Below are 144,179 nucleotides of genomic sequence, written 5' to 3'. Positions count from 1 at the left end.
CTTAAGTCTCTGGAAGCGAAAGAAAAGTGTTTTAGAATGTTGTTGCTTTCATTATAAAGCACTAAATTTAGACCAACTTATGCCATTTTGTTCTAACCGACATTTAGGTTAATTGTAAAGCTAAGTAAGGAATGCATCATGGGTCAAAAAAATTTCAAACATTCCTCTCTTGTTATGTATATTTTGTTCCTGTTATATTGGCTTTGTTTTCCAAATCGTAGTTTGTAGTATTAGTTTCTCCTTTTATTGGTATTATTGCATATACTATTCATTCAATAAATGAGTCATGAGTTTCCTGCTTGTATGTATATCTTGTATGTTGTCTCAGGAAGATTTATTCCAATGACAGTAGAATTGTGTCTTGTCTGCCTCTTGTGTTCTTTCAAGGTGAAATATGACCCCTCTGTTGACTGCCTGGTTTTCTTTGCCAATTAAAACAATTGACAAAATTTTTTTAACTTAAAAAGGGGGGCTGAGGGCCAGAGATATAGTTGAGGGATTAAGGATGACCATGACTTTGAGCCATAATACTGCTTATCCTTTGCACCACTGGGTATAGCCCCAAACACTCCCCCCCAAAAGGAGGTTGCTGGAGGGCCAGAGCAGTGGCACTAGAGGTAAGGCATCTGCCTTGCAAGCGCTAGCCTAGGATGAACCTTGATTCGATCCCCCAGCATCCCATATGGTCCCTCCAAGCCAGGAGAATTCTGAGTGCATAGCCAGAAGTAACCCCTGAGCGTCAAATGGGTGTTCCCCCTAAAACAAACAAACAAATGGAGGTTGCTGGAGAGATAACTCATTGCTTTGGGTTCAGTTCCTAGCATCACATATAATCCCCCTGAGAACCACCTAGAGTGATCACCCCCAGAACACCAAGCCAGGCATAGACCCTAAATACTCCCAGGTATGGTCCCCAAACAAAACAATTTAACAAGTGCCAAATGAAAACGTTCTAAACATAATAAACCAAACCAGTATTTTTTCTTGGTTTAGGGGCTATACTTGGCAGCTCTTGGGGGCTATTCTCTGTCTCTGCATTCAGGACTCACTCTTTTTTTTTTTTTTTTTTTTTGGTTTTTGGTTTTTGGGCCACACCCGGCGGTGCTCAGGGGTTACTCCTGGCTGTCTGCTCAGAAATAGCTCCTGGCAGGCACGGGGGACCATATGGGACACCGGGATTCAAACCAACCACCTTAGGTCCTGGATCGGCTGCTTGCAAGGCAAACGCCGCTGTGCTATCTCTCCGGGCCCCAGGACTCACTCTTGGTGAGCTGTGGGGACCATATGGATTGCCAGAGATCAAACCAAGATCAGCTGCATGCAAGCCAAGCACCTAACCTACTGCACTAATCTCTGGACCCAACCGGTCAATTAAAAGACATTCTCTTGGGGCCAGAATGATAGCACAGGGCTATGATAAGGCATTTGCCTTGTACACAGCTGACCTATGGTCCCTGAATAATTTCTGAGCACTGCTGGGTGTGGCCCCCAAAAAACAAAAATTCTCTTCCCCCAACCCTGTGAAAGGGATCAAACTTGGGGCCTCACATATTTGAGGAATGGACTACCACCAAGCCATATTCCCAGTTCCCAGCTATAATTTTTGAGGGGCAATGGGGCCACAGCCGATGATACTCAGGGAACACTATGTGGTGCCAGCAATTAGAACCAGGGTCAGATTTGTTGATTGTCCCTTTGTTTGTTGGCAGGAGACCCCTGTCTTAGAATCCTATTTCCATGAGAGGACAGTTTCCAAGGGTATCTTCTGTATCCAAAAGCTACTACAATTTCAAAGCCTCCCTTCAGGCTTAGGAAGCTACATTTTCCAGGCAACTGTATCTTCAGGCCTAGGTGATAGCACAGTGGGTAGGGCATTTGCCTTGCACACGTCTGACCTCGGTTCAATCCCGAGTATTTCATATGGTCCCCCAAACTTTCCAGGAGTGATTTTTCTGAGCACAGAGCTTGGAGTAACCTCTGAACATGCCCTGCCCACACCCCCAAGTAATATATGAGACTGAAGGTAGCTCTTCAAATTGAACCAACCCAGGTTCAATCCTCAGCCCTTCCTAGCATCCCCCAAGCAACACCAACAATGATCACTGAGCACTATTGGGTGTGGCCCCCAAAGCCATAAGAATAATGATAATAGATGTTTATTGTAGAAAATTAAAATATTGGGGGGACACTGGGACAATGATGATGGAAAGTAGATACTGGGGGAGGTTTTGGTGAGGGATTATGCTATGTATGAAAAACAGTTATGTGGGGCCGGGCGGTGGCGCTGGAGGTAAGGTGCCTGCCTTGCCTGCACTAGCCTAGGACGGACCGCGGTTCGATCCCCCGGCGTCCCATATGGTCCCCCAAGAAGCCAGGAGCAACTTCTGAGCGCATAGCCAGGAGTAACCCCTGAGCGTCACAGGGTGTGGCCCAAAAACCAAAAAAAAACAACAGTTATGAATAGTGTTATAAGTCATGGTGCTTAAAACTTATTTAAAAATTATAAAGAGGGGCTGGAGAGATAGCATGGAGGCAAGGTGTTTGCCTATCATGCAGAAGGTCGGTGGTTGGAATCCCGGCACCCCATATGGTCCCCTGTGCCTGCCAGGGGCGATTTCTGAGCCTAGAGCCAGGAGTAACCCCTGAGTGCTGCCAGGTGTGACTCAAAAAAGATTATAAAGAACTTAGTAAATAAATATATAATAAATTTACTTGCATAAAATAATAAAAATAAGGAGTAAGGGGTTAAAGCAATAGTACAGTGGGTAGGACACTTGCCTTGAACACAGCTGACTTGGGTTCGATCCCTAGCATCTCATGGTCCCCTGAGCACCATCAGGAGTAACCCTTGAGTATTGTGGGGCCAGACATAGCAAAGTAGGTAGGGCAATGCCTTACATTTGGCCAGCTTGGTTTGATTCCCGGAAATCCAGATAGTCCCCTAAACAACACTAGGAGTGATTCCTGAGTGCAGAGCCAGGAGTAACCCCTGAAAAGCACCGAGTGTGGCCCAAAAGCAAATGGGACAGAGTGATAGTACAGAGTGGTTCATGTGAGCAACCCAGACTCAGTCCTTTACATCCCAATACAGTCCCGAGCACTGAGCCAGGAGTATGTCCTGAGCACTGTTGCATGTGGCCACAAAACTAAAACATTTAAAGATGCATAAAGCAGGGGTCGAGAGATAGCATGGAGGTAAAGCGTTTGCCTTTCATGCAGAAGGTTGGTGGTTCGAATCCCGGCATCCCATATGGTCCCCCGAGCCTGCCAGGAGTAACCCATGAGCGTGGCTGGGTGTGACCCAAAAACCAAAAAAAAAAAAAAAGATGCATAAAGCAAAATGAAAAACTACCCCCACACCCCCTCGAAGCCTCTTTTTGGGGGGATTTGGTGTGTGTCCTAGATGCCTGTGTACAAATCATTGTGTGCATATTTTGCATAAAGAATTGGATCAGGCTTGACCTGCAATTCTGTGCCCTTTTTCTCTTGGCACATACAGGTTGTTCATTTTCTGGTTAGCAACCCTGGGACTGTATTGTGGGGGTGAACTGCAAGTGTCTGTCCATTCATTCTGAGTAAATTGCCCTAAGTGGAACTTCTAAGTAAAAGGCTGATGCACTTAAGGCTCTGGTCAAAAAAAAATGCTGTCTAAAAAATGTAGCAAATTGAAAATCCATTTGCAGGGATTATTAAAATGCTCTATTCCACTCTGGAAGAGTGCTTTTTAATGAAAAGGACCTTTGAAAAAAAATGTTTCTTTCACCAGATGAGCTTTTCTTCGAATCTACATGGGCCAGAACAAACACATCCTGCACACTTTATAGGGGGAAAAATGGGTTTTTTTGATTTGGTTGTCAAGTTCATAGAGATTGTATCTCAAAATGGAATTGGAATTACCTGGGGGAAATTTGACACTTGGCTTTGCAAAGGCTAAATCAAAAGGATTTTTTTATGTTTTGATAATTGAATCATTTCCCTCCTTCCTGCTTTCTGAAAAGCACCAAATTGTCAGAGCTGTTTGTGTTGTTGTCTTGAAAACTCTTTTTTTTGAATTTATTAAATATACTTTTTATTTTAATCATAGTGGCTTACATATCGTTGACAATAATATTTTAGGTACATATTAACATAAAATCAGGGGAATTCCCATCACCGAATTGTCCTCCCTCTACCTCCGTTCCCGTCCTTCTTCCCATAACCTCTTCCCTTTACTCCCGGGGCTGCTAGAATAAGTGGTCCCCTCTGTGCCTAGCTTACTACTTAGAGGTCTTACACCTATTTGGTCTTGGTACCTCCTTTATTCCCCCCCCCAATTGGGAGGCGGGAATAGATAGTTCAAGTTATGCGGTTTTGTTTGAAGAAGAGAAAAGTAATAACCTGGGGGGAAAAAAAGAAAAAAAGAATCAGATATTCCAGAAATGGGCAGAGTCCTTCTAGAGGCTCTCATGCTAGGTTTGAGAGAGAAGGGGAAAAAGAAGGTGAAACACCACAACAGTACATAAAGAACTGTCAAATAAAATATCCAATGAGTATTCCAAAAACAAACAAAACAAAAGGGTAAGCACCATATAAAAGCCATGGTATTGAGATAAAAAAAATGTGGCAGAGCACATAAGAAAAGAAAATAAATAAATCAATATAAATGGAGACATCCACTTCAATAGCCAAACCACAACAATGAAATCAACAAAAAATAGATAAGTAAATAATAATAAAATTGTTTTGTGCCCTTTTTTTCCCGCCTGCAGATGCACAGTAAATATTGGGGTCATTCAAAAAGGAATTTCCTTTGCCTAAGAGATACAGGGTTTCTTGAAGTATATTGTCATATTGTCATGGGATTAACTATAGACTCCTTTCAGGTTCATTTACTCTCCCCTTGGTGCTTTTGTGGTATATAGAAGACTTCTGCTCCATCCTGGGTGATAACATCAGACCTCTGTATCTAGAGGTCTCGGTATCTGCATGAGTCAAGGAGTTGAACTTATGATTATGTCTTTCTTTGTGGGTCTAGAAGTTCTGTTCCCTCAGTGTCATTTTAATCCAACTTCTGTGGTTGGTGGTCCTGATCTTTGCGCTGATCCTAGGAAGGGGCCTGGGATAGCGTCTTCCGTTATGTTTCCAGAGGTCCCCTTCCATTGCAATAGTCTCATACAGACCTCTGGAACTAAGAATCATAGTTGTTATGCAGGTCGTAGCTCACACCCTAGACTAGGGCTTTTTTTATTGGTCCCAGGATACATACAGTCTGGCCATGGTTCTGTCAGCCAGTCATCTGTAAATTGCGATCTTGGCATTTGGATAGACCAAAGGGTGACAAGTCTTCTGATTTTGTCTGATCGTTCGCTGGTGAGGTAGAATAACTTGCTCTTAGGTCAAGTTGTTCCCATTTCCCTCGTTGTCAGGGTATCATATTAGGGCTGGCACTTCTTGGTGTCTGAGCACTATTAAGGATGTCCCAGTTGGGATTTGTTTCCTGTGGCTGTTGTGAAGAAGTGCGTCATTTCTATGTCTGTGGTCCAGGGTTCAAGGCTGGACGGTTGGTGTCTAATCACCTGGGGTCTAAGTTGGGTCCACGTGACATATTTTCAAGGTGGGAGATACCCCTGTATTGTAAACAAGTATGAGTTCTTTTTTTTTTTTTTTTTTTTTTTTTTTTTGGTTTTTGGGCCACACCCTGTGAGGCTCAGGGGTTACTCCTGGCTATGCGCTCAGAAGTTGCTCCTGGCTTCTTGGGGGACCATATGGGACGCCGGGGGATCGAACCGCGGTCCGTCCTAGGTTAGCGCAGGCAAGGCAGGCACCTTACCTCCAGCGCCACCGCCCGGCCCCCAAGTATGAGTTCTTATCCCTAATAAATAAGAGCTCGTTTTTATACGTAAGATTTTCCCTTTTTTAGCGTGCCTTTGCAGGGAGAAATGGTGCTACATTATATTGCCAGTGCATTTGAGGGTGGAGAGAGAAGAAAACAAAAACAGGTCACACACCCAAACCAGACTTAGCTCTACAAGTGTCCCCCAATGCATGAACTCTTCCCAAGTCCTCCCTGCCGCAAATCTTTTGCAATCTCAAGAAGGTCAGGTTGGGAGATGAAAAGGCGCCCAGGAACCCACACACCACAAGAAAATCTCAAAAGACAATGGGGAAACTTATACTACCATCATAAGTATAAGACCTGTATTACATTACCTCTTTACCTGCTTTTCCCCAAATGCAAGATACTTTCTTGCATCACCTTGTTCCTTTAATTAATTTTTTTTTACTTAACTTCTTTAAAATCTTTTTTCTTGTCATATATATATATATATATAAATATATATATTTATATATACGTGAAAACTCTTTTTTTTTTTTTTTACAAACTTTTGGTTTGGAGGCCACATCCGATGGTGGCGCTCAGGTATTTCTTCTGGCTCTGCTCTCAGAAATCACTCCTGGCAGACTCGAGAGACCATATGGGATTCGGGGGATCGAACTCAGGTGGATCGCATACAAAGCAAATGCCTTACCCCCTGTTTCAAAAATCCTTAAGAGCTTTATCTGCTCTGTGATGATGGTTATTGCCCAAGTTCTGATTGTGGCAAACCCACTTGTCACTTGTGCAATGCCAAAAGATAAAAACCATTCCACTTGAGTTGTTTTGCTCTTTAGAAAGCAATGTTGTTGTTGTTGTTGTTGTTTAGAAGAAAGCAATGTTTTGTTTTGGTTTGGTTTGGTTTGGTTTTTGGGCCACACCCAGCAGTGCACAGGGGTTACTCCTGGCTGTCTGCTCAGAAATAGCTCCTGGCAGGCACAGGGACCATATGGGACACCGGGATTCGAACCAACCACCTTTGGTCCTGGATCGGCTGCTTGCAAGGCAAACGCCACTGTGCTATCTCTCTGGGCCCAGAAAGCAATGTTTTTAATCAAGAAATTTTAATTAGGACTGGGGAAATGGCTTGAGACTGGTGTCTGAGGTTTATGTGTTGGAAGCCTGAGTTCAGTCCCCAGCACTACATGGCACATAAGCACTGAACCTGGAGTAATCACTGAGCAATACCAGGTATCTCCCAGAAACCAAAAATAAAAGATTTCCTTTGGTGCTATAGTACAGGAGATAAGGTGCTTGTCTTGCATGTAGCTGATCAGGTTTCCATCCCTGGCACCCCAGATGGACACCCCCCACCCCACCCCCGAGCAGCCCAGGCATGATACTTGAGCAGAGACAGGAGTAAAACCTATGCACTGCTGGGTGTGGCCCCCAAAGAAAAGGATTTCCAGCAACAACACCTACATGTCAGAAAAAAAGTTGTTGGTAATAATAGAGATATTCCATGCTGACAACAGAACAGATCCCATGTGAAAATTAGTATTTTCTAATTTCCAAAATCTCCTTTTGTGCACATCAATATTTTCTAACATTAGCCAAAAACTTACTAAAAAAAGATTTTTAAGTCCAATATTTAATTTGCGAATATATTTCCCCCCTCCCATTCATTTACCATATGTTTATGAAATCAGTCTGAGGAGGGTAAGGAAAATGCAACGATGACATTTGAATTCAGGAAAAAGATGGTAATTTCATTTCAGGGCTTAGCCAGGCAGCTTAATACAATAGCTTGTTTTCCAAAGCTCTTGATCCTTAAGCCCAATTGGCATATGTCCTATATTTAGTATTGATTTAGCATTACCAGGAAGCAATCATTCTTTGGACCCTGGTCTCATTTGTTCTTGGTTAAAGAGCAAGCTTAAAAGATAAGCAATTTCAGAACATTTGCAGATCAGAGCTAGAATTTTGGCGTGATGCCTTTCCAATACTCCCCCTTCCAGTGCCCAGCCTTGCTTAAGTTTCCTCTGCACGTGCAGTGCTTGGCAGACATCTCAAGGTGATGGGTTGGTTAGTCAGCTCAGTCCTTAAGGTAAAGGCTGGACAGAGGGGCTGGAGAGATGGCACAATGGTAGGGCATTTGCCTTGCATGCGGCCAACCCAGGACAGATGGTGGTTCTAATCCCGCCATCCCATATGGTCCCCCAAGCCTGCCAGGAGGTATTTCTGAGCACAGAGCCAGGTGTGGCCCCTGAGAGTTACCAGGTGTGGACCCCCTCCCCCCAAAAAACGGCTGGACAGAGTTTCCTGGAACGACAGAGGCATGGTAAAAGCACTGAGGGTTAGGTGGGTGGGCTCTTCCTTGGCCTTCTGGAGTACTCTATGAGTGGGCACTCTACATTCCACAAAGCTGGGAAGTGTGACCAACTGTAGACTGGCCTGGGAAAATGGACAAAACTTGGAACTATCTATCTAGACTCTGATACCTTTCTGGTACCTTAATTTGCAAGACCTGTGCCACCTTTTCAAGAATTTTTCGATTTTTTTTTGGAGGGGGAACACTCCTGGCAGTGGTCAGAGGAATCAAGATGGGCTCTTCTTTCACCGTCTATTCTGCCCTCTCTTCTCTCCACTCTTCCCTCTTCCTCTCCATTCCTCCCCATTCCTCCACCCCTTCCTCCCATTTCTCTCCTCCCCTTTCCCTTCCTCTCCCCTCTTCTATCTTTCCTCCTCTTCTTTCCCCCTTTCCTCCTTTCCCTTTCCTCCTTTCCCTTCCTCTCTTACCCTCTTCTCTCCTCTTCTCTACCCTCCCTTCTCTCCTCTCCTGTCTCCTCCCTTCCTCTCCTCTTCTTTCTCCTCCCCTCCTGTCCTCTCCTTTCTTCCCCTTCCCTCTCTCTCCTCTCTTACCCTCTCCTCCCCTCTCCTCTTTTCCTCTCTTCCCATATCCTCTCCTCTCTTCACTTCCTTTCCTTTCTCTTAGTCTCTTTTCTTTGCTTTTTTTCTTTTTCTTTTGTTCTTTTTTCGCTTTCTTCTTTCTCCTTCCTTGCTTTCTGCCTTTCATTTAGGGGTCAACACTCAGGAGTGTTCCAGGGCTGTATCCAGCTCTGTATTTGGTTGGGGCAGTGTTGGGGATCAAACTTGAGCCTCCGGTCTGCAAATCCTGCACTCCAGCACATGGAGTCAGCTCTCTGCCAAGAAACCATTCCTATTTTTCTTTTGTTTTCTTTTCTTTTCTTTTTGAACCACACCCAGCAGTGCTCCATGATGCCCTAGAAGGATCCCAGGACTCCTGCCTGCATTGCTTACTCCAGCTCTGCATCATCTCCAAACTTTTTTTCTGATTCCCCCCCTTTCCTTGCATGTGTCTTCCACAGGTTTTTTTTCTTACCATCGTGTACTGTCCTCACCAACTTCTGTAGCTCTCATTTACATTCTGCTGATGCAATCAAATTCATATTCAAAGCTTGCTGCACCATTCAACGGTTTTGTTTTTTGTGTTTTTTTTGTTTTTTTTTGTTTGTTTGTTTGTTTTTTGGTTTTTGGGCCACACCTGGCGGTGCTCAGGGGTTACTCCTGGCTGTGTGCTCAGAAATAGCTCCTGGCAGGCACGGGGGACCATATGGGACACTGGGATTCGAACCAATCACCTTTTAGTCCTGGATCAGGTGCTTGCAAGGCAAATGCCACTGTGCTATCTCTCCAGGCCCTCAACTGTTTTTCTAACCATTTTTGCTTGATCTTGTTTAATCTTGAGTCCCGAATAAATTGTCTGAACCTGGGGCTGGAAAGAGAGTATCATGGGCAGTGAGCTTGCGTTGCACATAGCCAGCCTGAATTGTATCCCTGGAGCCCATTCAGCCAACTGAACACCATCAGAAGTGACCCCTCACCACAAAGATAGGAATAAACCCAGAGCATCACTGGTGTGGCCCCAAAACAAACAATAAAAAAAGAACCACAAAAGTGTTTGAATCTGAATTGTATGTATTAGCTAATAACAGTTCATAATTTATCAGTCAATATGGTTACATCAATCTCCAAAAGGTCTAATACATTCTCATCATCTGGGGGGCGGGCAAGAGATAATATAGGAGCTAAGGTCCTTTCTTTGCATGCAGTCAACCTGTTTGGATACCCAGCCTCACATATGTGACTCCTGACTTCACTCAGCATGAAACCCTCCAGTTATATCCATGATGCAAGTTGTACAATTTTGTTTTCTTGGAGCTATGGAGTATTCCATTGTGTTTAGACATCATGACTGAGGGTGAGGGGAGTGACCCATGCCCGGCAGAATTCAGGACTCACTCTTGGCTGTGCACTCAGGCATCACTCATGGGGGATTTGGAGGACCGTAAGGGTGTCACAAGTCAAACCTGCAAGCAAGGCAAGCACCCTACCTGCTGTACCAGACCCTATTACACCATGACTTCTTGTGTAATTAAATTAGCATGAGAGGGGCAGCAGCGATAGCACAGCAGCAGGGTGTTTTCTTTGCACATGGCCAACCCTTGACGGGCCCGGGTTCAATCCCTGGCATCTGAGCACAGAGCCAGGTGTAAACCCTGAGCGCTGCTGGGTGTGGCCCAAAAACAAAAACAAAAATGATCATGAGATACTAAGTTAAAATGTTATTGACAAGAGCTGGAGAGATAGCACAATGGTAGGGCATTTGCTTACCCGACTGAAACAAACTCAGATTCAATTTCTGGCATTCCATATGGTCCCCCGAGTATGCCAGGAGTGATTTCTGAGTAGAGAACCAGAAGTAATCTCTGCTGAGTGTGGCTCAAAAAATTACTAACAGGTGAGTTTTGGTCATACAATGTTCCAACACTCGTTCCTTTGCCAGTGTTCATTTCCCTCCACTAATATACAAGTTAACTCCTGTTTCCCACACCGCTATCACAGCCTGCCTTGATGGCAGACACTCCTCTATCTCCTTTTCTCCCTTTTTTCCTTTTGGTTTATTCATTCCAATTGGATATTAGGGTTCTTTCCCTATGTTAGCTATTTCATTGAAATACCTGCTAGCAGAAATTCCTGGCCTTTCCTTGGTAAAAAACGAACGAAAGACCCTCATTTAAGGGTGGAGTGAATTGAAGGAGGTTAAAAAATTAACAAGAGGGGCCAGAGCGGTAGCACAGCAATAACATATTTGCCTTGCACGCGGCCAACACAGGACAGACTCCGGTTCGAATCCCGGCATCCCATATGGTCCCTCAAGCTTTCCAGGAGCGACTTCTGAGAGAAGAGCCAGGAGTAACTCCTCAGCGCTGCTGGGTGTGACCCCAAAACCAAAAACAAACAAAAAAATTGGGGCCGGATAGATAGCATGGAGGTAAGGCATTTGCCTTGCATGCAGAAGATTGTTGGTTGGAATCCTGGCATCCCATATGGTCCCTCGAGCCTGCCAGGGGCGATTTCTCATCATAGAGCCGGGAGTAACCTCTAAGCGCTGCCGGGTGTGACCCCCAAACCAAAAAAACAAAAAACAAAAAAAATTAACAAGAAAAATGGGAACTTAAAACCTGGTTATCAGATAAGAGTGTTGGCCAATTTGCTTATGAAACATGTTACATGTAAAGACAATGCCTGAAACACAGCAGAATGCAGCCGTCATAGATGGCCTAAAAACATGCATGTGTTATTCTTTTTTTTTTTTTTTTTTTTTTTGGTTTTTGGGCCACACCCGGTAACGCTCAGGGGTTACTCCTGGCTATGCGCTCAGAAGTCGCTCCTGGCTTGGGGGACCATATGGGACGCCGGGGGATCGAACCGCGGTCCGTCTCCTAGGCTAGCGCAGGTAAGGCAGGCACCTTACCTCCAGCGCCACCGCCCGGCCCCGCATGTGTTATTCTTACTGAGTAGAAAAAATTCAAATGAGGGCACTATGTATGTTCCCGAGAACACCACCAGAGGTCACCGTGAGCACAGAGCCTGAAATAAGCCTTGAGCACAGTCAGATGTGGCCCAAACACTATAAAAGAGCTGGAACATCTTTTTGTTGATGGAAATCGCTAGCGGTGGGACAGTGAGACCAAAAGGTACAAAATTGGAGACCAGATCCCAAATCTCACATCCAGATGAGTGTAGGAAGCACACAGCTGAAAGGGGGTGCAGTGTGAGGTGCTGAGGTGTTGAGCTTCAGGGTCTTCAAGGCCTGGGCATGAATCCTAGTTGCTACAGTAGCTAGTAATTCATAGGGAGGCATTCACTTGGTTCAGCCCCAGTCCAGTCCTCTCTCTAGACAGAAGTTGCATCCTTTAAATCACTGCCTTGTTTTAAAAACTAAATATGACATGGGGCCAGAGAGATAGTACAGTGGCTAAGGCACCTGCACTTGAGTGACATGGGTTCAATCCTCAGCACCTCATATGGCCCCCTGAATACCATGAGTGAGCCGAAAGACAGCTAGATGTGGCCCCAAACCAAAACAAAACCTCTTAATTTTTTTCTTTTTCTATTCAAAAACTTCCTTTTTCTCCCCAAAACTTCTTAAAACAACAGGTTCTATGGTCTGTTGAGCCTCACCAGGAGTGACCCTTGAGGACAGAGCCACAAATAAGCCCTGAGTACTGCTGGTTGTGGGCCCAAAACAAAAAAAAATTTAAAGAGTGATCAGAGTAATGAGCAGGTAGGGCATTTGCCTTGTACACAGCTGACCTAGGTTCGATCCCCAGCATCCTCAATGGTCTCTAAGCCTTCCAGGAGCAATTTTTGAGTGCAGAGCCAGGAGTAACCTCTGAGGTGTGGCCCAGACACACACACACACAGCAAATAAGAAAAAGTGAGTGTAGGTGAAAGGAGCTGGCTTGTTTGAGAGAATAGTGCTTTTTATTTATTTTTGGTTTGGGAGCCACACCTGGCAGTACTCAGGGCTCAGTGCTTGGGAATCCCTCAGATGCTCGGGGACCAAGTGGTACTGGAGACGAAACCAAGCTTCTCACATATGCAGACTGTATTCCAACTAGTTGAGCTCTCCCTGTGGTCCTATTTTGGAGGGGAGGAGGCACACCCAGTTGAGCCCAGGGATTGCTCCTGGCTCTATACTTAGAAAATACTGTTGGCGTATACTTCAGGGATGGAGAAACCCTGTATCTCCTAGGCCAAGGGAATTCCCTCTATAATATCCCCAATAGTTACTGTGCCTATGCTGGGGGGAAAAGAAAAAAAAAGCACAAAATAATCATTTTATCCACATATATATTTATTGATTGATTGCTTTTTTTGATGTCCTTATTTTGGTGTAGATATCGAAGTTGATGTCTCCTTTTTATTTTATATTATTTTATCTTATCTTTCTCTTTCTTTTTGCACTCCAGCATGATTTGAATTCAGAACCGAGACTATTGTGTGGTGCTTCTCTTTATTGCTGTAGGGCTCACTGTATATTTAATTTGACATTTATTATTGTATTGTTATGGTGTTTCAATTACCTTTTTCTTTCTTTTTTTTTTTGTGGTTTTGGGTCACACCCAGCAGTGCTCAGGGGTTACTCCTGGCTCCAGGCTCAGAAATTGCTCCTGGCAGGCACTGGGGACCATATGGGGCGCCGGGATTCGAACCGATGACCTCCTGCATGAAAGGCAAACGCCTTTCCTCCATGCTATCTCTCCGGTCCCTCAATTACCTTTTTCAAGTCCACTCTCAAACTGAGGCTGATAGCCACTAGAAGGACTTCGCCCATTTTCAGCATATTTTTATTATTTTTTTTTTTTTTTTTTTTTTTTTTTTTTTTTTTTTTTTTATTTTTATTATTTTTTAAAAAAATTTTTTGCTTAATCTTTATCCCATTCTATTGCTTTTCTTTCCCTCAAACAAAACCACATAACTCAATTTATCTAGCTTAGCCTCTCAAATAGAGGGAGAAACAAGGAAGGGCACCAGGACCAAACAGATGTATGATCACTGATAGTAAGCTAGACAAAGAGGGGACCACCTACTCTAGCAGCCCGGGGAGTGATGGTGGGGGATATGGCTTGCAGAAAGGGAATGGGGAAGGGGGAGGACAAATTTGGTGGTGGGTATTCCCCTGATTCAATGTTAATATGTACCTAAAATACTAATGTGAAAGATATGTAAGCCATTTTGATCAACATAAAAATTAAAAAAAAAAAGAAAATACTGTTGGCAAGCTAGAGGGTCATATAGGATGCCAGGGATTGAACCCAGATCGGCTGGATCCAAGGCAAACACCCTACCTGCTGTGCTGTCGCTACAGCCCCTGGCCCTGGTCCCTTTTTTAATATAAATTATTTAAGCACCATGATTACAAATATGATTGTAGTTGGGTTCCAGTCATAAACAGAACACCCCCCTTCACCAGTGCAACATTCCCACCACCAATGCCCCCTTCCCTTCCTCCCATCCCCAGCCTGCATTCGAGACAGGCAATTTACTACAATTATTTTTTTAAAGTTTAGTAAGCTGTTTTTTTTTCTTTCTTTCTTAAAGGATAAGTGTTTTTAAAAAATACAGTAATTGTAGCAGGTCAGCCCCTGAAGAGGTTGACTGATGGTGGGATGGAGAATGAGGCCTTTTTCTTCCAGCTCGGAGCACGCGTCTGCCACCCTGTCTAGCCCACGGTTCTGAGGTGAAACGGCGGGTAAACAGCTCACAGACAGTCAGGCTCGTGGAAATATTTGCTTTATTCGGAGGACAAAACTGAAGTCCAAAGACTCAGCTTCAGTCCAGCCAGCTAAAAGCCCCGGCCTTCCACAGACCCCTGTTTTTATACTCCAGAGTCAGGTACCACCCAATGGTGGGATCAGATACCAACCAATGGTGAAAGCAGAATCAGGTCCTACCCTAGGGTGGGGGCAGAATGCCAGGTCACACCCTAGGGTAGGGCACAATCACCAATCAGTTTAGGGTGAGTAACATAGTAATCCCCCAAAATATTTACATACACAACAAGTAATAACCGTGTGAAAGTGGCAATCAGCGTTGTTTGCATAGACCAGTGCTTCTCTGTCATGTGCCCCTAGGAAGAAGAAAACATTTTTTCGCGCCCCTCCCCCACGCGACTGCAAATAATATCTTTATTTAAAAAACTTTAACCGGGGCTGGAGAGATAGCATGGAGGTAGGGTGTTTGCCTTTCATGCAGAAGGTCATCGGTTCGAATCCCGGCATTCCATATGGTCCCCCGTGCCTGCCAGGAGCAATTTCTGAGCATGGAGCCAGGAGTAACCCCTGAGCACTGCCGGGTGTGACCCAAAAACCACACACACAAAAAAACAAAAAACTTTAACCTGCAAAACAAAAATATATAAAATAATTTGAACTGATTTTTGAATCAGAGCTGATGTCTGGATTAATGCCTACAATGAGCACGTTTTGCAATGCATAGCTTTTCGAAGCGGGGTTTGAAGCAGCAACTCTCAGCTCCAGAGACATACAGAGACATAAAACGGGGCTTAGCTTGTTATGACAGTGTTTGTCGAGGTCAAATGTGCCCCCCCTTTACAGAGCCATGCGTCCCCCTGGGGAGTGTGTCCCACTATTTGAAAAGCACGGCATAGACGCAGCAAAATATGGAGAAAACGGAAAAAAAAACTTGGCCTCACCTCTGAAGTGTTCTGGCATAAGACCGAAGCTAGGCTCCAGGCATACCAGGCTGCCCAACTCCTGAGTCATTCTCTGTGGTCCCGGTGAAACTTTTTTGCACATTAGCTGTTGTTGGTGTCAGGTTCCTGTAGTTAAATATTCTGGTTTCTGTGCATTTCCTTCATCAAAGTCAGGCTGATGTGAAGCGTCCTCTAATTTCACCTCACCATTAGATGTGGAGAAACCTGCTCTGCAAGCAGGTTATTGCTGTTGCTAAGTCGTCTGGGTGTTGAGAGCACTCTTTGGAGTAAGTCAATGCCAGAGCAGTGGTAGGATCTTCCCTGGTAGAAGTTTGCTTCCTGGTAATGCTATAGACAATTGTGGTTGTTTCCATAGATGGTATCCATGGTTCAAGGGTGTATGGGCAATGTCCATTCTTCTGAGGCCTGAGCCAAGTCATTATGCCAATGTTCAGCGTATAAGGCCTAACTGCATTACAAAATTTGTAATATTAGATAAGAACTTGTTTGCATATGTAATATTTTCCCATTTTAATGTGCCCATGCAAGAGATGAACAATGCCCTGGTCCTGGTTTTTAAAGTGAAAAATTGTAGATATTATTTTTCCATGATGGTCCTTATTTTGGGGAAACACACCTGGCAGTACTCTGTCCTCAAGGGTCATTTCTGGTGGTGCAGGGGATTGAACTGGGGTTAGATATGTGCAAAGCAAGTACCTTATATTTGTTGGGGGTAGTGGTTTGGCCTTACCACTGGTGATCCAGGGCTTACTTTTGACTCTGTTCTGGAACCCCCTCTGTCAGTATTGGGAGAATCATAGGCATTGCTGGGGATTAAATCCAGGTCAGTCACGTGCAAGGCAAGCACTGTGACCCATGTCCTGTATCTCCAGTCCTGACCTGTCAACTTCACGTTTCTTCTTCCTTCCTTCCTTCCTTCCTTCCTTCCTTCCTTCCTTCCTTCCTTCCTTCCTTCCTTCCTTCCTTCCTTCCTTCCTTCCTCTCTCTCTTTCTTCTTTCTCTTTCTTTCTTTCTTTCTTTCTTTCTTTCTTTCTTTCTTTCTTTCTTTCTTTCTTTCTTTCTTCTCTCTCTCGCTCTCTCTCTCTTTTTCTTTCTTTCTTTCTTTCTTTCTTTCTTTCTTTCTTTTTTCTTTCTTTCTCTTTCTTTCTTTCTTTCTTTCTTTCTTCTCTCTCTCGCTCTCTCTTTCTCTCTTTTTCTTTCTTTCTTTCTTTCTTTCTTCTTTCTTTCTCTTTCTTTCTTTCTTTCTTTCTTTCTTTCTTTCTTTCTTTCTTTCTTTCTTTCTTTCTTTCTTTCTTTCTTTCTTTCTTCTGTTTGGGCCACACCCAGTGATGCTCAGGGCTTTCTCCTGGCTATGTGCTTTGAAATCACTCCTGGCTTGGGGACCATATGGGAAGCCAGGGGATGGAACCACAGTCTGTCCTAGGTTAGCACCTGCAAGGCAAATGCCCTACCGCTTGTGCCACCATTCCAGCCCTCTTCACCAAGTTTTCTAATTTCCCTATTCAGCGATGGTGACTTGATGGTGAGTTGATGGTCATGAAGTTAGAAAAATACAGATAACAAAACACATCAATCTTCCTAGGAACCATAGAAACCACAGGCCACCATGGTTTTATACCATCTTAAATCACTTTATGTCTAATTATATTCATTAGGCTCTTGCTATAGCTATCATATGATATTCTGATTATTTGGGGGAACACACCTGGCAGTCCTCCAAAATTACTCCTATTTCAGTGCTCTTTGGGATATACATAGGGCACTCTGTGGTGAGGAATAGAACCCAGGACTATACACATGCAAGGGAAATGCTTGACAACAGAGCCACACCCCTCCCTGGCCATATACTGCTTTTATTTATTTATTTATTTATTTATTTATTTTTTTTTTTTTTTGGTTTTGGGGTCACACCTGGCGGCACTGAAGGGTTACTCTTGGCTGTGTGTTCAGAAATTGCCCCTGGCAGGCTTAAGGGACCATATGGGATGGGGAATCGAACCGAGGTCCATCAGGGTTGGCCTTGTACAAGGCAAACTCCCTACCGCTGTGCTATCCAGCCCCTATGCTTTGATTTAAACACAAAATCAACACTATTCACTGGGAGGAAATAAACACAATGTTTATTTCTATGGATATATATATATATATATATATATATATATATTATGGATATGTGTTATAGCTTAACAAGTCCATTATTAAGACACTTGTTCCCATGGCTGGTTTTGTTGTTCTTGTGCTGTTATAAACAGTGTTCATATGTTCACACAGAAACAAGAGAGAATCTCTGGTCTGTGTCCTTCAAAAAATGTAAAATCCAGAGCCAGAGGGATAGTACACTTGGTAAAGCATTTGCTGTAAGAACAGCTGATCTGGACTCAGTCTTCAACACCGCATGTGGTCCCTGAGCAACACTCTGAGAGATCCCTGAGCACAGAGCCAGGAGTAACCCTTAAATACTGCTGGGTGTGCTCTTAGAAAAAGAAAATACAAATGGAAATCTATAGAAGTAAAAGGAGGGTACGGGGAGATAATACAGTACGTATGTGTCCCATGAAGCCAACTTGATCTGGGTCCCCAGTATCCCATATGGTTCCTCAAGCACTGCCAGGAGTATTCCTGAGCATTGCTGGATGTGACCCCCAAACAAACAAACAAACAAACAAACAAATAGAAGTAAAAGGAATCATGTGTCTGTGCTTTAGCTTTTTAAGAAAAAAAGTGTGGAGATGGAGTAAAAGCACAGTGGGTAGGGTGTTTTGTCTTGTACATGGCTGACCAGGATTCAATCAGTGACATCTCATATGGTCCCTTGGCCTGCCAACAGTAATTTCTGAGTGCAGAGCCAGGAGTAACCCTTGAGCACCAGGTGTTCATCCCACCCCACAAAAAAGTAAAAGAAGAAAAGAAAGTGTGTGTGCATTTGTGTATTCAATAAAACAAATGTTACAAGGAAAAGTCCTAAGTTGGTGACTCTTGTGAATGATATTCAAGAGTTGTAGGTACTTTTCTAAGTTCTAGATACTTTTCTAAAAGTTTCTTGCAACATTTCTATAATACTGACACCTCTTTAAACAGAAACAGCAGCTCTTATTAAGAATCCATGGGTGGGCCCGGAGAAATAGCACAGCGGCTTTTGCCTTGCAAGCAGCCGATCCAGGACCTAAGGTGGTAGGTTCGAATCCCGGTGTCCCATATGGTCTCGCGTGCCTTCCAGGAGCTATTTCTGAGCAGACAGCCAGGAATAACCCCTGAGCACCGCCGGGTGTGGCCCAAAAACCAAAAAAAAAAAAAAAAAAAAAAAAGAATCCATGGGTATTGGGCCGGAGTGGTGGTGCAAGCGGTAGAGCAACTGCCTTGCATGTGCTAACCTAGGACAAACCATGATTTGATCCCCGGTGTCCTATATGGTCTGACCCAAAAACCAAAAAAAAAAAAAAAAAAAGAATCCATGGGTACATTGGTGGTGGGAGTGTTGCATTGGTAAAGGGGGGTGTTTTGTTTGTGATCATGGTGCTTAAATAGAGATTTTATATTAAAAAGGAGAATTCAGGGGCCAGCGAGGTGACGCTAGAGGTAAGGTGTCTGCCTTGCAAGAGCTAGCTAAGGAAGGACCAAGGATCGAACCCCCGGCGTCCCATATGGTCCACCCAATCCAGGGGCAATTTCTGAGCACTTAGCCAGGAGTAACCCCTGAGCATTAAACGGGTGTGGCCCAAAAACAAACAAACAAAAAAGAATCCATGGGTAGGGGGCTAGAGAGATAGTGCAGCAGTAGAGCATTTGCCTTGTATGTGGCTGACTCAGGACAGACCTGGGTTCAGATTCTGGCATCCCATATGGCTCCCCGAGCCTGTGAGGAGTGATTCCTGAGTGCCACAGGGTGTGGCCCCAAAACAAACAAAAATACAAAAATACTAAACATACAAAAAAAATCCATAGATAACAAGTCAGAAAGATCATAGAGAAGTCAAGACACTTGCCTTGCACAAACAAACCCAGGTTCCATCCCTGGTATCACCTAGGGGCCCCAACAACAAAGATTGACATTCCGAGGAAGGTCCAAACTTGGACTATTGGAGTCGCCTTTTAGGAGCCAATGGGATCAAGATATTTTCCGGGGCCGGGCGGTGGCGCTGGAGGTAAGGTGCCTGCCTTACCTGCGCTAGCCTTGGAAGGACCGCGGTTCGATCCCCCGGCATCCCATATGGTCCCCCAAGCCAGGAGCGACTTCTGAGCGCATAGCCAGGAGTAACCCCTGAGCGTCACCGGGTGTGGCCCAAAAACAAAAACAAAACAAAAAAAAAGATATTTTCCTAAGAAACCACAAGGGATGAAGAAAGTAGACTGTCTTTGGTTGGGGGGAGGCCTACAAAGAACCCTACTTTCTCAGCACTCAAGGTAATCCCCAACCTTTCCCACCAAGTTCATAGTAAAGAGAAGACATGGAATATTTTTGTGTGATGCCTGGGATTGAAGTTGGCATGCACAAGATATGTACATGGAAGTACATCCCCAAGCCAGAAATTAAACTGGGCAGCGGGCCTCTGAATCAGGAGTCTGGGGGCCATTCCCACTGATGCTCAGCAGTGGGGTGCTTCTTAAACGTATGCCCAGAAATGAAGTGCTCCTTAAACCAAATGGGGCCGGGGAACATTATGTCCACAGTTGACAATTCATTGTTGGGAAATGAAATCAAACTCTCTCCCCGACCCCAGAAATTAAATATTTGAACTGCTATCAGCCTTCCACTGCCACTGTTTTGTTTATATCTCATGTTCTTATCTATATTAAATTTTTTCTTTCAGAAACGATGTGTAGCAGATGTCTAAAAATGAATAATGCTGAGATGAACATTCTTTTTTGCTTGTTTCTGAGTCCATGCTCGGTGGTGCTTGAATGGGGGTCCCTCCCATTGCTGATCATGTGTCCTTCACAATGCTAAGAGTTGAACCCATGTCTTTTGTATGCAAAGCATGTGCTCAGCTCATTGAGCTTTCTCTTCAGCCCAAGATCAATATACTTGTACATATAATCATATGATAATATGCATATAATAAAAGGTCAAAGTGTCTACAAAGAAGTGAGTTAAAGTCTCAGTTATTGGGCCCAGAGAGATAGCACAGTGGCATTTGCCTTGCAAGCAGCCGATCCAGGACCTAAGGTGGTTGGTTCGAATCCCGGTGTCCCATATGGTCCCCCGTGCCTGCCAGGAGCTATTTCTGAGCAGAGAGCCAGGAGTAACCCCTGAGCACTGCTGGGTGTGGCCCAAACAAAAAAAAGGCTCAGTTATTGTACTGTTTATATCTTTCTTCAGGCCTGTTAGAGATTTCTTATCTATTTGGTTCATCCAACAGTGATCTCATCTACACTCATGGATCACTCCTGGCAGGCTTCGATTACATATGGGATGTTATGCGATGGACCCAAGTCAGCTGCATGCAAAGCAAGTGCCCTACCTGTTGTGCTATAGCTCTAGTCCCTCCTTCATTTGGCACCTACATGTTAACTTATTAAATCTCCTTTATCTGGGGGCCAGGCGGTGGCGCTAGAGGTAAGGTGCCTGCCTTGCCTGCGCTAGCCTAGGACGGACCGCGGTTCGATCCCCCGGCTCCCATATGGTCCCCCAAGAAGCCAGGAGCAACTTCTGAGCGCATAGCCAGGAGTAACCCCTGAGCGTCACAGGGTGTGGCCCAAAAACCAAAAAAAAAAAAATCTCCTTTATCTATTGACTCCTTAATAATTTCATAATGGTCATCTCTATCTGCTTTTTTTTTTTTTTTTTTTTTTTTGCTGTTTTGGGGTCAAACAAAACCTGTGATGCTCACGCATTATTCCTGGCTCTGCAGTCAGGAATTATTCTTGGAAGGCTAGGGGGAATCAAATGAGATCCTGGGAATCGAACCCAGGTCAATTGCATGCAAGACAAACATCCAACCTTCTATACTATATCTCTGGTTCCTGCATTTTTTAGTCTACTATTTCCTGCTTCCTATTTCTCTTTTTACCTTGAGCTGGGTTTATCATGAAAATTCAAGTGGCAATTTTTTTGGGGGGAGGGTGTCACACCCGGCAGCACTCAGGGGTTACTCCTGGCTCTACACTCAGAAATCGCTCCTGGCAGGCTCAGGGGACCATATGGGATGATGGGTTTCGAGCCACCATCCTTCAGCATGCAAGGCTCTGCCTCCATGCTATTTCTCCAGTCCCCCAAGTGGCACTTTTATGAGCAGAGGAAGCCTGGATTTTGTTTTCTGTTTGATCTTTGCCTTTTGCTCAGTGAGTTCAAGCCATTGACATTTAATGCAAACATTGAAATTTTAAAACTTGTTAACATTCTTCTAGGGTTAGAGAGATAGTACAGAGGTTAAGGAACGTGCCTTGCATTTGGCTACTTAAGTTTTGATCCCTGGCACGGTGTATTACCCCCCCAAAATATTATCAGCAATGATCCCCTTAGCACAGATACAAGAGTAGTCCCTGAGCACCAGGTGTGACCCCAAAACAAAAACAGAATCCTCTATATGTCTTCTGGGCATTTGTGAAACTTATCTTTGTTTCTTTGACTTTCTTTTACTTCTTCCCTTGTAATTTGTTCATCAGCCTCTTATGTAGAGATCGGGTCCATTTGCCTTTTCTTGTTTGTGTCTTCTAAATAAGTTCAAACAGGAATCACTGATAATTTCTGTCTTGAGGTTACTTATGAATTTTGCATCTGGAGTTCTAAGCTTATATCCCTAATAAATTTAAAGCAAGTAAGTTTCAAGTTCATCAAAAAGAGAACCAATTAGTACTCTCCTATTTTTGCCAATTTATTTTTTAAGATTTTCACTACTTCTAAATAGGGTTTATTGGCCCATGCAGAACTGGTTTAGTGGCCTTGGATTTCCACAACTTGTCTGTCTGAAAAGCTTGTTTCACTCCATAGAATGTGGTGTTGAACCTAAATGGATGGGATATTCATATTAATTGGTTCTTTTTATTGAACATTTTGCCTTTATTCCACCATGCACTTCTGACTGGTGGGAATTTTTGGGGGGGGGCATACCCGGTGACGCTATTCGCTCAGAAATTGCTCCTGTTTTGCTGTCTGTCCTAGGCTAGCGCCAGCAAAGCAGACAGCTCACTGCTATATGCCACTGCTCTGGCTCATGGTGGGAATTTTTTTAATTACTTTATTAAACACTGTGGTTATAAGGTTGTTCATAATACATTTGGGTTTTTAGTTACAGAGTTATTCATTCACGATTGAGTTTTAGTCATACAGTGTACAACACCCTTCAGCAGTGCACATTTCCCAGTTCCACCAATGTCCCCAGTTCCCTTCCCGCCCTCCCCTGCCCTCTCCCTTGCCTGCCTCTAGGGCAGACATTTTCCCTCTCTTTTTTTCCATGTTCTTCTCTCTCTTTCTTTTTTTCCCTTTTAGACACTGTGTTGTGCGATATTGTTACTGAAGGTGTATCATGCATATCACTTTACCCCCTTTCAGTACCCAGTTCTTGCCCAGAGTGATCATTTCCAACTCTCACTGTCATAATGGTCCCTTCTCTGCCCTAACTGCATTCTCCTGCTATTTGTGACAAGCTTCCACCCACGGACTGGCCCTCCTGACCCTAATCTCTATTGTCTCTGAATATTATTACACGCTATCTTCTTTATATCTGACAGGGATTTTTAATAACACATATATTTCTTGAGAAGACGCTGGACCCATACTCTTCTCAGTTTGTAATATAGTAAGCAATACAATAAAGTATCTTTAATTAGCTCCAGCCCTGGCATCATCCCATAAACCTTATCAGGTGAAATTGCTTTCTCAAGTCCAGGGAACAATGGGAAAACTTCCTTTGAAGTCAAAACACGGACTTTCTTTGAAATGAACTTTGAAACGAACTTTCCCCAGTGTTTCCTGTTGTTCTGCAATAATATTTATGTGTGGTTCTCTCAGATGATGAGTTTACTCATAAATCAATACAGCGTACACAGAAATGTGTCCATCAACCACTAGGATGGTTAGACTTTAAAATTTTCTGGAATGGGGCCCGGAGAGATAGCACAGCGGTCTTTGCCTTGCAAGCAGCTGATCTAGGATCAAAGGTGGTTGGTTCGAATCCCAGTGTCCCATATGGTCCCCCGTGCCTGCCAGGAGCTATTTCAGAGCAGACAGCCAGGAGTAACCCCTGAGCACCGCCGGGTGTGGCCCAGAAACCAAAAAAAAATTTCTGGAATGGCTTATAGGGTTTGATTAGATGAAGGGGCTGTGATTCAGTGGGGGGGTGTCATTTATTTCTGCTCCTTTTCTTTGTTTTCACTGCTCTCAGGATTCTGTCTGTTTATCTTTAGCATTGCCATTCATTTGGTGTTCATCTGTCTGGTTCATCACTTTGACATTCTTTGAGCCTTTGTAGTAGCTTTCCTCTGATTGGGGAAGTCCTTGACTATAATTTCTTCACGGACCCTCTTTTTCCTCCCCTTCTGGAGCCCCGCTAATACAAATATTGTTTCTCTTGATGAAGTATCAGAGATTCTTTCATGCCACCTTCTGCTTTAAAATATTTTATTAGAAGAATAAATACAGAATGATATCATGTACATGTGATATTTAGAATAACTGCATGAAGAAATACAATGATTTAAATGGGAGTTGTCTCAAACACTCTTGGTTCCAGAATATATTGAGGAGAAGGAAAGAAATTGAGCGAAGGAGGAGAAAGACACACATCGAATGATGGGAGGTAGGAGCCAAGAAGTCTCAGGTGCATTGGTGTGTTAAGAAAGAACAGGATGGTGTGTTAAGAAAGAACAGCAGCGTTTGCTTTGCAAGCAGCCAATCCAGGACCTAAGGTGGTTGGTTCAAATCCCGGTGTCCCATATGGTCCCCTGTGCCTGCCAGGAGCTATTTCTGAGCAGACAGCCAGGAATAACCCCTGAGCACCGCCGGGTGTGGCCCAAAAACCAAAAAAAAAAAAAAAAAGAAAGAACAGGACGAAATATCCAAGCCAGAGTCAATGACGACGATACCACAAAACCCAAACTTTAAATGGCCTTTTATGCTGGCAGGGGGTATGGCATGGAATTCACTATGGGAACATTGGTGGAGAAAGGTTGACAGTGGTGAGGAACTTTTTAAATCACAATGGCTTCAATAAAATATTATATATATATATATTGCTTTTTGGGCCACACCTGGTGATGCTCAGGGCTTACTCCTATGTGCTCAGGAATCACTCCTAGCTTGGGGGACCATATGGGATGCCAAAGTATCGAACTGTGGTCCATCCTAGGTTAGCGTGTGCAAGGCAAACACCCTACTGCTTGTGCCACCGCTCCGGCCCCAAATATTAAAAATATTTTTTATTGAAAGCCAGAGTGATAGTATAGTGCCATGCATGTGGCTTACCTGGGTTCAATGCTTAGCATCCTATGTAGTCCCTCACGCACTGCCAGGACTAATTTCTGACTGCAGAGCCAAGAATAACCCCTAAAGCCACCGGATGTGGTCTAAAACCCCAAAAATATTTTTGATGCTGAAGTGCTTGTTGCTGACCCATGTTTAATATATAGCACCCCTTATAGTCCTCGAAACTCCATCTGGAGTAATTCTTGAGTGTAGAGCCAGGAGTAAGCCCTGAGCAGCAACAGGTTTGACCCAATACCCCAATTATATAATTCTATTTATTTTTGGAGGGCATATCATATGATGCTTAGGCAAGGAAAATGCCCTCCCCATTGTGCTGTTGCTTCAGCCCGTCTTTTAATTTATTTTGCTCTTTTTTATGGTTTAAGCTTTGTTTTATTCTTCTTATTATTTTTTATTTTTGGGCTTCACTCTGTGGTACTCAGGGGTTACTTCTGGCTCAGAGCTCAGAATTTGTTCCTGGCATGCTCAGGGGACCATATGGGATGCCAGGGTTCAAATCCAGGTCGGCTGCATGCAAAGTAAACACCCTTCCACTGTGCTATTGCTCCAGCCCAGTTTAATCTGTTTTATCTTTAGGTACATCAATAGAATTCATAACTCCTGACCTTTTGCTACTGAGTGACTTTGTTGTGTTTTTGTTGTTGTTCAACTACTGTGTTCTTTAGGGCCATAATTTCTGATTGAATAGTTCACATCTTATTGAAGTTCTATGTGTTTCCTCAACATCCTTCTCACTGTTGCTTGGAAGTCTCCACAGGAAGTTTGGATTTTTTTAGAACACGTTTGCTGTGCTCAGGCCCTTCTCAGACTTTTATCCTCTACTAGGTCAATGTTGATGGACTTATTTCCTTCTTAACAGTATCTTGTATTACATGACTGCTATATATGATGGTCTAATTTGGGGCATGCATGGGCAATGATCTGGGATTCATTCTTGCTAAGACCAGGTAGTGGCTCTGAGTTTAACAACTGGTAGCAATTTCTTGTCATGGATATACTGCAGCAGGGACCAGAGCAACAGCATAGCAGGGAGGGCGTTTGCCTTGTGCATGGCCAATTAGGTTCAATCCTCAGCATCCCTTAGGGTCCCCCCAGCCTGCCAGGAGTGATCCCTGAGTGTAGAGCCAGGAGTATGTCCTGAGCACCACTGGGTGTGTCCCAAAGCAAGTAGATAATAAATAAATAAGAAATATATATTAAATATATATTTAACTCTAGTTCCATCTCCAACACCACCAAGAAGTGATCCCTGAGCACTGGTTCTTGGCCTTTTGGCTAAGATCAAGTTTAAGAGTGATCCTGAACGCAAGCAGATGTGGTTTAAGCCCACCTTCACAAATACTTAAAAGTAAAAGCTGGGGGCTGGAGAGATAGCATGGAGGTAAGGCATTTGCCTTTCATGCAGAAAGTTGGTGGTTCAAATCTCGGTATCCCACATGGTCCCCTGAGCCTGCCAGAGGCGATTTCTGAGCACAGAGCCAGGAATAACCCCTGAGCGCTGCTGGGTGTGACCCCCCCAAAAAATAATAGTAAAAGCTGTAAGATAGGGGCCAGAATGATAGCACAGTGGCAGGGTGTTTGGCTTGCATGAGGCCAACCCTGGACCAACCCTGGTTCAATTCTCAGCATCCCATATGGTCCCCTGAGCCTGCCAGGAGCAATTTCTGAGCAAAGAGCCAGGAGTAACCCCTGAGTGCCACGGGGTGTGACCCAAAAACCAAAAAAAAAAAATGGGGGGGCGGAGAGATAGCATGGAGGTAAAGTATTTGCCTTGTATGCAGAAGGTTAGTGGTTCGAATCCCAGCATCCCATATGGTCCCCCGAGCCTGCCAGGAGAGATTTCTGAGCGTAGAGCCAGGAGTAACCCCTAAGCACTACCAGGTGTGACCCAAAAAAAAAAACAAAAAAAAGCTGTAAGATCTTTTTTGAAATAAAAAAAATCATGTCTCAGCCTCTCAGTTCCAAAGATGGTGGGGTGGGGCATGGCTCTGCTGTGCTACAATTTCCACTCGCGCTTCGACCCCGACACCAACGTTGACGAGGCCTGCACATACCACCCCGGTGTTCCAGTATTGGAATTGAAACCCAGATTTCAGGAGCACAGCATTAAATCCCTGAAGCTAGTAGAAGCAATAAAAAGACCTAACCCAGATGAGCCAATGACAAATCTGGAATTTAAGATATCTGCCTCCTTAATGCAAGCACTTGAGAACTTAAACTGTCATCAGGGAATGAAGAAGAGAAGAAAGAAGAATACAGTGATGAAATTAAGGTTGGGACCTCATGCAAAAATGCAGGGTGTTCAAAGACATGTCAGGGTCTACAGAGTCTTGAAAAAGCTTATGTGCGTCACTCTAGAGCACCTATTTTTCATGAAGGGATGAAATACTGGAGCTGTTCTAGAAGAAAAACTTCTGATTTTATTACATTCTTAGCCCAGGAGGGCTGTACAACAGGAAATCATGTGTGGACTAAAAAGTATTCTGGGGGAATAAAGTGGTTCCTGATAGACACAACTGGCAACAGACTGGAGGTGAAGTTACCATTTCAGTATCTATTAAATATTCTCTCCCAGAACTTAGTCAAGTAGAAGGTAACAGCACATTGTTAAATGTACACACTGTACTTGAAGGTGAGAAGGAATTTTATCAATTTTATGTAACTATGACTGCCACAACGATTGATATCACCATGAGAAAGCTGAGCCTACGCAGTGTGAGCAAGCCTTGAACTTCCTACAGCCCAAAAAAGTGAAAAACCAGAAGATCTAACCCAATGAGCAGCAGATTATTGCTTATTTCAGACTCGTGAAGTAGCTTGCTAGTGTGCCCTACTTTTGTTGTCAAATCTGGCATTTCAGGGTCAACATAAAGATCTTTAAAACCAAAGTCAGTTTGTTCTTGAGACTTCCACTCTGACTCTAATTAATATTGCATATTCACTTTTTTTCTCTCCACTAGAAATACAATTGTATCCTGTACTTGAAGAAGCTATAAAATGGCTCATAAATAGTTACAGTATTTCTTAGTACAGTTAGCAGAGAAATATAAATGAAAATATGTTTCGTATCCGTTTCCCTTATCTTCACAGTAAAGTGGAAAAACTATAAAATTTTTAATTTGTATTTAATGGGTTTGCATTCCTATAATACTTGAAAATCCTTAAGTGAAGGTGAAGTTCTGGACGATTACTTTTTCTTGGAGAACTAATTCTGAGGTAGTGTAGTATGTATTTAAGGAAAAATAGGCATTAATCAATTATAATTTGCTTTCGGGTATGAATTTTAAAAATACATCAGTTCCTCTACAGTAGATCATATACACCTTGTGTTTGTGAGTCCCTGTGTCTGGTTTCCCATTCCTAGCAATACAAAAGAAAAACAAAAAACAGATACCTCTCACACACATCTCAACATTGTAATTTAAGAGTGGGGGAGACATGTGTCCAGAGAGACCCATTTGATCCAATTTACCACTTTTGTAAAAATAAGCAATAATGTTCAACATCTTTTTGTGAGTTTAATTTTTATGAATGGCGTTATGAGTATATTACATCTGATTTATAAGCTGTACCTTCCGTAAGTCTTTTGTTGCACGTCAAGAGGATCTATGAGAGCTTCCCTGGGGAGGGGGGGGTAAAAACGAAGTTTGAGTTTATGAAAGATTGTGGGAATACATTAGTTTTGGAAAATCTAAATATTTCAGCTTTGCATTGTAACAACTCTGTTTTCCATGTCTGATAATATAGCGTCATCCTTTTGGATTTTTTTTCCGCCTCCCACCCCCCTTTTGGATTTTTTAAAAGATGCCTTGAAAATGTAGATGATAGTTTTTTGATTACTGTATACTTTATAAAGCTATTATACCTATCATAGAATTAGATTATTTATGCATTTGAACCCAGGGAAGGACAGGTGAATCTTTAGTAATGTGGTCAAGTTCACGAAGTAAACTAAAATGAATAAATGTTATGAAGACCATAAACTGATAAAGCATATACATTTGGGCATGAGTTATGCTTCTATAAATTAAAATTACTATTTCCCAAGAAAAAAAGAAATAAAAAATCAAAAGAATAAATTTCAGGTTGGAGTGATAGTTCTACAGGTAGGATGCTTGCAGGGTTTGATCGCCAAGACCTCATATGGTCTGCAGAGTCTCTTCAGGAGTGATCTCCGAGTGTAGAGTTCGGAGTAAGGCCTGAGCATCATTGGTTGTATCCTCCACAAATGGGAATAGTTTCTTACAAAACTACAGATGCTGATGAAATTAGTTTATTGTACAGTTTCCATGGGGGGTTGTGGCATTTTTCAATGTCTAAGTTCATCTCTTTAGCAGTAAATTATGTCTCTCATCCTGTCCCCATGTCTGGCCGTGTCTCTGAGCCATCTACATGTCTCCAATGTATGACTGTCTGGTCTTGTCCCTATCTCATTCTCTGCCTTGCTCCTGGGCTCAAACCTGCAGCTGTCCCTTGGCTGGGACATGCTACTCTGTCACCTATCACAGCTCCTCTAGCTCCATGTCTAGTGTGGTTTCCCTTGTTTGTCCAATTATGGGCACATGTCTGTGGGTAGATTAAGACTCTTCACTGGGGGCCGGCGAGGTGGCGCTAGGGGTAAGGTGTCTGCCTTGCAAGTGGTAGGCAAGGAAAGGACCACGGTTTGATCCCCCAGTGTCCCATATGGTCCCCCCAAGCCAGGGGCAATTTCTGAGCATGTAGCCAGGAGTAACCCCTGAGCATCTAACGGGTGTGGCCCGAAAAACCAAAAAAAAAAAGACTTCACTGTTAGGGCCAGAGAGATAGCACAGCTGTAGGGTGTTTGCCTTGCATGCAGCAGTTGCAGGAAAGACTGTGGTTTGAATTTTGGTCCCCCAACCCTGCCAGGAGCATTTCTGAGCCCAAAGCCAGGAGTGACCCCTGAGTGCCACCAGGTGTGAGCCAAAAACAAAAACAAACTGTTCCACCAGCTTCTCGAGGGAATATGCAGGGCATCTAAGGGCACACTGCCTAGCTGAGGGACTTTCTTGCTTTATTTTGGGGAAAAGACACACTGGCTGTACTCAGGGATTTCTCCTGGCTCTGCACTCAGGGATCATTCCTGGTGGTGCTTGGGGGATATATGGGATGCTGGGGATTGAACTGTGTGCAAGGCAAGAACCTTACTCACTGTACTATCACTCTGAACTCACTTTATGTGTAGGAGGGGGACTTTCCAGGAAAACCTGTTAGAGAAATTCTAAAAGAGCTATCACACTGCTCACTTTTTAATATCTTACTATTTCCCATTTTCCCTTCCCCACACATCCCCTGGCCAGTTTGACTGGATTCCTTTTCAGGGAGATGTATATTAGATTTTGGGGTCACACCTAGCGATGATCCTCTGAGGTTACTCCTGGTGGTACTCCTGGTACCATATGCATTGCAGGAGATGGCATGTTCCATCTCTCCAAACCCCTTTTCTTTTCTTTCTTTTTTTCTTGGGGAGCAGCGAACAGGGGTTACTCCTGGCTCTGCACTCAGAAATCGCCCCTGGCAGACTAGGGGGACCATATGGGATGCCAGGAATCGAACAGGGGTCCTTTCTGGGTTGGTTGTGTGCACAGCAAATGCCCTACTGCTGTGCTCTCTCTTGGCCCTACCTCTTTTCTAAATTTTAAATTCTATTTAATCTTTGGTTTGGAGCCACCCCTGGTTGTGCTCAGGACTTATTGCTTCCTGGCTTTATGCTCAGGGATCACTCCTGGCAGGGCTCAGAGACCCTTTGTGGTGCCAGGAATCAAACCTAGTTCAGGCATATGGAGGGCAAACACTCCTTTGTCCTATTTTTTTTTTTTTTTGTTTTTTTGGGCCACACCCGGCGGTGCGCAGGGGTTACTCCTGGCTGTCTGCTCAGAAACAGCTCCTGGCAGGCACGGAGGACCATATGGGACACCGGGATTTGAACCAACCACCTTTGGTCCTGTATCGGCTGCTTGCAAGGCAAACACTGCTGTGCTATCTCTCCGGGCCCCCTTTGTCCTATTTCTACATCCTTCACATCTTTTGTTTGTTTTGTTTGGGGGCCACACCTGTCTGTGTTCAGGGGTGACTCCTGGCTCTGTACTTAGAAATCACTCCTTGCAGGCTTGGGGGACTATATGGGATACCAGGGTTTGAACCTGGGCCGGTTGCTTGCAAAGCAAATGCCCTACCCACTGTGCTATCACTTCAGCCCCATCCTTCACAACTTTCTCCCAATAATCAAGCATCCAAAGGCCTCAGGAATAAATCCACTTTCATTCACTTTCATGGCCAGAACTCAGCTTCTTCCTAGTCAGCCATTGATAATAGGATACAAAGGGATGGGGGGAAAAGTTTGGCTTTCGAGCTCCAGAAAGACAACTCTAGGTTTTTTAAACCCTGAATTGTAATTAAAATATGCCTGTGACCATACCTTTGTATTCGCACGCATCACTCAGCTTATGGATCTGACTTGAATCCTCTCTTTTTCTTTTTCTTTCTTTCCTTTTTTTTGGGGGGGGGGAAGTGTCACACCCGGCAGCGATCACGGGTTACTCCAGGCAGGCTTGGGGGAACCATATGAGATGCCAGGATTCAAACCCGAATCTGGCCTCTGTTGGCCACGTGCAAAGCAAATGCCATACCGCTGTGCTAATGCTCTGGCCCCTTTCTTTTCCTTTCTTTCTTTTCTTTTCTTTTCCATTCCTTCTTCCTTCCTTTCCTTTCCTTTCCTTTCCTTTCCTTTCCTTTCCTTTCCTTTCCTTTCCTTTCCTTTCCTTTTTTCCTTTCCTTTCCTTTCCTTTCCTTTCCTTTCTTTCTTTCTTTCTCTCTCTCCTCTTTCTCTCTCTCTTTCTTTCTTTTCTTTTTCTTTCTTTCTTTCTTCTCCTTTCTTTTTCTTTCCTTTTCCTTTCTTTTCTTTCTTTTTTCTCTTTTCTTTCTTTCTTTTCTTTCTTTCTTTTTTCTTTCTTTTTTTTTCTTTCTTCTTTTCCTTCTTCTCCTCCTCTTCCTTCCTCTCTTCTTCCTCCTTCCTTCTTTTCTTTCTTTCTTTCTTTCTTTCTTTCTTTCTTTCTTTCTTTCTTTCTTCTTCTTTCTTTTTTCTTTCTTTCTTTCTTTCTTTTCTTTCATTCTTTCTTCTTTCTTTCTTTCTTTCTTATTCTTTCTTTCTTTCTTTTCTTCTTTCTTTCTTCCTTTCTTTTCCCTTCCCTTTCCTTCCTTTCCCTTCCCTTTTCCCTTCCCTTCCCTTCCCTTCTCCTTCCTTTCTTTTCTTTCTTTTCTTTTCTTTTCTTTTCTTTTCTTCTTTCTCTTTTCTTTTCTTTTCTTTTCTTTTCTTTTCTTTTCTTTTCTTTTCTTTTCTTTTCTTGTTGTCAGGGATCGAATTCCAGCTCCAGCAGTCTGTACATCATTGCTGCTTTAAGGTTTTTTTGTTGTTGTTTTTGGGTCACACCCGATGGTGCTCAGGGACTACTCCTGGTAGGATTGGGGGACTATATGGGATGCTGAGAATTGAACCCAGGTTGGCCACGTGCAAGTCAAATGCCATACCTACTGTGCTACCACTTCAGCTCCCGAGTAAGGAGTTTTCTTTACAAATGCTTCCTTCACAAATCAGACCACTGGAGTAAGATACCATCAAAGAAGGAGTTCTGCTTTCAGTTCTGAAGTTCCCAAATTTATATGGCCTACAGGCTTTTCAGAAAAAAACTCACTAGCCTCTTTTTTTATTGGGTGGGGGATGTTGGGCCATATCTGGCTGTGCTCAGGGCTTACTCCAGACTCTGTGGTCAGGAATAACTCCTGGAGGGGTTTAGGGGACCCTATGCAGTGCTGGGGGATTGAACTGGAGTTGGTGCATGTAAGGCCAGCACCTAAACCCTTGTACTCTCCTCAGCCTTCCAAATGCAGTTGATGATGTCCACTCAACTGAGTGTTGGAGTGGGAACAAAACAGAAGTCTTTGGGGGGGGGGGTGTTCCCAGAGATAATACATTGCACATCACATTGTATGAATCCAACCTGGGTTTGATCCTCAGTACCCCATAGTGTACCCTGAACACCACCAGAAGTGATCCCTAAATGCAAAGCCAGGAGTTAGCCATGAGCATAGCAAAATGTTGCTCAACATCTTCCCATCTCAAATAAAGAGTTCTAATATTTGCAGAGCAAAGATTTGAACCCAGGGCCTCATACATGCAAGAAAACTGCTAAAATACTGAGTCATATCCCAATTCCAGTAAGAGCAAAAAAGAAGAGGGATTTTTGTCCATGCTTGTCAGGAAATGAATTAACATTAAAAACAGTTTCCATAAGACATTAATTCAGCCCAATTTAATTTTCCTTGCTGTGCTGGGTCCTGTTTCTTTTCTCACTTGATAAGGCAAACATTTGGCTGATGTCATATGCCTTGGGGCTAAGATGGCCCAGATCCTGAGTCCAAAGTGCTCTGAAACATGGTCTGTTGGGTTGAGTGTTTTTAAGGGTGAGACTTAGAGAGGTTGAGCCATACCAGACAGTACACAGGGACTAATCATTGCTCTCTGCTCAGAGTCATTCTGGAGGTGCTTGGGGGGGGTATTACACTGTGCAGGGGATCATGTGAAATTGAAGTCTCTCCTCTTTTAACTTTCTCTAGCCCCTGGGGTGGTCTATTAGGGATGTGCTGGTGGTAGCATATCCTGCTGGAACTCTCTCTGTCATTACTTCCTCTAATCCCAAACTAGAAAACTTTCTACAATAAATTGCCTATGCAAATACAATAGACACAGCTGTGGGACTACAATAGATACAGCTATTGGGTATTTGAAATGTGGCTAGTAAGAGACTGAGGAAATAAATTGTATTTAATTTTAATTTATTGTACTTGAAAAGTCACATGGGGTTAGTGGATCCTACATCGAACAGCACTTTTCTATATAATTTGTTCTTTTTGTCTTCTTTTGGGGGGTCATACCTGGCGGTACTCAGGGGCTACTCCTGGTGGGGCTCTGGGGATCTTATGAGTTCTCATAGAACTCAGGTCAGCTGTGTGCAAGGCAAAAGTCCTACCCACTGTACTATCTCTGGCTCCTGTTCTATATAATCTCTAGCAAGGCTTTTAGGCATCTTGAAGAGATTGCTGAGATTCCATGTTGGAAAACAAAATGGTTCCATTTTATTTATTATAGTCTTCCAAAGCATCTAAATGTAGGAAAATGGAGAACCTTGTTAGGGAATGGTGCCCAAGTGCTCCGAGGACCAGAGGGCAAGAAGATAATTAATCCTCAGGGCACTAGACTGTACAGTGCATGATAATCAGCAGCAAACTAGAGTTTTTTAAACTGAGCAAAACATTTTGCATTAGAGCTAACTATTAATATTGTTTTAGGGTTATTCCTGGAGAAGCATGGTACTTACTACTCCTGACTTAGTTTTAAGTCAACCAGGCCTCCTGTATGCAAAGTTTGTACTTGGGCCTTTTATCCTTGGCCTAGAATTTGACTCTTTTGGAGTGGTGGGTGTTTGGAGCTATGCCAAGTGGTACCCAGGGATTACTATTTGTTCCGTGTTCAGAATTCACTTCTTGCAGAACTTGGGGGCACTATTTGCAAAGCAAGTTTGCTATATTTAGAAGACAAGTACTGTAACCTCTGTATTTCTCTGACCTTATAAATGTCCACTTTTTAACAGCCACCCTTTCTTTAGGCCTTGCACATGAGCCTGAATGTTTCTTGAAAATACAGCTTGAGGGGCCAGAATGATAGCATAGTAGGGAGGACATTTGCCTTGCAAACAGCCAAAACGGGCTTGATCTTCAGCACCCTGAGCCCCACCAGGAATGACCCCTGAAAACAGAGCTAGGAGTAAGCCCTGTGCATGGCTGGATGTGTGCATGGCTGGATGCGGCCTGCTCCCCAAGAAAAATATAGTAGGGTGTGTTGATAACAGAAGAGTAAAAACTCTATACCTTCCAATTTTACTGTGAACCTTAAGTAAGTATTGGGGGTTAAACTTAGTCAATAGCAGTGCAAAAGGATAGCTCAGTGGTTACAAGTGGCTGCCTTGAAAATATGAGGCCATGAATTTAATCCTCAGTGCCATTGACATGCTCTGGGGGTTGTTCCCATGCTCTGTTTTCTGAGAGTCCCACCCAGTGACACTTAAACATGTCTAAACCTCAGGACCATGCTGTGACCCTCCCATTTCAGGGTGGTGGCATTGTTGTACTTCTTGGTGGGGGAAGATTATAACTTTCTGGATTATAGTGATAATCCATCATTATCTCATCACTGGATGCACACGAAGAATGAACAGCAAGACTTGCATACAGCCAACCCAGGTTCAATTCCCACCATCCCAGATGGTCCTTACTGCCAAGTGTATTTCCTGAGTGCAGAGCAAGGAGAGGGTAGGGTGACTGCCTTGAATATATCTGATCTGGGTTTAATTGCAGCCCTACATAGGGTTCCCCAAATATCTGGGGATTTATGGGGGGATGCTGGAGGCCCATATGTGATTCTGGGTCAACTGCATATAAAGGCAAGCACTTTACTTCTCCTTGTGCCATCTCTCTAACATTGACTTCACAGAGTAATCCAAATGCCCTTCAAAGGGCCAGAGAGTTAGTACTGTGGATAGGCTGATTGCCTTAAACATGTCTGACTTGGGTTTAATCTCAGTCCTGCATAGGGTTCCCCAAATATCTCCACGAGTGAACCATGAAATCAGAGTCAGAAATAAGTCCTAGGCACAGCCGAGTGGGACCCAAAACCCCAACAAAACAAAAGATGCACGAGAAGCGCCACATTGATTGCAGATGACCCTTTGAATGGGGGCTGTAAAGGCTGCTGTTGCATTCTTTGTTCCAGAGTGGGAGGCTTGGCTTTTAGTGCAACATCAGGGAAACTGCTGCAGAATTGTTAGCCAGCTACTCTCCAAAATGCCAACATTCTGACAAAGACGAAGGAACGGTTTCAGGATAAAGGACATTTTTCAGAGTTAAGAAGTAACCTTTTAGTCTTAAGAGTGAATGTTTCAGACTTAACAAAATGCTACTTGCTGGTCCAGAGTGATAAGTCAGTGAATAGGGCACTTGTCTTACACGTAGCTGATCAGGGTTTTATTCCTGGCATCCTATATGGTTCCTCAAGCACTGCCAGGACTAAGTAATGCATGAGTTCAGATCCAGGAGTAACCCCTGAGCATTGCTGGGTGTGGCCCCCCAAAAAAACATATTAAAAGTAACTTGCTGGGTTTTAAGAAAAATAAAGACATTCTTGCAATAATAATTTTCAGGCACAAAAGAGAAAAGAGCTAGAAGTTCCAGCTCACCTCAGGAAGCTCACCACAAACAAGGATGAGTTCAGTTAGAGAAATAACTATGTTTTGAACTATCCTAATAATGAGAATGTACGAGGGAAATAGAAAGCCTGTCTAGAGTACAGGCGGGAGTTGGGTAGGGAGGAGGGAGATTTGGGACATTGGTGATGGGAATGTTGCAGTGGTGATGGGTGGTGTTCTTTACAAGATTGAAACCCAAATACAAACATGTATGTAATAAAGTTGGTTAAATAACCCCCCCAAAAAAGAAAGTAACTTGCTTGTTAATCAGATGTGGGTGCTGGAGAGGATGATAAGTGGGACCATGTTTTTCAAATAAGGGCCTGAGATGACTCTGAGGGTCAGTGCTGCTTCTGTATATGGTTCCCTAAGCACTGTCCATAGTGAGTTACTCTTTTTTGTTGTTGTTTTGGTTTTTGGGTCGCACCTGGCAGTACTCAGGGGTTACTCCTGGCTCTCTGCTCAGAAATCGCTCCTGGCAGGCACAGGGGAATATATGGGATACTGGGATTTGATCCAATGACCTTCTGCATGCAATGCAAACGCCTTACCTCCATACTATCTCTCCAGCCCGCGAGTTAGTCTTAGACACTGAGCCAGGAATAAATCCTGAGCACTGCCTGAGTTATCTCTTTTATTTATTTTGGGGGTCACAACTGAAGGTACTCAGGGGTTGCTCCTGGCTCTATGCTCAGAAATCGTCCCTGGCAGACTCAGGGAACCATATGGGATGCCAGGATTCGAAACATCATCAGTCCTGGGTCGGCCATATGCAAAGCAAAAGCCCTACTGCTGTGCTATTGCTGTGGCCCACACCTGAGTTACTTATTCCAGACTTTTTTCTCTTGTATTTGGGGACCAAATCCGGTGATGTTTTGGGATTACTCCTGGCATGGTGCTCAAAGGTTACTACGGGTGTTGCCTGGGAAACCAGATGTGATGCTGGAATAGTCCAATTCTGGTTGGTTGTATATAAAACCAGATCCATGAGCCCTGCCTGTACTACCTCTCGGGCCCCAGACCACCACTTTCTCCTCTCTTCACAAGGGACCCAACACCATGGGGTGGTGAGGATCCTCTCAGCAAGGCACAACATCGGGGCTTCAACTCAGGACCTCACGCCTGTGCTGGGCTCCCTCAGAACCCCTGTGCCATCTTCTGAGAGATTCCTCCGGTATTCCTCTTTTGGAGGGGGGCACATCTGGTGGTGCTCAGGAGCTACTCCTGGCTCTGTGCTCAGAAATTGCTCCTAGCTTTTCTGCACAAGATAGCCAAGAAGACGCCATCAAACACAATCTCCAGGGCCCAAACCTGGTAAGGGCCCCACCCAATAAGATGGGTGCTGATCCCTGCTGTGTGTGAACAGATGAAAATAGAAGTCTTTGATAAACTCAACAGAAAGAACATAGGAATCATTGGAGTCCCAGATACTCAGGAAGAGAATATTAAGAAGAGTTGGAGGAAGTGTGAGAAGAGGAAGGGGAGTAAAAAGAAGAGGAAGAAGGGAAGGAAGAATAAAAAGAGAAAAGAAGAAGAGGAAGAAAAAGGACACCAGGCGGGAAAATCCGCGAAAGTACACCGGCCCAGTGGGGCCCAACTGTGAAAAACTGTGAGTGTGACCTGTCTATGTCTGTCTACTGTCCTCTTGCGTGAAACTCTTGCGAGTGGGGCAAAAAGAGGCTCCAGCGGAGCACGGCCACTCTGCTTCGCTACGCTGCCGTGCACTCTTTCTAAGGAAAGAACTCCATTGCAACAAGAAGGAAAAATCACACTAAGAACGGCGCTATATCACAGAAGCAAACATTTCTCTCTGGACTGTCTTCTCTGTTGCATGCTCGGGCCTAAGATTTGACCCAGTGTGAGGCTTCATCCACGGAGGACTCCCCTCCCTTAGAAGCAAGTCAGCCCATCCAGAAACGGAGGAGCCAGAGGAGTGTGCTGCCTGCATCATATAGACAATGAATACCACCACAACACGTAGAAAAACCCACAATACAAGTGTGACAATGGGGAAACAACGCAGGCCAGCATCAGACATAGAGAATGAAGATGACAATTCTGAGGACCAGATAATGACCAACCAACTAATCAACCTCTCAGATAAGGACTTTAGACTAGCAATATGGAAGATGCTCAACGGACTCCAAGAAACCATGGATCGAGTTGAACAGAACACTAATAAGAACCAAGAAAATATGAAGACAGAAATCACAAAACTCCAAACCGAAATACCATGTCAACTAACAGGACTGAAAAAGTCAGTAAACGAAGTGAATGACAAAATGGATAAGCTCTGGGACAGGGTATCAGAAGCTGAGAATAGACTTGGTGCTGTGGAAGATGAGATACATAACAATTCCATACAGCAGGAGATATTGGACAAAAAACTTAAAGCAAATGAGCAGACAATGGAAAAATTAGTCAAAGAATGGGAACAGATGAAAATAGAAGTCTATGATAAGATCAACAGAAACAACTTAAGAATCATTGGAGTCCCAGAGACCCAGGAAGAAAATTTCCAGGAAGAATCAATGGTCAAGAACATCATTAAAGAGAAACTTCCAGAGCTAAAGAATATATGTGATCAAATCCTGCATGCCTGAAGAGTACCAACCAAAAGAGACCCCAGAAAAACCACCCCAAGACACATCCTAGTCACAATGACAAATCCCACAGATAGAGACAGAATTCTGAAAACAGCAAGATCAAAAGGGGAAATCACGTTCAAGCAAGCTTCCCTGAGATTTACAGCAGACCTGTCACCAGAAACACTCAATGCCAGAAAGCAGTGGTGGGATATTGTGACAAGACTGAATGAAATAAATGCTTCACCCAGAATACTATACCCAGCAAAACTCAGTTTCCGGTTTGATGGAAGAATACATGGCTTCACAGACAAAAAACAGCTCAGAAACTTCACAGACACAAAACCAGTCTTAAGAGAAAAACTGAAAGACCTAATCTAAGACAAGACTACCCAAAAGACACACCAAATTTTGAAATAAAGATGGCGTTAAATCCCAGGACAATTCTTTCTCTCAACGTCAATGGACTAAATGCACCAGTTAAGAGACACAGAGTGGCTAAATGGATCAAAAAACTCAATCCAACCTTCTGCTGCCTACAAGAAACGCACCTGAATAGTCAGAACAAACATAGACTCAAAATAAAAGGCTGGAGAAAAATTATCCAAGCAAACAACACCCATAAAAAAGCTGGAGTGGCCATACTAATATCAGATAATGCAAACTTTATACTCAGGAAGGTTGTAAGGGACAAAGATGGACATTTTATATTAATCAAGGGGTACATAGAGCAGGAAGAATTCACTCTCCTAAACATATATGCACCGAATGAGGGGCCAGCAAAATATTTAATACAACTGTTGACAAATCTGAAAAATAATATCAACAACAACACAATAATTGTGGGGGACCTTAACACGGCTTTGTCAACACTGGATAGGTCAACCAGACTGAAACCCAACAAGAATATACTAGACCTGAGGAGAGAAATGGAAGAAAGAGGCCTAGTGGATATATATATAGGACACTCCATCCCCAGAAACCTGGATACACATTCTTCTCCAATGTACATGGGACATTCTCCAGGGTAGACTACATGCTGGCACATAAAACATACCTCCATAAGATCAAGAGGATAGAAATTTTGCAGACTACCTTCGCTGACCACAAGGCTCTGAAATTATTTGTGAACTCCAAAGGGACTCAGAAGAAACACTTTAACACCTGGAAGTTAAACAGCCTCATGCTCAATAACCAGTGGGTCCGAGATGAAATCAAGGAGGAAATAAAAAGGTTCCTGGAAACAAATGACAATAAAGACAAAAACTCTCAGAACTTATGGGACACAGCAAAAGCAGTACTGAGAGGAAAATTTATAGCTTTGCAAGCACACATCAGGAAGGAAGAAGGAGCTTACCTGAGTAGCTTAATGACACAGCTAATAGAACTAGAAAACGCTCAACAAAAGGACCCAAGAATAGGAAGACAGAAGGAAATAACAAAGCTGAGAGCAGAAATCAACGAAGTGGAAACCCAAAAAACAATCCGAAAGATCAACGAAAGCAGAAGTTGGTTCTTTGAAAAAATAAACAAGATTGATAGACCACTGGCAAACCTAACAAAGAAAGAGAGAGAGAGAAACTTGATAACTCGTATCAGGAATGAAAAAGGAGAGATCACTACTGATATGACAGAGATTCAAAGGGTAATCAGAAACTACTTTGAAAAACTCTACGCCACTAAAAATGAGAACCTGGAAGAAATGGATAAATTCTTGGACTCTTATAATCTTCCACGGTTGAAGGAAGAGGATGTAGCATATCTAAACACCCCCATCACCATTGATGAAATTAAAACAGTAATCAAATGTCTGCCGAAAAACAAAAGCCCAGGTCCAGATGGATTCACTAATGAATTCTATCAAACTTTCCAAGAGGAACTACTGCCAATCTTGGCAAGACTCTTTCATGTAATTGAACAAACAGAAACACTTCCAAATAGCTTTTATGAAGCCAACATCACCTTGATACCTAAACCAGACAGAGACGCTACCAAAAAAGAAAATTACAGACCAATATCACTGATGAATGCAGATGCAAAGATCCTCAACAAAATCCTGAAAATAGGATTCAATGCCTCGTTAAAAAGATCATCCACTACGATCAAGTAGGTTTCATCCCAGGAATGCAAGGCTGGTTTAACATCTGTAAATCTATCAACATAATACACAACATCAATAACAAGAAAAATAAAAACCACATGATCATATCAATAGATGCAGAGAAAGCATTTGATAAGGTCCAACACCCATTCTTGATCAAAACTCTCAGCAAGATGGGAATGGAGGGAACCTTTCTCAATATAGTGAAGGCCATCTACCACAAGCCAGTGGCAAATATTATCCTCAATGGAGAAAAACTGAAATCCTTCCCTCTAAATTCTGGCACAAGACAAGGCTGTCCTCTCTCACCACTCCTATTCAACATAGCACTGGAAGTACTTGCTATAGCGATTAGGCAAGAAAAGGATATCAAGAGAATCCAGATAGAAAAGGAAGAAGTCAAGCTCTCACTGTTTGCAGATGACATGATACTCTACTTAGAAAACCCTAAAGACTCTATCAAAAAGCTTCTAGAAACAATAGACTCATATAGCAAGGTGGCAGGCTACAAAATTAACACACAAAAATCAATGGCCTTTCTATACACCAATAGTAATAAGGATGAAATGGACATTAAGAAAACAACCCCATTCACAATAGTGCCACACAAACTCAAATATCTTGGAATCAACTTGACTAAATATGTGAAGGACCTATACAAAGAAAACTATAAAACTCTGCTCCAAGAAATAAGAGAGGACACACGGAAATGGAAACGCATACCCTGCTCATGGATTGGCAGGATTAACATCATCAAAATGTCAATACTCCCCAAGGCATTATACAGATTTAATGCCATCCCTCTAAAGATACCCATGACATTCTTCAAAGAAGTGGATCAGACACTTTTGAAATTCATTTGGAACAATAAACACCCTCGAATAGCTAAAGCAATCATTTGGGAAAAAGAATATGGGAGGAATTACTTTCCCCAACTTTAAACTGTACTACAAAGCAACAGTTATCAAAACAGCATGGTATTGGAATAAGGATAGGTCCTCAGATCAGTGGAATAGGCTTGAATACTCAGAAAATGTTCCCCAGACATACAACCACCTAATTTTTGATAAAGGAGCAGGAAATCCTAAATGGAGCAGGGAAAGCCTCTTCAACAAGTGGTGTTAGCACAATTGGATAGCCACTTGCAAAAAATTGAACTTAGACCCCCAGCTAACATCATGTACAAAGGTAAAATCCAAATGGATTAAACACCTCGATATCAGCCCCAAAACCATAAGATATATAGAACAGCACATAGGCAAAACACTCCAGGACATTACAGGCATCTTCAAGGAGGAAACTGCACTCTCCAAGCAAGTGAAAGCAGAGATTAACAGATGGGAATATATTAAGCTGAGAAGCTTCTGCACCTCAAAGGAAATAGTGCCCAGGATACAAGAGCCACCCACTGAGTGGGAGAAACTATTCACCCAATACCCATCAGATAAGGGGCTAATCTCCAAAATATACAAGGCACTGACAGAACTTTACAAGAAAAAAACATCTAACCCCATCAAAAAATGGGGAGAAGAAATGAACAGACACTTTGACAAAGAAGCAATACACATGGCCAAAAGACACATGAAAAAATGTTCCACATCACTAATGTTCCTCACACCCCAGAGAATGGCACACATCACAAAGAATGAGAATAAACAGTGTTGGCGGGGATGTGGAGAGAAAGAAACTCTTATCCACTGCTGGTGGGAATGCCGTCTAGTTCAACCTTTATGGAAAGCGATATGGAGATTCCTCCAAAAACTGGAAATCGAGCTCCCATACGATCCAGCTATACCACTCCTAGGAATATACCCTAGGAACACAAAAATACAATACAAAAACCCCTTCCTTACACCTATATTCATTGCAGCACTATTTACCATAGCAAGACTCTGGAAACAACCAAGATGCCCTTCAACAGACGAATGGCTAAAGAAACTGTGGTACATATACACAATGAAATATTATGCAGCTGTCAGGAGAGATGAAGTCATGAAATTTTCCTATACATGGATGTACACGGAATCTATTATGCTGAGTGAAATAAGTCAGAGAGAGAGAGAAAAACGCAGAATGGTCTCATTCATCTATGGGTTTTAAGAAAAATGAAAGACACCCTTGTAATAATAATTTTCAGACACAAAAGAGAAAAGAGCTGGAAGTTCCAGCTCACCTCAGGAAGCTCACCACAAAGAGTGATGAATTTAGTTAGGGAAATATCTACATTTTGAACTGTCCTAATAATGAGAATGTATGAGGAAAATGGAGAGCCTGTCTAGATTACAGGCGGGGGTCGGGTGGGGCGAAGGGAGACTTGGGACATTGGTGATGGGAATGTTGCACTGGTGATGGGTGGTGTTCTTTACATGACTGAAACCCAAACACAATCATGTATGTAATTAAGGTGTTTAAATAAATTTAAAAAAAAAGAAGAGGAAGAAAAAAGAATAGGAGGAAGAAGAAGAAAAAGAAGAGGAAGAAGAGGACAAAGAAGAAAAAGAAAAAAGAGAAAAGAGGAGGAAGAGAAAGAAAAAAATGAAGAGGAGGAAAAAGAAAAAGAGGAGGAAGAAGTAGAAGAGAAGGAGGAAGAAGTGGAGGAAGAAGAAGAAGAAAAGAAAAAAGGAAAATGGACTGAAGATTTATTTTTAGTTTTTTTTCTTATAATAGTGTCTTTGTTTAAGCATCATGATTATAAACGTGTCTATAGTTGGGTTTTAGTTAAAAAATAAAAAAGTGGTTCTGAGCACATTCTTGGGAGCAGGGTTTCATAGTTTTAATTTTGGTCTTATCAGATATATATAACTGCGTTACATGTAAGTTAGCTACTTTGTCTCAGACTTTACCTGTGAAGTGAGATTCTACAACCCCTATTTCTATAGATATGTTGGAAGTATTTGAAGTCCATAGAGAGGCATTTGAAGTCCTATAGAGATGTTGGAAGCATTTGAAGCTATAGATATTTTAGTAATAGGGTTTTACAAAAGCCAATCAAATGTGCATGTCAGCTCTTACTGTTTGAGGGGATCGGAGTATAGTTCCTGTGTGGTTCTCCACAAAACTTCAAAGGAGCAAGCATGGACAAAGATTCTAGAAAATTTGGTTTGGATTTGGTTTTGGTTCAGAAAGACTGACAGATATCCAAAAGATTTATACCAGATGCTGCATGAAGCCTTTGCTTTTTTTTCTCTTTTTTCTATTTCTTTTTTTTTTTCAGAGAGAGGAGAGAGAGGGAGAGAGAGAGGGAGAGAGAGGGACAGAGAGGAGAAAGAGACAGAGGAGAGGGAGAGAGAGAGGGAAAGAGAGAGGGGGAGAGAGAGGGAGAGAGAGGGGGAGAGAGAAGCCTTTACTTTGTGATTAGGAAGGCATTACTTCATTTGCTGATTCATCAATTAATACTTTTAGATCTGTACACCTGCCTTGAGATTTCAACACATATATTGGAACACAAGGCATGTCTGGGTCTGTTCTGGTTAAATATTGTCACTTCACTCACAGTGCATTTAAAGGTATTCAAATATTTGGGTCTATTTAAAAAATAAGAATGAGAGGCCGGAGAGATAGCATGTAGATAAGATGTTTGCCTTGTATGCAGAAGGACGTTGGTTCAAATCCCAGCATCCCATATAGTCCCCTGAGCCTGCCGGGGGCAATTTCTGAGCGTAGAGTCAGGAGTAGCCCCTGAGCACTGCTGGGTGTGACCCAAAAACCAAAAAAAAAAAAAAAAAAAAAAGAATGAGAGAGACAAAACTTCAAAAGTATATGAATGAAAACTAACATTTTACTTCTTCAGCATGAGCCATAATTTTAAATAGTCTCCTTCTTACATATAAAAACACAGAAATGATTATATAAGATCACACCTACTCATAATATTTAATATTACAAATATACCACAATATTTAATAGGAATTTTATTATTTTAACAGTTTTTGGTTATGCAAATTAAATAAATCACAAATTTAGACAATTAGCTAGGCTTTAAAATTAATCAAGTGAGAGGCCTTTTTCTTTCTACAAATACTTAACTAAAAATAAATAAATTGCTATTTTAAATGAGTTTCTTCAAACATCAGTCATATTGTGTACTATGTGCTTCTACAAGATTCTCTTTACGTTGTTAGCTTATCAAAAGAAAAAAAAAGAAAAAAATTACTCCTGGAAGGCTCAGGGACCATATGGGATGCTGGAGACTGAACCTGCGTCTGTCCTGGGTTGGCTGGGTGCAAGGCAAATGGCATACTTCTGTGCTGTCACCTTGTCTCACGCCAAAGTGCAGAGCTGTTCTAAATGCTTAGCACACATGGCAGCACTGGGACTGGAACTCACAACCTACAAGGTTGTTTATAATATAGTTGATAATATAGAGTTGTTTATTATGGAGTTTGTCATACAATGTGCAACACACTTCAACAGTGTACATTTCCTGCTACCAGTGTCTCCAGTTTCCCTCATGCTCTCCCCCCTGCCTGCCTCTGGGGCAGACATTCTCTCTCTCCACCTTTAGACACTGTGGTTTACAATATTGTTGCTGAAGGGGTACTCATTTATATTTCATTATCCCCTTTCAGCACCCAGTTTTGTCCAGAGTGATCATTTCCAAGTCTCATTGTCATGGTGGTCCCTTCTCTACTCTAACTGCACTCCCCCGCTATTTGTGGGACATTTCTTACCATGGATTGGTCCTCCTGGCCCTCAACTCTATTGTCTCTGGATATTATTACTCTACCATCTTTATATATATTATATAAATATATAAAATATATATACCCCACAAATGAGTGTGACCATTTTATGTCTATCCCTCTCCACCTGACTCATTTTGCTCAGCATATGTCTCATCATATTGGATGGGCATTTTTTGAATTCCAGCTTCTGCTGGGGCCTCCTCTGCTAGCTTAGGAGTGGCATAGAGTGAGAGGCTGGGGCTCCCTTAAATGCAGAGTCCAACAGAAATGACAATCAGTGATAATCCGTCTGCTTTTGCTTAATCTCCCCCAAGAGCAGCAGGCAGGGTGTTCACTGATAACGTATGAAGCTGCACGTAGCCTGTAGAGGCGAGAGAAAAGAAACTTTCAAGGCTAAGTGGGGCAGTGTTTATGCTCTATATCTGAACCAAGGTCAGCAGCACTGGAAACAAGTTATAAACTAAAACACTCTGTTTATTGGGGCAGACTGCTGGGGGGTAAGGGATAGGGAGTAGGGGGTGGGAGGAAACTTGGGGACACTCACTGGCCACCGGTGTGGCCCCAAAACAAGCAAACAAACAAATTCAAACAGAATTGTCAGTTGGAGAGAGACCCTGGATCTTTGGAGCACCATTTGGAGTACCACCTGTAACCCCTGTCAAATCAAATCAAATATAAACAAACAAACTTAAGTGTCCAAAAAGAAGCTAATAAATTTTGGTTTGGGGGATGAGGACAGAATCCCCAAGCAAGTCTGAAATGTACGATTCATTATTTTATTTTGCTTTATTTATTGTTTGGGGGTCACATCTGGTGCCGGCTCTCTGGGGTTACTCCTGGCTCAGTGCTCAGAAAACACTTCTGGCAGACTCAGGGGACCATATGGGATACTGGGGATCAAACCCAGGTCATCCATATGCAAGGCAAATGCTCTACTTGCTATGCTATTGCTCAGGCCCTGGTACACTGCATTTATGCAGCACAGCCTTGTCAACATGGATGGCAAAGAATTAAAAACTGCCATCAACTCTGAGAACCACTTCAGAGTCTTTAGCTTGCAGTGTCAGATATTTAACCAAGATTACATTCTTTTTTAGGCTTCTAAAGTGTATTTATAAAATGTCAGTAGGATATAAAGTAGTTGAAATGTAAGCTTTCTTTTTTTAAAAAATTAATAATATCTTTATTTAAGTACCATGATTACAAACATGTTTGTAGTTTAGTTTCATTCTTGATTTAAAAATAAACCAGCCTAGCCTCTCATTAGTATGCACACTGGCTTTCATCTTCAATAAGTGGCATCATTAGACATATACCCAATAATTGCTTCAAAAATATTGTTCTTTATGATCTTTTACCAGCAAATGTTTGATTTTTAAGATCTGAGTTTGCAGATGGAGCAATAGCACAACAGGTAAGGCATTTGTCTGCTCAGTGGCCAACCCAGGACTGACTTGAGTTTGAGTCCCTGTATTCTATATGGTCCTTGGAGCCTGCCAGGAATGATTTCTGAGTGCAGAGACAGGAGTAGCCCCTGATCACCACCGACTGTGACCCCAAAACAAAATAAATAAATATATTCATTTTATTTTATTATTTTTTGGTGGGTAAGGCTTAGACACTTTTCCAAGGAAGACCGACAGATAGCCAAGAGGCACATGAAAACATGTTCACCATCACTCATCATTAGAGAAAACCAAATAAAGAAACAATGAGGTACCACCTTACACCAGTGAGGAAGGCACACAACAAAAATAATGGGACCAGAAAGCGGGAGGGGTCTGCCCCTGCTGTGATATTAGCAACTGGGAAAGACTGAGGGTACCTGTCGCCTCTGCATATTTCTCTTCTCTTCTGTCTCCAGAAACTCTCCTGAGAAGGCAAGAAAGGCCCAACAAAAACTGTCTCCTGGTGCACCCAAGTAGTAAGGCCAAGAAAGACTGAGAGAAAACAGGCTACCAGAGGCATACTGGCAGAAAGGTAAATCCTTTGTCTGTTAAGGCGGCAGGGGTCTTACCCATCAAAAATAATCTTAGGGGTTTCCTTACTCTGGGCTCAGGAATTACTCTTGGCAGTGCTTACAAGGCCAAATTGAATGCCAAAGATTGAACCTAGGCCATCTGCGTGCAAGCCAAATGACCTCACTACTATCCCAATACATTTATTTGTATGTTCCTGTCCCAAATATCATGAAGCATTTCATAGTTGAAGTAGACTTGACTTGCCAAACGAATGTTTTTTTTTTTTTTTTTTTTTTTTTTGCTGTGTTGCTTCAAATCTGGCCTTCTTTTGGTGAAGCAAGAGAGTTCTTGTTGAAACTTTTTTAGGAAGGTGTGAGGGGAGAGAAAGAAGCCCATGTTTGAGAGAAAACTCATGCTTTTCCAGAGAGGAAATGGGCGAAGAGGCAGATAGACAAGCAAAGCAGATTCCTGCTTGAGGGGGAACAGGGATTTGAAGCTCAAGGCACTGTCTTAAATGTGAAGAAAATGAAAAGTACCAAGTTATTACATAGGATGGCAAGGACTGAAATAATAATGCTCTTTGTATTTACAATCATCACGTCATCTCCATTTATTCCAACTGAGTGTTATCATCATGAAGGTAAACAAAACAGAAGTTGAATAACAAGTTGTGAATGTGATGTTCCTACATTAGAGATAAATGTTAATTATAATTTTTGCTTCGGGAATTTACTTGGTCACACCTGGTAGCACTCAGAAATTGCTCAGGGCAGGCCCAGGGGACCATATGGGATGCTGGGAATTGAACTCGGATCTGTCTGGGGTTGGATTCTAGTACAACACAACTGCTTCTTCAAAGGACCTTAAAACTATGCTGATGATTGGAACTTCATAATCCAGACCCACATGAAATACTTGATTATATTCATGAAAAGACAGGTTTGTCAAAAGGTACAGAGAGCACTGTTTTTACAATCCAGATGAGAAACTCCCACATGTCCATCTGTAGGACAAGTCATTTTCTGGAGGGGTTCTTATTTGTGGAGTACCCCTGATGGTAATGAGGGGTTCTTCCTGGAACTGTGTACCCTGGCTAGTCACCTTAACCTAGATCCTATTTCCAGTCCCAGGAGAGTAAGTCTTTGACACCAGAAGAATAAAATGAGAGAAGAGTCTCTCTTTTTTGTTGTTGTCTTTAGACCACTCCCGATGATCTCCTGAGTGAGTTCCTGATCTCACTGAGGTCACTCCTGGCTCTGCACTCAGAAATTAGTTCTGGAAGTGCTCTGGAGGATCATATAGATGTAGAGGATTGAGCGCAGATGAGAGTTTTTGTAAGGCAAATGCCCACCCTACCCGTTGCAGCCCTGAGAATTTCTTAAGTCAAAAATACAATTTACTGGGGCCGGAGCCATAGCACAGCGGTAGGGCATTTGCCGTGCATGCACCCAACCCGGGACGAACCTGGGTTTGATTCCTAGAATCCCATATGGTTCCCCAAGCCTTCCAGGGGCGATTTTTTTTTTTTTGGTTTTTGGGCCACACCCGGTAACACTCAGGGGTTACTCCTGGCTATGCGCTCAGAAGTCGCTCCTGGCTTGGGGGACCATATGGGACGCCGGGGGATCGAACCGCGGTCCGTCTCCTAGGCTAGCGCAGGTAAGGCAGGCACCTTACCTCCAGCGCCACCGCCCGGCCCCCAGGGGCGATTTTTGAGTGCAGAGCCAGGAGTAATCCCTGAGCACTGCCGGGTGTAACAGAAAAACAAACAAAAGGAACTGATACTATTTCTTGAGCATATATTATGTAGCAAGTACTATGCTATGTGCTTGTCATAAATTATATTTGGGGCGTTGTGGACCATATTCTACATAACTGAGGCTCTACTGTCGATGTTCAGGAGATTATATGTGGTTGTGGGGTTTAGAAGAATCAGGATTGATCATTTGCCAGATAAGTGCTTATACCCTGTGCTATTTCTCCATTGCTTCACAGCAAGAATGAGAGTCTCATTTGTTAGAGGCAGCTTCTGCAGAGTTGAATGATTGCTGGGTTTCACCCATCTCACTTCACACATTTCTCATAACTTTCAGGAGCTGTAATAAGACTGATTTCTGAAGCTATCTCTGTGCAAATGAAGACTAGAATAAGGCTTGTTTGCTTATCTGACCTATTTGAGAATAGTGGAAAAAGTGTGTCCCTGGATTCCATATAGGATTATGCAATATAGGATTCTATATTGAATCAGAATTCTATATAGAATAATATATATTATTCTACAGCAAAAATTCATATAGAATAATATATAGAATTCTACACAGAATTGAATTGCATGTCATTGGAATTCTACAGAGAATATTATAGAATATATACAAAATTCTATATAGAATTCTAATTCTAGATGCAATAGGATTATATATAGAACTATGGATGCAAAAAAAGAACAGTAATCAAAATAGTTACTACTCAGATAAAATTTGCAGTGTCCTAAGTGTGAATTCCTGGGTTCAAACCTTGCACAGACACAACATACATAAACTGGCATATATATGTAGATAGGTGCATATGTGAAGAATGTATTATATCTTTCGAAATTTTTTGTAGGGGGTCCAAACCTGGTGGTGCTTAGGGTATACTCTTGGCTCTGCGCTCAGGGGATCTCGCTCCTGGTGGGGTTTGGCAAGTGCCTTAACCTGCTGTCCAGTCTCTATCTCCTTTAATGCTTAGGAGATTTTTCACTATCTGAAGCCTGAAAGCGAAGCTGAGCGCTTCATGTATACTAGGCCACAGAACCCTTGGGAAAAGCACCCTACTGTGGCCGAGTTGAAGACTCGAGGTTCAACTCTTTAGAATTGGGCCAGGAGGGTGGAAAATGGAAGCACAATGCTAGTCCAAGGTCTTAGCAAGGGTACGCCCTGCCAGAATAACCACGTGGTGGCTCCGTAGGGCCGGGGCCCGGTTTAGGGCGCATGTGTTCGGTGGAAGAAGTGGGGTGCTCGGCGGGTAAAATGGAGAGCCAGGGAGAGAGCAGCAAAGAGACTGCGCAGCCCAAACCCACCCCGCTTCCTCCTGTAGCTATTATTTCCCACGGTCACCTTGCGAGCTTGGAAACCTGCAAGGGTTGGCGGAGGCGCGCGAACTGCGAGTGGGCGGGTCCAGGGCGTGGTTTCAGGCGGGACTGGGCGGGGCCTGTTGTGACAGGGGCGGGGCCTGGCCCTCCCCTTGAAGAGGCGGCCCGTAATCGGGAAAGCCTGGGCGAATCTCTGGCCTTTCCCGCCGCGGCGCCGCCTCCTGCTGGGCCTGCGCCTCCTCCTCTTCCTCCACTTCTCGTCCTCCTCCTCCGCCTCCTCCTGATCTCCCTCCTCCGGGTTCCCGGCTTCCTCGCCGCAAGCTGGCGCTCTCTGCGATGGCGACCCGAAGCCCCGGCGTCGTGGTGAGCGACTTGGCCCTCTGGGCTGGAGGCGGCGGCAATTGGGCGATCTAGGAGTGGGGACCCGCAGTGCGGGCTGGACCCGGGGCCCCCCAAGCGCGGTGGCCGGCCTTGACTCCCCGGTCGGGGCTGTACGTCACCCTAGGGCGGTGCGGATCGGGGAAGTCGGGGCCGGCTCCCTTTGCCGGGGCGCCTTGGGGCGGCCGCGGGCTGCGTGGGGGGCAGCGAGCGGGGAAATGGCGTGAAGGGCTTGACATGTGCCCCGGGCCGCCGGGCAGCGGGGCCAGGGTGGGGGCCCGGGCAGGATCTGGAGGGGTCCGGCCGGCTCGGGGCTTTCTGTGCTGTCTGCACTGTGGTGGGGAGGGCGATACGCTGGGGATCAGTCTGGGGAGACGCTCCGGGCCGGGAGCGACCACGTGTGGGGGGCCGATCTGCCCATGCGGGTCGGCAAACAGCACCCCGAGTATGGCTGCGAATGCGCAGAGCCGGCTGGCTAGCAGCCTCCCCAAGGGCCCGGGTCACTGTCACCATGCCGACCTTTTTTCGCACCGGGAGGCGCGGGTAAAGGTATTAGCGCATTTCCTGGGGGCGCCATCCTGGCAGGTTGCAGGCGGTGGCTGCTGCAAGCGCCCCACATGCCCACCTGGCCCTTCCCCTCCAAGGACATTCCTGCCCTTTCATTTCCTGGCTCATTGGCTCGGTGCCTCGTTCCTCCCGACCCACCGTGCCCGGTGGTGGCGTTCGTGCCTGCTGCAATCGCCAGTCCCTGCCCGCCGCTGGACTCCTGGTGGTGGTTTGGAGTTGTAGCAGCGATCTGGTTACCTGTTGATTGTTGGCTCCCTCGCCCACCCCTACCCCCCAACATCGACCCAGAAAACGATCGGATTCACCGCTCTCACCCCCCAGCCTAGGAGTCTCAATAAGGGGTTGTTGATTGAATAAGTGAACTTATTAGTCACCAAAGCCCAAAAAGAGTTCTTTTGGGGGGTTGTTTGTTTGGGGGCCACACTGGTATAGCTCTGGGATCCCTTGCTGACTCAGGGGAGTAGAAAGTGCTGGGGATCTAAAGGAGGTTGCACTTCCTCTTGTATGGGAGGCCCTTTTGGGGACTCAGAAAGGCAGGATTTTAATTGCATTATTTTGGGTGGAGAGCAGTATTCTTGCTGAAGCCTGGCCTGTGGTATTGCCTGTTTGGGCTATTAACTAATTAATAGTGTGGCCATGGTAGCTTATTTCACTTCTCTGAGCTTTGTCTTTTCTTTTCTTTTCTTTTCTTTCTTTTTTTTTTGGCTTTTGGGGCACACCTGGCAGTGCCCAAGGATTACTCCTAGCTCTATCGCTCAGGAATTACTCCTGGTGGGTTCAGGGAATCAATTGTATGCGATGTTGAAGATTGAAGAACAGTCGTCCACATGCAAGGCAAGCTCCCTACTTATCTCTCCGGCCCATCTATCTGATCTTCAGCAGCTTCTGTATAAACGAGTTTGCTGGCTGACAAAGTGTTATGAAAGAATTGCTTGACCATCTGCATGAATCAACAACCTCAGCACTACAGCTTATCAGCAATAGAAATGCTCTCTTTAATTATATTTACTTCCCCAACCCTCCTATCTGGAGTCTTGACTGAAGATTGAATCCTTAAAGCCTCGGAGGGGTTAAGTAGCTTAACCTTCTGTTTCTCTTTTTCTCATTTCGTAGTTTGGCCACACCCAGCAGCGCTCAGGATTCACTGCTGGCTTTCTACTCAGGGTTTACTCCTGGTGGTACTCAGGGGACCATATGGGGTGCTGAGGATTAAAGCTGGATCACCTGCGTGCAAGGCAGGCATTTTACCTGTTGTGCTATCTCTCGACCTCATCTCTTTGTTCTTTTTAAACTTTCTAGTTTGGGGTACATATCCACCTGTGCTGGGGGTTACTTGTGCAGTACTCAGTAGAGGGTTGTTCCTAGCAGTACGAGGGAACCCTCGGATCATTGATTGAGCTCTGGGGCTCTCACTTGGACTCCAGCCCTTTCTAGCTCAGTAATTTAACCTCTTAACATACATTCTTTTTCTTTCTTGTTTTTTTATTTGGACAAACCTGGTAATGCTCAGGGGTTACTCCTGGTTCATTTTGCACTCAGAAATTACTCCTGGCAGGTTCGAGAGACAATATGGGATGGCACGATCGAACCTGGAATGGCTGCGTACAAAGCAGATGCCTTCCCCGTTGTGCATGGCTCTTTCAGTTCTTAACATATATTTTTATTTTATTTTACACTTTTTATTTAAATAGTATGGTTTACTTAACATACATTTTGGTCACATTTTTGGTGGGGCTGGGGATTGAACCCGGGGCCTTACATGTGCAGGGCACACACTATTGAGCTACATTCTTGGTGCTATGCCACATTTATTGAGGCCTTACTCTGGCTCAAAGTGTGATTTCTTCTCTCTCTCTCTCTCTCTCTCTCTCTCTCTCTCTCTCTCTCTCTCTCTCTCTCTCCCTCTCTCCTCTCTCTCTCCCTCTTTCTCCCTCTCTCTCTCCTCTCTCTCTCCTCTCTCTCCCTCTCTCTCTCCTCTCTCTCTCCCTCCTTCTCTCCCCTCTCTCTCATTTTTGAATTTCACTGCTGGTGCTCAGAAGTTGTTTACTCCTGGGCTCTAAGAGCACTCCTAGCGTGCTCAGTACCATATGGGATGCCTGGGATCAAACCCAGGTTGGCTGTGTGGCAAGGCAAATGTCTTACCTACTGTGCTCTTCCTTCAGCCCCCAGAAGGTGTGATTTCTGAAGCCACCCCTGTACTTAAATGTTATGTTAGTAGGTCCTCAAAAATGGTGCTGCTAGAGGCAAGAGCAATAGCACAGTGGTAAGGCATTTGCCTTGCACATGGCCAATACAGGATAGACTCTGGTTCGAATCCCAGCATCCCTAAGCCTGCCAGGAATGATTTATGAGCACAGACCCAGGAGTAATCCCAAGGCCCTGCCAGATGTGACCCCAAAACAAAAATGGCGCTAGTAGTGTTGATTCAATTGCTGAGAAAGTGAGTTGCTTCTGGCGCTGCCCAAATCGAGTTAGTTATGACTACGACTACTAGCTGGTAGTCGTTTTGTTTGAACATCAAGATACACTTTTTTATTTTGAAGTTTCTGTTCCTTTTGCTTTTCTTGCCTTCAAACAAAACCACATACCTCGATTTTTCTAGCTCTGCCTCTTAAATAGAAGGGGAAACGAGGGTTCCAGGACCAAACAGATATGAGATCACTAATAGTAAGCCAGACAAAGAGGGGTCCACCTACTCTAGCAGCCCGGGGGGGGGATGATGGTGGGGTATATGGGTTGTAGAAAGGGAACTGGAATGGGGGGAGGACATAGTTGGTGATGGATATTCCCCTGATTCAATGTTAATATGTACCTAAAACACTACTGTGAAAGATATGTAAGCCATTATGGAAAAAATATGTTTTTAATCAGAAACTTTCTTTGACTTACATGTATTATTATTATATCAATTATATTATATATTATGTTATGTCACTATATTATGTTATGTTAGTTTACCTCATTATGTTAATCAATTTTGTCTCTTGAATAAGTTCTTACAATAAAAAAGGATAAAAATTACAAAAAAATTGCTTCCTACTGCTCAGACCTCAGAAATGTACACTATTTAAATGCCATCATGATCTGTCATGGCTGTAATAGATTTCCAAGGAAAATAGGTTCCAAAGAGAGACCAAGTCAATGATCCAAACATAACTTCTGGGAAAAATCAAGACACAAAATAAGTTAAATAATTATTTTCAGAGAAATAATTTCTAAGAATTAATAATATGTATACTGAAAATTGAGGTGTTTTTCAGTAGTCTCCTAAACTCAGGCCCAATTTCTTCTCAGAGTTGATTATCATTATCATGTCTCCTTTGTTCTTCCAGAAGCACACCTCAGACATATTTGAATAAATTTGAATAAAATTTTAAAAAAAGTTCCTTTTGGGTGGGCTGGAGCAACAGATCGGGTTTGATCTTCAACATCCCCATGGTTCTCTGAGCACTATCAGGAGTAATTCCTGAGTACCGCCAGGTGTGTGATCCAAAATAAACAATAATTTCTTCTGAGAAATTTTCTGCATGTTAGTAATAACAGACTCTTAAATAGTACTTACTCTGTGCCAGTTTTCTTTCTAGAGCCCATTACATATTCTAAATAACTTGATATTAATTTATCTTTATTTGTTTTTTTTTGGGGGGGGCATACCTGGCAGTGCTCAGGAGTTCCTCCTGGCTCTGCACTCTGTTATCACACCTGGTGGGCTCGAGAGAGACTTGAATGGGATGCTGGGGATAGAGCCTGGGTTGGCCGTGTGCAAGGCAAGTGGACCCTACACATTGTACTACCTCTCCAGCCCCTATTTTTATTTAAAATAATTTGGGGGGGTATTTGGGACCATACTCTGGGCGTTTAGGAGCTGTTCCTGATACTGTGCTTAGGAGTTAACCCTGGCAATGCTATGACCATCATTCAGTGTCCATCCAATGCAATGCTGGGATCGAATCCCTCATTCTTTAATTTTTAGAGATATCCCCACTGGTGCTACGGGAGGCTTGTGGCCAAGCTTGGCGATGCTTGGCCAGGCAGGGTGGGCACAGAGGCACTGTGCTTCAGTACCATTAGGACCAATTGGTATTGAGGAATCATGCCATGCCAGGGATTGTACTCCGGTTATTTTGTTTTTGTTTTGTTTTTGGGCCACACCCAATGGCATTCAGGGGTTACTCCTGGCTTTGCCCTCAGACATCGTCCCTAGCAGGATCAGGGAACCATATGGGATGCCAGGAATCGAACCAGGTCCTATCTCGGTCACCCACATACAAAGCAAGCGCCCTCCCACTCTGTTATCTCTCAGGCCCCAGTTTGTTTACTTTTTAGGAGTAATCGGCTCAGGGATGTTAAGAAGATTATCCAGCAAGACTAGGGTTTGAGTCTGAATGATCTGCCCTCCCCACCTGCTGTTACTATCTCAACTTTTTTTGGTTGCTTGATTGGTTTTGAGTCACATCCAGTGGCACTCATGGGTAACTCCTGACTCCGTGTTCAGAAATTACTCCTAGCAGGCTTGGGGGAAGCATATGGGATGCCGGGGGATCGAACCCTGGTTTGGCTGCCTGCAAGGCAAATGTCTTACCTGCTGTACCCCATAAGTCTTCTAATTTCAAACTAGTAGTGTCAGCAGTAACTTTTTGTTCTTTCCATTGGCTTGGGCACTGAGGCAATGATTTCTGTAGATAAATAAATATCATGCATTCTCATAAGTATCATGCATTTAGTTAACATTCGTTCCCCGGACTGTAGAAATCATTTGGAGGCACAGATGGCTGAAGGAATTTGGGGGTGAAACTGGCTCCTGGATCTGCCTACCACAACCCATATTACTTATACCTGTTAAACTAAAGTGCTGGGCCCATTGTGGATCCTCCTAGACTCTGAGTAAGTTCTGGGTTTTTACAAATATGTGGAGCATCAGATACTAGTTCTGTGAATTTTAGATAAAGATAATTATTCTGGGGCCGGAGAGATAGCATGGAGGTAAGGCGTTTGCCTTTCATGCAGGAGGTCATCGGTTCGAATCCCGGCGTCCCATATGGTCCCCGTGCCTGCCAGGAACAATTTCTGAGCCTGGAGCCAGGAATAATCTCTGAGCACTGCCAGGTGTGACCCAAAAACCACACACACACACAAAAAAGATAATTATTCTGTGGATATAATCACTTCTTTTGTTGTTTTTCTTTTTGGACAGATCACATCATGCTCAACTTCACATGTTCACATGATCCCATCATGCTCCGCCTCACGTGATCACACCATGCCCCACGCGATTGTGGTCACGTGATCCCATCACACGCTACCTGCTCACGTATTCGTGTTCACATGATCCCACCATGCTCTTTTCTGCCTGTTCACGTGATCCCATCATGTACTGCCTGCTCAGTTGTTTGTAGTCACGTGATCCCACCATGCTCTTTTCTGCCTGTTCATGTGTTCTCATCATGCGCGGTATCATATGATCAGGTCACATGACCTGACCACGCTGTTTCACGTGACCACAGTCATTCGGTCCCACCATGTTCTTTTCTGCCTGTTCACATGATCCTATCAAAGGTGGCACCATGTGACCAGGGCCACGTGATCCCATCACATCCCGCCTCACGTGACCACAGTCATGCGGTCTCATCACGCTCTGCTTTGGTCACATGATAGTGTTCACGTGACCCCACCATGCTCTTTTCTGCCTGTTCACGTGATCTCATGCGCAGTATCATATGGTCAGGGTCACATGACCTGACCGCACCCTGCTTCACGTGACCATAGTCATTTGGTCACGTGGTCCTACCATGTTCTTTTCTGCCTGCTCACATGATCTTATCAATAGCGGCATCATGTGATCAGGGTCATGTGATCTAATCACGTCCCACTTCACGTGACCATAGTCACGCGTTCCTGTCACGCTTTGCTTTGCCTGGTCACATGATCGTGTTCAAGTGGTTTCACCAGGCTTTTTTCTGCCTTTTCATGTGATCAAGTTCAGTTGACCCCATCAAGTCCCGCTTCACGTGATCATATTCACAATGTCACATTATACTCTGCTTGACCTGTTCACGTGATTGTGCTCATGTGATCCCACAGGGCTTAATTTTACATCTGTACATGACCCCATCGGGCTCAGTTTTATGTGTTTATGTGATCTCAGGAGCGTCCCTGCTAACACAATCTGGGGGGGGGGGGGCGACTCCGCCCGTTCTGTGGCCTCACCTTAGTAGCCAGGAACTTCTCGAGTCTATGGAGGAACCTTAGCACTGCCAAGACTCATTTCTTGCTTTGTGTCTGGGTCTTTTATTTTATTTATTAAGGTTTTTTTTTTTTGGTTTTACAGCCACACCTGGTAGTGCGGGTTGTCCTGTGATGAGGGTTCACTCCTAAAGGTGCTCAGGGAACACTTTGGTGCTGGGCATCAGCCATGCGCTTACCTGCTGTGTTGCATCTTTCCAGCCATTTCTTTCTGGCCAGCAGAGTCTGAGACACTTTGCGTTGCAGGCATGGTCTCCACCCCCCACCGCCACGTTTGGTCTGAGTCATACTGCCACCATAATTTAAGGAAATTTAAAATTAGAAGGCCTGCTGGACTCCCCCAGTGTGGATGGCTGAGAAAAGACCTCAAAGAGAGTCGCTTACTTGAAAAGTGAGGGTGCTATTTCTCAAGCTGAGTAATAATTCCAAACATTTACTTGGCCTAATAAGAATCTCCCTGCTGCTGTGGTAAGTATGTATATAGTTGAGCATTTACCTCTAGGTGACAAAATTAGTACACACAAATATAGCCTTGATTAAATATCATTTTACTTGGGAAAATCAGCCAACAAGAGACACATAAAAATAACTTTGTGATTCTCAAATTCAAGTTAGTCTTTTAGAGATGTTCTTTATTTTTAAACTGCTCACTCAGAGGAAAGGAGCTCTTCATAGGAACACTTGGCAAACTTGCTTATCTTTTAATTTATATCAGAATTGACACCCCAGGTCCAGCATAGGAATAAAAAACTATGAGATAGGGCCGGAGAGATAGCATGTAGGTAAGGCGTTGGCCTTACATGCAGAAGGTCGGTGGTTCGAATCCCGGCATCTTATATGGTTCCTCAAGCCTGCCAGGAGCGATTCTGAGCATAGAGCCAGGAGTAACCCCAGAGCGCTGTCAGGTGTGACCCCAAAACAAAAACAAACAAACAAAAAACTATGAGATGTTAAAATTTTCCCTTGGATCCCAGAGAAGCCTCTGACTCAACTCCCCTTTGTCTTTTAATTGGAGCTTATCATTCAGAAAATTTGTAACTCACATTAAAGGCCTGTGAATTGTCTCTTGTGAAGAAACTTCTAGATCAAACAGTATGTACCGATAAGCTTGTTACTAATAAGAAAGTACAATTTTTTAACCTTGCAGGAAAGCAGATGTAGGCGGTCTCACATGTAAAACTCATGTTCAAATACATCCCTGTAGTTTTCACTAAAAACACACACAATTATGATTCAACACAACAACTAAGGATGTCTCTGTCCTTAGCTGAACCCTGAAGTCACTTTCCTGGGGACCCGTAGAACTCCCTGAAGTGCCCAGACATAAAGGTGGTGGCAGAGTCATGTCTGAGTTCATGACTTTGGCTATCTTTGGGGTAAGCCCAGCAATGCTTAGGGCTTACTCCTGGCTCTGCTCTCAGGAATTTCCTGCTAGGCTCAGGGGACCGTACGGGATGCTGAGGATCAAACCCAGCACTATTGTACAGCCCTGATGGTATGTTTGGTATGTTGGACTGTGCCTTTGGTCGCATGGCCCTGACATTGTTGGCTTGCATCTTCCTCAGGCCCTTGTGCTTCTTGGCAAGGCTTTTGGCAAGTTTCTTAGGAATTTGGGATCCCCTCCTTAGAAGAGATTCATATCTTTGGACCAGAGTTTCTTACTGCTGTTTCTGTGTCATTTGGGAGGACTTATATGTGTAGCATCATAGTTGTTGGTTTTGGCCACATCTGCCCCATACACATGATTCTCGAGTGTTGAAACCAGAAAAGACAAAATATCTTGCAAATCTTAATGTGTGGGGAAATGTGCTCTTGTACTAACTGAAGGGGACTCTTCCCCTGTTAATAATATTCACAGAATTGATAAAGTGGTTGAGTTTTCTGTATTAATCACTAGCATTTAGGCTGACAAATTCAGCGTAGATTCATATTATTCTTTGTGAGCCCTTAGCAGTGGAGTTCCTTTGGGGGGTCGTTTTGCCATCTTGTTTTCTCCTTATTATTTGTATCATTTGTATAGTATATATCTATATGCTGAAAATGTACCGCTTTACTCTTCTCCCTTCACTAATTTTGGAGTGGGTGTGTGAGTCACCCCTAGCAGTGCTCATGAATGACTCCTGGTGGTGCTCGGGACACCACGTAGGGCCAGGCACTGGTTTAACTTCATGTAATGCAGGCTCCTGCCTTATACTCGGTACTGGCACTCTTGCCTCCTGTTGAATTCGAATCCTGGCAACCCATATGGTCCCCCTAGCCTGCCAGGAGCGATTTCTGAGCACAGAGCCAGGAGTGACCCCTGAGCTCTGCGGGTGTGACCCAAGAATCAAAAAAAAAAAAAGATGTACAGGAGAAAGAAAACACAATTTTTTTATTCCTGTGACTGAGAATTCCAAACTTTTAGAATGAGCTGGCAAATCACACTTAAAGGCATGTTTTACTTTTTTTAATATAAGGAATTTAGGAACCACTTGTGACTCAATACAATTGTTGTATTTATGTTGTATTTATGTACTTTTTTATTTTGGAGTTTTTCTGGCACCCATGGTGCTCTAGGAGGGCTTACTCATGGCTTTGTGCTCAGGGGGTCATTCTTGGTTGTGCTCACGGGACCATAACTCACATACTTGGGAAATTCTCTCTCTGGCTCCCCTGATGAATGAAGCCTCTTGCACCTGAATTTCCCTCAGTGAATCATTTTATAAACCAGTGCATTTGCTCATTCCTCCTAATACTAGCTCAATTTCTTTTCTCCTTTAGGAATAGTTGCATTAGTAATTCATGTGCATGATTTTTGTGATATCCTGAATAATCACAAGTTATTCAAGATGGGATCGGAGCGACAGCACAGAGGCAAGGTGTTTGCCTTGCACGTGGCCAACCCAGGATGGACCCCGGTTTGATTCCTGGCATCCCATATGGTCCCCCAAGCCTGCCAGGAGTGATTTCTGAGTGTAGAGTTAGGAATAATCCCTGAGCGCCACCGGTTGTGACCCCCCCCAAAAAAAAAACCCAACAAGTTATTCAAGAGGAAAACATATTCTTTTTTTTGTTTTTTGTTTCTTTTTTTATTTTTTCTTTGAAAACATATTCTTTACTATTGGTTTTTTCATTTGTTTTGGTTTGGATTTGGGGCCACACCCAGAGAGGTCCTCAGGGCTTATTCCTGGTTCTTGGCTCAACAAACATGCTCAGAGGCCCTTATGGGGTGGCCATGTGCACAGCAAATCCCTGCCCACTGTACTCTCGACAGACCTGCTCCTTGTTGCCATTGTAAAGTATCAGTATAAGATCACTTGTAAGTGCTTGAGGTTTTGGAGCGAGAGACAGCTGAGGGAATGCGGCAGGAGGCCAAAGTTTGATCCATGTTACTGCCTGGTCCACTAAGCCACCAACAGAAACAACCCCCAAGCAGTGAGCTGTGAGGGACCCCAGAGCACAGTTGGGTGTGGTTCCAAAACAAAATGATAGTGCCTGGGTTTGAAAGCATCTGAAAACACTCTAGATAATTGGGAAACAGGGTGTGTGTGTGTGGGGGGGGGATGGCTCAAGGGGGTGGAGTGCCTTTGTGAAGTCTTATTGGATCTCCAGCTCAGTATGTGCCTCCAGCAGAGCCAATTTGGCCCCAAAGGCCTCCAGTATTGAGATGTACCATATCATCAGCCCAGGCAGTGAATCATCAGATCTGAATTGCAGGACCTGGGACCAAAGCAAGGTGCATGTCGTGCATGTGGCTGACTGACCTTTGATCCCCAGCAATCTACATGTTCCTGCGAGCACCCTCAGAGGTGTTTTGCATGCAGAGCCAGGAATAACCCCTGAATACTGCTGGGTGTGGCCTAAAACCCTTCCTTCCCCTTAAAAAACTGCAGGACGAAGTGTCCACAAGTGGTTCCTAAATTCCTTATATTAAAAAAGGTAAAACATGCCTTTAAGTGTGATTTGCTGGCTCATTCTAAAAGTTTAGAATTCTCAGTCATAGGAATAAAAAACATTGTGTTTTCTTTTCTCCTGTGCATCTTTTTATCGTAAATATTGTTTTTGTATTTTGGGCCACACCCTGTGACGCTCAGGGGTTACTCCTGGCTATGCGCTCAGAAATCACTCCTGGCTTCAGGGACCAAACAGGACACCGGGGATCGAGCTGTGGTCCGTCCTTAGCTAGCACAGGCAAGGCAGACACCTTACCACATGTGCTACCACTCGGGCCCCTCCCCTGTACATCTTTTAAGTGATGTAGCTTATCTGTGGGTACACTTCCCCCTGTTCTGACTCACAAACATGGTTAGTGTTTGACCACAAAGACTCTTGGTCAGTCTTGCTCAGAGATGATGAATTCACATTGCAAATGTTGTCTTAGCTCAGGCTTGTTTTTTTATGATTTCTGTAAATTCAGCTAAGAACTTTTTCGTTTGTTTGTTTGGGGGCCGCACATGGCAATGCTCAGGGGTGACTCCTCGCTCTGTGCTCAGAAATCGCTCCTGGCAGGCTGGGGAGGGGACCATATAGGATGCAGAGGATTGAACCTGGGTTGCCTGAAGACAATGACAATGCCTTACCTACTGTGCTATCGCTCTGGTCCAAGAACATTTTAATAATTGAACCTTTATGCATGAATCCACAATTTTCATCCAGGAAATCTAGTGTTGTAGATGTGATAGAGATATTCTCCATCAACATCTTCTCACTATTACAGACATGTCATAGGTGTATTGAGACAGGTGTTCCCTCACTACCAACCATACCTAATGATTGTTAGAAGTGTGTTACAGATGTCATAACTATATCACAACAGATGTATAGATGTACAAATACAGATGTTATCTCACCATGAACTAAATTGAACCTCTGTTATAAATATATAGATACAGTTGTTGTCTAATCTCTACCCACATTTTACCGTTGTTAGAAATGTGTTATAGGGGTCGGAGCAATAGCACAGCAGTAGGGCATTTGCCTTGTGTGCAGTCAGTCATTCTGGGATGAACCCGGGTTTGATTCCCGGTATCCTATAAGGTACCCTGAGCCTGCCAGTAGTAATTTCTGAGCACAGAACCAGGAATATCCTCTGAGCGCTGCTGGGTGTGGCCCCCAAAATAAAACCCCCCAAAGAGAAAATGAAATGTGTTATAGATGTGAAACTGGTGCCAGGGATAATGTACAGAAGACATTTTCCTGGCATGTAAGTGACTCCTGTTGGAATCCCTGGCACCACTCATGATCTGAGCACTGCTGGGATTGCTACTTGAGCACAGAGTCATGAATAGCTCCTGAGCACTGCTGGTTATAGCCCAAAAATCAAGAAAAAAATTACTTGTGATGATGGGGCTGAGTTAGTATAGCAGATAGGACACTTGCCTTGCATGCAGCCAACTTGGATTTGTTCCTCATCACTGTATATGGCCCTCTGATCCCTCTATTCCCCAGAGTTATCCCTGAGCACAGAGCCAGCAGTCAACCTTGAGCCCTACCAGGTGTGACCCAAGAATTAAAAAAAAGTTTCTGTAATGTTGATTTTACTAGAAAGTAAGCTATTAGCATTTTATGATTTTTTTTGGTTTTTGGGTCACACCCGGCGGCATTCAGGGGTTACTCCTGGCTCTGCGCTCAGAAGTCACTCCTGGCTGGCTCAGGGGACCATATGGGAGGCTGGAAATCGAACCGGAGTCTGTCCTAGTTTGGCCACATGCAAGGCAAACACCCTACCACTGTGCTATCGCTCCAGCTCTAGCAATTTCTGATAATAAAAGTATTCTTGGTTCTAGACAAAAGATATTGATGAGAGACTTCTTTTTCAGTAATTTTTCAGATCAATATAAATAGCTGCATAGATTTTTATCATAAACAACTATATCCATGGGGCGACAGGGAGGTCAGTGGGCTGGGTGTGGGCTTCATACATAGGAGGCCTGTGTTCTATTTTAGGGAGTGTATGGTTTCCCCAAGCACAGAACTGGGGGGACCATAGTAGCCTCTGAACCACCACTATATGTGACCCACAAATGTGGAAAAAATAAATCAAGTTAATAATAAGAGAAGTTGGAGGAAGAGGAAGAGGAGGAAGAAGGAGAGAAAAAAAAGAAGAAAAAGAGAAGGAGGAGGCTAGCTGGGGATGTCATTCAACTTGTAGAGCAGATGACTAGATTTGATCCCAGATGATCTTGTGTTCATGCTCTAATATTCTCATAACTTGTATAAATTTGTGTATATATGTATGTATAAAATATGTGATATAATTATGCATGCTCACATCCAATAAAACAACTGTGTAGAAAAAATAAACAAGCTATATTAGTTTAGACCTAGTGAGCAGTGTAAAACTCGGAGATACAGTAAATTTGATTTCTACTCCATCTCAGGAACATGGTAACTTGGAGCCATTCATTACTCACCAATTCCTTGGATTTCTGGGTCAGCCAGACATAGCCAGAGCAGGAAGGCTGTTGCCTTATTTGATTCTCAAATTAGGTGCCTCTGTATTTGCAATAAAGCAACCTGGGCTCTCCTCTCCCCTAGGGGAAAATTTATAGAACAGAAACAAAAAAGAAGCTCAACATAATTTTTTTTTTTAAAAAAAGCTGCATCTGAAAACAAACCAAGTTTTCATTTGTTTGCCACTTTCAGCCTTCGCCTTTTCTCCTTCAGTATTTTGGGGTTAAACTGTCCCTAAAGCCATCCAGAACTTGATGATCTTATTTGACCATTTCATGTTAAAATCTTTTTCTGGGCTGATTATTTCTTAGCTCCCGCCCTTTGGTTTTTGGCAGTGGGTCCTATGAGGGAGAGTGAAGATTAGATAATGTCCCGAGCTAGGAACTTAAGTCTGATTGGCTTCATGTCTTTTAAGAAGAGACACCAGAGGTTTGCTCTTGTCCTCTGTGAAAACAGCGAAGGGAAGGCAGCAGCCTGTAAGACAGGGAGTAGCCTTAGAAACTGTAGCCACCATGGTTTGGGGCTTCCCAGCCGTCTCAATGATGAGTAACCAAATACTGTTGGTTCAGCCACCTGGACTGTGTTATTTTTGCCCCAGCAGCCTAGACAGACAGGCTCACAGTTCTCGGGAATGATCTTGTGCACACATATGCAGGCAGCACCACATGGAAAGTCTGTGATTTGCATTTATTCAGTCAGTTTGCTCTGCATTCGTGATTCAGAAGCTCATGTTGGTTCAGTTTTGGAGATGTTGCTTGCTTCTACCTACAATCTAGGTGGCATCGTCTCATACCCGCTTGAAGCTGCTCTTGCCTTAGAGGAGATCATTGGTGCCCAGCGGCCCTGGGATTCAGGCTTATCTTTAGTGCCCATGAAACCACCTTTGATCACACCTTTGTGGACATAACAGAGTGGATCCTGGTATAAATTGCGAATTTTATTGCACCATATACTTACATTACTTGTATTTTATTTTATTTGGGGAAGCCTACCTTGTAGTGCTCAGCCAGGTAGTACTGGAGGGCCACCTGAGAGAATTGTAGGAGGGACACATGGTGCAGGAGATTGAATTTGAGGGCCTTATGTAGGCGAGCACGTGTATCAGCCCTTTCAGTGATCTCCTTAGTGCTTTTCCTTCAGATCAGAGAGCTCCAAATTTATTTGGCTAGACAACCATTGTCAGAAAGTAAATATCCCAGTACCCCCCAAATGAAGTGAACAGACAGAAAGCACCCCTCATTTGTACTTGAGGTTTCTATTACCACTGTCCCCCATCATTCTTTTATGTGTTTTTTTGGGGGGTTGTGGAGTGGGGAGGGCCACACTCATCAGTGCTCAGTGGCTACTCCTGCCACTGTCTTAGGAAAGAATGGAAGTCTGCCACATGTAACACAAGCTCCTTACCTCCTGTATTGCTTCTGCGTGTTTTTATTTTGTTTTGTTAATAAATTTTGGGTTAGACCTGGCAATGATCTGGACTTACTCCTGGCTCTGTACTCAGGAATCACTGTTCTTGGCCTTGGGGGACATTGTGGGATGCTGAAGATACAAGCTGTGCCAGCCACATTCAAGGGTGTCCTCCCTCTCTGACCCCTAGTCATTCATGTGCCTCCTTGAGACAGTATCACCTGCTGTGGGAAACACCAACTATACTAGAGTAATGTCATTGAGGGCTCTACATTTATCACAAGCTCTGAATCTCCCTAAAGAATCTATTGCACAGTACCCAAACTAAGGTGGGTATTGAAATGTGTTTTGTTTTTTTTTCTCTTGGGGATTTAGTGCCACACCTAGCAGTTCTCATAGCCTTTTCCCAGTTCTGTTTTCAGGAGTGAGCTCTGGCCATGCTCTTGGGACCTTCTATGGTGCTGGGGATCCAGCCAAAGTTGGCCACATGCAAGGGAAGCACCTTAACCTCTGTATTATCACTTTGGCCCCGTCTCATTTCTTATCACTATGTTTCTTTTTTTTCCCTTCTTTTCTTTTAGGCCACACCTGGATGAACACAGGGTTTATTCCTGGCTCTGTGATCAGGGATCACTTTTGCTGGGACTTGAGGAACCATATAGGGTGCCACGGATTAAGGGTCAGCCATGTGGAAGGCAGGTGCCCTATCCACTATTTTTTTTGTTTCTGGGCCACACCCAGTGGCACTCAAGCTACTCCTGGCTCTGTGCTCAGAAATCACTTCTGGCAGGCTCGGGAGACAATACGGGATGCTGAGGATTGAACCTGGGTCAGCCACTTGCAGGGTAAATACTCTACCCATGGTATCACTTCAGTCTCCCACATTAACTGTTATCTTTCTGACCCATCAATAAATCTTTCTTTCTTTTGGGGGAAGTGCTACAACCATTGGTATTCAGGAGTTGATTTCTAGCTCTGCATTTAGGAATTACTCTTGGGGGTTTAGGAGACCATATGGGAAGCCAGGAGTTGAACCTGGGTCGGCCACATGCAAGGCAAGTGCCCTCCCATTGTACTATCTCTTTAGCCACTATATGTTTTACATTTCCAAGTGCATGTGGCATTTCTAGCTTGAGTGCTCTTTCCATTCCTCTGACACTTTACCTGTATCCTCTTCATAACAGTTTTTTGTAAAATATGGAACGCTTCACGAATTTGTGTGTCATCCTTGCACAGGGGCCATGCTAATCTTCTCTGTATTGTTCCAATTTTACTATATGTGCTGCTGAAGCGAGCACTCTTCATAACAGTCTTAACTGACCATCAATTTTGGTTCATTCAAGGACATGTTACATCTTCATCTAAGTCCCGGGTCAGATCCAAGGCATTCTCTCTTGTGTGAGCCACTGTGTAGGACCGGAACCATAGCACAATCGGTAGGCCACTTGCAATGCACAAGGTTGACCCTGGTACCATTTCCGGAATCCCATATGGTCCCCTGAGCCCACTAGGAGTGATTCCTGAATGCAGAGCCAGGATAATCCCCAAGCAATGCCGGGTGTGGCTCCCAAACCAACCCTTCCCCCTAAGTAAAGAACCACAGTGTAGAGGCCCAGTGAACTATTTGGGTATCAGTCAGGAGTTCACAGGTCAAGTGTGTGCCTGTAGTCAGGGCCTTGTGGCATTGTGAAGACAGGGACCACTTCCCAGCTGGGGGCAGAATTCTTCGGGACTGATAGTCACTGTGACACTTGCCAGGTATTCTGTTGTGTGCCCCCTGGCTTTGCACCTTGCCTCCTGGCTGTATGAGCTCTCTGTCCTGATATCCTGTATCCATTTTCAGGTTGCATATGAGGTCTAGTCAGACACCAAGATGCTTTTATGGAAAATTTCAGTATATTTCAGAGTCCTGGGTGGGTCCTGGGTTCTGCCTGGGGCCGAGGTAGTGAGTCACTGGGAGGAAGGGCTGACAAGCTTCCTAGACAAACACTGCAGGGGTGCCCTCCTTGCCAGCTAATAGTCCCATTCTGCTGAGCTGGGCATGAACATTCATTCTCCCATCGGACAGGATCTAGCATATTCTGACTTAGCAAAATGGGAGCTAAGCTTTAGTTTCTAAAATTGATAGACATTGTTGGGAGATGTTTTCCAAATGCCTCCGTGACCCCACACCATCCCATATCCTTTTCCCCCTATGCTACTTGTGCTTTGATTTCTGCCTGCTATGAATGTTTAGCAGTGGTACCAGTCCTTTTCTTAGGGTCTCTGGTATGATCTTTCTCCATCATAAGTCTTTTTTTTTTTAAATCTCTTCTCAGAAAAGTGAAAAGTTTCAGTTTGAAAAGCAACCGGCTAGAACACCTTTGTGCAGCTCTGCCCTTCCCATGCTGTGCTATGCCAGGAGTGAGGTCCCACCCATTTGCTGGAGTCGCTGTTGGTGACCTCCTGGCTGGAGCATAGACCCTAGTGGATACAGGTTCTTGCTGCTTTGGCATGTCAAGGCCTAATCTTCCAAAGTCTGGATAACTCAGACCAGAGCTTTGGAAATTGTCGGACACCATGAACCCCAGATTTCACAGAACTTGATATCTGTAGTAAGATCGAAAACCATGGGGCCCGGAGAGATAGCACAGTGGTGCTTGCCTTGCAAGCAGCCGATCCAGAACCTAAGGTGGTTGGTTCGAATCCCGGTGTCCCATATGGTCCCCCGTGCCTGCCAGGAGCTATTTCTGAGCAGACAGCCAGGAGTAACCCCTGAGCAACGCCGGGTGTGACCCAAAAACCAAAAAAAAAAAAAAAAGATCGTAAACTCTGAGCTTAGGGGGGGGTCATACTTAGTGGGGCTTGGATGACCAAGTATGGTTCAGGGATCAAGTTGGGGTCAACTACATGCAAAGACAGTGCCTTACCTGGTGTACTCTCTCTCTGGTCCCAAATAGTCATTAATTTTTCTTTTATTTTGGGACACAACGGGCATCACTCAGGGGTTACTCCTGGCTCTGCACTCAAGGATTATTCCTGGCAGGCTTCGGGGACCAGATGGAGATCTGGGGATCAAACCTGGATCAGGTGTGTAAAAGGCATGTGCCTTCCCCACTGTACTATTTCTCTAGCCCCAGGTATTTAAACAAATTTCTGCAAGCCAGGAACTGGGGTTACAGACACAGCAGGCAGGGTGCTTTTATTGCATGAGACTGACCTGGGTTTGATCCTGGTACTGCCTCTGGTCCTTTGAGGTGTGCCAGGAGTGATCCCTAAGTGCAGAGCCAGGAATAAGCCCTGAGCAATGCGAGGTGTGACCCCAAAATGGAATAAATTTCTTTTCTTTTTATTTATTTTGGGCCACACCTTATGATGCTCAGGGATTACTTCTGGCGGGCTCAGGGGACCATATGGGATGGCAGGGATCGAACCTGGGGTGACTATGTGCAAGGCAAGCAGCCTACCCACTGTGCTATTGCTCTGGCCCCAGAAAAAATTCTTGAAAGCCAAACTACTTGCTCCTTGTTTAATTTTTCCTTTCTCTTCTTAGTTGTTTCTTAGACATACACATCCCTGTCTGTGGTGCTCTTACATTGTAGGCCATGGTGCTCACAGAGTTGACACTCTTTTCATCATGCCTCTGCTTCCCGGAGACACAGTCTTTAGCTGAGGCAGCCTCATCCTGGTAGGAGTATCTAGGGTGCTCATACAGGTATGTGCCAGGGCTCACACATCCTGGTTGTGGTGCTCACCCACCTTTAGCCCTGTAAGATAATACCCAGCTATCAACTCCAAACAGAAGTGTTCCCCAACTTCCTTTTTCCCTAACCTCTTCTTTTGGTATATTTTAACATACCCACTGACTAGACCTTTCCCCTCCTAGTATTGGGAGTTGTTTTGAATAAAGAAAGCAGTTCAGGCCGGAGAGATAGCATGGAGGTAAAGCGTTTGCCTTTCATGCAGGAGGTCATCGGTTCAAATCCCGGCATCCCATATGGTCCCTCGTGCCTGCCAGGAGCAATTTCTGAGCCTGGAGCCAGGAATAACCCCTGAGCACTGCAGGGTATGACCCAAAAATCACCCCCCCAAAAAAAAGAAAGCAGTTCTGGTTTTGGGTTCGGAGAGAGAGCACATGGGCAGAGAGAGCACATGCAGAGAGAGGCCATGAAGTAAAAGCAGACTAACTGATAAATCTTTAAGTCATTGACTTGGTATTATTTCTCTGCCACTACCCTGCTTCATCAGACCCTTAGGGGATAGAAACATGGTGTCTGGGGCAGTCTCCAACTTGTGGATTTATATTTTTATTTTACAACTGGTACCCAAACAGAGACCTGAACCCTGGACCCTCAGTGCTCACCAGGGGATGGTTGATACCCTTCTATTGTGCTTACACACACATGAGAGTGGTGCATGCAAATTGCTCATGGCATCAGCTTTCACAGACAGCAGGGCCCTAGGACTATGCTTGGCTAATGTGTTCAGCCCTGGGTTTGTGCTCATGACTGCCTGCTTCCTGGGCATGGAGTGTTAAACCAGGATTTATACTCATTTTATACTCTTGACTCCTTTTCTGCTGGAAATAGGCCATGTGGGTGAGTGCTGTTAGCAACCACTCCCTCATGATGTGCTGACATTTCAACTGACTTCTTTTTTTGCTTTTTGGGTCACACCTGGAGGTGCTCAGGGGTTACTTCTGGCTCTGCTCAGAAATTGCTCCTGGCAGGAATGGAGGGACCATATGGGATGCCAGGATTCAAACTACCATCTGTCCTGGATCTGCTGCTTGCAAGTCAAATGCCCTACTGCTGTGCTATCTCTCAGTCCTCAACTGAATTTTTGATCCTTGCAACATGCAGAAAACTTTAACAGTTTTCCATGACCCCTTCATGGGATTGTGACCTACTATTTTAAAAGCTAGGTTCTGGGACCAGAGCAATAGCATAGTAAGTAAGACATTTCCTTGCACATGGCCAGTCTGGGTTTGATTCCGGGCATCCCATGGGGCCCGTTAAGCCTGTCAGGTGTATGGCCCCTAAACAAACAAACAACAAAAAGTAAAAAAGCTAGGTTCTGGGGCTGGAGCTATAATGCAGCAAGTAAGGCATTTGCCTTGCACTCAGCCAGCCCAGGTTCGAACCCTGGCATCTTACACTTACATGGCTCCCTTTCTACTGCCAGGCATAATTTTTGAGTGCAGAGCCAGGAGTAAACCCTGAACACTGCGGGGTGTGGCTTGCAAAGCAAAAATTAAATAAATTTTAGAAAATGCTGGCTTTTAAGACTCAGCTTTCCTACCAGCCCCCAGGCTACCTACCTATTCTTGGACAGACAGTACAAAGCTGACAGAATGACTGACCGAGAGTCAGTATACATATAATAGTTAACTGATTTGCTTGGGACTTAACTAGTCATTTTTATTTTTTTTTGGTTTTTGGGCCACACCCTGTGAGGCTCAGGGGTTACTCCTGGCTATGCGCTCAGAAGTTGCTCCTGGCTTGGGGGACCATATGGGACACCGGGGGATCGAACCGCGGTCCGTCCAAGGCTAACACAGGCAAGGCAGGCACCTTACCTTTAGCGCCACTGCCCGGCCCTTAACTAGTCATTTTTGAAAGCTGCCAAAGCTCATATCATCAGCTCCTTTTTTTATTTTGCCACATCCAGCAGGATCAGCTGTGTGCAAGGCAAGCACCCTACCTGCTATACTATTTCATCAGTTTCTTGAATATGATTTGCAAGTTATGTAATCTTAAGTACCATGTGAGATTATAATATTTCAGATCAATTTCTCTGAATAAGCTAAATAGAATGGTGAGTGTGAATTAAGTTAGATCCAAGTGTAGTGAGTCTTAATTTCTTTGTTTTTTTTTTGTTTTTTTTTTTTGGATTTTGGGCCACACCCATGGGGGATTCAGGGTTACTCTTGGCTCTACACTCAGGGATTACTCCTAGTGGTGTTCAGGGGACCATGTAGGATGCTGGGGATCAAACCTGGGTTGGCCGCATGCAAGGAAAGTGCCTTACCCTATTGGTCCACCTTGAGTCTTCATTTCTTACAGCTCACCAGTTTTTCTCCCTCCCTCCCTCCCTCTCTTTTTTCTTCCTTCCTTCCTTGCTCTTTCTCTCCTTTCCTCACTCTCTCCCTCCCTCCCTCCTTCACCCTTTATCCTTCCACAATTCTTTTTGTGTTACATTTTTTTGTTTGGCTTTTGGGCAGCACCCAGTAGTGGTGCTCTGGGGCTACTCCCAGCACAGTGCTTGAAGGTTGCCCCCAACACTGCCCAGGGGACCATGTGGTATCAGGGACTGAACTGAGCCCCTTTGCCCAGACAGAAGCCTGCACCCTGGTTCCTTGAGCTTTTCCCCAACTTAGTGTCCCAGTTTTCCTTGAACATTTAGCTTCAATTCATTTAAAAATTTTCCCATACTTTGCATGGTTCCATTAAAATCTCCATCCTATTGAAAGTACCTTTGAGCTGTGCTTGCATTTTTATGTGTGAGGCCCTGAGTTCCACCCAGCATTGGGGAAGAAGGTTTCTACATGCATTGGACAGGAAAGAGCTCACAGGACTGAGCACATGTTTTGCTCTGGTTTCCTTTCCTTTTCCCCCAACTGCTGTGACCGTAGGGGGGTTCTCTGGGTTTTGGGTGCAGTTAGCAGTTCTTCCTGTGTCCTGTGCTGCTCTGATTCACTGAGCTCCCCTGTATGTTTGGTGGTTTGGATGGGTGATGCCAGGAGCCAATGCGGACTTTTCTCCTCAAGGCATGCTGGATGCCTTCCACTGGGCCACATGCCAGGCCCCTAAGATTTTCTTCTAAACTTAGCAATGCTAGGGTTCTGGGGTTACTGGGCATTGGGAATTAAACTCAGGGCTTTGGACATACTAGGTGTGTGATCTATCTCATAAATAGCATACTCACAGTACCTAATTTTATTTCCTTTTTGTTCTTTGTTTTGGGCAAATCCCATCAGTGCTCAGGATTACTCCTGGCTCTGAATTCAGGAATCCCTCCTGATGGTATTCAGGGGTCCAAATGGGATGCTGAGGATTGAACCCAGGTTGGCTATGTACAAGACAAGCACCTTAACTGCTATACTTTCTCCCACCCCTTTGATTTTATTGTTTTCTTCATGGTGCCAGGAATTGAATTTAGTCTCTCATACATACACTATCAATAAGCCTATCTGTAAGCATTTTATTTTTTTATTTTTTATCGCTAAAGATTTAATTAAAAATGGGGGGAGGGAAGTTTTTTTTGGCCATAGTTGGTGGTACTCAGGGCTTACTCCTGGCCCACCACTCAAGAATCACTCCTGGCAGTCTCGAAGGACCATATGCCAGGGATCGAACCTCGGCCATTTGTGTGCGAGGCAAACACCGTACTATCTCTCTGACTCTATAGTATCTCTATATAGAGATAGTTCTACTATCTCTCTGACTCTTATCCTTGAACATACTAATATTTATTTTATTTATTTTTTGTTTATTAATATCTTTCTTTAAGCACCATGGTTACAAACATGTTAGTAGTTGGTTTTCAATCTTGATGAACATTCTAATTTTTAATATTTTTTGAAGGTGGGATTTGGGGCACACTCAGTGCTGGTTAGAGGGCTATTCCTGTTTCTGTTCTTAGGAATAACCTCTGGGACCATAGTGATAGGTAGTCCAGTGTGGAAGGAATTTATCTTGCCCGTGGCTGACCTGGGTATGGTCCCCAACATCCCCTGTAGTGTCCTGAGCACCAACATGAGTAACTCCTGAGCACTTATGGCCCCAAAACAAACAAAACAATCCCCCCAAAAATAAAACTGAAGCAACCCCTGTCAGTGCTTTAGTGTTGAGGATTGGATTAGGGTTCACTGCATGCAAGAAAAACAACCTTGTCTGTCCCCTGCATCATATCTCTTTAAATTTTCAAAAATACTCAAAACGAAGCACATATATATTCGAGTATAAGCCGACCCCCTTAATTTTACCCTAAAAACTGGGAAAACTTAGTGACTCGAGTATAAGCCAAGGTGGAAAATGCAGCAGCCACTGGTAAATTTCAGATATAAAAATATATACCCAAAACAATGACAATAATCGAGGAATCAGTGGGTTAAATGTTTTTCAATATTTATTGCTAAAGAAAAACTTCAAACTAGCAACAGTAACTTTAAAACTTTAAATAAGGTGCAGAAAACCATAGCTTAACAGGTAATCAAGCTAAATCACAAAGGTTAAAATTCTTCAAAACTGGATTTCTCCTCCTCCTCATCTGTATGTCCAAACAGAGCTTCAGCTGTATCTGATGTGAGGGTATCGGCATAGACATTGGCATCATCACCGAGTTCGCAGATTTCATCATTACTGCTGCTGGTCTCATACAAAGCGCAGAATATTGAGGGTTAAATAGTTTTTTGGGCATCTAGTTCAGGTCAGCCGCCTACTTCTTCAGCTCAGCCATGGCTTGTGGACTGAGCTGAAGTACTGCCTCCTCTAGCAGATGGCAAAAGATGACTGGAGATTACATGCACTTAATTTGGTGTGTGCGCACCGAATCAAAGAACCTGTATGACTCAAGTATAAGCTGAGTTTGGGATTTTCGGCACAAATTTTGTGCCAGAAAAACTCGACTTATACTCGAGTATGTATCATAAATAGTGTACTGAAACCCATATACCAAGATTATATTTTCATCATCTTTTGTTTTTTTCTTTTGGGAGTGGCTATACCCTGCTGTGCTTATTCCTGACTCTGCCCTCAGGACTCACTCTTGGTCACTTTCGGGAACCATGTGAGGTTTTTTTTTTAACAGTTATGTATGTATGTATGTATGTATGTATGTATGTATGTTTTTGGGCCACACCCAGTAGGGCTCAGGGATTACTCCTGGCTCTGGGCTCAGAAATTGCTTTTGGCAGGCTCCGGGGATCATGTGGGATGCGGGTAATTGAGCCAGGGTGAGTCCTGGGTCAGCTGTGTTTAAGGCAAATGTGCTATCACTCCAATCCCCCCATGTGAGGTGTTGGGAATTGAACCTGGGTTAGCTACGTTGAAGGCAAGCTCCTTACCCACTGTACTTTCTCTCTGGCCCCAATACTTTCATAATATTAAACACTCAATTTTACAATCTTTTCTTTTGGAGATGGTCCTATACCTGCAGTGCTTAGGGGTGACTCCTGGCTCTGCATTCATGAATCACTCCTAACAGGCTTAAGGGACCATATAGTATGCTGGGGATTGTTCTTGATAACATCTGACTACATTGCTTTGACAGGTCATGTTTTTTTGTTTTAGGTTTTTATTTTTTGGTTTTTGGGCCACACTTGGTGGCACTTGGGTTACTCCTGACTCTTCACTCAGAAACCACCCCCGGCAGGTTCAGGGGGACCACATGGGATGCTGGGGATTGAATCTGTGTCGGCCACATGCAAGGCAAACACCCTACCCACTGTGCTATTGCTTCGGTCTCTGATAGGTCGTTTTTAACCTCTCAGTGCAATCAGGTGTTCGTGCTCTGTAATGCTTTCACTGAAATAGCCATTTTTCTTTTTCAGATTAGTGACGATGAGCCCGGTTTTGACCTAGATTTATTTTGTATACCTAATCACTACGTCGAGGATTTGGAAAAGGTGTTTATTCCTCATGGACTAATTATGGACAGGTTAGTAAGTCTATCATTGATTTTTTTTTTGGTTTTTGGGTCACACTAGTGACACTTGGGTTACTCCTGGCTAGGCGCTCAGAAATTGCTTTTGACTTGCGGGACCATAAGGGACGCTGGGAGATCGAACTGCGGTCCATCCTAGGCTAGTGCATGTAATGCAGATGCCTTACCCCTTGCACCACCGCTCTGGCCCCATCTTTCATTGACTTAAAATTATTTTCTTCCCTTAGTTTCAACTGTTAGCAACTGTTTTGGTATTCGAGCATAAAAGTGGTTGGCTTGTCAGTAATAGCTATTATTTTATTTGAGATAACCCTGTTTATGAGAAAGGAGGCAGGACTTACTCATTATGTATTTAAGTTATGATTCATGGGAAGAATAAACTCAAGTCTTTGATTTCTCAGCCCTGAACAGGGTAATGAGCCAGAATTGAAGTACACGATGGCAAGATCGGAATTGGATGATTATATGCTTTTAGCTGAAGATTTTTCCTTGAAGTGAATTGCAATGAAAAGATTGCAGATGATAGTTGAATGAGCTTACCTTTTTTGGACCACACCTAGCGCTCAGGAGTGACTCCTGACTCTGCACTCAGAAATGACTCCTGGGGGTTGAACCCAGTTTGGCTACATACAAGATAAACATCTTAACCACTGTGCTATCTCTTCAGCACCTGACTATTTTTTTTTTAATTTTTGAGCCACACCTAATGGTGCATGGTTTATACCTGGCTTTGTGCCAGGTAACTCCAATAAGGAGTTACTTCTGGAGGTATTAGGGGACCATATGGGACTAAACCTGGACTTTTCCCCATATCTTTTTTTTGGGGTGGGGCATACCCTTCGGTGCTTGGGTTACTTTTGGCTCTTTGCTCAGAAATTGCTTCTGGCAGGCTTGGGAGACCATATGGGCTGCTGGGGATTGAACCACGTCAGTCTAAATTGGCCACATGCAAGGCGAACACCCTACCTGCTGTGCTATCGCTCTGGCCCCATATCTGGCTTTTTTTTTTTTTTTTGGTTTTTTGGGCCACACCCGGTAACGCTCAGGGGTTACTCCTGGCTATGTGCTCAGAAGTTGCTCCTGGCTTGGGGGACCATATGGGACACCGGGGGATCGAACCGCAGTCCGTCCAAGGCTAGCGCAGGCAAGGTAGGCACCTTACCTCTTGCGCCACCGCCTGGCCCCATATCTGGCTTTTTTTGAAATAAAAAAAATGATCCTAGTTTATGGGTCTGGAGCACTAGTAAGCAGTTAAGCAATTGGCTTTGCACACGGCCAATCTGCCTTCTATTCCTGGCAATCCATATGGTACCCTGAGTCTGCCAGAAGTGATTCCTGAGTGTATAGCCAAGAGTTACCTCTGAACTCTTTAAGTTTTGGAGGGTATAGCCCAAACACAGTAACAAAATATTGATACCGGTTTGTGCTATTAAATACACAATTATGAAGGCTATAAATGGGAAAATTTACAAGTTTCTTCACTTGGTTGCCTCTGCACATTTTTTACTACACGCTGCACAGGTGTGTACATAAATATACCTGTATTGTTAGGTACAGGGTGGGCAGGCTGGGCTATACTGAGCTGTACTCTGGCTATTTCTGGCTGTGCTCAGGAGTGACCCCTGGTGGTCACTTAGAGAAACTGATGCCTTGGCCACATCCAAGGCCTTAACCCCTGTTTGCAGTGCCAGGAGATGGCACCCAGGGTGTCACACAAGCCAGACTTGGGCTTTACTGCTGAGTTGTGCCCTGGGAAAGCTGAATGTGGGAAAGCTGTTTGGTCTGACCTTAACCTACATTTCTGCTAGCCATTGACATGCTGATTGCTTCCCACAGGACTGAGCGGCTTGCCCGTGACGTCATGAAAGAGATGGGGGGCCATCACATCGTAGCCCTGTGTGTGCTCAAGGGGGGGTACAAATTCTTCGCTGACCTGTTGGATTACATCAAAGCCCTGAACAGAAACAGTGACCGATCCATCCCTATGACCGTGGATTTCATCAGACTAAAGAGTTACTGCGTAAGTGTGATTTTTTTTTTCATTCTGCAAACTCTATTTACAAGCTTCATGCACGTGGTCACACTACTGTTTTCTGCTGTTTTTGCAGGCACAAAGGTAGGTGGTTATTACCTGTCTCAAACTAGTTACTGCTCAGGCTTTCTACTTAGTGTTAAGGTTTGGTTTTCTTTGTATTTAAAACAATAACTTTAAGGAGTTGTTGGCACTTTGGGGTAACATTTTTTTATTAGGAGGGGTTGAGCAGATTCTGTGTTGCTCAGAAGTTGTTCTTGGTTCTGTGTTCTGGCGACGTTCAGTGGGTCCGAAGTGTGTTGCATGGCTTGATCTGGGGAAGTGGAAGCGACTGCATAGCTTACCTTTAAGGTAAGAATCTGGCCCAGAGTGATAGCACAGTGGGGATGGCGTTTGCCTTGCATGCCATTGACCTGGGTTCAATCCCCAGCATCCCATATGGTCCCCTGAGACCTTCAGGAATGATCCCTACAAGGGATTCTGCATACATGTGGAATGTTTCATGGTCACATGTTTTTCTTTCTTTCCAAATTCAATCCCTCATAACTAAGAAATAAAGGCCAATCAGCCTCAATCCTACCTGACGCATTTCAGTGAAGTTTTCCCCTATGATCACCGTTTCTCCCAGTACAATATCTTCTCCAGAAAGTACAAAAATGTAGTTTCTCAAGGAAGAGGTGGAAAGAAAGAAGTGATGATTCAACCTATAAGAGCAGTGTCTTGTTCTCTTACTATTTCACTCAAAAAGAGCTTCAGCAATGTTATCCTGAAAAACCTAATGGAGATGTGTTAGTTACAGTGAGATGCTAAACTTCTACCCAAAGTCCTGAGAAAATCTGCTAAGTAGGAATCTGTGACTTAACTTTTCTCTATCTAACCCTCAACATCGCTTACATATGACTTTCCTTTCCATTTAGTGAAATGTTTTCCTACATTTCCTCACATTCACCTTTTCTCTCTCCCCTTTAGTTACTTAAAGTAGCAAGGAGACAGTGACATTTTCTCAGGGATCCCTGCAGAGTTACTAGTGAGTAACCCCTGAGCATTACCTGTTGTGGCCAGTAGATAAAAGACATATTTTTAGCCAGAATACATTTTTTTTTTTGGTTTTTGGGCCACACCCGTTTGACGCTCAGGGATTACTCCTGGCTATGCGCTCAGAAATCGCCCCTGGCTTGGGGGGACCATATGGGACGCCGGGGGATCGAACTTCGGTCCAGTCGGTCCTACGCTAGCGCTTGCAAGGCAGACACCTTACCTCTAGCGCCACCTTCCTGGCCCCCAGAATACATTTTTTAAATAATTTTTATGGTGACCAATGTGAATTACAAGTCTTTCACAATTATATATAAAGTACATAGTGACAGTGAATCAGGGCAATTCTCACTACCAGTGTCAGCCTCCCTCCACCACTGTTCCCAGCATGCATCCCATACCTGCACCCTTAGCCCCCTGGACTGCTAGTGTAACAGGTTCCTTTTGTGGATAGCTTGTTGTAGTTTGGGTCTCTGGATTCTTTTTTTTTTTTTTTTGGTTTTTGGACCACACCTGGCAGTGCTAAGGGGTTACTCCTGGCTGTCTGCTCAGAAATAGCTCCTGGCAGGCACGGGGGACCATATGGGACACTGGGATTCGAACCAACCACCTTTGGTCCTGGATCGGCTGCTTGCAAGGCAAACACCGCTGTGCTATCTCTCCAGGCCCCGGGTCTCTGGATTCTATTGTCTTTACTTTGGGTTGGGTATTTAGGGCTGACCTTTTTTTTTTTTTTTTTTTTTATTTCTACTCAGTGTTCATGAGACTGCTTGCCCCTGGTACCATCCACTTTTTTTGGTTTTTGGGTCACACCCGGTGATGCTCAGGGGTTACTCCTGGTTATGCACTCAGAAGTCGCTCCTGACTTGGGGGATCATATGGGACACTGGGGGATCGAACCGCGGTCCGTCCTAGGCTAGCGCTCGCAAGGCAGACACCTTACCTCTAGCGCCACCACGCCGGCCCCCATCCACTTTTTTTTTCTCAATTTATGAGATAGAGCAAGATGATTCATGTTACAACATTATAATTAAATCAACTTTGTTAACTTGGGTTTGGGCTCCACAGCTGCCATTGTTTGGGGTTCTTTCAGGCTCTGTGCTCAGGAGTGACCCCTGGTGGTACTTGAAGCTCCATATGTGATTCTGTGGCTCAAAGGAGGATTGATCTCTCTCTTCTTTTTGGGGGAGGGAGGTTTTTGGTTTTGGGGCCACATTCGGGGTGCTCAAGGGTTACTTCTGGCTCTGGCTCTGGCTCTGTGCTCAGAAATCGCTCCTGGCAGGCACAGCGGGATGCCGGGATTCTAATCAACATTGGACCTGGGTCAGCCACTTGCAAGGCTACCTACCTCTATGCTATGACTTTTGGTCATATCTAGTGGTCCTCAGGGCTGTGCTCAGGGTCACTCCTAGAGGGTTTTGGGGAACCCTCTAGGTTCCAGGTGGAGTACCAATGATCGATTCTGCTGCTTGCATGGCAAATGCCCTGCCTGCTTTAATATCTCTGTGGTTGCTCCGCTTTTATTATTATTATTATTATTATTATTATTATCATCATCATCATCATCATCATCATCATCACCATCATCTTCATCATCATTATTATTATTTTGGTTTTTAGGTCATACCCGGTAATTCTCAGGGATTACTCTTGGCTATGCACTCAGAAATCTCTCCTGGCTTGGGGGACCATATGGGACGCCGGAGGATAGAACTGCGGTCCATCCTACGCTAGCACGCACAATGCACAATGCACAATGCCTGATGCCCTGCACCACTGCTCCGGCCCCTGTTATTTTTTACTTTTTTTTTTTTTTTTGGTTTTTGGGTCACACCCGGCAGCGTTCAGGGGTTACTCCTGACTCTACACTCAGAAGTCACTCCTGGCAGGCTTGGGGGGAACATATGAGATGGCTGGATTTGAACTGGGTCTGTCCTGTGTTGGTTGTATGCAAGGCAAACACCTTACCACTTGTGCTATTGCTCCGGGCCCCCTATTATTTTTTAAATTTTTAAAATTTATTTATTGAGGCTTGCTTTACCTCACAAAACCATTGTGATCTTGACACATGCATTTCATCATACCCCACCTCTTTGGGGGTGGAAATGTTCAAATTTCATTATTGCAAACCAAAGGTGGCCAAACCTTCATTCCAGGAGAGGAAAAAGTCACTCTGTAATCCTCCTGGAAATCTTTTTTCTTCAAGGCAACTAACAAAAAAAAGTGTTCCTCACCCCTCTCTGGATCGTTCTAGCCCAGTGTGGGACACACTACACTGGACAATTTGTTTTGGCTTATATATTGGGATTGGAGCTCTCCTGAGATGCCTTCAGCGCAGTTTCTCCAACTAGAAAGATCACTCAACAGGTTTGCATGTGGTTGGCCCAGGTTCTGACTTCTGGCGCAGAGCAGCAAAATAACCTCTGAGAAGTTCCACATGTGACTCCCAAACCCTCCTAGCTTATTGATTTTGGGGGGGGGGATTTTTGGACCACACCTGGCAGCACTCAGGGGTTACCCCTGGCTCTGCACACAGAAATTGCTTCTGACATACTCGGGGGACCATTATGGGATGCTGGGAATCAAACCTGGGTCTGTCCCAAGTTAGCTGTGTGCAAGGCAAACACCCTACTGTTGTGCTATTGCTCCGGCCCCCAGCTTCTTGATTTTTGGTTTCTGTTTACTTGTTTTTATTTGGGTGGGAGTCACACCTTGCAGTGCTCAATGTTTTTTCTTGGCTCTGCACTCGGCAATTACTCCTGGCAGTCTTGGGGGACCATATGGAATGTTGGGGATTGAGGCTGGGTTGGCTGCATGCAAGGTAAATGCCCTGCCCACTGTACTTATCCCTCTGGCCCCTCTCCTAACTTCTTTAAAACGAGAATGGGGGTCCAGGAAATGACTCTGAGGAATGACATGTGAGGCCCCAACTTTGCTCCCTGGCATCTTATGGAGCCCCACTAGCAATAGGGGAGGCAAGTACTGAACTATGAGGACCACAAATCCAGGCTGAATACGTTCTCTGAGCACTGCTCAGGAACACCCCCCCAATAAAAGAAAAAACAAGCAAATATCCATTACAAGAAACTGAAATAGGGCCGGAGCGGTGGTGCTAGCAGTAAGTCGTCTGCCTTGCAGGTGCTAACCTAGGACTGACCACAGTTTGGTCCCCCAAATCAGGAGTGATTTCTGAGCATCACTGGGTGTGGCCAAAACTACCCCCAAAAAGAAGAAACTGAAACTGAAATATAGGACATGGAGCAGTATCGTGTCCCTGAACTGAACCGTGAAAGTGAAATGTAAATAGGCCAAATATTCACTTCTTTTAGAAGGACGAAGCATTGTCTTCAGCATTCCTGTAGCATTCAGCCTCGATCTTCTCCATTAATTATTATTAGAGTGACTGAGCCGCTGACCTTTTCCACATTTCCATCAGTGAAGCCCCATTGTGCAACTGTTTCTGTACTTTCTAGCCACTTCCCTGTGCCCCTTCAAAACTTGTCCTTCATGGAACTTTTGTATACGGGGAAGCTCTTGTGAATTTAGGGCTTGCTTGAATTCAGGACTAATTCAAATACAACATTTGCATTTGTATGCTAGTGAAATACACACAGTGTGTGTTGCTGGCCTGCTAAGATCTAAATTTAGACAGTTTTAGTACCACTGTAGCTGCCCACTGTGTGGAAGTGTGGAAATAGGTACTTGTGAGGCTCAGTGGTTGGGCACTTGGACAGAATGTGTAAGGCCCTAAGTTTGATCTCTGACACCACCCCTAAAAAAAGGCAGAAATAAGTATCTGTGAGCTTAGAGTACATGTTATGATTTCTTTTTTAAAAATTTTATTTGGGGGGGTATACCCGGTGGCACTCAGGGGTTATTTCTGGCTCTGTGCTCAGAAATCTCTCCTGACAGGCTCTGGGGACCATTTAGGATGCTCGTATTGAACCGGGTCTGTCCGGGTCTCTGTGTGCAAGGCAAAAGTCCTACTGCTATGTTATCGCTCTGGCCCCTTATGATTGCTTTTTCTTTTTCTTTTTTTTTTGGGGGGGGCACATCTGGTGGTGCTCAGGGTTTATTTGTGGTTCTGTGCTCAAGGATCACTCCTGGTGGGGCTTGGAGCCCCATATGGGTACCAGGGATTGAACCCAGACCAACTACATGCAAGGCAAGCTCCCTGCCTATCATACTATCACTTAGACCTTTAGGCTTTTGAAAACTTTCATTCTAATAGGTTTAAAATTATAGAGGGTTATTGACATGAACTCAACAAATGTTTTCAAAAAATCGTGCAATCCCAAGTCTAGACAAAGCATGTTCAGCTTTATTTTTACATAAAGGAAAATAAAACATTTTTTGGTTTTTGGGCCACACCCAGCTGCACTCAAGGGTTACTCCTGGCTTTGCACTCAGCAGCTACTCCTAGCAGGCTCAGGGGACCATATGGGATGCTGGGGATCAAACTCAGGTCTGCTGCATGCAAAGCAATTGGCATACCTACTGTGCTATCGCTCTAGCCTAAAAATACCTTTTTAAAATATTTATTTATTTATATTTATTCTTTGGGGTTTTGGAACATACCCAGTGATGCTCAGGGGCTACTCCTGGCTCTACGCTCAGAAATTGCTCCTGGCAGGCTCGGGGGACAATATGGGATGACGTGATTCGAACCACCGTCCTTCTGTATGCAAGGCAAACACCCTACCTCCATGCTTTCTCTCTGGCCCCTAGAACACCTTTTTATGTGAAACTCTGTGTACCTTTACATTAACAATAGGAATAACGCACATCCATATATTTTCTGTTAATTTGAACTAACATTTCTAGTTTATTGAATTCTCATTAGCTTGTCATGGAAGATATTTGCATATGAATATTTAAAAACTGGGCAACTTCGATTAAATCATAAAATGGAAATTTAAAATTGTCTGCAGCATACTTAACCTTGATGTTAGTATAGTCTTACCTGCTCATCTTGACCGGTTTGGGTGAATGAGTTAACATTTGATTGATCTGTACAAATTCTAAAGAAAAGCCCCACAAACTGGTAAGTGTTCTGAGGATATCTGAGGAACTATAACAATGTCTATATCCACTCTGAGTTTCCTTCAAACTGAAAATGTTAAATGTCTGATTCTAAAAACACTACCAAAACATACAACCATGGAAAGTTTATAAATGAATCAACGTACCTTAAATTCAACTCCTGCTTTTATTTCTAATGCTTTCTTTTTTGTTTCTCTTGGGGCCACCCTTGACCCAACGCTGCGCCATTGCTCCAGCCCCTGCTCCAGTTTTTTGAGTCAGCTTTGGTCCTTGAATATTCTCAGTCCCAGTACTATATATGGTCCCCTCAGTACTGCCTGCAGTAATCCCTGAGCACAGAGCCCGGAGTCAACCCGAGCATTGCTGTGCCTGGCCCCCAAACCCAACCAACATTGAATAAGGTCCCCTGAGCATTGTTAAAAGTGATCCTGGAAAAAAAAGTGATCCTGGAACACAGAGCTAAGAGTAAGCCCTGAATACAACCAGGCATGGCCTCCAAATCTAAACACATATATTTTAGTTTAGGTGCTCTTCAAAAGATAGCATAGTGTTGGGGCCGGAGAGATGGGCATTTGCCTTGCACGCGGCCGACCAGGACGGACCCTGGTTTGATTACTGGCATCCCATATGTTCCCCGAGCCTGCCAGGGGCGATTGATTTCTAAGCGCAGAGCCATGAGTAACCACTGAGTGCTGCCGGGTGTGGCCAAAAAAAAAAAAGATAGCATCGCTTCCATAAACCCACAGGTTATAGGCTAGACGTGTTTCACATGGTGGCACCTTTCCTGGTCCTGTGGCCCTATCAGGCGAATTTGTGGACAAGTGCAAACCCAGCCACCACCAGCCTCTCCCCCTGAAGGAATCATTTCTTCATCTTGCCTTTGCTCCTGAAGAAATAAGAGTACTTGCTCTGCTGGGTTTGCTTGTGGTTTTCTCACTAGCGGGAAGAGCCTCTCTTCTCTCACTTTAGGGTGTGGTAGCAAGTGCTTCTTGGGGCCCCCTTTGCTGGCTGCAGTGCCTGCACATCCTTTTAAGTTGTGCACTTGCTGAATAGTTTCTCCTTTCCTTGTGGTTCTTGGGACAGTGTGGCCAGGAAAGTCTTGTAGTTGTAGCCCCAGTGACTTGAGGTCCCAGCTTCCAGGCCTCTGACAGGAGTGGGGCCAGGATCCTGCTTACTACAGCCTCAGGGTCAAACTCGGGGCTTTAGGCTTGAAGGCTGCTGCTTTGGCCCAAGCCATCTCCCCACCACCCAGACTTTTCCCGTTCTTTCTTTGTCCTTCAGAGGATGTTGTTGGTTGCAGCTATAAGTTGCCCTCAGCTGGAGGAAGTTGCAGAAGTTTGAAAACAGGAATGTGATGGGGCTGGAGCCATAGCATAGCAGATAGGGTTGCTTGTCTTGCACGCAGCTCACTTGGGTTCAGTTTCTGGCACCCACTTGGTTTCCCCATGCATGTCAGGAGTGACCCCTGAATGCAGAGCTAGGACTAAGTCCTGAGTACAGCCAGCTATTGGACCAATCTTACTCCCCCAACCCCCCAATAAAACAAAAACACATGAACAATGCCCTGAAGTACCATATAGACAGGCATGACCTCAAAAGGTGAAACAGTTCATGAGTGTGCAAGTCTTTTCTCAATTGTGAATTCAATTTTAGACTCAATTATTTATTTTTACAAAAATAGTTTAGTAAAATGATCCATGTCTCAGGAAGTTTCAGGAAGAAAAGTTGGCAGGCAAGGACATTTTGTGGGGTTATTATTGGGTGGGCCTTATGCAAAGGAGAAATTATCCCAATTTATGGTGTGGCCCACACCCATAAACTTAAGGAAGGCTCTGTGATTTACCACACTGCCGTGCATGCCACACTCCGTACCACAGCTTCTGCCTGGGTGGCCGCTTCTCTCCAGCAGGGTCCCTGAATATCCTTCTTCAGCCCTCTTTTCCTTTGGCCATTTGTTATTCCCTTATTATATTTCCTTATGTCCCACACATGGGAGAGATCAGTCTGTCTGTCCGTCTCCTTCTGACTGACTATTCGGCTCAATACTTGCCAGTTCCATCCACATAGCAGCAAATTACATGATTTATCTTTTTGGTACAGCCAAGTAGTCATCCATTGTGTGTGTAGACCATGGTTTCTTGATCCAGTCACCAGCTTTTGGACACTTGTGTTGTTCCCAGTTTGGGACTATAATGAATAGTGCTGCAGTGATCAGAAATCGAGTATTTGAATCCTTTGAGAAGTTTTGGGTCCTTTGAAAGGGTTTCTTACACTGTCTTTTTATTTGTTTTGGGGCTATATCTGGCAGTGTTCAGGGGTTACTCCTGGATCTGCACTCAGGAGTCACTCCTGGTGGTGCTGGCGGACCCTATGGGATGCTGGGGATTGAACTCAGGATGGCCGCGTGCAAGGCAAATGCCCTCCCTGCTGTATTTTCATTTGGGCCTCTCTTACAATTTCTCTCAGAAGCGGTCAGTAGTTTTCAATTCATATATGATCACTGTAGTATTTAATTAGTTGCATAGAAGTTAAATGTAGATATGACAGTGTTATGTTTGACAGTTGTCTAAAGCTTGTCTTCTGCACTCTCTCCTTCTTGGTCCCTCTCTCTCTCACTCGCTCTCTCATAAATCTGTCCAAAGCAAATGAACTGATTCATGCCTTTCTCCTGCTTCTTGAACTGGGTGAAAGGAAAAATTTGTTCTATTGAAATTGGCAGGACCAGGGCTGTGCCCCCTTGTGGCCAACATAAGGAAACTTTCACACCACTACAATGAGTCACTTTCTAGTCCTTTCTGATGGATTTTGACTTTGATGTGATTTCTGGGCAACTAAGTTTTTCTATAAGCACCTTGAAACTTAGAACACTAAGTGCAAAATTCAAATTTAATCCTATGCAACAAAAAGTTGTGGGTTTTGTTTTTTGGGGGAGGGATCATACCCGGTGGCACTCAGCAGTTACTCCTGGCTCTGTGCTCAGAAATCACTCTTTTTTTTTTTTGGTTTTTGGGCCACACCCGGCATTGCTCAGGGGTTACTCCTGGCTGTCTGCTCAGAAATAGCTCCTGGCAGGCACGGGGGACCATATGGACACCAGAATTTGAACCAACCACCGTTGGTCCTGGATTGGCTGCTTGCAAGGCAAACACTGCTGTGCTATCTCTCCGGGCTCCCAGAAATCACTCCTGGGACCATATGAGATGCCGGGATTCAAATCACCATCCATCCTGGGTCAGCTATGTGCAAGGAAAACGCCTTACCACTATGCTATCTCTTTGGCCCCAAGAAACAAAAAGTTTTATAAAAATAAAATTAAGGGAGAGATAGTATAGGGTTAAGGTGCTTGCCTTGCATGTGACTGATTGTAGTTTGTAAGCTCTGAGCACCTGACGTGGCCTAAATTAACCTTCCTGCCACCACAACAAAAGTAAAGGAGGAAATGAATGAATGTGTTCAGATAACAGATGGGTTATCTCTTTATATACAGTATTATATTAGGTCATAAAAGTGGCTTTATTGCCTATTATTATATTCACAATTATTTTATCAGTGTGTAGAACCAAAGTAGACTTGAATCGACAAGCATAAAAATAGGATGCAGTAACTTCTGAAGGTTGAGGGGCCCGGAGAGATAGCACAGCGGTGTTTACCTTGCAAGCAGCCGATCCAGGACCAAAGGTGGTTGGTTCGAATCCCGGTGTCCCATATGGTCCCCCGTGCCTGCCAGGAGCTATTTCTGAGCAGACAGCCAGGAGTAACCCCTGAGCACTGCCGGGTGTGGCCCAAAAAAAAACAAAAAAAAAGGAAAGAAAAAAAAAAAGAAAAATATACTTGAGGGGCCAGAGAGATAGCATGGAGGTAACGAGTTTGCCTTTCATGCAGAAGGTCAGTGGTTCAAATCCCAGGATCTCATATTGTCCCCCGAACCTGCCAGGAGTGATTTCTGAGCATAGAGCGAGGAGTAACCCCTGAGCACTGGCGGGTGTGACCCCCTCTCAGAAAAGAAAAATATACTTGAAACTATGATGGTAACTCACTCTGCAATCTTAGTACTGTGTTGAGATAATTGGCATTTTATTTGATCAGAGCAGTACCGATGGATAGAGCTTTCTGTTCCATAATGATGGGGAAAACTATCTGAACTAACAGAGCCACTAGCCATTGGGAGCTATTGGGTTTTTGAAATGTGCAGTAGAGAAATGGAGTTATTAAATTTGATATAATTTGAGTAATTTTGGCTTCAGATGACACTAGTTCTAGATTATCTAGAAAGGCCCTGCCTCATCAATATACTTTTAGACACCGATGATAACCTTTGATTTTTAAAAAATATCAATGCTGGATTGGAGAGATAGATAGTACAGAGGTGAAGTGTGCATGCAGGCTAACCCTGATTTGATCCCTCGAACCACACAGAGTCCTCTCAGCTTTGCCAGGAGTGATCCCTAAGTACAACTGTGTGTGCTCCCCAAACTACATACATACATACATACATACAGACAGATAGACACACACACATACATACATACATACATACCAGAGCAATACTTTGTTAGGGCTGGAGACATGGATTAGTAGCAAAGCACATTCTTTGTGTGTGTGTGTGAGGCCCCACTAATGCTCACATGTATGTGAGCACATTCACACACGCTGTTCAGTCAGGTTCTGCAATTTTCCATGTGAGATGTAGTTAAAAGCATGAGTCTAATCTTTTCATTCTTGTTGATGTTGTTGATACCCAAATGCAGGAAAACCGTTGGAAGGACAGAGAATTCTTGATGATGTGAAGAGAAACTGAGTTTGGCTCCTTAGGACCTGACAGGAGGTGTAGGAGTGATTGCTCCCCTCAAAACCCTTCCAGTGTCAGGCCTGGAGCAATAGCACAGTGGGTAGGGCATTTACCTTTCCTGTGGCTGACCCAGGACGGACCTAGGTTCGATCAATGGCATTCCATATGGTTCCCCGAGCCTGCCAGGAACGTTTTCTAAGCACAGGGCCAGGAGTAATCCCCGAGTACCACTGGCTGTGGCCCTAAAACCAAACCAAACCAAACAAAAACCTTCCACAGTGTCCTGAAAACATGAGCTGGAATTTCTTTCTGTCTTAGTCTCTTATCTCTCTCTGTCTTTTGGATCCCATCTGATGGTACTTTAGATCTACTCCCTATTCTGTGCTAGGGGGTCCCTTTCATTTGTGCTTGGGAAACATACAATGCTGGTCCTCCAACCCAGACACTCATCATGCAAAGCCCATGTTCTAATGCTCTCAGGCCCTATGTTTTCCCTTCTGTGCTCAGATCAGGCTGCAGTTCTGCTTTTTATGTGGAGGTTTCCTGACTTCCTAGGGATAGACACAGGAATAAACAAAATTCCTTCCTATTTCCCATTTCATTTTTTGGTTTTGGGCCACTTTTAGTGATGCTCAGGGGTCCCTCCTGGCTCTAAACTCAGGAATCACTCCTGGTGGGCCTGGGGGACCCTATGGGATGCTGGGGATTAAACGCAGGCTGGCTGTGTGCAAGCAAATGCCCTCCCTGCTATACTATGGCTTTGGCCCCCATTTAACCTTTGCACCTAGGTTCAGGAAGGCAGATGGAATGGAAGCGCAACTGCCCGAGGAGGTTTATATTGGATAAGAGCTTTGCTGGAACCTTGTGTAGGTGATGCCAAAACTCCAGGGTACAGTTCAGATTGGGCTCTGGGGTGGGGCACTTCGGAGATGAAACAGGGTGGTAGAGGAGGGGAAGACCATATTAGGTAAGTTCTCCCTTCTCCATCTCAGGGATGCACAGGGAAGATTGCTTCAGTCTGGACAGATGAGGCATAGAAGGAAGGAAATGCCTTGGTGGAGGAGCCACTTTCAAAATGTATCTCTGAGTGACAGCCATTGATGATTGGGTTTTAGGTTTTTATTTATTTATTTTGATTTAGTTATGATGGTCCCACACCAGTATGTTCCCATACCAGTGTCCCCTTTCCCTCCCACCCAACACCCTGCTCTATGACAGACTGTTTTTTTAGGCACACTTAGTGGTGCTCTGGGGTTACTCCTGGCTCAGCACTCAGGAACCATTCTTGGTGGTTTCTGGGGACCATACGGGATGCCGGGGCTTGAACCCAGATTGGCCATGTGCAAGCTAACACCCTATCCCCTGTGCTATCAATCAGTCCCCACGACAGGCACTTTTTTAGTAGATTTTTTGGTACTGTGGTTTACAGTACTATTACTTAGAAGGTTGGTGGGTGCCTTTTGTATGCATTTGGGGCAACCTACCTCTGTATTCTGGCTTCTAACCCTGGCGGTTTTAATGTTGTGAAATGAATCTTCTTGATTGGCTTGTGTTTCAAAGGTGGCTGTATGCGTGTTTGCAGTATGAGACCTGTGGAGTTCGAGCCCTCAGAAAAAAACTGTCAATGAAAATAAAACACCACATCAGATGAGATGGAAGCTACAAACTGGGGGGTGGGGGGCAGAAGGCTTGGGCATGTTTGTCCCTGCTATATACTTGGAGTATGGGAAGGCACTGGGGCTTGAATGCAAGTACCAACCATAACCTGTGTGTCCAGTTTTCAGATCTTTCAATATATATATAAAGGCATGGAGTGATAGTATAGCAGGTAGGGCATTTGCCTTGCATGTGATCTCCCCCATCTCCCTGAGCACCAGCAGGAGTGATTCCTGAGTGATGAGCCAGGAGTAAGCCTTGAGCACTGCCCAGTTTTGCCTCCAAACCAAAACAATAAAAAAGGGGGAGGAGAATAGAATTTACTTAGCAATAAAAAGAATGAAACGATGGTACCTGCTATAAAAAGCATGGATATTTTTCCTGTTTATGCATTTTCATATTTATGTGTTTATTATAAAATATAAGCATAATCGGAGAATCATAATTTGAGAAGTTATTGATACTGAATTTTAGGCCAATCTCACCACCAGTTCTGTACTAAAGGGGCCCCTTGACGGTCCCGTGTAATACCACGTTTGCCCAGACGATGGCAGTGTTGAACTTCATTTAAATTCTGCATCTTGCCAAAGCTTCAGGTTTTGTAAGAAAAAAAGAAAGAGAAATTGCTACTAATCACGGACGTTTTGAAACTCGGTATTATGTTTTATCGAATAAGATAATTTGCCTTGAGCAGTAATGTGCAAGGGTCTTTTTATAATCAAGCAAGGCTTACAGCTTAAGTTTAGTTTGTAACACTGGAATAGGGCCCCTTGTGTTTTTTCAAAAATAGCACCTTGAAGCATGGACATAGATAAAAATGTAGGGGTGACAGTGATGGGAAGGGTGCACTGGTGAAGGATGATGCACACTGCATGACTTAAACCCAACAATGAACAAAATTATAACCACGGTAATTATAACCACGGTTCTTAAAGCAATTACAATTAAAAAAGATAAAATGGATATAAAAGTAAACTTGTTTTTTGATGGTTGTTTTCACTATTCAACAGTAATTGCTATCATAAAAAATTTTCATATATCGCTTCTCAGCCTTTTGGCTAAGATCAAAGTGTAAAAAATCTTAACGTTAAAAATAAAAATACATGATTTTGGGGGAGTATTTTTTGGAAGTGGGGCCAAACCCGCACTGATCAGGCCTTACTCCTGGCTCTCTGCACTCAGGAATGACTCCTGGTGGGTTTGGGGGACCATATGGGCTTTTGGGGATCAAACCCGGTTTGGCTGCATGCAAAGCCAACACCTTACATGCTATATCATCTTTCTGGTCCCTGACAAACATGATTTTTAAAATATAATTATTTAAGCACCATGGTTATGAAATTATTCATGGTTGAGATAAACATGGTTTTAAAGGCAACACATTGTTCTGTCTTTGTTTTATTTTATATTTTTATGATCTTGGGGTTCAAACCAAGAAAGTTACGCTAGCACAAGTGCTCAGCTTTTTTGTTCATGTCTGTGTATAGATTATTCAGTTCCCTTTAAAGAGCCCAGAGTATTAGAGTGTGTCTATGAATTTCAGTAGTTCCCCATTAAATATGACATTTAAAGGTTTCTTTGGAGTGTCAGATTCATTCTTAGTGCTTACTCCTAACTCCACACTCAGGATCACTCTTGGCATGATTTAGGGGCTCTATGAGGTGCTGGGGATTAAGCCCTGGTTGGCTGCATATAAGGTAGTATCTGCTGTACTGTCTCTCCAGCCCCTCACTTATTAGTGTCAATTAGTATTATATATCAAATATCATCATATGTACAGTTATCTATATATGAGTTTTGTAGTACAGATTCCTGGGCATGGGATTACTTGGGCATATGGCATGAATAGTGACAATTTTAATAGATATTTCTGTATCTTTCCAGAAGGGGTTGCACCATAAATACTAGTTTCCCCTCATTTTTTTTCCTGGCATGTATCATGTTTTAGTCAGTGTGAATGGATGAATAATAGAATTAAGCTGTTAATAATAGAATTAATCCGCTTCTCAGATTTTTATGTTAGGTTTTACAGCCTTCTTTGAATGGAAGATTTGTGTCTCACCTCCATTTTCTTATTGGATTCTTATTAGAATTCAGTGTTTAATAGGGATATTTGTTACAGGTCTTTTTGTTCGGGTTCATGTTGAGCCTAGGTTTTTATCCCTTTTAACAATGTGAAAATAGGGGGCTGGAGAGCTAACATAGCAAGTAGGGCATTTGCCTTGCACATGGCAGACCCAGGATGAACCTGGATTCGATTCCCAGCATCCCATATAGTCACCCAAGCCTGCCAGGAGCGTTTTCTGGATTTCTGAGCGCAGAGCCAGGAGTAACCCCTGAGCACTGCCAGGTGTGGCCCAACAACCAAACCACCTCCCCCCCCAAAAAAACAATGTGAAAATAGGGCTGAAGAGATAGCTCAGTGAGTTGAACCTCATGCAAAGTTTGCTTTGCATATAGGAGTCCTAGGTTTGATTTCTAACACTACCTGGTTATCCACGCATCACCAAGACTGATAAACATAAGGTGTGGCTCCCAAACTAACAAAAATGAATGTGAAAATATTCTATATTTTCTTTCAGCCTATTTATAGCTTTGTTTTTTACATTTAGATTTAAATCCACCTGGAATTTATTTTTGTGTATGCTGTGAGGTAGGGATCGTGCTTTATCTCCCTCCCATGGATAACAAATTGATCAAAAATTATTTGTTGAATAAATCATTTTCCCTTACTGACTCAAAATACCATCTTTATCATATACTAAATACTCATCTACTTTGAGGTCTGTTTCTGGGCTCTATTTTGTTTCTTGATCTCTATCTATTACAGCACTGCGGTCATTGCTGCACCTTTAAAAATAATCTGCTCCTGGGAGGGCTAAGTGGAAGCCCTTTCCACCCTATTTTTCTCTCTTGAATCCAGTCCAAACAAATTGTGGTCCATATCACCACCAGTCCCAGAGGGTATGGATCATTTCCCTCTCCAAGTGAAGGTGTCTACTGGATTCTGCAGAGGTGGAAATGGAGAGCTGAAGAAGTGTGCCTTAAAGAGCTACTGATTAGACCAGGTTTCCCAGGCTATGTGGAAGAGAACCTGAGCCTGAACTGGGCTTTTGATGGAAATAGCCCTGAGATTGTATGAGATGTGAATGTTTGCCATATGAGATCAAATCCTGCAATGTGCTTATTAACTCATGGAATTGGTCCTGGGCCAGAACCAGACACCTACCCTGCTTATAATGCCTCCCCTGCATGGTTCACATTGGGCCATGCCTTGAAGTTGAGTAGCTGCTATAATACTACACACTGGAAAATGAGTGACTTATTTTTCAGACACTCAAGGCATCCAATAACCGCCATTTTTTTTATAAAAATAAAAACTAGCCCTTAGTCAGAAGTCACCTAGTCACTCATTTCTAGAAACTAAGTTCTTAGAATTTCTATCCTTTAGAATATCCTAATGCTATAACATTAGATTTGTTATTAGACCTAATATCTTCAATCTCCTAGTTCTTGTGTGATAATTAAAAGATTTACACCAAGGTACACCTACCTGTATTTTATTTGGTTTTGTTTTTCACTAGAATGACCAGTCAACCGGGGACATCAAGGTCATCGGTGGAGATGACCTCTCAACTTTAACTGGAAAGGTATGTGTTCTGGAGATGGTTGATAGCAGAAGCTGGTCACTGCCGCCTTGCTTTCTATTGGGTTTGGAGAGGTAGTATACATCGCTATTTAAGTGTCTTTCTTATGCTGAGTTCATAGAGGCAAGGGACAGCAGAATTTGGCATTCTTAACAAATTGGGGGGATAAAAATCAAACCAATTGGTATTGCTAAATACTGTTGTTCGCCTCTCAGGGGCTCATTTGGGGATTTTTTCCAAATGGGTGGGTGTGGGGGTGGCTGGAGAGATAGCACAGCAGGTAAGGCATTTGCCTTACATGTGGCCAATGCATGTTCAATCCCAGCACTCCACTGAGACCCTGGAGCCCTGCCAAGAGTGATCCTTGAGCATTCTGGGTGTGCTCCCCCTCAAATCAAAAAAGTGACGGTATATGTGTGAACATATATATTATTATTATTATTATTATTATTATTATTTGGGGGGGTCACACCCAGTGGCACTCAGGGTTTACTCCTGGATCTGTGCTCAAAAATTGCTCCTGGCAGGCTCAGGGACCATATGGGTTGTCGGGGATCAAACCCAGGTCTGTTATGGGTTGGCCATGTTTAAGGCAAAGGCCTTACCACGGTGCTATCATTCCAGCCTCGAAAATTCTTATTTTAAAAAGAAACCTTGGGACCAGAGTGATAGAACAGCGGTAGGGCATTTGCCTTGTACATGGCTGATCTAGGATGGACAGCGGATCGATTCCTTGGCGTCCCATATAGTCCCCCAAGCCAGGAGCAATTTCTGAGTGCACAGCCAGGAGTAAACCCTGAGCATCACCAGGTGTGGCTCAAAAACCAAAATAAGCCAAAAACAAACAAGCAAATAAATAAATAAATAAATAAATAAATAAATAAAAGAAACTTTACCCTATACTTATCTCTCTCAGTTGGGGGCCACATTTGCTTGTGGGCAAGGTGCTGATCATGCCTTGTCTCCTCAGGATGCCCAGGCTTCCCTGGTGCAGAGCATGCACTCCCATCTTTTGAGCCACCTCCCCTGCCCTGCCATGCTTGGTTTGGTTGTGGGGCCACACCCAGGGGTGCCCAGGGTTTACTCCTGGCTCTACACTCAGGAATCATTTCTAGCTGGCTCCGGGGAACCAAATATTGAACCCAAGTCAGCTGTGTGCAAAGCCACTGCCTTTTCTGCTGTATTATCCTCTGACCCCAACCTGTTGTGTTTTTAAAAGCTACCAGTGGTTATTAATTTGTAATTAAAACCTCTGTCTAACATAAAGACATGGCCTCAAAATACGCTATGACAGTCCTGTGGGTTCGTGGTACCGGATGTCTCCTTTTTATAGATGAAGAATTAAAAGTCAGTGATGCTGAATGATTCCTAAGTCCTACTGTCTCAAGCTGAAAGGGCCAGCTGTGGATTGTGACTGTACATCTGTCTGGCTTGCTCAAGAGTTCTTTTTTTTTTCTTTTTTTGGGACACACCTGGTGACACTCAGGGGTTACTCCTGGCTATGCGTGCAGAAATCACTTCTGTCTTGGGGAACCATAGAGGACACCAGGAAATAGAACTGAGGTTCGTTCTAGGTTAGCACATGCAAGGCAAATGCCCTACCGCTTGCGCCACTGCTCCAGCATCTTCTCAAGAGTTCTTGATTTTATTTTGGTGGAGGGAGGGCTGGGCCACACATGGTGGTCCTCAGGGCTTACTCCTCACTGGGCTTGGGGGATCCCTTTACAGTTTGGGGGGGTGTCAAAGCAGGTTGGCTGTGTGTGAGACAAGTACCTTCACTTGGGTGCTGTCATGGCCCTGCCATTTTGGGTCTGGAAGATGACCAGACAGTTCTGTGCATTCGACCCAGGCCCAGCTCGGGTTGTCCTCCTCACATCTTTCCAAAACTTCAAAGGAGAAATTGCCATGTGCCCACTCCCCTTTCTGTCCGCTCCATGCACCCCTCAACCCGTCCTCCTTCCCTAGAGCGTGCTCTGCCTATATTTAGACGCCATCTAAAGGCTCACTCCTATAATCAGTTTTTACTGCTGAAAGGAGCCCAGCCCTCAAAGCAATCTGCGATTACTTTTGACCTTGCCTTCTCTACATCATGGTTCTGATCCACTAGACAGCCCTGTGATCTTGAAAGAGCTCGCACTCTCTCTCTTTCTCATCACTTTCTTTTCATGATAGTTGTCGCCAAGCACATGATTGTGGCAAAGAAAGTCCAGACACATCAATTGGGTGAGGTTACTTCTTGGTGGTGAAATTACGGGTTATTTAGACTTTTGATTTCATTCTCGCTTTGGGACACACTGTGTTCGCATACACATCGACATAAATTCTCTTGCCCCCCTCTCCCCGAGATTAATGCTTCATACCACAGGCTTTGGGCACAGAGCACGCCTCCTCAAATCTGCTCCCTCCACCTGGCTGCCTCTCCCATTTCAGGGGCGTTGTTGGACCTCTACACCTCATTTTTCATTTATTAACAAGCCAGGCTGTTCTTTATAATGGCAATAATTCTCATTGCTGTATTTTTTAAGATTTTTATCTGGCAGCCGGGACAGCAGTTCTCATTTTATTTTTCTTCACTAGTACTGATCATAATCTGGACAGTCCAATGTTGTATTAGACAAGTATTAAATCACTCGGGACTTCAGTTTTTCTAAACCAGCGTTTCCTCCTGGGTCGCCCCATCTGGTCTTGGTTCTTTCCCATGCCCTTCCCCACCCTCCATCCTATGGGATCCCTAGATTCTTACCATAATGCCCCCCATTGACATGGTTTTCTCTCATGGTCCCTTTGGAATGTGCTGAGGTCCTGCAGGCCCCATTCAGCCCTTGGATTAAAAACTCTGGGGCCGGAGCAACAGGGAGGGCACTTGCCTTGCATACAGCTCTCCTGGATTTGATCCCTGACATCCCATAGGACCTGTTTATCCGACCAGGAGTGATTCCTGAGGGAGAAGCCAGGAGTAACCCCTGCGTGCCACTTGGGGGTGGCCCCCAAACAGAAACAAAAACAAACCAAAAGAAAGAAAAAACTCTAAGCTGTCTCAGACTCCAGAAAGTTGATGATCACTCACTCACACACACACACACACACACACACACACACACACACACACACACACACACACACACTGAAAAGCAAAGCAAAGCATTGCTATGACTTTGTCAAGATTGTTGAGTTCAGGCTCAAATCTAGGTTCTCCTCTGTTCCCTAATCTGAGGCTGTTTTCAAACTCTTCATCCCATCCTATGGTACAAATCACTGCTGGAAAGAGCCACGGTTACTGAGGAGAAACTGTCATCCTTCATGTGTGCATGCTAGGTAGAAAAATTGTTGAGAAACAATCACAGTTGTGGCCAAAGAGTGATGGGTCCCCTAATGGGTGGTAATCAGTTTGACCAAAGATTGAAATTGCTGTGTTTTTGAAAAGACACATTAGTTGGGGTATGAAGGAGAGAAGTGACAGCTCTCAGTGACTCTGCTGTTGACATATTGTCTCTAGTCCTCTCCCTGGCAGCCCTGAGAAGGAGGTTTTCTCATCCCTTTTCTGTAGATCAGAAAGTGAGCATCTTTGGGTCAGAGCAATAGCACAGCGGGGAGGGCATTTGCCTTGCACATGGCTGACCCAGGTTTGATTTCTGGCATCCCATATGGTCCCCTGAGCCTGCCAGGAGTGAATTCTGAGCACAGAGCCAGGAGTAACCCCTGAGTGCTGCCGGATGTGGCCCATAAACCAAAAAGAAAAAAATCGAACATCTGGGGCTGGAGTGATAGCACAGAACAGAGGGCTCTTGTTTGGTATGCTGCAGATCTGGTTCTATCCTCGGCATCCCTGAGTACCATCAGGAGTAGTTCCTGAGTGTAGAGTCAGCAGGTGTGGCCCATGAAACAAACAAAAAAGTGAAAATGTGTTAGGTGACAGAGCCACAGTCTGAGTCAGGAGCTATCTGTGCTCCTTTTGCACTGATGCTGGCATTAATTAATTAATTAATTAATTAATTTTTGGCTTTTGGGCCACACCTGTTGATGCTCAGGAGTTACTCCTGGCTATGCGCTCAGAAATCGCTCCTGGCTTGAAGGACCATATGGGATGTCGAGGGATCAACCTAGGCCCGTCCTAGGTTAGCGTGTGCAAGGCAAATGCCCTACTGCTTGCACCACTGCTCCGGACCCTATGCTGGCATTTATGGGGTGGTTAACTTAAGGCTCTGCTTCAGAGTATGAATGGACTCCCTAGAATATTAAAATAGATTAGGGTCTCATGAGTTTTAAAAACTTAATATTACTCATGACCTATGTGCCTTTGAATTGACTTAAATTGGGAATATATCCCCCCTTTTTTTTTTGGTTTTGGTTTTGGGGCCACACCCAGTAGTTTTGAGAGGTTATCCCTGGATCTGTATTCAGGAATGGCCCCTGGCAGTGCTTGTGCAGAGTCAGGGCCCAAACTGGGTGGGGGTGGGGGGAATGACAGCTACATGCAAAGCTAATGCCTTAACCCCTGTCCTCTGTGTAATCTGTCTCTGGCCCTATTGCAGTAGACATTGTAGTCAGTCAAGTGTTTCCTTATTCCTTTAACTAGCAGAAACACAGATAATATACTACTCTTCTACCCTAGATTAATTGGTAGAGTGTTCTTTATGATATTTTCCAGCTCTAAAAGTCAGAGGGGTAGAAATTGGGGAATGAAGGTGAAGAAAGCATTGCTATCTTTTGGGGGAAAAGGGGGCATACCCAGTGGCTTTCAGGGATTACTTCTGGCTATATACTCAGAAATTGCTCTGGCTTGGGGGACCATAAGGGATGCTGGGGATCAAACTGAGGTCTGTCCTGGGTCAGCCGCATGCAAGGCAAGTGCCCTACTACTGCGCTACCACTCCAGCCCCATGCTATCTTTTTTTTAACGTTGGTCCAAGGATATGAGCACATTCAGAAAGCTGTAGGTTCATTTCAGTTTAAATTTCAGGCTGAAGTGGATTCTAGTAAGTGAACTTAAATGCAGCATTTTGGTTTGGAGTTTATTGTAAAAAAAAAATAGGGTTCTTTGACTGTTAAGAGTAGTGGAGAGATACATACTAGTTCAAGTTCATCGTTTTACTCATGGGAAATAGAACCAGAGAAGTTTTGTGACTGGACCAAGAATCGACCTCTTTGAGTAATTCAAACATTTTCAAATGAACATCTGGGTCAAATTTTATTTAAGTAATTTCTTGGTACTGAAAATTTCTTTTTTTTTTTTTTTTGGTTTTTGGGCCACACCCAGTGACGCTCAGGGGTTACTCCTGGCTATGTGCTCAGAAGTCGCTCCTGGCTTGGGGGACCATATGGGACGCCGGGGGATCGAACCGCAGTCCATCCTAGGCTAGCGCAGGCAAGGCAGGCACCTTACCTCTTGCGCCACCGCCCGGCCCCGGTACTGAAAATTTCAGGTTACAAAACTCCAAATCCAAATTCAAGGCCTACTTGTGTAAATCAGGGTTTTGTATAGTAAATATTGTAAAACAAAAATTTGCTCAATTTCTTAGCATTTGTTATGATGTGATTTGTGTGCTAATTGGAAACACTGACTCATGGTACTAATTTTCATTTCTTTCTCTTCTAGAACGTCTTGATCGTGGAAGTAAGTTCTACATACTTTTAATAGAATGTTTATGTTTTTCTAATGTAGTATGCATAAGCTGACAAGTAAGCCAGGGGGAAGAAATTCCTCTTTGTCATTTTGTTTGTTTTGTGGCCACAGCAATCTTCTCTCCTGGCTTTGCATTCAGGGATCACTCCTGGCAGGACTCAGGGGACTGACCATATTGGGTGCTTGGGATCAAACCTGGGTTTGTTGTATTCATGGCCAGCAATATACCCACTTGTACTCTGTCTCCAACTCCTTTTTGTCAGTTTTAATAATCAATTAGTCTTAAAGTACAAATAATTTTGGGAGGGATATAACTTTGTAATTTATGTTTATGGAACAATGGGGAAAATTAGTATATTTCTTACGCCTCTCTTTTTAGTTTAGAGCTTTTATCTTTTATCTCTTGGGGGGGTTGGGCACACCCAGCAGCCCTCAGGGTTTACTCCTGACTCTGCACTCAGGAATCACTACTGGCTCTGCTTGCGGGACCAGAGGGAGTGCCAGGGATCGTACTCGAGTTGGCTGTGTGCAGGGCAAATGCCCTCGAAGTTCCAACCCCCTGAGGGTTCCCTGTGTACCAGCTTTTCTTCTAAGTGCTAAGCAGATGGGCATCAGGGGTGAGGGGTTTCATACGTGACCTTCCAGTTATCCAATCCAGAATCTGTACCCACTTAACTTCCTATCTCTCCTTCCATATGTATTTCCCTGATCACTTATTTATTACGGGCTATCAACATATATATATATAGGGACTATATCTGTGTGTGTATATATATATACATATATATATATATACACACACACACACACATCTGGGGACTACAGATAGTGCTAAGTTTTGAACTGGAATTGGCTGTGTTCAAGGCAAATCTTTACTTTTCTGTCTCTCTGGCTCTTTTTGGGGGCCTCACTGGCAGTGCTCAGGGGTTACTCCTGGCTCTGTACTCAGGAATCACTCCTAGTAGTGGATTCGGGGACCATTTGGAATACTGAAGATTAAACCCAAGTTGGCCGATTGCAAAGCAAATGCTATACTCTTGCTTGGGCCCCCTCTGATCCCATTTAAAAAAAAGTTTTATCAAGTCTTGTGATGTACAATATTGTTAATAATAAAGTTTCAGGCAGTGTTCCAAGTCCACACCGACCCCAGAATGTCAGCGTCCCTTCACTACGGTCAAGTATAGATGCCTTTTCATCATTTTTCAATCACCTCCCTTTCAGATAATTTTTTTTTTGCTTTATCATTATCTAGAAACTTCTAAGGCACAGCTGTGCTCAGTGCCTCCTACTGAGATGCTTTTAGTGCTTTAGATTGAGTTTTTTCAGTCGGGCCCCAACATACTTTATCAGCCCGATTCTGCAGCAGCTGCGCTTCAGTCTCTATCTATACTTGGCACTGTCCCCTAAGAAGGAATTTTTAATTGCATTACAAGCCAGCAAGCAAACACAACTGAGTAATTACAAACACGGTACTTAAAAATTTGCAAATGGAGTTAGAAGAGCAGAATTGTGCCTCACTTAAGATGTATCTGTTAAAACTGCAGTTCCCAACTTCTGCCAAGAACTTGAATATTTCCAAGAAGGATTGAGCTTAAAGAAGCATGCTATTATCAGACTTCCTGCCTGTGGCTTGGTCATGTAATTAATCGCCTTTCACATGCAGGCCAACAGCGCTATTACTACACATTAAGATGACCATTCTAGGCAATTTAAAGTCCCTGAGTTTTCTGTTTACGGACATTTCTACAGAAAGAGCTGTCAAACAAGTATTTTTCAACCCAAGGCATCCTCAGTGTTCACCTCTTTTCTACTTCTTTCCTCGTGAGGAAAATTTTGATCAGATCTTAACTCAGCTTGATAAAAAGCTCTGCTGAAGGGCTGGGAGGCTAAGCACAAGAGTAAGGCACGTGCCTTGCATACCAGCAATGCAGGTTTACATCCCCAGCACCATATGACCCTCCCCTTCAGGCGTGACTCCTGAGCATAGAGCCAGGAAGAAGCCATGAATCCTAGTAGATGTGGCCCAGAATCTATCCCCACCTGACTTCTGACAAAAAGCTCTACAGGAGGGCTGAAGAGATAACATGGAGGCAAGGCGTTTGCCTTGCATGCAGGACAGTGGTTCGAATCCTGGCATTCTATATGGTCCCCCGAGCCTGCCAGGGGTGATTTCTGAGTGTAGAGCCAGGAGTAACCCCAGAGCGCTGCTGGGTGTGACCCAAAAATAAAAACAAAAACAAAAGCTCTGCTGGAAATGCTGAATGTTTCACTGTATAGCTTTTTCTTAGTTACTTGTACTCCCCTACCCTATTTTTCTGTCCCCTCATTCTTCCTTTCCAAATAATTTTTTAAAATAGTCCCTTTTATTGTTTATTTAGTTCTTTATTTTGTTTTGGTTTTGGGGCCACACTCAGTGGTACTCAAGAGTTACTCCTGGCTCTGCATTCAGAAATCACTTCTGGCAGGCTCAGGGGGCCATATGGGGTGTCAGGGATTGAACCCAGGTCAGTCCTGGGTCGGCTGCATGCAAGGTAAGCACTCTACCTACTATGCTATTGTTCCAGCTCCCAAATAATTTTTGAGATATATTTCATGTACTACCCCAATTACTCCAAGCATATAGTTCAGTGGAGTTTATTTTAGTTACAGCATTGTACAAGCATCTCCATAATAAATGACACAGAACAGTTTTTTCATCGAGCCAATTTCTCTCCACATGAGGACTTTCTTAAAGGCACTAATTGATGGTGACTAACTGTCACAGATGAAGCAAACATAACCTCGAACTTTTATTTACTTATTTATTTATTTTATTTTTTTGGTTTTTGGGTCACAACCAGCAGCGCTCAGGGGTTCCTCCTGGCTCTCTGCTCAGAAATCACTCCTGGCAGGCTCGGGGGACCATAAAGGATGCCGGGATTCGAACCACCATCCTTCTGCATGCAAGGCAAATGCACTACCTCCATGCTAGCTCTTTGACCCCCTAACCTCGAACTTTTATGATCTTCACAATAATGTTGAAGCTTAGGACTAGGTCCCTTGGCCCTATCTTTTTCTCTTCTCCCAGTTCTAAATAGTGAATCTCTTTCTGTTTCTTTGTCTCTCTTTCAATTCTTTGTGGGTGGGAGGGGGGATTGTGACACACTTGATAGTGCTCAGGGGTTACTTCTGGCTCTGCCCTCAGAAATCACTTCTAGCAGGCTTGGGGGACCATGTGGGAAGCCCAGGATCTAACCTGGGTTAGTTCTGGGTCGGCTACATGCAAGGCAAATGCCCTATCGCTGTGCTATTGCTCCAGCTCCTCTTTCAATTCTTGTTTACACCCAGCTCAGGGCTAACTCCTGGCTCTGTGTTCAGGGTTCACTCCTGTCAGGTTTCAGGGAAGCCAGAAAGCAAAGCGAGTTCTACTGTAAGCAGGCACTCTACCCTCATGCTTTCTGCCCAGCCCCTCAAATTGTTCTGGCTCTCAGTTGACTAGCCTTCTTTGCTTATGTCTGTGGGGCTCAGTGCCTGCAAACCTCATTGGGCTCTTCATAGTTTTCTGAACAGTTGTCTTAATCTGCCCTCTAACCACTCTGCTTCCTGCCATCATGCTGCCTTCCTTGTGCACATAAAACCGTCATCATCCTCCTTGTACTGTGACTTTGTGGCAATGCCTGCCACATTTCTTACAAAACACTAGTGGCTGGGGGGAACATTCTCATGCTTATAGGAGCAGGTTCACGAGGAAAGGAGATATTCGAGCATTTCCATTGCCCTTAGAAGAAACCCAATCCCCCATACTCCTTCCCCTTTAGCCCTTGATGACTACTCACTGCCTCTTCAGTGGACCTTTTTTTAGTAACATAACATAACATATAATATAATTGATATAATAATAATACATGTAAGTCAAAGAAAGTTTCTGATTAAAAACACAAAATTTTTTTCCATAATGGCTTACATATCTTTCACAGTAGTATTTTAGGTACATATTAACATTGAATCAGGGGAATACTCATCAACAAATATGTCCTCTCCCCATCCCAGTTCCCTTTCTACAACCCATATACCCCACCATCACCCCCTGGGCTGCTAACGTAGGTGGACCCCTCTTTGTCTGGTTTACTATTAGTGATCACATATCTGTTTGGTCCTGGAACCCTCCCTTGTTTCCCCCTCTATTTAAGAGGCAGAGCTAGATAAATCGAGGTTTGTGGTTTTGTTTGAAGGAAAGAAAAGCAATAGATTGGGGTACAAAATAAGAGGGAAAAAAATAAAAAAGGAGTCAAAAGTCAAATACGCTGACAATGGGCGGAGTCCCTCTAGAGGCTTCCAACCTCAGTTTGAGAGAGGATGTGAAAAAGGTAATTGAAACACCACAACAATACAGAAAGAAATAGCGAATTAAATAACCAGTGAGCACTACAGCAATAAAGACAGGCACCACACAATAGTCTCGGTTCTGAAATCAAATCATGCTCGAGTGCAAAAAGAAAAAGAAAAACAAGACAAAATAAAATAAAATAATACTGGAGACATCGACCTTAATCTCCACACCAAAATAAAGACGTCAAAAAAATCGATCAGGGCCCGGAGAGATAGCACAGCGGTGTTTGCCTTGCAAGCAGCCTATCTAGGACCTAAGGTGGTTGGTTCGAATCCTGGTGTCCCATATGGTCTTCCGTGCCTGCCAGGAGCTGTTTCTGAGCAGACAGCCAGGAGTAACTCCTGAGCACCGCCGAGTGTGGCCCAAAAACCAAAAAAAAAAAAAATCGATCAATCAATAAATAAACATGTGGAAAAATTATTGTTTTGTGCTTTTTTTTCCTTTTCTTTTTCCCCCTGCATAGGCACAATAACTATTGGGGATATTGTAGAGGGAATCCCCTTGACCTAGGAGATACAGGGTTTCTCCACCCCTGAAGTATACTGTCATGGAATTAACTCTAGACTCCTTGCATGATCATCTCTTCACTGGACCTTTTCTGCTGGAATAACTAGGTTTTAATTCTATTCAGGATAATTCTTTGTGTGTGTGTGTTTTTGTTTTTGGGTTTTTGGGTTACTCCTGGCTCTATGCTCAGAAATTGCTCCTGGCCGGCTCGGGGGGACCATATGGGATGCCAGGATTTGAACCACCGACCTTCTGCATGCAAGGCAAATACCTTACCTCCACGCTATCTCTCCAGCCCCTATTCAGGATAATTCTATTCTTTGCTAATGCTTGTTACTCATTGGACTGGAAGTACCTTTGGATTGAAGCACCCTTTGGATTGGTCCCTTCTATACTTGTTCCCCACCCTAGGGGGTGGTCTTTTTCACTTCCCAATAAAGACCTGAATAGAATGAAAACCCAGTTATTCTACCATGTTTGGGTTTTGTTTTGCTTTGATGCCATACCCAGTGGTATTTAGGATCTGTTCCTAGCTCTCTCTGCTCAGATGTGACCTCCACCAGTGCTCTGGTAACCAGGTGCTGTACTGGGGATCAAACCATGGTTGGCCTTGTTTAAAGCAAGTACCTTAACCCCTATATTTTCTCTCTGGCCCTAGACTAAAAAAATGGTGCCAAGGATCAAACCCAGGGATTCCAGTCAGGTGCTTTACTGCTGATTGACAGCCCCGACTCCCTTGTGATTTTTTTGTAAGGCTTTTATAGGTGACTTATTTTTCTTAGCTCAGTGTTTTCTAGGTTCACCATATTGTAGCATTTACCAGTACTTAATTATTTGGTTTCTGAATAATAATTCAGTTGCATGCACCAGATCTGTTTGGTGACCTGTTCCTCAGTTGGCATTTAAATGGTTTCCACTGCTTGCTTTATATTCTTGTGCTGGATAAGGCCCCATTCCTCTTTTTTTTTCTCTCATGTGTAATCCTTGTGGACTAAGATTCAAAGTCATTCCTCACAAGCATTTCAACATGTGTCTTTTCTTTTTTTTGCTTTTCATTTATAGTTACTTTTTTTTTTGTTTTTGGTTCACACCTGGCAGTGCTTAGGGGTTACTCCTGGCTCTGTGCCCAGAAATCACTCCTGGTGGGCTCAGGGAACCATATGGGGTCCTGGGGATTGAAAATCAGTGGCCACCTGCAAGTCAAATGCTTTACCTGCTGTACTCTCTCTTCAGCTCAGTATTTTGGTTTCCAACAAAGACCAAAGACCAAATTCTTATTTGATCACAGCATCTAATCCAGAGCAAAATACTAATTATTTAAACCTTCTCTAAAATCAGTGAACACAAACCTTAATCTTCACTGAGGTCCTAGTAAGTACCCTTGAAGTTTTTTTGATTTTGTTTTTTTTGGGGGGTTTTTTTTTTGGGATGCCGGAATTCAAACCACCGTCCTTCTGCATGCAAGGCAAACGCCCTACTTCCATGCTATCTCTCTGGCCCCTTCTTGAAGTTTTTTTTAAATTTTATTAAAGAACTGTGATTGATAAAGTCATTGATAGTTGAGTTTTAGCCACAGAATGTTCTAGGACCAATCCCACCACCACTATCAACTTCCCTCTACTGTGTCCCTATATTGCCTCCTGCCCCCTCCAGGCTGACACCTTCATAGGTACATCGTAATGTTTGGGGTTTGTAGTTTGGATCTCCTATTCAATATGTTGAGTATGTGGTTTGACTATAGAGCTATACTACTCCAACATTACCCTTGTACCCGAGGCCCATGACCCCTAAACCCCTGTTGTTTTCCTTCACATATTCTCCTGCCTTAATTTTTTTTCCTTCTTTCAGTACTCTGGGATCAAGGTGATCTAGGCACCCCTTTCTTTTCAGTCATGAAGTATTTTGAAAAGCATTGATAACGCCCACAAAACCCACCACATACTGTTTACATTTTGCCAGCTTTACTTCTGGTCTCAAAATGATTTTCTTGGGGCCAGAGAGATAGCATGGAGGTAGGGCATTTGCCTTGCATGCAGAAGAACGGTGGTTCAAATCCCGGCATCCCATATGGTCCCCCGAGCCAGCCAGGAGCAATTTCTGAGTGGAGAGCCAGGAGTAACCCCTGAGTACTGCTGGGTGTGACCCAAAAAACAAAAAAAATATGGGTTTTTTGGCCCAAAAAATAGCACTCATAGGCCATTTGCCTTGCATGTGGCCAACCTGGGACAGACCCAGGTTCAATTCCCAGGTGCGATCCCCTGAGCCTGCCAGGAGTGATTTCTGAATGCAGAGCCAAGAGTAACCCCTTAACGCTGCCAAGTGTAACCTCAAAACAAAAAAAAAAGTTTTTGATTTTCTATTTTTCCTCCAGATACTTTAAAAGATCAATATAAGCTAAATGCCATCCCTCTACCTTTTCTTCTTTCTCTGGCATTTTATCCCTGCTCTTAACATGGCTATATACCATTCCCATGCGTAGTTGGCTGCTTTTGCTTTGTTTGGAAGGCACACCTAGTGTTGTTCAGGGGGCTATTCTAACTCTGTGCTTGGGTCACTCTGGGTGGTGCTGGGGAGTGAACTCTGGCCTCCCACATGCAGTGCATGTGCACTAGCCTTTTCAGCTACTTAAATATCTGTGTCCACATGCAGTCTATTGGTTTGGGGTCTGGAAAGGAAGCTCTGAGGACTGAGTGCTTAGTGGGGAGGGGGCTACATTTTATCCCCAGTCCTGCAGGCACCTCTAGGGCTAAACTCCAGGTACCACTGAGTCTAGCCCCAAAAGTGAAGGGAAAAAAACCTAAATAAAATAAAGCATAAGGAAAAGCAGTATATTGGCTTTAAGGTTGCTCATGTTGAGACATATGGAATTAATTGGCCTTCAGTGCCACATATCATGGCAGTATGCAGATGAATTTATTGCCCTATGAATAGGGAGTTTGCATCCCCGACAAAGAGCAGCTAAGAGCATCCTTTCTGCCTGTTCCCATGTGCCCAGGTGCAAGTTCTCCCTAGATACAGGCACTTAGAGGTGAAATTACTGAGGTGTAGATTTGATGCATTTTTGATTGTACTCTTGCCAGCAGACATATCAAAGTGGTTGTAGCCTTTATATCCCCGCAAACAGAACAGGGCTCTTTTCCTTACGGAAAAGAAGAGCTGGCGGTTTACAAACAACAGCAGCCCTTGATATCAACTCTTTTGTCCTGGGGTTTGTAGAAATGTCGGCTTCTTGCTTTAAAACTAAGCTCCGCGCTTCCAAGGCTTCGTGGACAGTGAACGTTTGAGAAGCTGAGGGTTTTGTTCTGTTTTATTTTTCAAATGTATGTGATTCCCTAGTTCTTCAGATCTAGTGATTTCTCTTGGATAATACAACTTAACAGAGTGTCACAAATGTCACAGCTTAAAGCAAAGCACACATGGTGTCCTGGGGCTTCTGACCTTCTTCTCGGGTCTATTCTCCCTGGTGAGAGAATTTACTTCTTGTAGTTCTTTTTTTTTAATTTTGGTTTTTGGGCCACACCCTGTGGTGCTCAAGGCTTACTCCTGACTTTGTGCTTAGAAATCGTTCCTGGCGGAGAGATGAAGTCATGAAATTTTCCTATACATGGATGTACATGTACATGGAATCTATTATGCTGAGTGAAATAAGTCAGAGAGAGAGAGAAAGACGCAGAATGGTCTCACTCATCTATGGGTTTTAAGAAAAGTGAAAGACATTTTTGCAATAATAATTTTCAGGCACAAAAGAGAAAAAAGCTGGAAATTCTAGCTCACCTCATGAAGCTCACCGCAAACAGGAATGAGTTTAATTAGAGAAATAACTACGTTTTGAACTATCCTAATAATGAGAATGTACAAGGGAAATAGAAAGCCTGTCTAGAGTACTGGCGGGGGTTGGGTGGGGAGGAGGGAGATTTGGGACATTGGCGACGGGAATGGTGATGGGTGGTGTTCTTTACATGACTGAAACCCAAATACAATCATGTATGTAATAAAGTTGGTTAAATAAAAAAAAATCATTCTAAGCATAATGGAATACTACTTGGACTACACAGAAAAATGACATCCTGCAGCTCCTATAACTGGGCCGTAGATAGAAAAAACAAGAAATCATTCCTGGCAGGCTCAGATCATAAGGGATTCTGGGGATCGAATCCGAGTTTTTTCCAGGTTGGCAGTGTGCAAGGTAAACACCCTATTGCTGTGCTATTGCTCTGTTCCCTCTTTTTGTAGTTCTAGCACCTAGGAACCTGTTTTCTTTTTCTTTTCTTTTTTTTTTTTTTGGTTTTTGGGCCACACCTGGCTTTGCTCAGGGGTTACTCCTGGCTGTCTGCTCAGAAATAGCTCCTGGCAGCACAGGGGACCATATGGGACACCGGGATTCAAACCAACCACCTTTGGTCCTGGATCGGCTGCTTGCAAGGCAAACACCACTGTGCTATCTCTCCGGGCCCGGAACCTGTTTACTTTGTTGTGGGGAGAGTCCTCCCAAACAATGCTCAGGAGACCCCAGGACCACTCTGGGTGATTCTCATCCAGCAGGTGCATGGTTGAATGTCCCAGCTCATCCCAGTGGTGCTGTATAGTATAGACCCAGGGCTGCCCCAGGTGTGCTGGAGGACATCAGGGCAACATGTGGGGATGCTCAGAGGTTTACAGGCCCTCCTTGGTGCTGGGGGCTTCTATTTTCTGGCTATATGCTCCCGTGGTGTTTTTTACCCTTCAGTTGAGGTATCATGACTTCATTCCAAAGTATCACAGTCCTGCTTGATAATTATGGCAACCCCAGTACCAACAGCAACCCACACACCATTGTGTTACAGGGCTTTCACTCCTAAAGGCCTTCTGGTGTCATGCTTGGCACCTGAGTCCTATCCCCCTGGGGGGTGGGATGGGATTTTACCAAGTATGACCTGAGGATCACACTTCTACTCTCATAGCTCCAGCTTGCCACTAGGCTGACAGTATTGTGGGGGGTTGTCACACTAGCAGAGTTGAAGCTCAGGTGCAACCAGCATTCTCCCATAGCCCCAAACCTGTGATTCTCAGAAGATCCCAGCCCCGGTGTTGCTTCTGACTCTAGGAGTTCACTTGGTAGAACTTTCTACCATTTGGATGTTCCTCGAAGTGCTTTGGGTTGTGGTGTCAGACATATTTTCACCAGCAGTGTTGGGTTGATGGTGAATAAAGACCTACTTGGAACTCAGTAGCTAGGTCACTTTTGTGTCAAATCTTTTTACATAGTAAAACCTTATTTCTTTGGATACATTGGGGGGACTTGGAGGCAATACTCAGTTGTGCTCAGGTGTCATTCCTGGTGGTGCTTAGGGGTCCATCTGGTATGACTCTTGGGCATCCTACATGCAAATTATTTGCTCAGTTTGTTGAGTTCGATTTTGGATACTTTTTTTAATTTTGAGGCTACATAAGGGGTTCTTAGAGATTATTCCTGATTTTGTGCTTAGAAATGACTCCTGGCAGGCTCAGGGAACCATATGAAATGCTGGATCAAACCCAGGCGGGCTACATGCAAGGCAAACTCCCTACCCACTGTGATCTCCCTTTGACCCCAATTTTTGGTTTTAAGTATTGTAAAGGTGGCCTAAAGATGTTCCCCAAAGTGTGGTCTGTTGAGTACTTGAGCTGCAGACTTTGGAGCGAGACATATTAAATGTATATGCACTCTATGCCTGTCTTGAATACAGGCAGGGGAAGGGGGAGGAAGGGTATGAGGGCCATTGGTGGTGGGAATGTTGCACTGGTGAAGGGGGCTGTTCTTTTTATGACTGAAACCCAACTATAAACATGTTTGTAATCATGGTGCTTAAATAAAGATATTATTACAAAAATGTATATGCATTCTAATGAAGACTAGCATCCTAGCTCTGATAAAAACACTTGACCTTTTGTATTTAAACTCACACATCTGGGGTCTGAAGTGATAGCCCAGCAGTAGAGCATTTGCCTTGTACACAGCTGCCCAGGACGGACCTCGGTTCGATTCCCTGGCATCCCATATAGTCCCCCTCTCCAGGAGTGATTTCTGAGTGCATAGCCAGGAGTAACCCCTGAGCATTACCGAGTGTGGCCCAAAATCCAAAAAATAAAATAAAATAAACCTCATACATCTATTTTAAAATTGGCTGGGGCAATTGGGGCTGGAGCAATAGCATAGCGGGTAGGACGTTGCCTTGCATGCAGCTGACCTGGGTTCGATCTCTGACATCCTATTGGGTCCCCGGAACCTGCCAGGAGTAATTTCTGAGTGCAGAATCGGGAGTAACCCCTGAGCACCACTGGGTGTGGCCCCAAAACAAACAAACCAAAAAATTGGCTGTCATTGACCTCTTTGGTGGCTGCGAACCCAATCCTGGGGACTGGCATTCATTCCTGCTGCTCACTGAGGGCCAAATGACTGCCATACTCCCAGGTAGCTGAGTGTTTGGGTCTCAATGAGGAGAGCCACGCTAAGAAAAATCAGCGTTTCTCCCATTATTCACAAGGCTGGGAGAGTTGACATGTGGACATCGGCACATAATAACTGCACAGCAACAAGGGGGCTTATTTACCATGCAAGTGCCTTTTCTTTCTGCCAGGACATCATTGACACCGGCAAAACGATGCAGACATTGCTGTCCTTGGTCAAGCAGTATAATCCAAAGATGGTCAAGGTTGCAAGGTATGTATTATTTCAAGAAAAAAAAATAACCTTTTAGGTTGGGGGATGTGCCTGGTAGTGCTTAAGGAGACCATGTCGTATCAGGGATCAAATCCAGGCCTCCCACTACAAAGCTCACATATGGCCCAGCTCTCCTCGTAAACCTTTGGCAGAAGATATTGCCTTTCCTCATTGGGGAGAGGATTAGGCGATTGTTTCTTTGTCCGGTGAATGTGCAGTCAGTGTCCTTTTATCTTCACATAAGATTCAGAACTCTCTGGAGATAATTTTCTCACAACGTAATAAGGCCCTTTCTTGCAGTTGCCTTCCCACATAATAGTCTGAACATTTGCTTTCTTGGGGGCTAATAATGTTCATTTGTTCTGGGTTGCACAGAAGTGGATTCAGGGCTTTATTATTTTTATTTTTAACAAAAGATCAAAAATTCCAGCTTAAGGTTCAAAGGTCACAGTGGGAAGGGTGCAAACGATTGTGCTTGGAGGATCTGGAGCTCCCAGAAGTGGGAGATGTTGGGGTGTTTGTGGAACCATATCAACATCCTCTTTCTTGTGTGTGAATGGGGGCATGTGGGGACACACCCAGAGGTGCTCAGAAGCTGCTCCTAGCTTTGTGCTCGGAGTGAGCTTAGCCAGTGCTCCATGGCAGGGGTGGAATCAAGGCCCGCTGCATGCCTGGTTTTGCCTCCGGAGCCCTGTATCTCCAGCTCTGGCTCTCGCCTATATCCTCCAGCAGGTCTCCAGTGCCTGATTCTGTTTTGCAGCCCACCTTACCCTCTAGCCCTGCCTGGGGCACTCAGCTTCCATCTTATTTGCTCCCCATGGACTTAATCCTCAGCCCAACCATTCTGAGCTATTCATCCCACTCTCCAAACAGGGCTACTGAGGCACAGAGAGTTGCCTAGCAGAGTAGGCGATCGAGGTGAGACTTGAACTCAGATAGCCAGACTCAGTATCCTGGTTTGTATTTAACTTTTGAAATGGGACAATGTGGTTTTAACTCAGGGGCTGCCTCTGTCATTCTTGACAGAGCTTGATGGACCCAATGCAGTAATTGGCATTGTACCAGGGCACCCAAAAGCAAAGCACACCCTTCCAGCTTATTGAGCTGTCTTGCCAGCCCTTTCCATTTAATTTTGGTTGTGTTTCGTTTGGGAGTCACACCCAATGGTGCTCAGGGGTTACTCCTGGCTCTGCATTAAGGAATCACTCCCTATGGGCTCTGTTGACCATATGGAATGCTGGATATCGAACCCAAGTTTGACGTGTACAAGGCAAGCATCCTGCCTGCTGTAACTATAGCTTGGTCCCTGACCTTTCCATTTTCAGTTCTTTCTTGACATAGCTGCATCCATTTGGCGTGTGGTCCCATCTTTATTTGCTCTGTGTGTGTGTCCAGCAGTGCTCAGCTTGAGGTCCCACTCCCAGCCATACTTGGCCTGACCTGTAGGTCTCATGAGCTGGTACTTGGGCCCACCAGTACCGGGGGAGTGGGGGGCTTCTCAGACACACCCTGGTGGTGTTCAGAGGGGCCTTGCCGTGCCAGGGCTCACATGTGGGGCCATGTGCATATGAGGTATGTTCTCTTGTCCTTGAGGCTATCTCCATGGCCCCTGTTTTTATTTTTGACCTCAGAGATGAACTGGGTTTTCAGAAACCCCTTTGAAAGGATCAAGGCTTTGACTCTGAGTAATCCTTCTCATGACTCATATGCCTGCACTTTGTTCTCGGAGGCTTTTCTGATAGTAGTGCCTGTGTTTCATCGAGTTTTGACTTCCAGTGGCTTGGGGGAATGTTGAGGGCTTTATCAGGGGTCATTCTCCAGCCAGTCTGCACTGTGGGTCTCTCTGCACGTCATCCCGCTGTGGTGCAGAGCTTCTGCATCTGGGAGGCTTTTGTGCCCCTTGCCTGAAAAATGCCGTGGAAGTGAGATAGAGGGCCTCGGGAGAGGGAGATTTGGGGTTGCTGGAAGTGAGGTTCCCACATCATGCTTAGGTCATTTAGTGATGAACTCAGCCTACACTCACATGTCATGACCTTTTATTTTTTCCTAATCACTTTCCCACCATTACATTTTATGGATAGACTGGCTACGTGCTTATCCTTTTTTTATGGCGGAGCAAGATAGTTTTTATGGAAAGTTATTTAGATAGATGTGAGGGGATGAGGCTGGAGAGATAGTGCAATGGGTAGGGTGTTTGCCTGACACATGGCTGACCTGGGTCAGTTGCCGCCAGTCTATATATGGCATCGTCTCCCCTCCAAGCTCACCAGGACTAAGTCCTGAGCATTACTAGGTATGGCTCCAGAAAGAAAAGAAAGGAGAAAAGAAAAGAAAAAGAAGGAAAGGAAGGAGGGAGGGAGGGAGGGGTGAGAAAGGGAGAATATATGTTCAGGAGAACACAAGCTCCTGCATAGTAGAACCAGGCAAAGCAACAGAGATGAGCAAATGAAATGTGGGTTCCAAAAAATAAGCTGGGGGCCGGAGCCTGCCTACTGGGTTCAATCCCTGACATCTCATAAGGTTCTCTGAGCCTGTCAGGAGTTATTTCTGAGTGCAGAGCTAGGAGTAACCCCTGAGCACTGCCGGGTGTGGTACAAAACAAAACAAACAAAAAAATGATGAGCTGGAGGAGCAAACAGCATTTTGTTGATTCTTAGAATATAGCTCTAGGTGTACCTGCTGGTTTACACGTTCAAACTGGAGATGGTCTAAAGCTTGCTTGTTTGTTTGTTTTTCAGTTTAGTCCTCATATAAAAGAATGACAAGGTACACTTTTGTTGTTTGTTTTTGGGCCACACCCGGCATCACTCAGGGTTTACTCCTGTCTATGCGCTCGGAAATCACTCCTGGAAGGCTCAGGGGACCATATGAGATGCCGGTGATCAAACCCAGGTCCGTCCTGGGCAGCTGCATGCAAAGCAAATGCCCTACCTCTGTGCTATCACTCTGGCCCCACACACTTTTTTTAAATTAAAAATTTTTTTTACTTTTATTTATTTATTTATTTATTTTGGTGTTTGGGCTATACCCAGTGACACTCAGGGGTTACTCCTGGCTATGTGCTCAGAAATTGCTCCTGGCTTGGGGGAACATATGGGACACCAGGTGATTGAACTGAGGTCCATCCTAGGTCAGTGCATATAAGGCCCTACCACTTGTACCACCGCTCTGGCCCTGACAAGGTATACTTTTAACAGCAGTGTTAAATGAAAGAACTATTTAGGACCTGTTGGCTGGGAGGTTCACAAAGCAGCACTCTGCCAACAGTCGAGCAGTTTCTTACAGAAATGGAAGTTGGGCCAGGGATGGGGTTCAAGTGGTCGGTTGGCCCTAGATTTAATCCTTCATCCCCAGACCCAGCACTACTGGAGTGGCCTTCCCTCCAAAAGTATGAAATGCAGCATGTCTTCCTCATGTTGGAAATAAATGGCACGTCCTTGGGGTACAAAAGGTAAACAAATGCTCTGTCCCATGGCATGGACTGCCTGTGGGGTTCACCAGACTAGGCTTCCCCCCCCAAATAAAAGCTTGGCTCCCACCCTCAGATGATTCTGCTGTCACTGTCCTGGTTGGGTCTTGGCTCTGAGTATGGGGGTTCAGGCAGAGCCAGGATGTTAGAATGGCTACGTGCTCTCCAGGGGATTTAGATAAGAGGGGAACTTGGGGAGCTTTGAGACAGCCTATCCTGCTCTTCGCTGTAAGAATTCAGCAGCTGTTGCTACACACTGGCTGAAGCACAGGAACAGATAAGACCCAACCTCAAAAGGTCACATTCCAGGTTAGGGAGGGGGCTGGGTTGTGCCTTTCCTGTGGGAAACCTGGTGTTTGGCTCCCGGCCCCACATACTCACCTGTAATAGTGCTCCATTTATACAACCTTTCAGAAAGGGCAAGAGTGTCCACAGGAAAACCGAAGCGCTGGAGGCCTGGTTGCAGGGTGATGGGTGGCTGTGCCAATACAGACATATCACAAGTCAGCCTGTGTGATGGGAAGTTCTGTATTTCGAGCTGGGTCACACGAAGCCACATGTGCAATAAAAAATCACAAAGAATCAACCGCATGCACAAATCAAAATCATGTATGCAACATGGGTGGAAGCTGCGTAAGGTCAGTCCTGAACTCAATTAGGATGGTATGCGAAGTGTTAATACAGGATGTCCCTGTGCATTTTGGGACAACTTCCTGGGAATCTACAGTTTATTTTGAATTTTGAGAGCCACACCCAGCAGTTCTCAGGACTTACTCCTGACTTTGCGCTCAGGGAGCACTCCTGGTAGGACTTGGGATGCTGTATGGAATGTCAGGGATCCAGCCTCTGTCAGCCATGTACAAGACAAATGTCCTACAGACTATACTATTACTCTGGCACTTTTCTTCAAAGTTGGAAATGGAAAAAGTGCTTCACTCCCTACCCCTACCCCACACAACATCTGAGGGATTCCAGTATCTCCATATATTGGTCAACACTTGTCATTTTCTATTTCTCTTTATTCTAGACATCTAGTGGGCAGAATGTGGCAGCTCATTGTGGTTGTGGTTTGCATTTCTTTTATGATTGGTGATATTGAGCATCATTTCATCTGCGTATTGAATGTTGGTGTATCTTTGTGGTGGTTACCATTTATACACAAAGACTGCTCAATTTTGAGAAGAAGCTCAAGTTATGCATTACAAATGGAGCAGTAGCCAACACCCAGATCATTAGGCAGAATGGTGTGTGCAGTCATTTTGAACTCAATACAACTTGCACTGTGTTTAGAGATACCTTTTCCGGAGAGTCCTCAGTGAGTTGAGGTAGAGGGAGAGCTTTGGGCTATGCCTGGTTGGTTGTTTCTGTACTGGAAGTGAAGTCCAGGTGGATTCAAGTGTCTCATTACTGGAGGAGGATCATTAGGGACTTGATTAACTGAGCCCTTGGGGCCTAAGGTTTATGCCTGATGTTCTCAACTGCACACTAGAATCCCCTGAGAATTTCTGGAAACAAAAACACCTCCTGTGTTTGTTCCAGACTCAGCACTTCTGATGCCATTGGTCATAATAGCTGAGTTGCGTTTGGTTTTACATTCTCGGGTGATTTAGATGGGCAACTAAAACTAAGAATTTTTTTATGTCCTTTCTAGTGCTTTCCTTGGGGAGATAAGGGATGCTCATCAGTGCTGAAGGCTTACTCCCAGTTCGTGTTAGGACCCACTCCATATGCTGTGTAGGGGTGAAACTGGGGCCAGCTGCATGCAAGGACAAGTGTTTTATCCATTCATCTATATCTATGCTTTCTTCTGGCCTTTAAAAATATTTCTCTAGGAAGCTAAGCCTGTGTGTGTGTTTTGAGGGGAGGGCACTGCCTCTATCTCATGCAAGGCTTTCAAAGCACTATCTACACTACACCATATTTTATTTTATTTTATTTTAGAGGAAAGGAGGGGAGGGGAAAGGAAGAAATGGAAGGGAAGGGAAGGGCGGGGAAGGGCAGGAGAAGAAAGGGGACTACACCATATTTTAACGATGGCTGAAAAATTACAGGAGAAGCTTCTGGGTTACAAAATTAACTTGGAGGTGGGGGACTGGCACATACCCAGAAATGCTCAGGGGTTATTCCTGGCTCTTCACTCAGGAATTACTCTTGGTGGTGCTCTGGGGACCACATGGGATGCCACGAGTGAACCTTGGTCAGCCTTGTGCAGGGCAAGGGCCCTCTCCACTGTACAATCTCTCTGGCCCTCAGAATTAACATCTGTTGGAACTTACTCATGTTCTCTGCAGCTATCAGGGGTCTCAAACTCAATTTACCTGGGGGCCGCAGGAGGCAAAGTCGGGGTGATCCTTGAGTGCAAAGTCAGTAGTAAGCCTTGAACATTGGGGGTGCGACTCAAACAACTAAAACAAAACAAAAAATGATTCCTCTAGGGCAGGGCCACAAAATGTTGTACAGAGGGCCGTTTGCAGCCCACGGGCCGCGAGTTTGAGACCCCTCTGATACTTAGGTGTGCTAGCGGATTTTTTTTTAACTCTTTATAAGCCCCATATGAAAAAGATTTCAAGAATGATACATGCCTGTCCCATGCCCTTTGCAACTTAGGGGTGATATTCCCAGGGATCCTGAACCAAGAGCCCCTGGCTATTTGGCCTGAGATCATTGGCATGAGTTACCCCTATACCTTCCTGCTTGCATTGCTGGAGGTGGACCGTCACGTTCCAGTCAGGCCTCCTCTTTCCAGGTGTGCTCCCTGCTTCCCCTTGCAGTGATTCTGCCATAGAGCTCTCCCGGTTTCATAGTCTTTTCTGTGGGTTTCCTGTGGGGAAATGAGACCCAACCAGTGGGCTGACTGCAGATGAAGCGACGTTTCTGTGTGTACAAGAGACCCTGTAGCATCTCCATATGTTTCATGTCATGTTTTGTAATTAACAGCTTGCTGGTGAAAAGGACCCCTCGCAGTGTTGGATACAGACCAGACTGTAAGTGCAGGACTGTTTTGGTCCATTGTTTCACTCTCTATAGCCTGAACCCCAGTTCTTGCCCTGTTTACTTTTGTGTTCCTGTATGATGAGTGGGGTAGAACAGAGTTGGGTGCGTGCAAGCGATATTTTCTGTATCAACATGATTGAAATTCTGATTCTTTTTAGTTGTCGGATTTGAAATTCCAGACAAGTTTGTCGTGGGATATGCCCTTGACTATAATGAATACTTCAGGGACTTGAATGTAAGTAATGCTGCTTTTTCTCACTCTCATTTTTCAGAGCCCATATGAAAATGTACGAAAGAGAGGAATTGTTTTTTCCTTTCCAGCACCTCATAATTTGAACAGACTGATGGTTCCCATTAGTCACATAAAGTCGTAGTCAACTCCAGACGTCCTTAGGGCTGGAATTCTGCCAAGCTAGGGCGACACCACTTGCTGGCTGAAAGAGTTGAACAGCTTTAACAGACAATAACTGTCCCGTTATTAGTTCGGATGATAGATGTGGTCATAAGGGAGGGACAAATGAGCTGGTTTACGTCTGCCCATTCACTCCCCTGAAAATCCCTGCATCCTCCTTCCAGGCAGGAATTTCAAAGAGGCATTTATAAACTGAGGGGAGGGATGAAGCCACAGGGTCACACAAACTTCTTGAGCTTACGAAATAAAAAAAAAACACACCTTGGGCCAGAGAGATAGCATGGGGGTTCAGATGATAGCATTGCCCAGAGCCTCTTTTGGTTGAATTGTCAGCTCTATTGCTGGTCCTTTGAGCACTGGCCTGGAATTAGTCACTAAGCACAGGCAGATGTTCCCCAAACATTTGCCCCCTCCCCAAAAATCATACACACCAAAAACCAAATCAAAACCACAGCCTTCTTATAACAGTAAGTAGTATTAGATATGCAAAATGCTGTTCTTGCCTTTTGTGAATATACTTTTTTGCTAGTTTGGGGCCACACCTGGCTATAGTCAGGGCTTACTCCTGGCTCTGTACTCAGGAATTCCGCCTGGCAGTGCTTGGAGATCTTATGGATGTTGGTGCTCAAACAGGGTTGCCACGAGCAAGTGCCCTACACACTGTACTATAATTCCAGCTCCAAGGGTGGGTGTGGCATGAGGAGTGTAACAGGATGCTCAGTCTAAAAGGCATTAGGTTTTTGTTACTTTGTTTTGGAGGGGGCACACTCCCAGCAGTGCTCAGGAATTATTCCCAACTCAACACTCAGGGAGCACTCCTGGCGAGGTTCGGGAGACCGTATAAAGTGCCAGGGATGGAACATGGCTCACCTTGTGTTCAAGGCAAGCACCCAACACACTATACCAGTACCCTGGCCGCAGTGAGGAAAATTTTCTAATGTGATTTTCTCTTCTTGTCTGTAGCATGTTTGTGTCATCAGTGAAAATGGGAAGGCCAAGTACAAAGCTTAAAACGTGAGCGTTCCAGTTGGATTTGGGATTCCAGGGAAGACACCGTTGACGTTAGCAAATGTTCTAGTTCTGTGGCCATCTATCTGCTTAGTTGAGCTTATTGCATGCTTCCTCTAAAGAATTGTGTCTGTTTGGGATTTTAGAAGTGTCAGTTGCTGCATTCCTGAACTCTTTTATTTGCACTACGAGCCTAGACTATCAGTTCCCTTCGGCTGGATTACTGTTTGACTCATGTTTGTGTCTCAAGTGACACCACTACTGAATGGAAAGATTGAAATCGTATCTGTAAGAAACATTGAAAGAGAAGATATATTAGTTTTTTAATTGGTAGCCTTTTTATATATTCCGAAAAGAGCAGAAATGCAGAGTGTTAAAGATGCCACTGTTGTTTAGTCCGTTTGCTCAGCGACAGCAGCACCTCAGAGGTGATGTTAGAACAGATACGCCACGCAGCCTGGAATTATTTTAGGAACGTTTCCCTAGTACTAACTGTTATTTTTCTGCTTGTTCAGATTAGTGCTGGTGATTTGTTAACAGTTATTTCTTTTCAATACTCAAATAAATTCCAGAAACTACCACTTTTTCAATTCTTAAGTGTATCAATTTATCCTTAAAATAAAGGCTGTCTCTTTCAAAACAAAGTGTATCTGTATCATTTCTTTTGGGGGCAAAGGGGGGGTCTGGGACATATCTGGTCATGCTCAGAGGCCCCTGAGTTGTACGCTCAGGGAGTTATATCTGGCAGTGCTGGGGGCATCATGTGTGGTGCTAAGGATTCAGACCAGGGTCAGCCCCATGCAAGGCAGCACCTGTGCCCTCTGCCTAGTCTTGTATCGGTTCTGTTACAAGTGAACCTAGTGTCTTCTCTTAGTTACCTTTTCCTTGTCCATGAAGTGTTAATAGTGAATTTAATCATAAGCTTTACCAAGCACAGCAAATAGTGATTGTGGTAGAATGGATTGGGGAGCAAGAGAGATTCTTCAGAGCGTTAAGTTTCACACAATAACCTTCCTTTTACTAACAGTAACATAATTTTCTGGGTTTTTTTGCGGGGGGGGGGGGGACCACACTTAACAGTGCTCAGAAATTGTCACACATGGAGGGGCTCAGGGATCATATGGTATGCTGAGGATTGAACCTGGGTTAGTTTTATGCAAGGCAGGAGCCCCACCTACTGTACTACTGCTCTGGCCTCCAGGTAACTTTCTTTTGGGGGGTGGTAAAGGTTGAGCTACAGCTGGCAGTGCTTGGGGCTTACTCCTGACTGTTCTCAGGGATCACTTCTGTGCTTGGGGGATCCTGTGTGGTGCTCTTTGAACCAGGGTTGCCTATAAGAGGCAACTGGCTCTGTGCTCAGAAATCACTTACAGTGTAAATAAATTTTAGTTGTTTACTAAGTTTCAGACATTCAATGTTCCAGTTCCAAACTTACCACCAGTGCCAGGCTCCTTCTACTAGTGAACTATGTTTCCCTCTCTACCCACCTCCCTTAGCAAATTTTTTTGGTTTTGGACCACATCTGGCAACACTCAGGGGTTACTCTTGACTCTGTGCTCAGAAATCGCTCCTGGCAGGCTTAGGGGACCATATAGTATGCCAGGAACCGAGCTCAGGTCTGTCCTGGGTCAGCCCCTTGCAAGGCAAACACCGTGTCGCTGTGCTATCGCTCCAGCCCCATCCAATTATTTTTAAAAGATTTATTATAATTTGGTTTACCTGTTTACAATAGTGTTGACTCATGGTTTTGACATCATAATTATTTCTAAGCCACCTAAGTGTCTGTCAAAGAGTCTGCCAAAGACCCTTATCATTCCTCTTCCTGCCTCATTTCTCCTTCCTTGTCATTCTCATTTCTTTTTTTTCTTTTTTGCGGGGGGGGGGGGCACACCCAGCGGTGCTCAGGGATTACTCCTGGCTGCTCAGAAATAGCTCTGGCAGGCAAGGGGTGTCCATATGGGACACCAGGATTCGAACCAACCACCTTTGGTCCTGGATCAGCTGCTTGCAAGGCAAACGCCACTGTGCTATCTCTCCAGGCCCATCATTCTCATTTCTATAATCCACAGCCAGGGGTTTGCTATCAGTATGTTATGGGAGGTTATGTTGTATCTGCTCTGGGTTCTTGTGATTATTAGGTAAGATTAGCAGGCTGCCCACCGCAGGTCTTGGTCCACGGGTCTTTGTTCTAACAGCCTATGCAGGCATATCTGCAGTCCAGCAAGCAACAGCACTAGCAGAGTCCTTTTCTTTTTTATATTTTGATGTTTGGGTCACACCCAGCAGCTCTAGGGGCTTACTCCTGGCTCTGTCTGCACTCAGAAATTACTCCTGAAACATTCAGGGGACCCTATGGGATCCTGGGGATAGAACTCAGGTCAGCTGCGTGCAAGACAAATGCCCTACCTGATGTGCTATCTCTCTGGCCCTTCTTGTTTGGTTTTAGGGCTACCTCAGTGGTGCTCTGGGGGCTCTTTTTGGCTCTGTGCTCATGAGTAACTTTTAGTAGTGTTTGGAGAACCTTATGTAGTACCAGGTATTTGAACAAGGTCAGCAGGATACAAGGCAAACACCTTAACGCCTGTCCTATCTTCTGGCCATCTTTTGCATTTTGCAAAGCAGCCACCGGCATCTCCCGAGAGTCATTCTGCAAGGAGAAACAGGCTGCCAAAATGAAGAATCCTGGAACTTTCAGTGGGAATTTGATGTGTCAGATGCTGTACTAAGCTCTTTAGACCCATTATCTACTTGTGGCACATTTTACCAGGGAAGTGCCCCTCCGAGAGATTCCACTGCAGATGAGTAGAGAGAAGGGATTTAGTGAGGGAAGGCTTCCATGGACACATTGACCATTTCCTGTACAGGCAATTGTGGTAGCCTCCATCTCCATTCCCTTTTCCACCTTGGTCTTCCTCTACCTGCTGATACATATACACAGGCTTACCCCAGCAGCCCAAGTGATCCTAATGAAAACAGTGCTTCAAGTTGGCTCAGTCCAACTTCAGCTCCTTCCTGAGCCAAACCCCCCTTTGGGAACAAAAGTCAATGTCCCCAGTGATGCAGAATCCATTGCCCAACCATGGCTGCTCCAAGCACCTGGTGCAAGGGCACCCCCAGTGCTACCAACAGGCAGGGGACTCCTGAAATTGTCTATCCTGTTCTAGATCCAGCTGGTTGCCAGATGATAGACCTCTGTGGGCTCCCAAGATATTCCAATGGGACCAAGTGTGTAAATCACATATATGAGATGCCATGGCATGAGACTAGAGGTCAAGTGGCAGAATAGGCACCCAAAGGAAGGAAGGAAGGTTGGAAAGGGGGGGTCACAGAGAAAAAGTGCAAGAAGCACAAGTTTAGAACAAATAGAATAACAGCTTCCATGTTCCCTGACCACCACCAGAAGTACTCCTGAGCACCAAATCAGGATTAACACCTAAAAACTAGGATATGAACCCCTTCATCTTCCTCTCCCTAAAAAAAGAGTGCCTGGAAAAAATTAACAGTTCTCAATAAAATTTCTTAGGTAAATGATAGGAAGATGAAGTGCAATTCAGATAGTTGGAAATTGGAGCGGGAGTGATAGCACCGCAGTAAGGCGTTTGCCTTGCACGCGACCAACACAGGATGGACTCCGGTTCAAATCCTGGCATCCTATATGGTCCCCCGAGCCTGCCAAGAGCGACTTCCGAGTGCAGAGCCAGGAGTAACCCCTGAGCGCCACTAGGTATAACCCAAAAACCAAAAAAATATAGTAAACCAAATAGTTGAAAACTATATTGGAGACAAAGAAGCAAAACATACATTTACCAGGTAGAGGAAAAAGTTATTGATTGTTCAAAGCTAAAATTGGTTGAATTATTACCAGATGCCATGGAGCTCTACTAAGAACTTCTGAGTTCTTAGGATAACCCCAGGAGATGGAATTATTTTGGAGAGGATCATCCTAGTTTTCCAATAAAGAAATGCAGGCCCAGAGAAGTTGAAGCATTTGCCCAAAATCACATGACTAGTTAGTGGCAGCTGAAGAACTGGTCCCCAGGTCCTCTTATTTCAAATCCCGCCCTCTTGGTTCATGGCCATGTAAGCTGTAGATCTCAACTCTTGTGTGGAATAACTGATAGCATAGAGGAAAAATAGTAAGCTCATTAAAAGCAATCATTTCCAGTGACTTGTACATTAACCAGCTCTTTGAGGTCACAGCTCACTTCCTCTGGCACTGGGAAGCATTTTTCAACACAATTGCCGTGTTCCTTTGGTGGGATCTTCAAGTGAATTTCTGCAGGCTGCATTTATGATCCCATGCAATGCTCCAGACAAAACATCTTGCTGGCATGAAAGATGGGGTGTGGGGGGTACCATTTTAAAATGTGACTTTTATAGACACTTCAACCCCCTGGAAAGAGGAATGGTTGTTTTCAAAATGATTTTTCATTAGTCTTCATCACTTCCAACAGGCCGGATCAAAACTGTGCACCATGGGGATCACTCTGAACCGGCTGTCATTCATGATTGAAGGGACTTTCAAGCTTGGCTATTTGTCAGAAGCACTTCCTTTCCTCATAATTTTTCAGTTCCTTCCATTGTGACAGTAATGGGGCTCCCTCACATAAATCAAGAGTTCTGTAAGATTGTACATGGCTCCTTCTGACACTCATACCTCACATCTTCCTGTTGGCTCCCATACTGACTCGTCATGCCCACACACTTCTGATTACTTCCCCATGGCCCACCTCTATAAGCCAGCACATGCTCAATTGGTATTTATCCTGCTTTGTCCACAATCAGACCTCTAGAAACCCCACTTCCTCTATTACTGACTGGTATTCAAAGTAATCAGATCCACTTTTGGCATCCTCCAGCACCTCCAACACAAAAACCTTCCACTGAAATGATGTCTGCATACCTCTATATTTATTGCAGTGCTGAGTACAATAGCCAGAATATGGAAACAACTCCAATATCTAACAGATGAAGGGATAACAAAGTGGTGGCATATGTATACACAGTGGAATACTATGCAGCTCTAACCAAAGATAAAATCCTGTGGATGGAACTGGGGGGCACTATGTTTAGGGAAGGAAGTAAGGGAAATGAGGGATGCTCTCACTCATCTGTGGAATGTAGAGAAACAAATATAAGGGAAAAAGACAATATAGAACAATGGCAACCCCTGACCCTAATTGACAATATTCGTTACTAATCCCTGAGGGAAGAGAAAGGAGGGTACAATAATTAGGCTAGAGATGGCATAGGGGCAGTGGTTATGGGTCATGAACACTTTGGTGGTGGGAAATGCAGTAATTGTAAACAACATCATCATATAGATTGTCACTAATCTATCTAACCAAACTGTAACAAACCCAAAAGAAAGGAACCAGGAATCTGAGTGCAAAGTGTGATGCTTCATGTGGGGGTGTTCGTTCTAGGAAACTGGAGGAAGCATCCTAGCCTGTGTGGGCTCCGACAAACACCCACATTTCTTGTGCAGGGGCCATGCTAATCTTCTCTGCATCGTTCCAACTTTAGTATATGTGCTGGTGAAACGAGCACAAACACACATTTCTATTGCTGCCAGGAAACACACCAGGCACTGCTTGAGAATCACCTCTGTTGATGTGGGCAAAGCCAAGAATAAGCCCGGACCTGTGCTTACCCCTGGAGACACATGGTTGGCCCTCTCTCTCTCCATTATACTATATACACATTAAAATAAACATTCCAGGCCTGTCAGGGAGCAGAGTATCTAAGTGCTTGCCTTACATGCAGCCAACTCCAGTGACATCCCTGGCACCACAAAGGGTCTTCTGAACATGATCAGGAATGTTCCTGATCACATAGCCAGAAGTAGCTTCTGAATATTGCTGAATGTGAGAACCCTCCCCCCCCAATGAAGAAAATAAGCATACTGATGCCTCCTCTTTAAATCCATGCCACAGGATTCGTGCTAGGGCTTCTCTTTTCCTTTTTCATAAAGTTTGCTCTGATCATGAGAATGGTCATGATCAAAGGCTCTTCAGGTAGTCCCTTAGACCTGTCATGGAGCCACTGATGAGAAGCCAGAATTCCTAGCTGGGTCTTTTTGTCCTAAGCCTTATACTAGCCCATTGCAATATGATTTTTTTTTGTTTTCTTCTCCAAAAAAAATCATATTGCAATGGGCTAGTATAAGGCTTAGGGCAAAAAGACCCAGCTAGGAATTCTGGCTGTGTTATCCCTTGTATCTGTGTCACACATTGCAGTTTTTGGTAGTGTGTGTATGGCCGGGATCCTGATCCTTGGTTGTTTTGGAATATCAAGGTCCCCCAAACTATGACCTGCAGGCCACATAGAACCTACCTAGGTCATTTACTCAACTTGTAGGTACTTTTGCCTCTGCTGCCTATCCTGCTTAGCAGCCAACTCATCCCAACCCACAGTGTGTATGTGTGGAATATGTGCTACACTCTGCAAACCCCCCCCCATCTCTTTATCCCTTGACTCCTCCTCTCAGAGCTAATTTATTTTATTTTAATTATTATTCCTTTTGTATTTGATATTTTGGAGGGCACACCCAGCAGAGCTCAGGGATTACTTCTGGCTCTGTGCTCAGAAATCACTCCTGGCAGGCTCAGGGGACAATATGGGATGTCAGGGATCGAACCCGTGTTGGTCCCGGGTTGGCCTCATAAAAGGCAAATGCTCTACTGCTGTGCTATTGCTCAGGACCCTCAGAGCTAATTTTTATGCATCTCTCCCCTCTGAGACATATTCTAGTCTCAGGAACCATACACTCAAAATGGCAACTATCTTTGGCAGCACTTATGTCCTTGAACAGGCTTTTTCCAGAATGAAACATCTGAAATCTCCAACTAGATGTAGACTACTGATGCATCATTTGTTTCGACTAGAAGTGACAAATATGTAACCAGACATTGACCATATCATTAGCCAAAAGCAGGCCCATAGTCCCACTGAAATATTGTTAAGTTTGTTGATTTAACTTTACTCGTTCTTCATTTTAAATATTGTATTCCCATTATTTTACTTCAAAATAAGATATGTGCAGTTGCATAGGAGTTTATTCATAGTTTTTTTAAACTATAGTCTGGCCTTCCAACAGTCTGAGGGACAGTGAACTATTCCCCTATTTAAAAAGTTTGAGGACTCCTGGAATAGAATCAGGGTAAAGGTATACAACCAAGCCACATTGGAGAGATAATTTTCACCCTGGCCGATGCATCATCTCTATCCCCTTCCCCACTTTCCTTATCTAACTTCTCCCCACACCCACCTGCTTGAGAAATGCTGCCTTATTGTTAACTTTCACTTATGTTAAAACTGCAGTAACTTTTATGAAGGTTGCATTGGGTCACACACCCCATGGTTCTTGTGGATAGAACCCAGGTCTCCTGTACACGGGACATGTACACTAGTCCTTTCAGCCATCACTACAGCCCATGCACCAGTATAAAGTTTCTGTATTTTTGCCCCAGTCTCCATAGGTGGAAAACCACTAACTTGGTTAAAGGAGCTGCCACATTTGGCCTGGGTGACTCGGGGACTTCTGTGGCTTGGTGGGAGGCACATCTGGAGTAGAAAGGAATGAAAGTGATTTATTTAGGTTTTGGGGTCACATCCGGCAGCGCTCAGGGGTTACTCCTGGCTCTACGCTCAGAAATTGCTCCTGGCAGGCTCGGGGGAAACACATGGAATGCTGGGATTTGAACCACCGTCCTTCTGCCCTACCTCCATGCTATCTCTCACATAGTGGTGCTCAGGGCTTACTTTTAGCAGAGTTCAGGGGACCTTCTGGGGTGCCAAGGATTGAACCTGGGTTGGGTTGATTTCATGCAAGGCAAGCACTTTATCCACTGTACTATTTCCTTGATGTTGAGGAGTTTAATGATCTGTCAAGAGAGAGTAGTCAAGTATAGCAAAGTGGGGGCCGGCGAGGTGGCGCTAGAGGTAAGGTGTCTGCCTAGCAAGCACTAGCCAAGGAAAGGACCATGGTTCGATTCCACAGCGTCCCATATGATCCCCCCAAGCCAGGGGCAATTTCTGAGCGTGTAGCCAGGAATAACCCCTGAGCAACAAAAGGGTGTGGCCCGAAAAACCAAAATATATATATAGCAGAGTGGGGACCCATCTATGCAACATGTAGGGAGTTTGCCTTGCACTTACTCAACTGAGTTTGATCTTTAGCATCCCATATGTTTCTCTTCCCCTTGACACAAATGATTCCTGAGTGCAGAGCCAGGAGTAATTCGTGAGCATCGCCATATATGACACAAAATCCCTCAAAATATATAAAGAGTTTCTAATGCAAGGTGAGGTTTCCATGGTTCAACCAAGTTCACAGGCAGCCAGCTGGTCTTGAGTTGGAACTTGGGGGAAGATGTAGCATTCAGTTGAGCCTGTTCTCTCTGTTTTACCAGGAGGAAATCATGCCTATGGCAAGGGAGCTCAATGAGGGAACTTTCAGACGGATTGGGGAAGGCTGAGAAGCTTCCAGAGGAAGCTTCTGCAACAAAGCGCATTTCAAAGAGGGCTATGCACAGGGGGATAAAGAGGAAAGAAAACTGTAGGGTTTAGGAAAGAGGTCTGAGGCAAATGGCAGGGTAGTAGGGCCGAAGAGAGCACAGTAGTATTGCCTTGCACGCAGCCAATCCAGGATGGATGATGGTTCAAATCCTGGCATCCCATATGGTCTCCCATGTTTGCTAGGGGCAATTTCTGAGCGCAGAGCCAGGAGTAACCCCTGAACACTGCCGGGTGTGACCCAAAAACCAAAAACAAACAAACAAACAAACAAAAACAAAAAATGTCAGGGTTGTGAGGGAAATAGTGACTAGTCTGGGTTGTAGAAGAGAGTGGTAGGAGAGAAAGCCATGACTGAGGTCATCTGGGGGAGAGGAGACAGTAGCATTTTCTTGGAAGTCTTTGTCACTTGAAGTAATGTTGGCTTACAAGAGATCAATTGTTTCCTGGTTGAGGGGTACAATATTATCACACCACACCTGCCACCAAATTTCCAATACCACTCAGATTGGAGTCGTTGTAAAGGCTTTTTGTTTCTTTGTGGGGGGAGTTTGGGCCATACCTAATGAAGCTCAGGAGTCACTAGGGCAAGTGCTCAAGGGGTCCTATGTAGTGTAAAGGGTGGAACTCAGGTCAGCCCTTGCTAAACAAATGCCTCAGCGTCAGGAATATTTTTAAATGACTTATGTTTCAACATATTTCAAAAACTGATTCCTTCACAGGTATAAAAGTTATTTAGAGCTCCACAGGAATTAACAAGATCTCTGTTTTAAGAATTATCATGAAAACACTTGGGAGAGGGCTCAGAGAGAAAACTTTGCAAAGAAAAAGAACTGAATTGAGAATAACTATAATTATTTATTCAGAAACATTAGGCACATAAACAGAAAAATGTGACCCACGATCAAGATAAAATATTTCATCACTAATGCTGAACTCGATGTGACAGATACTGTAATTAATAGAAAGACATTAAAACAGAGATAGGGTTAAAAAGTTAAGAAAACAAATAAAAGTTAAGAAAACAAGGATTTTCAGGGCTGGAGAAATAGTACATTGGGTATGGCACTTGCTTTGCACATGGCTGACTTGTTTTCAATCCCTGAGTACTGCCAGAAGTGATTCCTAAAAGCAGAGTCAAGAGTAACTCCTGAATATTTGTGTGTCCACAAAACAAAACAAAACAAAAAGCAGAAACAAAAAAAGAAACATGGATTTTCATGAAATAGCAGATAAGGAATCATAACAACAACATGGAAAACATTTTTAGAAAACAATGCAACTCTTACGAGCTAAAAATACAAGTGACAGAAAAAACTCACTGGATAAGCATGTTAAGCTATGTTAAAGATTAGAGATTGTAAAAGAAATACTCCATAGATGTAAAGACAGGCCAAACACAAATTCAAATCAAGAACATATTTTTGAAATATGTGTTTTAAAGATTTAAACAAGAAAAATGAACCTAGCCTCAGGGACTGGTGGGTAAATCTCAAATGACATAATATAAGTGTAATTGAAGCCTAGAAGGAAAAAATAAGTGAGGTGAAGGCAGCAAACAGATTTGAAGAACTAATGACTGAAAATGTCCCACATAGTTAGAAAAACGATAACTTCTAGATTCAATGCATGCACTGAACTCCAAGAGATATAAAAAGGAGAACCACACTGAAGTCCATCATAGTCAAATTCTAAAGTTAAATTTAAAGAAACTACTTTGAAATTGTATACAATAGAACAAGAATAAGATTTATTGCTGATGTCAGAAAATAGAGACAAGAAAAGAAACAATATTAATGCCTGAAAGGGAGAAAAGTCCTGTCATCTCCTAGTTTTAGATCCATCCACAATTACCATTCAAATGGGCTGGAGAGAGAGCATAGTGGGTGGGGCGCTTGTCTTGCATGTGGTAACTGAGGTTTAATCCCCCGCCTTCCATATGGTCTCCCAAATCCACCAGAAATAATTTCTGAGTGCAGAGCCATGAGTAACTCCTGAGCATTACCAGGTATGCCTCCTCAAAAAGACAAAACTAACCTTCAAAATGAAGGAGAAATAGTTTAAGTTAACTATTAGGTGAGAAAATTGGTGAGAAAAGGTGGGAAATTTGGTCAGTAACAGCTCTTTATTCAAAGGTGGAGAAAGAGTCATAGTAAAACAGGTAAGACACATGTGTTGCATATCGTCCCAGCTTCTATCCCCAATACCCTGAAAACCTGGTCCCCTGAGAACCACAGATGTGCATGCCAGGGATTGGTGTCAGAGATGTAATCAGGTTGGCTGTGTGCAAAGCAAGTAACTGACCTGCTAAACTATTTCTCTGATTCCTGTTGTGCTTATTTCTTCATGCATATAGATGTTCTAGAAAAGAATGGTGACATATATAGTCTTTTTGACACCCAGAATCACATTTTGCGTGGCCACATACAGTGCCTCTGGAATACCTAGGGGTTACTTCCAATGATTCTAGGCTGGATGGTGGATACAGTGCTGTGGACCCAAGTTCTAGACCCAGTACTTGGACCCAGTGCTGTGGTGCTTGGGATCTAGTGTATTAGGGTCTGCCAGGGTGCTTGGGGGTCACGAGGGCTACATTGGGTAGTACTGAGGGACATTTGAAGGTGGATGGGTTCAAACTTAGGTCTTTGCACATGCCAGCTATGTGCTCCACCACTTTGATCAAAAACCCCAGTTCCCAGAATATATGATTTGGGGAGGTTTGACCACATCTTAATAAAAGCAAGAAGGGAAGGGCAGAGCAGTGGCACAAGTGGTAGGGTGTTGCCTTGCATGTGCTAACCTTGGACAGACAACGGTTCGATCTCCTGGTGTCCCAAATGGTCCCCTAAGCCAGGAGCAATTTCTGAGCATATAGTCAGGAGTAACCCCTGATAATCACTAGGTGTGGCCCAAAACCAAAGAAGAAAGAAAGAAAGAAAGAAAGAGAAGAGAAGAAAGAAAGAAAGAAGAAAGAAAGAAAGAAAGAAAGAAAGAAAGAAAGAAAGAAAGAAAGAAAGAAAGAAAGAAAGAAAGAAAGAAAGAAAGAAAGAAAGGGAGGGAGGGGAGGGAGGGAGGGAGGGAGTGGAGGGAGGGAGGGAGGGAGGAAGGAAGGAAGGAAGGGAAGGAAGGAAGGAAGGAAGGAAGGAAGGAAGGAAGGAAAGAAGGAAAGAAAGAAAGAAAGAAAGAAAGAAAGAAAGAAAGAAAGAAAGAAAGAAAGAAAGAAAGAAAGAAAGAAGGAAAGAAAGGAAAGAAAGAAAGAAAGAAAGAAAGAAAGAGAAAGAAAGAAAGAGAAAGAAAGAAAGAAAGAAAGAAAGAGAAAGAAGAAAGAAAGAAAGAAAGAAAGAAGATAGAAAGAAAGAGAAAGAAAGAAAGAAAGAAAGAAAGAAAGAAAGAAAGAAAGAAAGAAAGAAGAAGAAAGAAAGAAAGAAAGAAAGAAAAGAAAGAAAGAAGAAAGAAAGAGAAGAAACAAAGATAGAAAGAAAGAAAGAAAGAAAGAAAGTAAGAAGAAAGAAAGAAAGAAGAAAGAGCAAGAAAGGCTTACAAGTGACCAGAAACATACTTCAGTGGGTGGGTGCTTGCCTTGTGTGCAGCTGACCTGATTTCATTCTTGCCACCCATATGATCACCATGACATGCAAGGAGTGATCCCTGAATACAGAGCCAGGAGTAAGCCCTGAGCATAGTTAAGTATGGCCCAAACGCCTCAGCCTCGAAATAAAAAAAGTAAAAGAAGGAAGCTTTGAAGACAAGCATCTTAACCCCTGTACTATCACTCTACCCCAGGTTTTCTATATTATGGCAATGAAGAAGCTGTTCTGTGATGAGGGAGGTATTGTGTTATGACCACATCTCCGGGTTTATCTGAGCTACTGTTTTTCCCACCCCCCTACCAGAGGTCCCAGCACCATCTCATTTCTTCAACTCCCAGCCCACTTTTCTGTGTAATTTTTTCTGTGTATTTTGGAAAATCACGTTCAACCCAGTTTCTCCACATAAAAGGATCTGTCAACTCCTCGTTTTTTCATTCTGGACAACAATTGGCTTGCAGACTTCCACCATGAGCTCCAAGTCTAGTGTGCACATAATATCCTGAGAACTTGGTCACTGTGGCTACTTCATATCACCACTGTGGTGTATTTCCTATCCATGGATGTCTCCAACTTGCTTTGCTTTCCTCTTTTTGTTAGTTTATTTATTTGGGGGTCAGTGCTCAGGGGTTTCTTCTGGCACTGCACTCAGAAATTACTCCTGGCAGTGTTCAGGGGACCATATGGGATACCAGAGATCGCACCTGGGTTGGTCATGTGCAAGGCAAGTGCCCTACAAGCTGTACTATCGCTCCAGCCCCCGGACTTCCTATTCATAGATGAACTAAATGTAAAAAGCTAACTGCACTTCTCTTTTGCTTCCTTTTCTCTTCTGGTTGTTGCCTCAGGACTTCTTCCTAGCTTACTTGACATTTTGTATTTTTGGAGAAATTTGAAAATGATGTTGCCTCTCTCCTTTGATATCTGTTTCAGAAATGTTGATTCAGGGGCCAGAGCAATAGCATAGCGGTAGGGCATTTGCCTTGCACGTGACCCACCTGGGTTCAATTCCAGGCATCCCATATGGTTCCCTAAGCTTGCCAGGAACTATTTTTTTTAATTTTTAATGTTTAATTATGAGAACAAAGATGCAAAGAAAGAGGACAAGGTAAAGTTACAGTGGAAGGACAATCAACCATAAACAGAATTCTCAGTAGTCCCATTGCTGATATCTTAACTTTGAACTTTCAAAGAACATTAAGAAGAATAAAAACAGAACCCATGTATAATTATTTTGTCCCTCAAGTCCCCAGATTGCAGTACATAATATTTCTTAGCACACAAAGCAATCTAAAGCCATAAAACTTATGTAACTCCTTAAACATTGAAGGCAAAGTACTTTTTTACATTGCCATGCACATGCATATTAGTTTAAGTTAACCTCAAAAGTTTAAGTGGGTTTTTTTTCTTAAGGATTAGAGTCAAAGGAGCACAGTAAGAACGGTGTTAGAGTGGCAGCTGTTGTTTGCATAAGCTCACAAAAATATGAGGGACATGGAAAGGAAAAGCCTTGGCCTAAATACAAGGAGACACTACCCCTGAGGTTTCCTGGCATAAAACCAACTCTAGGCTTTAGGCAAACTAGGTTGTCCAATCCAGGTCATTGTCTGTAGTGCCAATACTTTTATTTTTCACACATTCTCTGTTGTTGGTATCATGTTTCTGTATTAAAGATCCTGGAATCTGCATATCCTACATTGCAGTCAGGATGGTGCAGAGCGTCCTCTTGTTTCACCTCACAATTACAGGGCAATGCAGAGAACCCTGTCCTGTAAGCAGGTCATTGTTGTTGTCAAGTCTTCTTAGTGTTAAGGGAAGTCTCTTTTGAGCAGGTCGATGTCAGAGCAGTGGTAGGGCCTTCACTGGTAGAGGATTGCTTCCAGGGTTGTTATAAAAAACCTTGGTTGTTTTGTAGATAGCTTCCCTGGTTCAGGGGTGAATGGAAGATGCCCATTCTTCTGAGGCCTGTGCCAGGTCATTATATCAATGTTCAGGGCGTAAGGTCTCATTGCACTACGAGATTTGTGTGCTCCATTCTCTATTAGATAAGAACTTATTTGTATGTAAAGTATTTTCCCATTTTAACGTGCCTATGCAAACAAGGAACAATGCCACGTGGCGTTATCAGTGCATACGGGGGCCATAAGAACAAGTCCAACAATCCCCATGACATGGTTCAATCATAAACATTAAACTGAGGGACTCTCCCACCAAAATTCCTTATTGAACAGCCCACAAAGAGAAGACAAGATAAATAGTGGATAGAATCGTCACGGTACCCACAAAGAGAAGACAAGATAAATAGTGGATAGAATCGTCACGGTAAAAGAATATTTAGAAAGTGTACTGCTTAGTGTCCTGGGCCCGGAGAGATAGCACAGCAGCGTTTGCCTTGCAAGCAGCTGATCCAGGACCAAAGGTGGTTGGTCCGAATCCCGGTGTCCCAGATGGTCCCCCGTGCCTGCCAGGAGCTATTTCTGAGCAGACAGCCAGGAGTAACCCCTGAGCACTGCCGGGTGTGGACCAAAAACTAAAAAAAAAAGTGTTATAGCTGTTAAAGAAAATACACATAAAATATTCAAAAGACTTATGTGTCCGGGCCCGGAGAGATAGCACAGCGGTGTTTGCCTTGCAAGCAGCCGATCCAGAACCAAAGGTGGTTGGTTCGAATCCCGGTGTCCCATATGGTCCCCCATGCCTGCCAGGAGCTATTTCTGAGCAGACATCCAGGAGTGACCCCTGAGCAACACCGAGTGTGGCCCAAAAACCAAAAAAAAAAAAAAAAAGACTTATGTGTCCATTTTATGTCTTTTGAAATAGTTGGGGATTGTTAAATCCAATGCACTACTTTGGTCTGTGATTAGGACTGTGTAGTACTGAAGACAAAAAGGGTAAATATGGGGTACTGATGGTTGGGGGTGAGAGAGTTAAGGAGTAATAATGAGCTTTGTAGGAGTGTGCGAAAGGGCAGAATCTTTTGGGGCAGGAGGTCGGTCTTGGTGCCTAATAAATTAAAGAACTGAGGGTAAAGAGGGTTAATTAAGGGGAAGATAACAAATCCTGATTGGGAGATGAGGGAGTAGAGGGGACTCTGGTGTGGGGGAGGGGAAATATATCAGAGGGGCTATATACATTGTATAGATGAGTTGTTTATGGATTAGGCTTGGCAGTCAGAGAGGACCACTGTATAGAAAGTCAGGTCTACATATACACTGATTTTAGAGACCTGTTTGAATATTATCCTCCAAATCTAGGGAACTCCATATTTTTTCCTAGAAACAGTCGAGAATTAAGAATATTTTGGGTGTTGTTAAAAAGTATATGTTGGGCCCGGAGAGATAGCACAGCAGTGTTTGCCTTGCAAGCAGCCGATCCAGGACCTAAGGTGGTTGGTTCAAATCCCCGTGTCCCATATGGCCCCCTGTGCCTGCCAGGAGCTATTTCTGAGCAGACAGCCAGGAGTAACCCCTGAGCACCACTGGGTGTGGCCCAAAAACCAAAAAAAAAAAAAAAAAGTATATGTCCCAAATGCGCCCGCGTGCTTTGAAAATGAATGCTAGTAAGAAAAGAACTCCTGAATGGCGTCCAGTATGCATAGGAGAGGAATTTCTCTCCCCCACCCTTTCCCCATGGCCCAATTTACCAGGCGTGGCCCTGAAGACCAGTTTGGCGTGGGGGGATCTCAGTCCCCTGGACTAAGTGGTCAGCCCAGGGGGCCTATGGCTAGCTGTCCTGCCCAGAGCCCCCAACATACCAGCTGAAGAGAAACAGAAGAACTGGCCTGTGGAGTCTTCTGGGTGCAGCCCCTGCCTCTGTAGTTTGTGTATGCATAGAAGAGGAATTTTTCTCCCCCAACCTCCCCTCAGGGCCCGATTTACCAGGCGTGGCCCTGAAGACCAGTTTGGCGTGGGGGGGGGGTCTCAGTCCCCTGGACTAAGTGATCAGCCCAGGGGGTCTATGGCTAGCTGTCCTGCCCAGAGCCCCCAACATACCAGCTGAAGAGACACAGAAGAACTGGCATGTGGAGTCTTCTGGGTGCAGTCGCCAGGAGTTATTTCTGAGCACAAATACAGGAGTACCCCAGGAGCACAGCTGAGTGTGACACCTCCCAAAAATATTGGTTCAGATCACCTTTGCCATTTCCAAAAGTTTTAGAGACTTACTGTGTTTTTATTTTTGACCAATGGTTGGCTGGACTGCATAGATTAGACTAGGTTGGGTATGATTTTTTTTGTTTATTTTTGGTCTACACCAGGCAGTGCTCTCAGGGGTTTCTCCTGGCTCTGTGCTCAAAAATCACTCCTGGAAGGCTCAGGGGACCATATGGGATGCCAGGGATCAAACCTGGGTTTGGCTGTGTGCCCTACCCATTGTAGGCAAATGTCCTACTCATTGTGCTATTGCTCTGGCCCCAGACTATGAAGTTATCTTCCCCAAGTGAAAAGCACTACTTTATTTTGTCTTGTGTGGCTAACTGTGCCCAGGCTTACTCAGGATTCTGTATTAAAAGCAATTCCTGGCAGGCCTCAGAGTACATACATGTGAGGTATAAAGGACCAAGCTCTTGGTCAACTGTGTGTAAGGCAAGTGCTGTACTATCTTTCTAGCACTAGAAATTAGATTTTAATGTATAAAAAGCTTTGAAAGGGGAAAGTTTTCATCATCATTTCTTTATATGTGCTTGAAATGTTCTTAATGTGAGGATTTTGCCCAGTGTATTCTTCCAAATGGGAAATTCATACCCTTCAGCTCTGGGCATTTTCATGTATTGTTTCTATAATAACAGCTTCCCCAACCTTTTCTCCTGTCCTCTTTCTAAGACGCCTATTATTTCCCTTCTGGAATAATTACCAAATGTCCCTTTCCTTTTGTGATGCATTCTCTGCCTTTTTTGTTCCGCTCTTTGAGAAATTATAAACATCTTATTTCCAAGGCTTATTTCTCTTCTTTACATTTTTTTCCTTCTTGATGACTGTAAATTACTTGATGTCTCTGAGGACAATATGGACATTTACAAGTTTTCTGCTGTGTACATTGTTTCCTTTCCTATTGAATTTGTCTCTATTGGTTTTTATCCGAGGAGGGACTTTAAACCATTGTGTTAGTCAGAGCTGGGATGCGACAGACAAATCAGTGCAGGTGCCGAGCTTAGGGAGGTGCTGCTTCCTTCTGAGAGTAATACAGGCATGGTTTGGTACCTGAAACTCAGCACCCCTTTATCTTATTTTTTTCCTTATTTATAATTTTTTATTATCCAGGCACCATGATTTACAAAATTATTTACAATGGAGTTTTAGGTATCCACTGTTCCAACACCAATATGTTTATCAGTGTCCAATTAACATTATTGTCATCTTCTTCAACCTACCCTATCTTGCCAGCAAGTGGCAAGTTTCCTGTTCAAGACCAGTTCTCATGTTATTTCTTTCTGTTGCCTTTGGGTATTTGTTATACCCCTGCTATATGTTTTTTTTAATATTCTGCATATGAGAGAGATCATTCTCTACCTGTCCCTGTCCCTCTGACTCATTTCACTCAGCACAATCTTCTCCAGATCTATCCACATAGTAGCAAATAGCATGACTTCGTCTTTTCTTATGGCTGCATAATATTCTGTTAGAGGTCCCACAGTTTTTTTAATACACTCATCCATTCTTAAGCATTTGGGTTGTTTTCAGATTTTGACTATTGTGAATAGTGCTGTAAGGAACATAGGTGTGCAGAGGACTTTTATGCACTGTGTCTTTTGGGCCCCTAGGGTGAATTCCTAAGAGTGGAATTAGTGAATATGCAAAGTCAATTGCTAGTTTTTTGAGGAGTGTCTGTATTGGTTTTCAGAAAGTATGGACCAAAAGTCAGAGAGATGATACAGTGGGTAGAGTGCTTACTTTGCACATAGCCAAGCTTGATTCAATCCTCGGCATCCCATATGTTCCCCAAGCACTGCCTGGAAAAATTCCTGAGTGCAGAATCAGAATGGAACTCAGGGTAGGTACATGTTAGACATACACCTTATCCACAGTACTATTTCCCAGTCCCTAATCCATATTTAGAGATGAAACACCAACAAGCTTTTAACTAGAAGTTTGATAGGCCTGCTCGCTCACTTCACTGGGACCACAACCCAGATGTGATGGCCCTCTGTAAATGTAGAGTATCCTGATTCTCAGTTCCCTCCAAAGCAGAGGCTGAAGAAAGGAATCATGAGCATGTAATGTATGTGACTATTGATCCCAGGAAATTGGAGTGAAGGAGCATAATTAACCCGGGGAAAGAGGAAAAGCCCATGTAACTATACAGTATTGAGTCACTCCCATGAGAGGTATTTTCTGATTAATTTTCGACCACAACCAGTGATGTCTAGGAGTTCTTCCTGGCTTTGTACTCAGGGATTACTCCTGGCAGTGCTTGGGGAACCATATAGGATGTCAGGGATAGACTAGGTAGTTCTCATGCAAAACAAGTGCTCATTTGATGTAGGGAAATGAATTTTATTCCATCCAGGGTCTCTTTAGAAGCATTTAGAAAACTTCCAGTACTAGAGTACTGCAGAACAGGAAGTTAGAACATTTAAACACAGCTCCCACACTCCCCTCATTGAGGGTTAACCTTGAGGTATTCATTAAACCACACTTACAGGCTGCCTCACAGTGCTCAGGGTCTACTCCAGGCTCAAGAAAAACTGGAGGTGCTTGTGAAACAAATCAGGATCAATTGCATTGAAGGCAAGTGCCTTCACTACAATACTACCTCTCTAGCCTCTAATATAATATCTTAGTCCTTTTGAGATGCTATACCAAAGCATCTCAGATTAAGTGGCTTAACAACAATAAAATTTAATTTGCATAATTCTGGGGCCTGGAAAGTTCAGGCTTATGTGTCAGGAGATTAGCGTTTGGGACATGTTTGGTGGTGCTCAGGGTTTACTCCTGCTTCTACACTCAAGAATCACCACTGGTGGTGTGAGGCAAACTGTACAATATTTCTAGTCCTCAGCATATGAGTTTGGAGGAGGGAAAATACATTCAGGCCATAGATTCAGTATCAGAAAAGACCTTGAAATGAAAGCAGAAAGAGACCTAATACTTCTTGGAATTTGAGTGCTGCCAGCATGAGATCAGTGTGACCTTATGGAAAGGGCAACTGAACTCAGGCACAGTCCAAGGGGAAGGAACAGAGGCACCAAGGTGTTTACTTCAGAAAGGAAAATCTAATCTTCTGCCTTCATGATGTAAACCAGGATGCTCAACAGGACCAGGAGGCTGAGAGTGAGGGTAGTGGAGTTTTCATTCATTTAGACTCAATAAAATTATTCTGATTTTGCTTTGGGACATAACTGTCCTCATCAGCTGTGTTAAGGGGTACCAAGGTCACTATTGCATGCCCACTCCACCTCAAGCCCCATGTGGATGTTTTCCTCAACACAGAACAAATTAATACCTGCCATGTGGCTGTCCACATGTTTTACTCTTCATTAAGCCCAGGCTCAAATATGGTCTTGCAAAAGCATGCCTAAAATCAGTCCCCATTTCACAGGCCTGGCAGATAGACCCTCTTTGTGTCCAGCAGGCTCCAGAGGCCCCACCATTTCTCTATTTTTATCTTCTGTTTCTAGAACTAGCCTAACCACCCACACTTTATCAATTTGGCCCAACAAGATATTCATCCTATGCATCTGCCACTCAGATTCTTAGAATTGGCCACACTATTTCCTCCCCAGGATAAGCTTATTTTCTTCTTCTTCTTCTTCTTCTTCTTCTTCTTCTTCTTCTTCTTCTTCTTCTTCTTCTTCTTCTTCTTCTTCTCTCTTCTTCTTCTTCTTCTTCTCTTTCTTCTTCTTCTCTCTCTTCTTGTTCTTGTTCTTCTTCTTCTTCTTTTCTTCTTCTTATCCTCCTTCTCCTTCTCCTTCTCCTCCTCCTTCTCCTCCTTCCTCCTCCTCCTCCTCCTTCTTCTTTTTCTTCTTCTTTTCTTCTTCTTCTTCTTTTCTTCTTCTTCTTCTTCTTCTTCTTCTTCTTCTTCTTCTTCTTCTTCTTCTTCTTCTTCTACCTCCATGCTATCTCTTCGGCCCGTTCTTCTTGGTTTTGGAGCCATACCTGGCTGTGCTCATGGCTCTAACCTCAGGGATCACTCTTGACAAGTGGAACCACATCTGTGCTAGGGAATCAAACCTAGATCAGCTGCATGCAAGGCAAGCAAGTGTGCCTTACCTGCCATACTATACCATTGGACCCTTGTACCATGTAAAATAAATTGTGGTTTTTGTTTTGTTTGGGGGGGCACATGTGACAGTACCCAGGGTTTACTCCTCTTTCTGTGCTCAGAAATCCCTCCTATTGTGACTTGGAGTGCCCTATGGATGTCAGAAATCAAACATGAGTCAGCGGTATATAAGTCAAGTATCTTGTCTACTGTCTTATATCACTAGTCCAGAGTTTGGGACTTTTATGTGGACCCCAAAAGATCCTGGTAGAAGTTGCAAAGTCACTTTAGTTGCATTGAACAGAAAGCTACTCACTAAGGCTAGTCCAGATTTGAGACATATAGCTCTAAAAGCGCTCTCTCCCTCCCTCCCTCTGTGTGTGTGTGTGGGGGGGGGATTGTCAAAGATTTGGAAACCCCAGCAAACCCATCAAAGAGAGAACTCACCTGTCTTGCAGATGGTCTTGCTGTGATGAATGAGAATGTCCCAGTCCAACACATCTGTCCAGAAGCAAAAAGAGATTGGACGGAAGGCACTTGCCTTGTAGACAGTCAAGCCCAGTTCAGCATTAATGGTCCCCTGAGCACCTCTAAGAGTGACTACTGAGCGCAGAGCTGAGAGTACTCTGAATATTGTTGGACATACCCTCCAAACAAAACATAAAGAAAATAAAGTGCCTTTTTCTAAGCCTGTCTGCCTGTGCTTCTGAATCCCCGAAGGTTTCCTCAGAAGCCTAGGGACCGCACCTCAAAAAAACTGCATTTTGAAGCTCTGAGTAAGTACATTCTGACTACTGGAGTCGCTGTCCAATAAGCTGAGGTCTCTGGCCTGTGGAGGCTCCGCCCTGCTGTGCCTTTGTTCACTCTGAGGACTGTCAACTAGAGGCAGCAGAAGGGCGCTTTGCTTCTCGACCGCGCACTCTTTCTAACCAATGTACCCCACCACAACACCCACGAAAAACCACACTACAAGCGTGACAATGGGAAAACCTCGCAGGCAAACACCATCCACAAAGAATGAAGACGAAAGCTCCAATGACCTAATAAATTCCAACCACCTGATTAACCTTTCAGATAAGGAGTTTAGAATAGAAATATGGAATATGTCCGTAGAACTCAAAAAAAGCATAGATTGATCTGAAGAGAACACAAACACAGAAATCGGAAAACTCCAAACTGAAATAACAGATCTGAAAAACACGGTTGCTCAACTGAAAACCTCAATGGATAGCCTCACCAACAGGGAATCAGCAGCTGAGGAGAGAATCGGAGTACTGGAAGGTGTGATGCAGAAAAACTCAACACAACAGAAGAAATTGGAAAAGAACCTTAAGACAAACGAACAGGCAATGGAAAAAGTACTCAAGGCATGCAAACAGATGAAAATAGAAGTCTTTGATAAACTCAACAGAAAAAACATAAGAATCATTGGAGTCCCAGAAACCCAGGAAGGAGATCTCCAGGAAGAATCAACTGTCAAAGACATCATCAAAGAGATACTCCCGGGGCCTGCGAGATAGCATGGAGGTAAGGCGTTTGCCTTCCATGCAGGAGGACAGTGGTTCGAATCCCGGTATCCCATATGGTCCCCCGTGCCTGCCAGGGGTGATTTCTGAGCATAGAGCCAGGAGTAACCCCTGAGCGTGCTGGGTGTGACCCAAAAACAAAAACAAAAACAAAAACAAAGATACTCCCAGAGTTAAAGACTACATGCAACCAAATTCTGCATGCCCGAAGAGTACCAGCTAAAAGAGACCCAAAGAAAAACAGCCCAAGACATATCCTCATTACAATGACAAATTCCATAGATAGAGATAGAATACTGAAAGCATCAAGATCAAAAAGGGAAATAACATTCAAAGGAGGATCCCTAAGACTTACAGCAGACATGTCACAAGAAACTCTCAAGGCCAGAAGACAGTGGTGGGACATTGTGACAAGACTGAATGAAATGAATGCCTCACCGAGAATACTGCACCCAGCCCGTCTCACGTTCAGGTTTGATGGAAGAATACACAGCTTCATGGATAAACAACAGCTCAGAAACTTCACAGATAAACCAGCCTTAAAGGAAAAACTGACAGGTCTACTCTAAAACAAGAGACCAACAAACACAGCAAACTTATCTACAAAGATGACATTAAATCCTATGACAATCATCTCCCTCAATGTCAATGGACTAAATTCACCAACTAAAAGACACAGAGTGGCAAAATGGGTCAAAAAGATTAATCCAACCTTCTGCTGCCTACAAGAAACACATCTGAATAGTCAGAACAAACATAGACTCAAAATCAAAGGCTGGAGGAAAATCATCCAAGCAAACAACACCCTCAAAAAAAGCTGGGATGGCCATATTTATATCTGATGACACCAACGTTATACTCAGAAAAGTTGTAAGGGACAAAGATGGACACTATGTACTAATCAAGGGATATATGCAACAGGAAGAAATCAGACTATTAAACATATATGCACCCAATGAGAGACCAGCAAATTATCTAATACAATTACTGACAAATCTGAAAGAAGACATCAATAATAACACAATAATTGTGGGAGACCTCAACATGGCCCTATCAACATCCCAGGAATGCAAGGATGGCTTAACATCTGTAAATCTATCAACATCATACACAACATCAACAACAAGAAAAATAAAAATCACATGATCATATCAATAGATGCAGAGAAAGCATTTGATAATGTCCAACACCCATTATTAATCAAAACTCTCAGCAAGATGGGAATGGAAGGAACCTTTCTCAGTCTAGTTGTAGCCACCTACCACAGCCAATGGCAAATATTATCCTCAATGGAGAAAAACTAAAAGCCTTTCCTCTAAATTCTGGTTCAAGACAAGTCTGTCTTCTCTCACCACTCCTCTTCAACATAGTACTGGAAGTTCTTGCTATAGCATCAGGCAAGAAAAAGATATCAAGGGAATCCAGATAGGAAAGGAAGAAATCAAGCTCTCACTGTTTGCAGACGACATGATACTCTACTTAGAAAACCCTAAAGACTCTACCAAAAAGCTTCTAGAAACAATAGACTCATATAGCAAGGTGGCAGGATACAAAATCAACCTACAGAAATCGATGGCCTTTTTATACACCAATAATGATAGGGAAGAGATGCAGTCAGGAAGGCAATCCCATTCACAATAGTACCACACAAACTCAAATATCTTGGAGTCAACTTGACCAAAGACGTGAAGGACCTATACAAAGAAAACTATAAAGCCCTGTTCCAAGGAATAAGAGGACCTGCGGAAATGGAAACAAATACCCTGCTCATGGATTGACAGGATTAACATCATTAAAATGGCAATACTCCCCAAAGCATTATACAGATTTAATGTGATCCCCTTAAAAATACCCATGACAGGGCCCGGAGAGATAGCACAGCGGCGTTTGCCTTGCAAGCAGCTGATCCAGGACCAAAGGTGGTTGGTTCAAATCCCGGTGTCCCATATGGTCCCCCATGCCTGCCAGGAGCTATTTCTGAGCAGACAGCTAGGAGTAACCCCTGAGCACCGCCGGGTATGGCCCAAAAACCAAAAAAAAAAAAATACCCATGACATTCTTCAAAGAAGTGGATCAAACACTTATGAAGTTCATCTGGAACAATAAACACCCTCAAATAGGTAAAGCACTCCTAGGGAAAAGGAAAATGGGAGGCATTACTTTCCCCAACTTTAAACGGTACTACAAAGCAATAGTTATCAAAACAGCATGGTATTGGAATAAAGACATACCCTCAGATCAGTGGAATAGGCTTGAGTTCTCAGAGAACGTTCCCCAGACATACAATTAACTAATTTTTGACAAAGGAGCAAGAAATCCTAAGTGGAGCAGGGAAAATCTCTTCAACAAGTGGTGCTGGCAGAACTGGTTTGCCACTTGCAAAAAAGCGAACATAGACCCCCAGTTAACATCATGTACGAAGGTAAAATCCAAATGGATTAAAGACCTTGATATCAGACCTGATACCATAATGTATATAGAGCAACACGTCGGTAAAACACTCCATGACATTGAGACTAGAGGCATCTTCAAGGAGGAAACTGCACTTTCCAAACAAGTGGAAGCAGAGATCAACAGATGGGAATACATTAAACTGTGAAGCTTCTGCACCTCAAAAGAAATAGTGCCCAGGATACAAGAGTCACCCACCGAGTGGGAGAAACTATTCACCCAACACCCTTCAGATAAGGGGCTAATATCCAAAATATACAGGGCACTGACAGAACTTTACAAGGAAAAAATATCTAATCCCATAAAAAAAAATGGGGAGAAGAAATGAACAGACACTATGATTAAAAAGAAATACAAATGGGGCCTGGAGAGATAGCACAGCGGCGTTTGCCTTGCAAGCAGCCGATCCAGGACCAAAGGTGGTTGGTTCAAATCCCGGTGTCCCATATGGTCCCCCGTGCCTGTCAGGGGCTATTTCTGAGCAGACAGCCAGGAGTAACCACTGAGCACCGCCAGGTGTGACCCAAAAACAAAAAAAAAAAACAAAAACAAAACAAAAAAAAACAAAAAAACAAAAAAAGAAATACAAATGGCCAAAAGGCACATGAAAAAATGCTCCTTGTCACTAATCAACAGGGAGATGCAAATCAAAACAACGATGAGGTACCACCTCACACAGCAGAGATTGGTGCATATCACAAAAAATGAGAACAATCAGTGCTGGTGGGGATGTGGAGAGAAAGGAACTCTTATCCACTGCTGGTGGGAATGCCGTCTAGTACAGCCTCTATGGAAAGCGATATGGAGATTCCTCCAAAATCTGGAAATTGAGCTCCCATTCGACCCAGCTATTCCACTCCTAGGAATATACCCTAAGAACACAAGAATACAATACAAAAACCCCTTCCTCACACCTATATTTATTGCAGCACTATTCACAATAGCTAGGCTCTGGAAACAACCAAGATGCCCTTCAACAGACTAATTGCTAAAGAAACTGTGGTACATATACACAATGGAATATTATGCAGCCGTCAGGAGAGATGAAGTCATAAAATTTTCCTATACATGGGTGTATATGGAATCTATTATGCTGAGTGAAATAAGTCAGAGGGAGAGAGAGAGACACACACAGAATAGTCTCACTCCTCTATGGGTTTTAAGAAAAATAAAAGTCATTTTTGTAACAATCCTCAGAGACAATGAGAAGAGGGCTGGAACACCAGCTCACTCCATGAAGCTCACCACAAAGAGTGCTGAGTACAGCTATAGAAATAACTACACAGAGAACTACCATAATCTTGTGAATGAATGAGGGAACTGGAAAGCCTGTCTGGAGCACAGGTGGGGGTGGGGTGGAATGGAGGGAGATTTGGGACATGGGTGGTGGGAATGTTGCACTGGTGAAGGGGGTGTTCTTTACAT

At 44.0% G+C, this 144,179-nt stretch overlaps 1 protein-coding gene, 1 non-coding gene and 3 pseudogenes across 2 annotated transcripts; 2 read left to right on the top strand and 3 right to left on the bottom strand.

The window, feature by feature from the left end:
* Positions 1-26,804: 26,804 nt before the first annotated feature.
* On the top strand, positions 26,805-27,601 carry LOC125998974 (cysteine and histidine-rich domain-containing protein 1-like; annotated as a pseudogene).
* Positions 27,602-30,028: 2,427 nt separating this feature from the next.
* On the bottom strand, positions 30,029-30,081 carry LOC125999631 (uncharacterized; annotated as a pseudogene).
* A 20,631-nt stretch (positions 30,082-50,712) lies between these two features.
* On the top strand, positions 50,713-119,118 carry HPRT1 (hypoxanthine phosphoribosyltransferase 1). Its single transcript, XM_049766701.1, has 8 exons — positions 50,713-50,902; positions 75,099-75,205; positions 77,048-77,231; positions 93,351-93,434; positions 110,509-110,591; positions 116,998-117,044; positions 117,213-117,289; positions 118,430-119,118. The coding sequence occupies exons 1-8, from the start codon at positions 50,876-50,878 to the stop codon at positions 118,475-118,477; spliced, it is 657 nt and encodes a 218-aa protein (XP_049622658.1). The 5' UTR covers positions 50,713-50,875; the 3' UTR covers positions 118,478-119,118.
* Positions 66,758-66,864, bottom strand: LOC126000141 (U6 spliceosomal RNA). Its single transcript, XR_007492505.1, has one exon. It is a non-coding gene; the product is annotated as a U6 spliceosomal RNA (small nuclear RNA).
* Positions 119,119-123,953: 4,835 nt separating the features above from the next.
* On the bottom strand, positions 123,954-124,024 carry LOC126000405 (uncharacterized; annotated as a pseudogene).
* Positions 124,025-144,179: the final 20,155 nt, after the last annotated feature.

This window comes from Suncus etruscus, chromosome X (assembly GCF_024139225.1).
Source record: "Suncus etruscus isolate mSunEtr1 chromosome X, mSunEtr1.pri.cur, whole genome shotgun sequence".
Classification (NCBI taxonomy): domain Eukaryota; kingdom Metazoa; phylum Chordata; class Mammalia; order Eulipotyphla; family Soricidae; genus Suncus; species Suncus etruscus.
Note: the sequence above shows the minus strand (reverse complement) of the source record. Positions and strands in the feature narration are given on the sequence as shown.

What these genes read in the sequence shown, in the direction of transcription:
- HPRT1 (XM_049766701.1), top strand. Translation starts at nt 50,876, where the DNA reads ATGGCGACCCGAAGCCCCGGCGTCGTG. An exon ending in CATGGACTAATTATGGACAG is followed by an intron (nt 75,206 to 77,047) that starts GTTAGTAAGTCT and finishes TGCTTCCCACAG; the next exon opens with GACTGAGCGGCTTGCCCGTG. An exon ending in AGGTATGTGTTCTGGAGATG is followed by an intron (nt 93,435 to 110,508) that starts GTTGATAGCAGA and finishes TCTTTCTGCCAG; the next exon opens with GACATCATTGACACCGGCAA.